General features: G+C 40.9%; 1 long non-coding RNA gene across 4 annotated transcripts; it reads left to right on the top strand.

The window, feature by feature from the left end:
- Positions 1-34,354: 34,354 nt before the first annotated feature.
- On the top strand, positions 34,355-141,174 carry LOC103876524. Of its 4 annotated transcripts, none has more exons than XR_002516445.2 (9): positions 34,355-39,525; positions 47,062-47,148; positions 83,782-83,947; positions 90,400-90,493; positions 91,135-91,233; positions 91,331-91,521; positions 92,413-92,616; positions 112,867-112,957; positions 140,999-141,174. It is a non-coding gene; the product is annotated as an uncharacterized LOC103876524 (long non-coding RNA). The 4 variants fall into 4 exon arrangements; XR_002516443.2 differs by having other exon boundaries at positions 34,357-39,525; positions 91,451-91,521; XR_002516444.2 differs by lacking the exon at positions 47,062-47,148 and having other exon boundaries at positions 34,358-39,525; positions 91,451-91,521.
- Positions 141,175-144,179: the final 3,005 nt, after the last annotated feature.

Raw genomic sequence — 144,179 nt, 5'->3', positions numbered from 1 at the left:
AGAAATGAGATTTTAAGGATGACACTTTGATGGGGGAGAGAGAACTCCTAAAAAGGCCTTGCTAGGCAGATCTGCTCCTTCAGAGGTTGCAACAATCACTGCAGAAAGGCTGGATGCTAAAAAGAAACCACACTCCGAGAACATGCATTTCTGCAATGACATCCTAGTCTGGCAGCCCATGAGGGCCAGGCTAGGAGACTTAAGGCCACACTGCCCTTGATATCTCGCTCCCACCAGTTGCCCATTTGGAAATAGTTCCTGACACTTTCCAGGAAGTATAAATGAGTCATGAGCCCTCGAACACAGAGATTTGAGTAGCCACCTGAACCCTCAGAACAGCCAGCATTTGCTGAGCAGTTTTAAAAAAGCATTGGGTCTTACATTTAAGTCTTTAACCCATTTTGAGTTGATTTTTGTATGTGTGAGAGATAGGGGTCTAGTTTCATTCTTCTACATGTAGATATTCAGTTTTACTAGAATAAAAGAGATAATTCTTTCCCCAATGTTTGTTCCTGGTGCCTTTGTCAAAAATCAGTTGGCTGGAAATGCCTGGATGTATTTCTGGGTTCTTTATTCTATTCCATGTGTCTATCTGTTTTTATGCCAGTACCATGCTGATTTGGTTTCTATAGTTTTTTAGTAGATTTTGAAGTCAAGTGGTGTGATGCCCTGGCTTCATTCTTTTTGCTTAAGGTTACATTGGCTATTCAGGGTCTTTTGTGGTTCCACAGTAATCTTAGGATTTTTTTTTTCTATGATGAATATCATTGGTATTCTGATAGGGAGTGAATTGAATCTGTGGCTTGCTTTGAGTAGTACAGACATTTTAACCCTATTAATTTTTCCAGTGCATGAACACAGAATATCTTTCTATTTATTTGTGTCCTTTTTTTTTCTTATTTTTCTTTTTTTTTTGAGACGGAGTCTCGCTCTGTTGCCCAGGCTGGAGTGCAGTGGCGTAATCTCAGCTCACTGCAAGCTCCGCCTCCTGGGTTCACGCCATTCTCCTGCCTCAGCGTCCGGAGTAACTGGGACTACAGGTGCCTGCCACCATGCCCGGCTAATTTTTTTTGTATTTTTAGTAGAGACAGGTTTTCACTGTGTTAGCCAGGATGGTCTTGATCTCCTGACCTCATGATCCACCCGCCTCAGCCTCCCAAAGTGCTGGGATTACAGGCATGAGCCACCTCACCCAGCCATGTCCTTTTTTTTCATCAATATTTTATAGTTTCATTGTAGAGATCTTTCACTTCCTTGGCTAAATGTATTCCTACTTTATTTTTTTGGTAGCTATTGCAAATGAGATTTTTTCTTAATTTTTTTTGGATAGTTTGCTGTTGGGGGAAACACTGTTTGATTTTTGTATGTTGACTTTGTATCCTGAAACTTTGATAAATATTTGAGGTGATAGATATGCTAATTGCTCCGATTTTATCATTACACAGTGTATACACGTATCAAAACATACTATACCCCATAAATATATACGACTATTATGTGTTAATTAAAAACAAAGTAAAACTTTTAAAAATTTTGAAAACGTAAAAGAAGGCTTGGTGTCAGGATGCCACCAGATATTCCTGTGGGGAGACTTTCTACATCCCTCCTTGCAGAGGCCAAAAGCTGAGCTGACCTCATACACTCCCATATGAAAGCTGGATACAGCTCAATTGCTCTTGTGAATTTCATGCCTGGAATATACAGGCCTCAGGAACTGCTGTCTTGTGTAAGGGGAGGAATTGTGTGTCAAAGTGCCAGGGATCCATCTAGCTGGTGCCAGAAAGATCCCCCAGCAGAGATGGCAGGCCTTATTTCTCCTTGGATCGTGGGGGAGAAATTGGGTTGAAATGGCTCAAGCTTGAGAGGATGGTCTCCGAAAGTCCCACTAGAAGTAGACTGAGGTCATGGACGATGTTAATTCTTGTACAAGAGGCGGTCCTACCTGCTGTCCCCTGAGACAGGAGAGCCTGCCAGCCAAGGGGGTTAGACTTGATTGTTTACACACAGGGACCCTGAGTCTGGCTTAAGGCTCCCTGCAATTTACTCTTAGGCAGTCTCTTGATTTATGAGTCTAAATCACATTAAGTACTGTTGTGAATCACCAGTGCCTGTCCCTGGCAAGGTTTTGAAGGTAAGAGCTCCAAAATGGGAGGCTTCTCTGAGCCCAGGGAACAACAGAACTGTGTTTTCTAAGTCTATGAAAAAGCATTAAACTGTTTTTTGGGCATCTCTGGGAGGTGAGGAGGAGAAAAGGGACTTTTCCAAGGTTTCTTCTTGCTGTGATCTGACTTGAGGCACGAAGAGAGGGGAAAGATAAAAAAGGGTAAAGCCTATTGCAGTTTGGAGGTTCCCTATCCGGAATAGTCACTACTCCATGTGGAAGGTCTTTGCTGTACTGGACCCTCTTGAAACAAATGTGACCTTAATCTTTCTGGAAGTATTGAGTCTTTGGCAGGAAAGAATGTCTACCCACGTTTTCTAGTTCAGTCTCCTGACTAAACTGCAATACTGTTAAGAAACTTCTCCTCAAGAGCCATTGGGTTTCAAGGGTCTTTAGACTTTGGAGGCCTTTAGCTCAAAACCTCAGATTAAGTCTGACCGCCAAAGGAACTTGGAGATCAGTCAGCCCAATGTGGTCATTCTGAAGTTAGAAACCCTGAGGACTGGAGAAGTGACGTGACTTGCCTAAAACTACACATCAATTAGTGTCAGGGTCGGAACCATGATCCAGAAGTCTTTCCTCCTAGTCCTAAGCCATTTCAGAGACTCCTGTCATTCTCTCTAGTTCTACCAAACCTGCATTTGCTGGAGACGTTTAATTGCTTTTGCAGTTTTCACTCTTTTTCCCTCTTCTAAACAGCTATCTTTATCCATGATGGTGACAATGAGCCATGGAGAATAGTAATATCTATATGTTCTCCTTTTCCTTTAATAACATTTACTGAATTATTCATTATTAATGATTAGTAATTCATTGTTGAATTATTAATAACATGTGTTGAATTATATTTATTAATTTATTCATTCAACAATAATCACTGAATATTTATTGTGCGCTAGAGATGGTGCTAAAAGCTCAGTGTCTATTACCACATTCCATCCTCACAGTCACTCTAAGGGGTAGCTACACTTTATATCTCTAATTTACAGACAAGGACACTTGGAGAAGTGCTCTAACTGCACAAGTTGCACCCAAGTTAAACCTGGATTTGAGTCTTATTTCTGCCATTTTTTTACCTGGTACTTGAGTTGATGATTATGTTACACCAGCTCTCCTACTTGAGTTCAAATTAGCTCTAAGGTCATAAATGGGCTTAAGAGCTTCTTTAAGATGATCATTTGCAGACTGGATACAATGTTTTACAATGACTATGTTATCTCTGTTTCTGCAAGGACCTTCCTGCTGTTCTAATCTTTACATGAAAACTACTGTACCCATCTTCACCTGAGCCAGTTAGTATCTCTTTAGGTCAGGATAACATTTGGGGCCACAAGAAGCTATCAGAATTAGTTCACTCCAAGGTTACATAGAGCACATTAAGCGTATTACTTCCAAAGGTGGACTATTTTTGTTATTTTTATCTATTCATTCAAAGCACTTTAAAAGCTATAAATCTTGATGCATCAAACATGACAAAGCTTGTGGTATGTGATGACCACTCTGGATCCCAAATGTGGAGACATTAGAAAAGTGAAGCCAAGGCTGGGCACGGTGGCTCACACCTGTAATCCTAGCACTTTGAGAGGCTGAGACAGGTGGATCATGAGGTCAGGAGTTCGGAACCAGCCTGGGCAACATGGTGAAACCCTGTCTTTACTAAAAAAATACAAAAATTAGCCGGGCGTGATGGTGTGCGCCTGTAATCCCAGCTACTCAGGAGGCTGAGACAGGAGAATCGCTTGAACCCGGGAGGCGGAAGTTACAGTGAGCTGAGATGGTGCCACTGCACTCCAGCCTGGGTGACAAAGTGAGACTCCGTCTCAAAAAAAAAAAAAAAAAGTGAAGCCAAAAAAGTGATTCAAGGATGCAAGAAACTGGACATTTCAGGTGTTCCCTGACATGGCCCCAGCCTACTCTCTGATGTCAGTATATCCTGACACCTCCTGATATGCATGCTTCATTACAGCCCAGCGCACTCACTGTTCCTAGAACATTGCACCTCGGAGTCTTTCCACCTCCATGCCTGCTCTGGGAATCTGTAGAATACCACCTTCTCAGGGGAACTGGATCTCTCCAGTTGGAATTAATTTCTCCTTTCACTGAGTTCCTCCCTGCATTTCTTATCACACTCGATACATTCCACTTGGTAAAGTAGCTATTTATCTACGTGACTTAGCTTAGCTGGGCTTAGATAGGGGACGCCAGTGAAGGAGTCTAAGCAGGAGAATAAAGGGTCAGATTCGTGTCTGAATGTTTTTCTGTTTTCTTATACAAAGAGGTTGGCCAGGGAGACTTTGACAGAGTAAAAAAGAGCCTTCTTGACCTCTAGGGGTGAAGCTGGATTGGTAGAGAAAATGAAAGTAGATGAGGAAACTCTGCACTATTTTGGAGTGCTCAGGGACTATGAAAGTCTATTCTTTTCTGCCTCTGGTTTTCCAATTCTTTCTCTAAGGATACTTTTCAGTTCAACAGATCTTCCTCTTTCCTCTGAGACTCTACTTAATTGTGTGTGTGTGTGTATGTGTATATGCATGTGTGTATATGTGTGTATGCATGGATGTGTGTGTATGCGTGTATGTATGTGTATATGTGTATGCATGTGTGTATGTGTGTATGCATGTGTTTATACATGTGTGTATGTGTGTGTGCATGTGTGTATGTGTGTATGCATGTGTATGTGTGTATGCATGTGTTTATATATGTGTATATGTGTGCATATGTGTGTGCATGTGTGTATGTGTGTGTGTGAGTAGCGTGTGTGTGTGTGTATGTGTGTGTGTGTAGGCATGTGTGTGTTTTTGGTTGTATGCTGATCTGCTATTGTTGTCATCATTGCTGCCAGTATTCCGGATGCAGATGCAGAGAGATAGAGGATCTACAAGTGACAGTTGGATATAGTTTTCAAATGAATAGTGTTGAAGATTGGATCCTGATAAAGGAAGTTTATCTCTTCTTGGCTTCCTGAATGTCAAAGTCGTGGGAACCTGTGAGCAGGTGACTGAGGGGGCAGATTCATCTCCTGACCTTGCCAGCTTTAAGAATAGGAGAATCTCTCTACCCACTCAATATTTGCATCTATTTATAACAAGCAAGAGTCATTTGAAAGCAAGGCAAGGGCATTGCCAGGATGATCTTTGAAGGGCCCTTTTGGGATGAATCAGCTGTGATATTGCCTCTTCAGCCACTATGGGTGGGGAGTATGTATCATTATTTTAGGCACATGAAAACTGAGAATGCTACATAAATTCACATTATTGAGCAAGAGTGGTTATGGTGACCCTGAATATTTTCACATTTACCCTGGCAATTCCCCTTTTCCTTCCCTGTTTTTATTTATTTAAAATTATGGTCTCCTCTAGGAATGGAGATGTTCTATGTTGTGGGGAGTGGTCTAGAGGCAGGACCGTGAGCCCAGAGGAGCATGGAGAAGAGGGGAGGAGGTAAGGGCAGTTAGCTTCTTTCTGGACTTGGTGAGGACTGTGTGTTCTAGAGGGAACATTTTGGCCTCGTAAAAAAATAAAACCGAACACAGACATGTGGCAGCTCCCAACTGAGCACCCATTCCTTACAGGGCTACCAATCGAATGAACAGAGACCCCAATTCTCTTTAAAACAGCCAGAGAAACAAGTTTATATTTATTTATATGATGCCAAGACTCAGTTAACACAGAACTTATTTTCTTTGTGATGCTGAGGCCTGAAGTTGTAAGATGCAGGTTAATTTCCTTTGTGTATATTCTGTGGAGGAGAGTCATGATGCTAGAGGAACAGTCTAAAACACATGGAATATTACTGGAAAGACACTTACAGATAGTTTTCCACCAAGAGAGAAAACTGGCATCTAGAGAAGTTAAACGACTTGTCCAAGAGCATATGGGGTGTTAGTAGGAAAACTGGCCTGGAAGCTGGGAGACCTGAGTCTAGTGAGGCTTTTTTGGTAATCCTAAACTGTAGTTTATCTTATGTTCAAAACAGCTTTAAGAATTTCCTGAGTCTATAATTTAACTTCCAGATTCCAGATTCTCCCTCTGTCTATATACACATATATGCACACACACATATACATACACACACATGCACACACACACACAATAAAACATACAATATACACACACATACAATATAACTGAGAGAGAGAGAATACTCCAAACTTCAAATTACCTACAGATAATGGAGGAAACTCCTAGGCTCAAGGTGGTCTCCAGAGAAAGTGCTGGAGCAAAGAATCAGCCTGAAGATTGTGTGGAAAAGGAGAAAGGTGCCTGGGGGCATTAGTGTCCAAAACCATAGATAAAATAACCTCCAGAAAGAGAAGGTCGCACCTGACTGAGAAATAGCTCCAACAACTCAGAGGCCAGGTAGCCTGAGGGCACTGCTTCAGGACGCGAATGAAAGGGAGGGTTTGACTGCCCATGGGACTGGGGTGGCCTGTGGAAAGGGCACCATTTCTGGAGGAGAGGGGGCTGTGTGGCGGCAGGGCATCAGAGGCGTCTGAGAGGAGGGGAAGAACGAAGGAAGAGTGTCCTACCAAGCCAAAGTGGATCTCAAAACTCAGAGGACACACCAACCCCTCCCCCACAAAAGCTGCCGTCAATGAAGAAACTACACTTTCCCATGCCGACAGAAGAGGGTGCTCTTGAACTAAGAAACGTGGTCAGTCATTAAACGCCATGACTGCGCCTACCTACAACTGTATATTTAAACATCTAAAAATGAACAGAAAATGGCAGACAACACTCATACAAGGCCAATAACTTAAACACACACACATACACGAATTAAAACATTCCAGCAGATGAAAATGCTCCTACCAAGATCAAATATGAGGCAGAAGAAAACTTTAACATAACACCCACACTGAATTAAATATCCCCAAACAAGCATTTGAAAATAGAAAACAAAAACCTAAATCAGAAGTTTTAAGCTTTGTAAGAGAAATACGACCAAAAAACCCTATTATTCTGTGAAAAACCCTGTTTTTGAGGAAAATGCAAAAGAAGAATTGAGTGAACTCAGGAAAGACATGGAAGGAAAAGACAAAATCACCTTAAAAATAAAGGCCAAATTATAAAGTACCCATGGAAAAAGAGATTTGACTGAAAATATGAAACAGTGAGGAAAGCCATGAAAAAAGTCAAGGAAAGAAAAGTAAAATAAGGAATAAAGCAAAAGAGATCACATAGAAAATAATTGATAGAAGAAAGCCATTGCAATAGAAAACCACGAGTATTTAAAACCACAAACAAAGAGAAATGTCTGAAGTTAAAAGAAAACTTGAATCTGCATCTTTAAAGGCTCCTCAGTATTCCTGGGAAAATAAACCTGGAATGGTGAAGTCCAAGACATATACTAGGAAAATATTATAATTTAAAGATAAAGAAAAAAATTTTCTAGATATCCAGGCAAAAGTATCAAATCACTTACATAGGAAAGAAAATCAGACTTCTCATCTAAAGTAAGAGAATAGCACAGTCACATCTTCAGGAAACTAAAGGCACTGTGGAATAGCTTTTATGTAGATGAGCTAAGCTTCAAGTATCAAGCGGTTTTCTATGTGCAGAACCCCAGAGAACACTGCAATCACTATCCAACTTTAATGGTCCTACTATAGAATAAACATCATTTAACCAAGATAGGGCCCGAACCTGAGGGACTTTGGAAAATGGACTGAGTGTGAGCATTGAATATATTTTAATGTAAAGCTGTAACTTAAACAAGGACAGAGTCATGGGTGGAAGAACAGTACAGCTGTTATATGTGGTGACAAAACTGAAGTGATCTATTGTTGCATAGACAATAGGTGGGAATGAAGAATAAAATTTGGAGCAAATAAAACAATAAGTAGCAGGGTAAATGTGGGAAAAGAGACTAAGGGCGTTATAATAGGTAGTAGCAAAAAGGTAAGCACTGCAACAAAGATATTAATCTTCCCAGATATCAAAAAATAAATAGCACAGGAAATAAACCACACTGAGAAAGAAAAATTATATACACAATTTTACATAATACAAGTTAAGACCATGTACATCAGTCATATTACTAAATTATATTTATTATATTATAATTTATTAATAAGCTTATTAATAAATTACATAACTCCCCAATTAAAAATATTTTCAAATTGACTCATACAATAAAACTCAATTCTGAGACACATTTGAGACACACCTATAATAAAGTGATCAGAAAGGCTAAGAATAAAGAGGTATCCCAGACAAATGGAAACCGTAAAATAAAGACACTCAAATCTAAGCAACATAATTCAGAAGGTAGACATTATAGATATATATCAAACCTCCTCTCTTGCTAATATTGGGAATATACTCTCTTGTTAAGCACAAATAGAATGTTCGCAGAAATTGACCTAATGTTGAGTAACTGTCTTCCTCTAGGCTGCTATAGCAGAATATCAGAGAGTGGGTGGCTTAGAAACAATAAAAGTTTATTTCTCACAGTTCTGGAGACTAAGAAGTCTAAGATCTAGGTGCCAGCAGATTTGGTGTCTGTTGACCTGCCTCCTCATTCATAGACAGCACCTTCTTGCTGTGTCCTCACATAGTGACAGGGACTAGCTAGCTCTCTGGGGTCTCTTTTATAAGGGCACTAATCCCATTTATAAGGGTAGATCTCTGATGGCCTGATGACCTCCCAAAGGCCCCACCTCCTAATGCCACCACCTTGGGAATTACGATTTCAACATGTGAATTTTAGGGGAACATAAGCATTCAGCCCATTGTAGTCACAAAGTTTTTAAGTGAGTTCCATGAAGTAGAAATTAATGAGAAAATTTGAAAACATTCTTCTACTTGGAAATTAACATCTCTCTATTAGATGACTATTGGGTGAAAAAGGATGTACAAACTAAAATTGCAGAATCTCAAAAAACAATAGTAGAATAAAAAATATGCACATCTGGTTTTATGAGAAATAAAGCAGTGATCTGAGGAAAATCTGTGGGCTTAAATATTTAAATCAATAAAAATAATGACAATAAATAAATTTTATTCCCAACTTAAAAACCTAGAAAAATTACAAAATAAGTAAAAAGAAAGTATAAAGAAGGAAATAATAAGGATAAAAGAGGAAATTAATGTAATAGAAAAGAGTAAAAGAAAAACTAATTAATGATTCAAAATGCTGGTTGATATGGTCTGTCTGTGTCCCCACCCAAATCTCCTCTTAAATTGTAGTTCCCATAATCCCCACGTGGTGTGGGAGGGACCCGGTGGGAGGTAATTGAATCATGGGGACAGTTACCTCCACGTTGTTCTCATAGTAGTGAGTGAGTGCTCACAAGATGTGATGGTTGTATAAGTGGTTTTTTTCTCCCTCTTTGTTCTGCACTTCTCCTTGCTGCCATCGTGTGAAGAAGGATGTGTTTGCTTCCCCTTCCACCATGATTGTAAATTTCCTGAGGCCTCCCCAGCCCTATGGAACTGTGAGTCAATGAAACTTCTTTTCGTTTATAAATTACCCAGTCTCTGGTGTGTCCTTATAGCACTGTGAGAATGAACTAACACATGGGTTCTTTGGGGACAAAAGGAAAAGCAATATACTGATAACTAACCTTATCAAGAAAGAAAAGTAAAGAGCAAATATACAAAATAAGAAAAGACTAGAAGGAAATAACCATTATAAAAAGGAAAATAAATCATAGGTGGACTACTTTGCAAAACTCTATGAAAATACATTTGGAAACTATGAAATTGATTATACCATATGAAAATGTAATTTATGAAAACAGTTCTCATTTGATATAGAAAACTTAAGGAGACCATTCTCCAGAGTAGAAAAAAAGGGAAGAAAGTTGTCAAAAATTATTCCACATGGAAACACTGGACCATTATGGTTTCATAAGGGAATTCTATGAATCTTCACAGATCAGATAATCTCAAATAAATTGTCTCATAAATTGTTTCAAGGTACATAAAATGGAGAACTTCCAAATTCTCCATGTAACATTGCTATCGAAGCCTAATAAAGATTAATATTAATAGTGATAACAATGATCATTATTATTGTAGGAATCTACAAGCCAATTACCTTTATAAATACAGATGCTAAAATTAGATTAAAAAACTAGCCAAAAGTTTCCAACACCATATTAATAAAATATCAATATCAAATTACAGGAATGTAGACTTTAAATATGAATAAATTAATTTATATAATTCACCTTATTAATAGATTTAAGGAGAAAAATCAAACAATTATCTCCGTAGGTGTTGAAATGGTCTTCAGTAATATTCAACACTCATTCCTGAAAAATGCACTCAATTAAATAGAAATTTTAAAAATGCACTCAAGTAAAAAGAAAGACTTCATGCAGTTTACATATATGTACATGTGTATATGTGCTTTATGCATATCTGTGTACCTCTGTCCTAAACGTAGCATCTTATTTAATTGAGAAGCCTGGGAGACATTCCTGCTAAGGCCAGAAATAAGATAAGGATGCTATCTTCCTTGCTATTTAACATTGTCTTGTAGGTTCATCAATACAATTAGATATGGGTGTAAAAATTTGAGAAGAAAAAGCTCTCTCTATGCAGACGAAATGATAGTAAAGCTTGAAAACCCATGAGAATTCATGATTCAACGAATTGAAACTAAATGAGGAATTCAATGAGACAGTAGGATATAAATTAACTTATAAAAGTCAATAGCTTTCATATATACAAAACTAACCAATTACAAGATGTAATGGAAGAGAAAACATCCATTTATAATTACAACAAAAAGAGGTGAAACTTGAACAGAAATATGCAAAATCTAAATGAGGAAAGTTCTAAAACACTTCAGAAAGACATTCAAGTAGACTTGAGCAAGTAAAAAGGCATCTGTTATTCTTGGAGAGAAACTACTCAACATCATACAGATGTCAGCTCTTCTCAAGTTAACATATGAATTTAACTTAAATGCAAGAAAAATGTCAACAAGCTTTTGTTTTGTTTTGTTTTCTGGACCTAAACAAGTTGATTCTAAAATTATATAGAAAAGCAAACATGCAAGAATGGCTGGGAGACCCTACACAGCGGGAAGAGGGAAGCGGTAAGGGGGGATTGGTCTTCTTGGATACTAAAATGTACTGTAACTACTTGGTGGTTAACACAGTGTAGTAGTGGCACATGAATGGAGAGACCAGAGGAACAAGATAGAATGTCCAGAAATAGATTTAAGCTAGCATAAAAATGTATTATTTGATATAGATGGCATTTCAAATCATTGGGAAAGTACAGACTTCTGAATAAATGGTGTTGAAACAGTTGGACAACTATTTGGAGACAGAACTGAATCCACACCTTACACCATATACCATAATAAACTCTGAAGACATGAGAAATCTAAATGGAAAAATACATAATAAACAATCCATACAAATACTAGAAGAAAACATTAATGAATATTTTGTAACTTGAATATAGGACAGGCTTTCTAAATGTGACTAAAGATCCATATATAATGAAAGAAAAGATTGAGGAGTCGTACTACATAAAATTAATTAAGAATTATGTGGCTAAAAAAGCAAAAATATTTGCAACATGCATCAGAGATAAATGCAATCTCCTTAATATATAAAGCATATTTAAAAATTGAGAAAAAACAAAAATCATGAATTTCCACAAAATAGTAGGAACATGATCCATAAACACATGAAAAGATGTTCAGCTGCACTCCTTTTTTTTTTTTGAGGCACTGTGTCTCCCGGGCTGGAGTGCAGTGGTGTGATCTCAGCTCACTGGAAGCTCCGCCTCCTGGGTTCACGCCATTCTCCTGCATCAGCCTCCCGAGTAGCTGGGACTACAGGCGGCTGCCACCACACCCGGCTAATTTTTTGTATTTTTTTTTTTTTTTCAGTAGAGACAGGGTTTCTCTGTGTTAGCCAGGATGGTCTCAATCTTCTGACCTCGTGATCTGCCCGCCTCAGCCTCCCAAAGTGCTGGGATTACAGGCATGAGCCACCGCGCCCGGCCGCTCAGCTGCACTCTTAAAACGATTATGCAGACCAAAACTATACTTTTATAACTGATTGAGTTGGCAAAAATTCACAAGTTTAACAGCCCATTCTGCTGCTGAAGCTGTGGGAAAATAGGCTGTATTCGTGTGCTTCAACTGCCATAACAAGATATCATAGACTGAGGGGCTTAAACAACACAAATTTGTTTTCTCACAGTTCTGGAGGCTGGGAGGCCAAGAACAACTTCCTCACCTCCTTAAAGATCCTCTCTCCAAATACAGTCACATTCTGAGGCACCGGGGGTTAGGGCTTGAACAGATGAAGTTTCAGAGGACATAATTCGGCTCATAACACAGTCACATACATTGCCTTTGGAAGTTCAAGTGGTGTAATCAGCTTGGAGGGAGATATGGCACAGCAACATTTATCTGCTGACTCTGCAACTGACTCCTGTAACTTTATTCTGAAACCTTCTGAAACAACCAAACAAACAAAACCAAAGCAAACAAAAGAAACATATGCACAGGATTATTCATCAAATCATGATTTGTGGGAGTCAAATAACAACCTGAATACCAATATATAAAATATTGGTTGAATAAACCCTGGCACATCCACACACTGGAGCAATTATTTAACTATAGAAAAGAATGATGAAGGGCTGGGCGCAGTGGCTCACGCCTGTAATCCCAGCACTTTGGGAGGCCGAGGTGGGCAGATCACAAGGTGGAGAAATTGAGACCATTCTGGCCATCATGGTGAAACCCCGCCTCTACTAAAAATACAAAAATTAACTGGACGTGGTGGTGCGCTCCTATAGTCCCAGCTACTCAGGAGGCTGAGGCGGGATAATTGCTTGAACCTCGGAGACAGAGGTTGCTGTGAGCCGAGATCATGCTACTGCACTCCTGACTGGCGACAGAGCGAGACTCCATCTCAATGATGAAGATTTTTATTAATTGCTTAATTGCTTAGGGTTACTTCCACTGATATGTTTTAAGTAAAAAAAAAAGCAAAGTGCAAAAGAGTACATATAATAGGCTTTTATGTAAAAAGAAGGAAAATAAGAAAGTACACACACACACACACACACACACACACTTATATTTACAAAAAGAACCATGGGAAGAATAAACCAGAAACTAATAAAATGATTGTCTGCACAATGGGTATAGGATAGGAATGAGAACAGGGTAGAGGGGATGAGAAAGGAGTGAACTTTTATATAATTTTTTATATAGTTTTGACTTTTAAGCTATGGTAAAATCATACCTATTAAAAAAAAAAAAACTAAAAAGGACAAAATACTCTAATTTGAACACAAAGAGAAACAAATGAACCCAACTATATGACCAACTGATAACACAGCCACACAGAAACTGATTTTGAACACATTACCCTGACCAAATATGTTTTGTGGGATATAGTCTAAGTGCAAAAAAGAACTGAAAAGAAATTTAAATTTTACTCTGTATGTTTGTAGTTGGTTGTGGTACGGGTGTAGTAATTCCCACACTACTTTGTGCAAATTATAGGAAAGAGAATTAAGTCAATATTAGATGTTGTTAACCGCCATGAGGGAAGGAAACTGGGAATATGGAAGGGAAGGAGATGAAGAGTTCTCTGTATTCAATTTGAAGGTTTCAGAATAAACTCGTGGTTTAAACACTTAGATATCTTAGTTCATTCAATAAAAATATTCCAGGTCTCTGAGCAAGGAAAAGTACAATTTTGGGAAAATATTTTATTGTCCCAAGAAAATGTTCAATAACTAATGGGAATATATCAAGTAAACACAGGAGCCAGCTTGAAGAAATTCTCACTGGTCAAATTAGAGACAAATTGAGAATCAAAAAGAATAATGATTGTAATGTCTTTTAATGCACTGAATTAAAAAATGATATTCAAAAACAAACCAACAAGCAAAACAAGACTAGGTGGGAGGGTGAAGAAGAGTTCTTTACAGAGAATGCTGGCCAAATGTTACTGATGATGAAGTTTGAAAATTATTTGGTGAAAGATTGTTGGGTCACAAAATATTCATATAAAGTTTAACCTCACAAGTGACTTACTAATTGCAAAAGAAAAAGATATATCTACATTAGAATAATCTAATGGACACCATTTTAAGCAGTCATCAGATAGACTGGGATAATCTATCTTTTTCCTGATGTGATCCACTGAGAAAGACACAACAAAACTTGTCATATTCTTGCCAATATGCATAATCAGAATTTAAATATGAGAAAACAATACAGTTATTATGGAAAACAGTGTAGAGCTTCCTCAAAAACTTAAAAATAGAACTATCATATGATCCAGCAGTCTCACTACTGAGTATACATTCAAAGGAAACAAGATCATTATGTTGAAGAGATATCTGCACTCCAATGTTCATTGCAGCACTGTTCACAATAGCCAAGTTATGGAATCAATCTAAGTACCCATCAACAGGTGATTGGAAACAGAAAATGTGTATAGATGCACAAAGGAATAGCCTTAAATATGAAGGAAATCCTGTTGTGTGTAATGACACAGATGAACCTAGACAACATTATGCTAAGGGAAATAAGCCAGGCATAGGAAGAGACACACTTCATGATCTCACTTACATGTAGCATCTACAGAAGTTGAACTTATAGAAGTAGAGAGTAGATTGGTGGTTACCAGGAGCTGGGGCTGGGGAGTTGGGAGATGTTGGTCAAAGGATACAACATTTCAGCCAGATGGGAGAACTAAGTTCAGGAGATCTATTGTACAACATGGTGACTATAGTTCATAATAATGTATTGTATTCTTGAAAATTGCTAAGAGAGTAGATTTTAAGGGTTCTCACCACAAAAGTGATAAGTATGTGAGATAATTCATATGTTAATTATCTCAATTTAGACATTCCACAATGTATACATACTTCAAAAAGTGTACATAATAAACATATGCAATTTTTATTGTCAATTTAAAAAATAAATAAATATGAGGAAACAATCAGAAAAATCCAAATTTGTAGAGCTGGCTACAAAAGTTGGCCTGAGTGCTGCAAAAATCTCACTCTTACAAAAGGCAAAAAAAAGTGAGGGAATTGTTAATGAAGAATAAAGGGATACAACAAATAACTGTAACCTATGATACTAGATTTGATCTTTGATTTAGAAAAAGCCAAAAAAGACACTATTATTGGGAAAATATGAATATTTACTATATATTAGATAATATTGTCACATCAATGCTAAATTTCTTGAGAGTGATCATGATGTGAGTGTGTAGGAAAATGTCCTTGTTCTTAGGAGATACAAAATGAAATATTTAGAGATGAAGGGTTATAATGTCTAAAACTTTCATTTCAATGATTCAGATGAAAAATTAACCCAAGCACACAAAGGGTGAAATGTTAAAAATGGATGAATAAGAGAGGTATAAAGATTTAGTCAATAAATCAGATGTGGGGTGACCAATGCCTATAATGGTAGCAATCAACAGACAAGTACCCCACAAATATAGTAGCCTTGTCCAGATTCATGGGAGTCCACATTTCATTCCAGATGAAAATGAAAATCCTGAGAGAGTTTTTCAAAGGAGAATGTCCTAAGTTAATGAGTCAATGAAACACCCACTTCATTAGCCTACTTTCTTGTAAGATATACTTCCTTAGAAAACTTTGAAGATTTGTGTGCTAGTAAGGGAAACTTTGGGATCCGTGAACACTCTTAGGACTATTGCTCTCATTATTTTCAGGATAATTTCAAAGTCAGTCTTTTGCTTAAAACTGTTTATTTAATTTATTTATTCACTTAGTCATCCCCTATGCATATACCTCAGGCCAAAAATGTTGCCTGATACTGTAGATTTAAACATGACCCAGTTTTTACTTCAAATCCTATTGGGGCAGACATGATCAAATACCAGTTAAATATACCACTATGAGAACTCAGAGGAGATCAAGTAACTTTAGCCTGGGGGGGCTTCAGAAAGGACCTGATATAGCACCCTATAGTTTTCCTTCATAGCACTTATTCACGGTTATGATTATGGAGTGAGTTAAGAGACTATCACATTAACATTTATGTCCCCAGTAGACATTGGGTACTATGGGAGCACAGACCCACAGGTCTTGTTCCCCACTATATACCCAACATAGTACTCAGCATATATTGTACTCTCAATAATGACTTGTTGAATGAGTAAATGAATTGTTTTAGACCTATAGAAAGAATATTTTATCAGATTAATCAACATCGGAGCTTTTGTACTCAGAGGCAATGAGATGTACAAATGCACAAAGGCATGAAAAAGCAGGGAACGTTTAGGAAATGAATTGTATGTATGGTGTGTGAAGGTCAATGAAGAGCTAGAAAGATGAGCTGCAGTCAGCTTGGGAAGGCTTTGGGTAACTTATTAAAGAGTCTGGAATTTATTCTGTAGGCAGTGAGGAGTCAAGGAAAGGTTTGTGCAGGGGAGCAATATAATTAAATTGGTTTGTTAAAAAGGTGACAGAAGCAGAAGAAATGTCTTGAACAAACAAGAAACTAGTTGTGAGGACATTTAGAGGCGTGAAGGATATACAATGAAGGGAGCAGGGGAATTGATATTCCTTGTAAATATCTCTGAAGTGTGAAATTTGAAGCCCATTTGGACAATGAGAGAGGAGTGGACTTAAAGATAATTTTGAGATGTCTAATTTGAGTGAAGGGTTGGATGATGGTGCTATTCACTAAAATAGAGAAAAGTATTCCTGCTGAGTTGAAATTATCCATTTTGGGGAAACCTTAAGCACACATTTGAAAAGTGTGTCTAGAACTTAGTAATCCACATAGAGACACAAACCTCAAGATGAATGATCATAGGTACAGAGGTGATAGCTGAAGCCATTGTGGGAGAAGCAATTTCCCAAGAGAATAGAGAATGAGATGACAATGGGGTTGAGAATAGTATATTAGAAAACACCAGTATTCCTCAAAAATTCTATTACCATATTGTCATCCTGCATAGGAGCTCTCATTCCAGAGCATCAGAGCCTCAAAGAACATGGCTTCACTAACAGCTGGGAACACTTGTGCAGCAGTCAGAGGCCCATCAAGAAACAATTCACTGAATAGTTTGTGACTTTAATGAAGTCACATTATCCCCAGTGGTGTCAAAAGGGTTAAGGAAACAAAGAAGTTGAGGCCACCAGAGAATGACAATGGTGGAAAACCTTGCCACTTCTAGACCAAGGGGCAAGGAGAGGAAACAATGTTACTGGAGTCTAGTGAAAATGGAAGCGATGAAGGAGAAACTGCCTAGTGGGACATTTAGAAAAAGAAGAATATGCCTGCTGCCAGAAAGGACTAAATGGAAAGGAAGAGCAAGGAGAATAAATACTTCAACCTCCCTTACCCTCCAACTCCCGCCTTGCCTTTTTTTTTTTTTTGAGATGAAGTCTTGCTCTGTCTCCCAGGCTGGAATGCACTGGCGCAATCTTGGCTCACTGCAACCTCCGCCTCCTGGGTTCAAGGCTCAGCCTCCCAAGTAGTTGAGATTACAGGTGCCTGCCGCTGCACCCAGCTAATTTTTGTATTTTTTAGTAGTTTCACTGGTTAGTAGTTTCAACGGGGTTTCACCATGTTGGCCAGGCTGGTTTCAAACTCCTGGTCTCAGGAGATCCACCCACCTCGGCCTCCCAAAGTACTGGAATTACAGGCATGAGCCACCACATCTGGTGCATTTTTTTTTTTTTTTAAGCAACTCGAACTTGAGATGTAATTTATATAACATAAAATTTCCCATAGTACAAAACCCACCATTTTTAAGTATACAATTCAGGGGCTTTTAGTCTACTTACAAAATTGTACAACCAACACCATTGTCCAATTCCAGAACATTTTCATCATCCCAAAAAGGAACCCCATACCTTTTAGCAGTCACTGCTAATTGTCTCTTTTCCATAGCCCCATAAACTGGTATACTTTCTGTCTCTATGGATTTGCCTATTCTGAATAGTTCATATAAATGGATCATACAATGTGTGTGTGGCCTCTTTCTTCTTTAAATAGCACAATGTTTTCAAGTGTATCCATGTTGTAGTATGTGTCAGTACTTCATTACTTTTAAGGATGAATAATAATCCATTGTGTGGGTATACTACAAATTTGTTTGCCCAGTCATCAACTGATAGATATCGGTATTGGTTCAATTTATTTCTTGCTTGCACAGAACCTCAAGGTCAAACAGGGTCCTCTCGGATCTTTCCGGAGCATGTGCACAGCCCTATGCATAGGTGTGGTCTTCTAGACTTCCAAGAATAATTTAGAGTTTTCCAAGCCCTACGGACATCTCATTGTCTAGCTTTTCCTTTTAAGCTTTTTGGTTAGTCTATTGTTTTCATCAACTTTTATACATCACTTCAGGCAGTGTCTGTATTAAAACACCTGCAGGTAAATGTCTTTAATAAGTGTTCCCACCCTCAGAGGTATTGAGCACTATGCACGTTTTGAGGCAGGTGAACCTTCCATGTGGTCTGCAAATGTATCAGTTTCCAGAAAACAATCACTAAGGTATCACTTATCCCAGCCCGTTAATCTCCCTGTGCTGCTAGAATTCTGTTGCCTCCTCTCCCCGTCCTGCTGAAGCAGGTGCAATGACAATGTTCATCATTTAGGCAGTGAGGTTTAAACAGTCATTTTATATTTTGTGACTGGTCTAAGGTTTCTGAGTGAAACTCGATTGCTCTGTATTTGTCACAAGAGTAATACAAAGACCCTGGTTCATGAGGGCTAAGAATGAGGTCTGTTGGGCATGGATGTCTACAACTCCCGCTGAGTTCCCGGATCATCCGACCTCATTCATTCTACTCCTACTGTCACCGGTAGAGGGTTGTGACTGCGAGTTGTCAAGGTTCTTGGCGTTTTGAACAAAGAATTGGACAAAATGCCCAGCAAAGGAAAGAAAGAATGAAGTGAAAAAAGAGTGAAAGCAGGGATTTATTGAAGACGAAAGTACACTCCACAGTGTGGGAGCGGACCCAAGCAGCTGTTCAAGGGCCTGGATACAGAATCTTCTTGGGTCCAAATACCCCCTAGAAGTTTCCCATTGACCACTTTATGCTCACCTCATGTCAATGAAGTGGTAGCCCACAATCAGTCCGTTTGGTTGCAGAAAGCAGCCAACCAGAGGCTGAAGTGAAGTTACAAAGGTCACACCCCTATGCAAACATCTGATTGGTTGCAAAGAGCAGCCAATCAGAGGCTAGGGTGAAGTTACAAAGTTATACACTTCTTCGCATATGAAGACTCCACCTGCGATCAGTCTGACTGGTTGTGGACAGCAACCATTCAGAGACTGGAGTGAAGTTACAAAGCTGCAAACAAAGACTCTACCCACACTCAGTATGATTTGTTGTGGACAGCCAGTTTCCCATCTGCCGGGTGGAAAAGGCCAAAGGGAGTAGTAGCCTCTGGTCCTTTTGTTACTTAGGCATGGAAAGTTAGGGTTTTCCTTTCAATTTAGTTCTAGGAAGTGGGCGTGAAACAGTCTTGTCTTTGGTTCCCTGCCTCCAGACCTTATTCTCCTGCCTCACTACCATGTACATTGTTGTGAGCAGCTTCATGAAGAAATGAGGCTCCAGGAAGACTGCAGATGAAGACAAAGTTACTTGCCTGGGGGAGGTGGTATATTAGTGAGGCAAGCATAAATTGGTGGTGGCAATCATTTCCTGGACTCCCAGGCAAAATTATGAAATTTCTTCTCATGCAGAAAGTCTCTTCTCCTCTCCTCTGGCTTCCCACCCTTATTTGGCATCCCACTTCCTGGAGTGTCGACAGTTTGTGCCCACTTGAATTTGCTTTCTCAGCATACCATGTTCTAAGCTTTTTTCCCTTTCCTTCTAGTCATTAAAATCTACCTATCTCATTCCCCTATCATATCAGAAAACTCGGCTAGGTACTAACATATACCAAGATGATAATCACTGAAAGAGATTGCTGTTATTCCTTCTGGGTCACATATTTGACTTTTAATAGTAACTTTCAATCTTTAACTTGAAGGTAGGACCAATGAAAATTCCAGGAAAAACAGCAAGGTTTGTGGGCCAGATACTTTATAGCTATCATTTGCGACCTTTCAACTCTGTAACAGATACTTTAAATTCATAGCTCATTCAATCTTCATGACAACCCTATAAAGAAGGTATTATTTTCCCTGGTTTATAGATCATAAGCCTTGTTGCTCATGAGAAATAAAAATAAAATCCTAAGTCCTTCAAAAGACTGAACAGACTCCCTTTTGGCCAAGGGGACCCCAGATAAACCTTAAAAACTGAGCTCCTAGCCATGACAAGATGAGAGGTCAGATACGTCCCAGTATGCCCCTTTGTTATTAACCTTTAACCAGAATTCTTTCCTAGAGTAAGCAGCAACCAGCTCTAGAAAACAAGAAAGGGACGACTCCATCCTTTATTACCTTTAGCCAATTGTCTGAGGCCATGACAGGACTCTCCCTCTGTCTCTCAGTTTTGACATGATAACTCACCCGTTTCACAATGTATTCCTTCCTAATAAGAGACCACCAACCATCGAGTGGTTCTAGCATCAACAGCGGGTGCACGGTGAGAGTTTACACGTTCTCTGCTTTACCTTTTGACATTAGAGAGTCAAAAACTGCACCTTTGGATCATTCTAATGCCATCTTTTTTTTTTTTTTTTTTTTAATTTTGCTTTAAGTTCTGGGATACATGTGCAGAACACGTAGGTTTGTTACATAGGTATACATGTGCCACGGTGGTTTGCTGTACCTATCAACCTGTCATCTAGGTTTTAAGCCCCGCATGTATTAGGTATTGGTCCTAATGCTCTCCCTCTCCCCTCCCCTTGCCCCCCCACCCCCCAACACGCCCCGGTGTGTGATGTTCCCCTCAATGTGTCCATGTGTTCTCATTGTTCAACTCCCACTTATAAGTGAGAACATTCAGTGTTTGGTTTTCTGTTTGTGTTTTAGTTTTCCAAGAATGATGGCTTCCAGCTTCATCCATGTCCCTGCAAAGGACATGAAATCATTCTTTTTTATAGCTGCATAATATTGCATGGTGTATATGTGACACGTTTTCTTTATCAAGTCTATCATTGATGGGTATTTGGGTTGGTTCCAAGTCTTTGCTATTGTAAATAGTAATACCATCATTTTTGGAACATGCCACACATGAAGAGGCATGGAGCTCAATTGAGCATGTGTATGTTTCTCCTTTCATAAATATTCATGATTTCGCCTATAGCTTATTGAATATGTATGCTTAGCCAAGCTGGTCAGCATAAATTCCTGTCTTATGCCTCCCCCTACCCCCACCAAAGTGCCATCTTCCAGCTTCTGGCTGGAGGCTATACTTCTCAGCCTGTCAGAATGGCCACCTTGCAGGCTACAACCCTTTATGAGAAACAAAGGTCTTGTTTCCAAAATTATGACTTCATTATTCTGCAGCTGACACTCACAACGATGAGGGGATAGAAGCAGGAAAAGGCAGAGCTGTGATTTGAACCTGGGTAGACCTGATTCCAAAGCCTTAAGTACCCTTCCTATCACAGCTCCCTGGCTGAAGGCAATTCAGGATGAACAGCTCATGTTAGTGATAATGTGGTAGGAATTCATGTTTTTAACTTCACTGCATCCCATTTTATTTCTAGTCAGATACATAATCTCTTTCAAGTCAAGAATTTCCTTCTTTAATTTTTTTCTCTTTCTGGATCTCAGATGATCATTTCCCCCCATTTTTGGGCTGAATTGACAAGAGAAACTTCAGGTCTTTCTCTTTAAATGGTCTAAATTGCTCAGAAACCAGGGAAAAACAATAAAAACCACTGTTCTGCTGGAAATTGTACTTTCAGAAGTCTTAAAATGAGGGAAGGTTTCATAACCACATGTCCCAGAGTTGGGTTCTGGATGAAATGAAGGGGCATAAATATCACCATGGTCTCGATGGAAAGGTGGGAAAAGACCTTTACAGCCATATTTTCCCCTTCATATGTTGTTGTGGGACTCAGGAAGAAAGACACAGTGTGCCTTGACAGGCCAGGGAGAAATGTGAACTCCAGGAAAGATATGTATGAGCACTTGGATCTAAAGGAAACACCACATTGAGAATGTGGTGGGCATGGGTCAGGAAATTCCAAGCTCTGGCTTCTGCTGCAGGAAGAACAGCTAGCTCCTGATTACTCGTGAACAGGTCAGACCACCTGGCTTCTTCTCCTACCATGTATCCAGTTCAGCAAGAAACCAGTGGGAGGTGGCCTAGAAATAAATTGTTTTCTGCCTCTTTTTCCCACATGTTGGTGAAACAGGCCCAAGCAGAGAGGGATTAAATGTTTGATTTTACCTATGATTCTTAGAAATAAAAAGCCAAATTTGGATAATAATTGCTTGCATATTAGTTATGACTTTTCTTTCATCTTCCTCTGACTGATGTGGGTAATTAAGTTGGCCAAACACAATCTCAATTTCCACATTAGGTTTGAATTAGTCTAAAGACACACATCTGGGTGGGTATAGAAATGGTGTGAACTTCAGTCATATTCTGCAAATGTTCCCATAATCCATGTTGTCAGTGTATAGGTTATAAGGATATTTTTGCATTTATAGAACCTTCTATATTTATTTATTGTAAATTTATTTTCAGCTGAAAAATTTATTTATTTATTTATTTATTTATTTATTTATTTATTTATTTATTTAGAGATGGGGTCTTGCTATGTTGCCCAGGCTAGTCTCAAACTCCTAGACTCAAATGATCTGCCCACCTCAGCCTCCCAAAATGCTGGGATTACAGGCATGAGCCACCACACCCAGCCCATTTACAGGATCTTATTTCCTTATTTCTTTTTTAATATTTTCATCCTAATCAACTAACCTTTATGAATGAACAGTATCTCCTATACAATTAGACTGTGCAGAGGGAAGACTCAAAGGTTCAGGTAAGTGAGTTGCATAACACCGGTGAGGACATTGAGACCCAGTGCCAGAGACCCGCACAGTGCTCAGCACGTTTTGGAGTTGAATATCAGTCCATATTGGTTGACTTTCACAAAAACAGTGGTTACTAGACCTCAGGTTATTGGCAAGAAGTAAATACAAGGCGTGGAAATGCATCTGCACAAAGTTAGAATTTGTTGGCTGTGGTGAAATCTGAGGGCAAAATCAAACTCCCATCTTGTTCCCCTGACTAAAGCCACTGAAAATAGTTCCTCATTGTGGTTTCTGAGATCCAAAGAAAAGACAGCTCCAAGTGGTTTATTACACAAGGTTCAGAAGGCTTATGGGCATCCAATGGTTCCCACTGAGTTGGATTTTGATGGGTTAAATGTGGGCAAATCAGAAACATAAGAATTAAATTTCTTTTCCAATACACATGGGTTTTAAGTGAAGGGAAAAAGGTGCTTGGGGCACAATGTATTTATTTGCCAAGCCCCAAACATTCAAAAAATGGTTCAATATGTCCCAGTGCATCCAGCTAGCTGCCGAGTCCCCCCTCTTTCTGGAAGTGATTGTCTACATATGCACACTGATAGGTGCACAGAAAGTGATGTTATATCTTCTGCAATTTAGGTTTTAGACTATGTAGTCTCTGATACAGATGATTCTAAATTCTCAGATGGTATAGTGATGGAGGTATAGTGGTCTTTCCCCAAGGCTTCCTCAACCCCTTACCCAATGTCTGCTCAAATACATGTCCTCATGACATGAAGGAGATTTTGTATTTACCAAGAGCCAATGTCTCAAATATTTAGGTCAAAATCATTTACTTTGTTGCCTGTTTACATGTGATAGCATATTAATGACAAATTGTTGATTTTAGTTGAGACCAACAAATGGTGGAAATGCGGCCCAGTTTCTCTGGAATCTAAATGAATTAGGCTAAAGAGAGGGAAAGAGAGGGGAGCAAGAATGTAAGTCAGGAGGCTGCTTTGGACATCTAGGGGTAAAGAAATGGAAGAAAGGAGGAATGGGAGAAATGGGCAAAATAGGCTATGAAACTAAAGGAAAGATGGAATCTTAGGGAATCTTTGTGACATGGAATCAACTTAAGTGCCCATCAATGATAAACTGGATGAAGAAATTGTGGTACCTATATTAATACACCATGGAATATTATGCAGCCATAGAAAAGAACCAGATCATGTCCTTTGCAGGGACATGGATGGAGCTGGAAGCCATTATCCTTAGCAAACTTATGCAGGAACAGAAAACCAAATACCACATGTTCTCACTTATAAGTGAGAACTAAATGATAAGAAGAACACATAGACACAGAGGGGAACAACACATATTGGGGTCTATCAAACTCCCATCTTGCTCCCCTGACAAAAGCTGCTGAAAATAGTTCCTTATTGTGGTTTTTGAGATCTAAAGAAAAGACAGCCCCAAGTAGTTTATTATGTAAGGATCAGAAGGCTTATGGGCATCCAGTGATTCCCACCTTCTCAGATTGAGGGTGAGTGGAGGGTGGGAGGAAGAAGAGGATCAAGAAAAATAACTAATGGGTACTAGACTTAATACTTGGGTGATGAAATAATCTGTACAACAAATCCCCATGACATAAGCTTACCTATGTAACAAACCTGTACATGTACCCCCAAACTTAAATTTAAAAACAAAAACAAACAACAAAAAAAGAAAACTTGTCTGAGTCTACATGTCCTTTGGAAACCAGATGGGAACAAGTGGTTCCACCAATCTAATTTGTTTGGGCTAATTTGGGTGATGAAAAGTAAGAATGGGAATTTATTGTTCCTTTTTCAGGTGGATTGACAGGCTAAATATGGTGTGTTACAGGCAACAAACTAATTACATCTGAATCTACTGTGGTCATTCTTGCCCACTCCCTGTGGTGTTGGCAGAGTTTAGCTATGAGGAATATGGGGCAAAAGGAGGGAGAAGATGCTTTCAAGTTTATGCCTGCAACCGAGTAAATTGAGGTGTCATTGCAGGAGATGGAGAAAGGAGGTGAGATGATGATAGACAGAGGATGTCTTGAAGAATACTATCAATTCCACAGATTTATTTTGGAATTGTATAAATATTGGTGCTAGTTTAAACATTGTTGTAGTTTAAGTCCTATACATGGATGAAGTAGCTTAAATCTATATTTTGCTTTTTAAGAATAGTACAACTCTTGCTATAATTAGGGTACTGTAGATAAAATCTCAGAAAATTACATTTTTATGGCTACCTCTATCTCTATGTTTCTGCCTCCCTTAGAATGTTACTCCCTTCTGTTTCTTGCGATTTCCTTTAACTTCCATCTATTCATTGAAACATGAAGTATGCGTCTTTAAAAAAATTAATGAAGAAGTATGCTTCTTTTAAAATTTAATGACAAAAAATTTATATGAGGCCTGCTTCTCCCTCAGATTTTCATAAAATCTTCTACATATAGAGAGTGTTTGAGGATATTTCTTTGCTGTTAATATTAAGGTCTAAGCTTTACTTTGTAGGCCAAAGGCTCAGCCATAGCTTTATGAGGACTACTTAAATAAGACCTGATTAAATTCCTTGATGAGAAGGAATTTTCTTTTTTTTTTCTTCCCATGTCTCTCTCCAAAGAGGGGAAAATGGGTTGGGATTGCCACTGTTCTAGTCACAGAAATTAATGCAGATGGATATGTATTAAACTCGAGTGACACTGTGGCTAAGGGGCAAAGAAAGAACAAGAACTGAAGAAATCAGGGACATTAGCGAAAAGAGAGGATAATTGGAAAAGACCAATGGTGGAAGTTAGGATGGCATAACTTTTAAGAAGCAGGTGAGCACCAGGGCATCAAGTACTGTGACTAATAGCATGAGAGAAATAGAATCCCAGAGGTCTTTGGTAGATGTACAGGTGTCTACACAGCTCACTCCACATGTTGCTTTCTAATGAATAGGTGTCCACCTGGGAGAGGCCAAAGCTGGAGTGTGATAAGTGAGTGTCCATAAAACTCAGAGGTGAAAAGTGATTGCTACCATCATCTCTATTCTGAATGATAAAATAGGCAATAAATTTGTTAGGCTGGGGAATGATGCCAAACTAAAAGGTTGGAAAAAAGAAAAGGTAACAGGAATAGATGACTCAATTATAAAAATGTTTGGGATTTTTTTTTTTTTTTTTTTTTTAAGGCAAGGGCTTGGTGGTCCATTGGGATAGAAAATCAAACTCAGTTCCTCAAGGTTCCCAAATATTCCTCTTCTGATCAAAGTGCAATGACAAAGCATTCATTAAGCCCCAAAAATGTACCAGATTTGTATCAGGTGCTTTCAAATATGATCATTTAACTCATGAGTGAAACAAGTCTGTAAGAAAGGTTTTAAGATTTTTCTGTTTGACAGTTGAGGAAGTTGAGGGTCTGAAACTCGTGACTTCCCCAAGATAACACAGGCTATGAATGTCAAGAGTTGGAGCTGGAGTGTGGAGTGTATGAGTCCAAACCCTGTTTCTCAACCACATAACACTTCTACTCTTTTGTGTAGAGGACATTCTGTGGTGCTTCTGAAGAATAATGAGCTTTTCAAGAAGAGAGAAAATCAGAGAACTGGACATGTGAAAATTCCAACAGTGGCTTAGGGCTGCTTTTTTTCAAGACCATTACTTCTGAGTTTTATTATTGGTTTACATACCGTTCAATTGTATAACCATAGACAAATCATGTAGCAATTGAGGTCTTGGTTTCTTGATCTATAAAATGAAAGGATTGAACTGGCCCTTGAGCCCTTGACACTCTGACTTATCTGCAAGGGGTCTCTAGAGTTGCTCTGATCTGCCACCTTTGAGTCTGTGGTGTTTTAGACGGAAGAAACCAGAAGACAATGGACAGGAGCCCAGACTTATCCCTGGGACAACTGGGCAGTGAGTGAGTTAGTGAAGCTTTATTCCTCACTTCCTCTTTGACTCTTCACATCCCTATTGTGCGTCCATACCCAGGGGTCCTTGTCAGTTACCACCACCCAAAAGTTTGTCAATATGAGTTTAAAATGTTACCTTTTCCCTGGAGTATTTACTCTTTATCAATTGACTCTAATGAGTAGAGATTAAAAATTTTAAAAAATAAGTCAATGGATTTTTAAAATGCCAGTTCCACTACTGTGTTTAACAATGGAATTGGAACTTCAGAAGAAGATGGAGTCATCAGAAAAAGACCAAATCTGAGTCTGAATTAGAGGCAGATGAGGAAGCCCCGGAGCCCACTGGGAGCACCAGCTAAAGGGTTACTGGTTGGAATACAGCTTTACCGTGCTATCAGCTGTGGCTCATGACTACTCTGCCTTGTGTATTCCTCATCTGCTGGGGTTTCCACACCTGGCACGTCATTGGAAATGAAAGGGATAGATGGGATAGATGTGCAATCAGGCCAATTAGCTCCAGATCCTGGTTGTGCTACTTATTATTTGTGTAATCTTTGCGAGTTACTTTGCAACTCTCAGCCTTAGTTTTCTCATCTGTCAAATGAGAGCGAGTCAGATGATTTTGTAAAGCACTCAGCACCAAGCTTGTCATGTGCAGACCGTATAGGGGACTGGTTAAAAGCAGAGTCTGGGGGCTAGACAACCTCCTCATTTATTAGTAAGTTGCTTAAACTCCCTGTGCCTCAGTTTCCTCACCTGCAAAGTGTGGCTAGTAAAGACTACCCCATGAAGTTGTCAAGATTAAATGTGTTAAAACATGTAAAGTGGTTAGAACAGTGCCTGCAAGTGGTAGATGGTGTAAAAGTGTTTGCTGTCATTGCTATTATGACCATGAAGTTTGCCTCTGCTACCTATCTTGGGGTAGGAAAACAGTTTTTTAAAATCATGATTAGCTTACAGTCAACCTGTTAAAGGAACAGTCCATTTTGTTTGTTCAATTTGTATCACGCGAAGATAATGGGTCTCTCCATCTTCACATTCTAGGGAAAGGAGAGGAGAAAGGCTTGGAGCTCTTTCCCTGTGTGAGACTGCAAGTGAGTCACAGACTCTCACAGTCCACCATCCCCGTCTCCTCCCTGTACATGAGCCACAGAGCAGGAGTGCCAGTGGTTCCCACCACCCTCTGAGGTTGCTCTTTGCCTCGTCAGAGCTCCCAAGTTGATGTAAATTACAGCTCTGCAGCAGGCACGCAGCTCTGAGGGCATCCCTAAGTTGCCTGCTGAGCGGTGGTGGGAGGTCTGAGCTGGGGGAATATGGATACAATCTGCAAGTCAGCCGCTCTGAGGCATCAACAACTCTCAGAGGGGCCTGCGGTCTGAGGCACAGAGACCCCCAGGGAGCCAAACGGCCAAATAGTGAGTTGCTCATAAAGAGTAGGGGGTAGGAGACAGAAGAAACCACAGCTAAACAAGTAAAGATTGCCTGGCAACCTCATGTGATCACAAAGGATGGGGCCGCACTGCTAGCTTTCTGTAAGGTGAGTGTGGCCGACTGTGTGCGGGGATGCACGCACGTGCACAAGCACATTCATTCTATAATGACCTCCAAGGAAAACTCCTCCGCCATCCTTCCCATCCACAGTGTTGGAGCAATTAGGTAGGACTTGGGCAGAATGATTCATGCTTCAATAAATTCAATTTCAACAAAACATAATTATGGTGAGTCACCTAATCGCAGCTGTAATCACGGCCCGCCCCTCCAGAAGTCAAAACAGTTGAGGGCATCCAGCAAGGGCGTCTGATTCCTCATTATGACTGAAGCCTCCATCTTTTGCCAAGCAGCCATTTTTCGGACTCCAGTTCCTTTCTAATTTTTTAAACTACAGAATATTTCAGGCATGCATAAAGGTGCAATGAGTACGCTAACGAATACCTTTGTATGTGCCAACCAGCCTAAAAGTAAACATTACAAATATGGCTTAAATCCCCTGTATCCATCTGTCATCCCATTCCCCTATTTCTCAGTAGGGACAACAGTGATTGATTTTGAGTTTTATTCTCTTGTCTGTCTTGTATCCTTCTCTTGTCTGTGTATCCTTAAAATTATGTAGCATTGTTTTCATATATTAAGTGGTTAAATAAATGGTATAATTGTGTATCCTTTTGCAACTTGGTTTTTTGCTTAATGTTTTGTATTTAAATTGAACATATATATCTCTAGTCTTATGTTTAAAATTCCACGTGTGAATAGATGAAAACATACTTTTATCAGTTTTCCTCTTGATGGATGTTTAGTCTGTTTCCAGCATTTTCGATTACAAGCAATGCTTCCATGCACATTCTTATACACGTTTCCTCTGCACATGCGTGGGGAGTGGGAGTTTCTGGGTTATGGAATATCTGCCCGATATACTTTATTAGATGTTGCCAAATTGCCCTCTATAGTGTTTGTACCAATTTACATGTCTACCAGAAGTTTATGAGTTTTGTTTTTCTTACATTCTTGCTATTACTTCTCGTTGTCAGGCTTTTATTTTTTACCTGCTTAGTGTGAAATCTTTTCTGTGTAGTTTTATTTACATTTTTCTAATTATTACTGAGGTCAAGCATCTTTGCATGGAGTTAGGAACCATTCAAGTTTCTTCTTTTGTGAATTGCATATTAATATATTTTGCCACTTGTCTACTGTTTTTCTTTCAGGGAAGCTTTTTGATAATGCAGTAAATTTTCTTATTTCAAAAATGACAATTCAGATTTTGTTTCTTTTCATGCCAACTTGGGTAAGTTGCATTTTTCAAGAAATTTATCCCTTTCATCTAAGCTATAAAATATGGTAATATAGTCGTTCCAAAACTTACTTATTATCCTTTTAAAATCTGTAGGATCTGTGGTAATAACACATTTTTTTATTTCTGTCATTAGTAATGTATTCTTTTTTTCTTTCTCTTTTCTTTTTTTTCTTTTTTTTTTTATTTTGTCAGTATAACTAAGAGTTTGTCAATTTTTTTTTTCAAGGAGCCAGCTTTTGGCTTTGCTAATTTTCACTATTAGGTATCTATTTTCAATTTCATTGACTTATTTTTACTCTTATCTTCATTTTCTTCTTTCTACTTACTTTGATCTCTTTTGAACTTCTTAAGGCAGAATCATAGGCTGTTGTTTTTAGGCCTTTCTTCTTTTGCATTTAAAGCTGCAAGTTTCCGTTTAAGCACTGCTTAAGTTGCATCTTACAAATTTTGATATTGTATTTTCTCCCTCATTCAGTTCAAGACATTTTTAAATTTTCCTTGTGATTTTGACTGTGATCCATAAGTTATTTAAAAGTATGTCATTTAATTTCCAAATAATTGGAAATGACATTCCAAATGACATACTTTTAAATAATTTTCCTAGATACGGATTTTCCTAGATATGTTATTACTGATTAATTCTCTTATGATTACAGAAAACACTTTACATGATTTCTGTTCTTTTGAACATATTTACAAGTGTTTTGCAGTGCAGTATATGGTCTATCTTGGTGAATGTACCATGCGTGCTCAAAAATAATGGATATTTTGCAGGTGGATGTAGAGTTCTATTATAATGTTAATCAGATCAGGGTGGTTGACAGTGATGTTCAGATCTTCCATGTCTCTACTGATATTTTGTCTGGTTATTCTATCAATTGCTGAGAGAGGAGTGTTAAAATCTGCTAAGATTGTAGTTTTTTTTTTTTTCTAATTGTATTGAGTGTTGATTCATGAGGTTCTGCTATTAGATACAAACATATTTATAATTACTGTCTTCTCAGTGCATTGTCCCTTTTAAAATTTTTATTCCTGGTTGTGTGCTTTGTCATGAAGTCTACTCTTTTCATTTGTTGTTAATAAAGTCACTCTGGTCTTCTTAAGCTTGCTGTTTGCATGGTATATCTTTACTATTATCCATTTACTTTCAAACTACATGTATCTTTGTGTTTAAATTATGTATCTTGTTGGCAACATGCTAGAGTCTAACTTTTTAAAATCTACTCTGACAATATCTTCCTTTAAATGCTTTGACCACTAACATTTAATGTAATTACTGATATGGTTAAATTTAGGTGTACTATATTATTATATTACTATTTATTTTTGGTTCCTCTGTTCCCCTTTTCCTGCTTTATTTTGGATTATTTGAAAATGTTTAGTATTCTATTTTAATTTATATTGGCTTAAAGCTATGAATGATTATAAATATCTTAATGGTTGTTCTATCTATCTATCTATCTATCTATCACCTATCATAGTCAACTAAAAGTTAATATTACCACTGATGTAAACCCAACACTGTTAGTCCCTTTATTCTATAGTCAACATATTTTATATTACATATGTCTCATAAAAACTCCACCAATATTAACACTTTTAGTGTAAGCAAATATAAGTATTTTAAAGAGCTTAAAAGGAAAGAAAGTAGTGTTTTATATTTACTCAGATGTAATAGCTTTTTGATATGTAAACTTGGCTAGGCTAAGCTACCATTCCAGTTATTCAGTCAAACATTGATTTAGGTGCTGATGTGAAGAAATTTTGTAGATGCAGTTAAAGCCCCCAATCATTACTGTTTGACCTTAAATTAGTTAAAAAGGATATTATCTTGTGTGAAATCTTTAAAAGAGGGTCTAGGCTTTCCCTGAGCCCAGAGACTTCTACCTGTGGGGTTCAGTCTATTCATCTTCTCTTTTGGGCCACTTGCCCTAGACAGACTCCATAATTGCATAAGCCAATTCTCTGTAATAATCTTCTCCCCACAACTCCCCTGCCCCTCTGTGTATGCATCTCTATATATACTTTTCTGTCTCTAACACACACATACTTGCCATTTCAGGATGGGGATAGTCTTGGCAAATGTATCCTTAGGTGATTTTGTCACTGTACAAACATCATAAAGCATATTTACACAAACCTAGATGGTATATATTATATATATATACCTAGATGGTATATTACATATAATAATTATATTATAAATATAATAAAAATATAATATATATTTATATAAATATAAATATATAATATATAAATGTATATGTAGTTTTCCAAATGGAAAACCAAATATCCCAGCATGATTACTGAATACCAATAATTTCCTCTACTTGATCTACAATGCCAATATCAAGTGCCATATATCAGATTTCTATATATGCTCCATCATAATTTTGTGGGAGCACCATCGTGTATGTATCTGTCATTGAGCAAAACATCATTATACAGTGCATGACCGCACAAATACTCCTCTGGTTGAACCATGACTTATACACCAGATATTTACCATTTTTGATGCTTTCTTCTTTCCTGAAGATGCAAGTTTTACTCTAGTGTCTTGTTCTTACAGTCTAAAGAAATTCCTTCAGCAATTTTTTGTAGCACAGGCTGCTAGCAATGAATTCTTAGACTTTCTTTATTGAAAATATTTTTATTTTATTTTCATTCCTGAGAATATTTTAGGTAGATACAAAATTTCAGGTTGATAGTTTTATTTATTTATTTTCAGCACTTTAAAAATATTGTTCCACTGTCTTCTCGCCTCCCTGGTTCCTGATGAGAATCCACTGTCATTTGAATCTTTGCTCTTCTGTATGTAATGTATTATTTTTCTTAACTGCTTTAAGATTTGTTCTTTGTTCATAGTCTCCAGCAGTTTGGTTACAACGTGTCTAGGCAGGGCTTTCTTTGAATTTATAAAATTTATGATTGGGGGTTGCTGAGCTGCTTGAATATGTCTTTCACCAAATTTGGAAACATTTTTGGTCATCATTTCTTCAAAAAAATTTTTTTTGCCCTAACATCTTTCTTTTTTCCTTCTGGAATTCCAGTTACATGCATGTTAGAGCTTTTGATGGTTGTTTTCCTCTTGTTAATTCTTGGAGTCCTGTTTGTATTCTAAATACAGATCTTCACAGGTTACATGTTTGCAAATTTCCTCTGCTACTATATTGCTTATCTTTTTCACTTGTTCATAGTATCTTTTGTTGTATATAAGTTTTGTATTTATTTTAACGTAGGTAAATTTATCAAGCCTCTTTAAAGTTGTTGCTTTTTAATGTTTTTGTTTGTCATAGATTAAAAATTCTTTTCGACTTGAAGGTTTTAAAGATATTCTAAGATTTCCTCTAAAAGGTTCTAAGTTTTCTTTGATGTCTATGCATTTAATCAACATTAAATACAATTTTGTACTAATTAGATGTAGGGATCTAATTAGAATGTTTTTGCATATTAATAACCAGTTATCTCAACATGTATCATTTTCCCCATGGATCTGCATTTTATTTTGTGTTCCCATTTTATTTTGTGTTTTCTAATATGGGATTCCTCTTCTTTTTTTAGAAAAGTCTTCATCATCATTAGGGGGAAGAAATTCTCCACCTAGAAAGCCTTTCTGGGATCTAACCAATATCAAAAGGGAGAGTGTCTACATACATGATTTTATTCAAACCACTGGATTCTGGATTGACTCTTCCAGATGGTCTTTTAATTTAGTTCTGATATTCTAAAGGAGGAAGTTTTGGGAGAGAAGAGGAAATGGTCAAGTGGTAAAGGCAGCCACTCCTGGCTAGTGAGCTCTGGGAAGGAAGGGATGTTAATCAATTTTTTATAACCCTCAAATGCCATCAAGCTTATTAAGAATAAGTTGGCCACGAGAAATATCTCTTGACTAAGTCTTTTCTCACAAATTTTCCAACTAGCAAAATCTGCTCTCCACATGAATGCCAACTGCAAGTGTCTCCTTGGTGGTAATAAACCATTTAAATTCCTTCAAACTCCAACTAAACATGAATATCTCAAACTCAAATTATGTCTGTGCTCTTAGAAAGAAGTGCTGTTTCTCCAGCCCTCCTTGGTTATGAGTGAAGGGCTACAGGAAAGAAATCTGAAAGGCTCTTTTGGCCACTTTTTTTCTATATTGAGCCACATTCACAGCCAGAAACCATTTCAAAGGTTTCTGTACTTGGCTGAAACAACTAGTGGTTGTTAGTGATGTACTTAATTCTTCAGTTGTTTGGACCACATGATAACTAGCCCATTCAGAGCCTGAACTCACCAAAGTGATCAGGTACTTTGAGGCTGTAAATGTTGCCTCAATGTTTCACCTACTTTTTTCTTTCTTGTGCCAAGAGATTATTAACATAGAATTTGTACTCTGCTCACTGATCTCTCCCTCTTCAGAGACTAAAAGACTGTTTTATATTGTGTCTGCATAGGACTAATTAACTAGTCTGAATAATTTTCTGAGAAATATACTATTAAATTTTCATTTTTACCAAATTGACCTTTGATTTTAGTAGCTTTTTTAAACAGACACTTAGATTGAAATCATTATTTTTTAATTTTTTGATAGACAGAATTCCCTCTATGCCCTCATATTCTCTATAAGTCTGTGGGTTTTTTTTTTTTTTTTGGTTTTCGGACTACATCTTGGAGTTGAAAATGGGCATAGTACCCTCTTGATTAAAGCACTGAGAACTACTCCTTAAACAAACCACTCATATACACCCCATCATATAAATGGACTTGTGTCTTCTAGTCTTCTCACTGAACCTTTCCTTCACAATAAACTGGGTATGAACCAATTGTCTTCTTTAAGGTTCCATAGGGAACATTTTTATCACCTTACTGCTGAGCTGACCCAATGATTACAGAGGATCACAGGGCATATGGAAATCGTAGGTTTTAACTTTTATTATGTCAACTCCCTGCCCTGTTTAATTTTCTTGTTCAGTTGCCCCAGGTTGGCATAGTAAGAGCCTGAAAGCAGTGTTCTGTAGTAGATGATCATTGGCCTAGGAGGCATGAGCCCTGGGTTCTAGCTCTTGTCACACCTGCACAGCTGGTCACCTCAGTTAGATCATTTTTCTGGTTCTCATTGTTCATGTCCACAAAAATCAGGGATTAAAAACTTAGATGCTGATAAAAGTTAGTCATTTAGGGTAAATGAGATAAGCAAATCTGGTGTGTTCTATGATAAATTAGAGTTTATTTTCTCCATACAACCCCAATCCAAAGAGAAGCACCCAACTCCAATTGCTGCCGTGGGAATGAGGACCACTGTATTTCCAGATCTTTTGTGTTTTCTAGAGATTCCAGCTATCTGGATTTTTTTTTTTTTTGGAAAGAATCTATCTCAATATCTAAGCATTGGCAACAAATACAAAAATTCAAAAATTAAACTTTCTGTGGCCCTAGTAAAATATGTCTCAATCCTTGGTTACCAGTCATAACCCCTAGACTAAATGGTATTTAAAGCCCCTTCCAGTTCTGAAATGTTATACTTTAATTATCCAAATGGTCTGAATTGAAGAAAGAATTGGTATTTGAATATGAGGAATATTTTCCTGGCATCCAGTTCTTATATTTTGAAACAGGTGACCATGGGGAATTGTGAAATGCCCTTCAAGTGATCTTGAAGACTAAGAGACACCTCCTTCTATCTGGAATTAGTTAGGAGCAATTGCAGGGAGGAGGTTGAGTGAGATGTTCTCTTGCAATTTTTCTCAGTTGGGATGTTGTGAAAATGGTCTTTTATGAGTTTTGTTTCAAATGTCCTCGGGTCCTTTCAGGGGAGGAAGGAGGTGGTAGTTAGATTGCTGATTCCCAGGACCCCTCCCAACTCAATTCCTGGAATCATCCTGGGGGACTCTGTAAACTGAAATTTAAAGTTACAGTTTGTAGTTTCCCCTCTAAGGTTTAGATTAGGTTTCATAACTTGGAACTGAAATCAGGGTAGCAGTCAGAGTGTGGATGAAAATGTCTATAGCTTTGGTTGTCAGCATGCTAATGAAAACCAGAGAAGGCAATAAATAAAGGTGGGGATGAGTGATGGCAAAGATAAGAGCCTTTTAACTTCACTTTTTTTCACTGTAATTCCCTCCTTAGGAAAATTGATCGTGATTACCCCAATCCATTTTCTGATGGATTAAAAACACCTAGGAAACCCACAAACATCTTTTATGCACTATGTGTACTCAAGCCCACATAGTGTATAAAAAGTTCAACAAGCAGAGAGAATTCAATGTCGTTACTGATTGTATCAGGATAAATACTAGGTCTCTGATTCCAAAGTAACTGCAGCAAAGTAAACACACCACCACCCTTAAAAGGAGACAGAAGATAGAGGCAAGAAAGCAAGACAGAACACAGATGTATTTGATTACTAATCAAGCCTATTTCAACAGCGCAAAATGTATTAATGGGAAAGAGGGAGGTAGGTTGAAGCCCAGGCAGGCCAAGCTAGGCGAAGGATCTACTTTCATGTTTAAATGAATAACATGGATCATTGACAGTGAACCCAAGTGCTTTTGATGGCTAGATAGGAAGATAGGGCTGTCTGAGATTGTAATCTTTTCCATCACCACTATTATCACCGAAACTTTAAGTGCTAGTCTGTACACCTGATGAGTGATGGGCAGAAAGTTCTAATTAGATATCATACATGGCGCTTGTGTTGTTTTATGTCTCCAGCATGAGTTCTCCCTTTGCATAACAACACCTTGAATTTCCTTTGGGGTAGCACTCTTCTGGCATTGCATACAGTTTTGGTGGGCCTCTCAATTGACTGGCAATGTGGCCAAGGGCTGGAGATAAATAGGACCAACAAGATCTGCTCTCTGAGGAATTTGAATCTTAAGAGAAGTTACACAAGGGTAAGTCCAGAGATCGTCCTGATAGAGATAGTTGATTTGTGCCTGAATGCTATTCTAGGCCCTCTCATTTTCTGAGGTCTAACAGTTCTTTTTTTTTTTTTTTTCTGTGATTCACAGAACTATCCCATAGCCTTAAAATAGATTCTACTTTATATCTAAGTTAGTCAGAGTCACTTCTGTTGCTTACAACCTAAGAAACCTAAAAGATATATCAAGCATCTTCCTTGTGATCTCACCAGCTGAGAATTGATGGTGAGAAGACAGACTGAGAATCTATAAAAAATTATTAGTAAGTGAGTTTAGTGAAGTTACTAGATACAAATTCAATCTACAAAAATCAATTAAATTTGGGGGCAGCAATAGAGTTCTGAAATAGAATCTCAGAGCTGATGATTTGCTGGTGTATATAAATCAACATTTCTATATACATATATAAATAAATATATTTAACAAATAATTTAAAAATAAAATTTAAAAAGCATACCATCTACAGTAACATCAAAAACATAGAGTTGGGATAAATCTACCAATGAGTCTATATATGTACAAACCTCTACACAGATATCCATAAAACATCATTGAGATAAAACCAAAAAGACCTAAATAAGTAGATTCTTGTTGTCAGCCATCAAATTTTGGGGTAGCAATAGATTTCTGAAATAGAATCTCAGAGCTGATGGTGGTACAGTACAAGTCCATCTTTATGTAGATAAGGAGAATGAGGCTAGAAGGATAAAACATCCTCTTCAAGTTAGCCCAGACAGACAAAAATAGCCCTGAATTAGCACCAGCTTACTGCAGTTTGCTGCCAATCTGGACATCCATATGCTGGGGCTAGACCCACACTCCTCATCTCTCAGGGCCATTGCTAATACAATCCTGGCCTCTAGTTTGCTCTGCCACTTTTTAAGGACATTCTAGCAATGGAGGTTCTGTCTTCTTTCTTTCCATCTTTCCTGAATATTCTGGTACCCATGGAAAACCAATGGGCTGGACTCACTATCTATAAGATTCATCGGCTGGATTAGGCATCTAAATTCATGTAGATTTCTAGGGTTGGTAACCTGCCATACCTCCGACTCTTTGAAACTGGCAAGTCTTCACTCGAAGGCTCACTCATTACCTATAGCTCAAGGGACCATATTCAAACAAGAGACATCTTATCATTACGGTTTCCCATTGTCTGGTCACAGACATTGTATAAACGTCACTTCTTCTATTCCTTCTGGAATAACAAGACTTTAGTAACCAAACTCAGACTAAGAACTGCAGAATTTTCCCCCACTTCCACCCTTGATTTTCCCTCTGCTGTTTTTTCCTCTCTTCCATGGGTTATTTTTTCCAACTTGGGAGACAAGGAGAATGTGTATCCCAGGTAAAGTGAGGAGGAAAGGGGGAGGAGCTATGGCACAGACACATCAAAAGAGCCCTTTGTGCTCAGGGCACATTATTCCTGGAATCCAATCAAGTGCCCAAAAACCCAACCAAGCTTTTCAGACAGCACAGAAACCAGTCATGCAGGCCTCTTGGGCTCTGCTTTTTTAAAGCTTTATAGGGTACACTGAATTATTTGGTTGGGTCTTTTCAACCGTGTGACATTTTGGTTTTCAATGGCACAAATGGAGTTGATCATTAATTATTTAGACGCTTTAATTAAAAAAAAAAACTCACTGTGGATTTATGAGGGTCTGCTGGGGGGCAAGGACAAGGAGCCCTTTAGTGATTCTCTCATTTGAATGAGAGTGAGGGTTGCGGAGGTCTAGAAAGGGAGGGTATAGAATCATCTTCCAAGAAGGTCTTAAACCCAAGTTAGGGTTTATTTGATGGAGGAGGGGCTTACAAGGAAGAAAATGGAAAGGAACACAAGAAAACAGAATTCTGGGACCTGCCAAATGCACTAAGGGGGAGGGCGTTTAATAAAAATCAATGGTTTAGCAGGGAGCCATCAGCCATCAAGAGCTCCTGAATCAATACCTTTCACATCAAAACTAGTAAGTCCTCTGGGTTGAGGTGGGGGAAGGGCTGGTTTCTGGAACATACGATTCACTGAACCAGAGAGAGACTCCAGGAGGGGAGTTTGTGGGTGGAATGTTGAATGCCCAGAAGGACAGATGGATGTCTTCCTGTTTCAGAACAGCGAGGTAGCAAAGGTATAACATCCGCTTCCTTTCTGGGGCATGTTTTGCAGCCTCAGCCTTCTTCTGTAACATAGATGTGTGTCCCTCCTGGGTCACACACACGTTCCACTTCCTGATATCCTGAAAAAGCTGTCACACTCCCAGAGAGTTGCACTCCTGGGTGCCTCTCCACAAAGGTTAATCTCAATGACAAGTGATCTTGGGTGGGGTTGGGAAGCCTGGGAAAGGAAATAAGCTCTTCTCCAGAGACAGCAGGAACTCCCATCTATCCAGCCCCTTGAATCCAGGAGCCTCAGAGAAAAGACTCAGCACATGTAAAAAATACTGATGAAAATTGCTTATCCTTAACATCAAAATGCATAGTAATGCCATATGCCAAAAAGAAACATACTGATTTGTGTGGATATCTTTGCTAATTTCCCCACTTAGATTTTTTAAAACCCTTACTTTGGAGTGATTCAATATGAAAAGAAAAATGCCAAAAAACTTGAATGTTACTGATGTCTTTCCTTCTAAAGTGCACAAAATTATTTTGAGAGTTGTTCTTATGGTGCCAGTTGATTAGACCGTATTATTTATCTTATTTCGCAAAGGAGAGAAACTGAGTCCGAGGGATCTCAACATGCCAAATCCATGAAATATTCGTGGGCTGGAATTCTAGCTGCCTGAAAAAAGACACTCCTCTCAAAAGACCTCACAGTCATATCCATGGGATTATAGCACTGGGCTCTCCAGATGGTGCTACAGGAAGAGCTCCAGAAATTTTACAAGTAAGTTATTTGTTCTTTCTTACAGCCACTTCCCTGCAAAGGTTGGCTTTATACGTTTAATTTAGAGATGAGAAAAATAAAATTTACCCAAATTTTTGTAGCAAGTCCATTCGGGGTGTTTATGGTGGTGTTTGCTGTGTCTAAAGTTAAGGTCTGGAGAGGTCATAACAAATTGAAGATAAACCTGGCTTCAGTTAATTGATGATAAAATAGTGGAATTAAAGATTAGAAAGCATAATTGATGGACTTACTTGACGTGAGAGCAAAAGCAAGCTTTCATGTCTCTTCCCAGCCTCCGTAGATCAAGATGGGAGGAAGGTAGCTGGCAGATGGGGTTATGAAGCCCGGGGGAAAGAAATGGCTCAGATTCAGCCTCACAGGTGGCGAAGGGAATGGGCCATAGCTCAGGAATTTTCAGGTTCCCCGGGGTATGCTGTCCACCTCCACCAGTTGGGGAAGGCAAGGGACATCAGCAATGGGTTTTGGCAGGTAAAAATACAATGACGTGGCCTGGAGAATGTATTCCTTTATCTCAGTTTTGCCCACAGAGGGAAGCAAGGGCTTCACTTTGGCCTGGGATCTATAGGGTGCATTGCTGGCTGCCACTGACAGGAGTTGAGTATTCCGTACAGCACTGCCCAGGCCCAAGGCACCCACCAGTTTTCACTCCAAAGTACATGGATAACAGCTAGTTACACACATATTTGCACCTAAATTCAAGATACTACCTTATGACAAAGTTTAATCATCTTGCTTATAACTCAGGGCTTAGAGGATATAACAAATTTCAGAGTGTTTGGTGATGAAAGAGAAGATATACTACACAAGAGGCATTTGTCTGGACCAAACCCTGAAGCAGAGCCACTGTGTCTGAAGTCCCTTTACCTGGAGCCCTCTTTCCCCTCGTCTTTACATGATGCATTCATGTTCTTCATTCCTTTCTCAGTTCAGGGTCAGACTTCCTGAGAGATGCTTTTCTGCACCCCTTGGTCTAAATGAGGTCTTTGTGTTTGGTCTATTAAAATGCCCTCTGTTTTTTCTTCATAGTACTCATCACGTGAAGAAACAATTACATTCTATGATAAGCTATTCAATCCTTCTTTCTTCCAGTGGATGGTAAAGTCCTTGAAGATAAGGACCATGTCTGTGGTGCTCACAATAGATGTCTAGCACCAAGCAATATTTATTGAATGAATGAATGCCCTTGTCAGGAAACCCGTTCTAGACTGGGGTTCTGCCATTATATGCCAGGATGGTCTTGGCCTTTTTGAGGCTCAGTTTCCTCATCTGTTTTTTTTTTTTTTGAGATGGAGTCTCGCTCTGTCGCCCAGCCTGGAGTGCAATGGCCGGATCTCAGCTCACTGCAAGCTCCACCTCCCGGGTTTACGCCATTCTCCTGCCTCAGCCTCCCGAGTAGCTGGGACTACAGGCGCCTGCCACCTCGCCCGGCTAGTTTTTTGTATTTTTTAGTAGAGACGGGGTTTCACTGTGTTAGCCAGGATAGTCTCGATCTCCTGACCTCGTGATCTGCCCGTCTCGGCCTCCCAAAGTGCTGGGATTACAGGCTTGAGCCACCACGCCCGGCCTCCTCATCTGTTAAATAATGCTGTTTGAATGCAGGATCTCTGAGGCCCCTTCTGACGATGCCACTCTACAATCCATTTTAACCTACTTGTGGTTCTGTGTTTTTTTGGCAATTCCCTTGGCTCTTCAATTCACCCTCCCAAATAATTCCAGTTCTCCAATGCATTAATGATAAGGAGATCTTTTACTGTTGATTCTTTAGTCCTCTGGGGGAAAACTACAGCTCACAGCTCTTAATACTTGACTCCCCAACTTCCTATTTGATATTTTTTTCCCTTGTTTTCCTTTTTGGCTCTCTGCTGTTTCCTCTTTCTTCTGGGCCTCTCATTACTCTCTGAATGCTCAAAAACTTTTGTAATTTATTTAGAGCAACTCAGCACTCTGCCCAAAACCCTTCTCTGTTCACCTGCCTCAAGGTATACAGTTGTCCTTGCTCAGATATCCCATGAGCTGGCTGCAGCAGCTCGTTTATTGTGTGTCTCTTTCCAAATCCATTTTTAGTGACATTATGCTGGTAGCTTGAAATCAGCCATGATGGGAGTATTTGCACCACGGAAATTGGCAAATGCTATAAATCAAAGTTTTTCTTTCTTGGAGAACTAATTGTTAAATATCAGTTACCAGTACACCACTGTCCAAGCTCTTCCTTGTTTAGGAAGTTGGTTGAACCAAATGATTCTTTAACATCAAACATTGTTAAGCAGAGTAGCAGAAGCTAAGAAAGGTGCATATAAAACGGTAGCTGTGTTGGTTAAGTTTCAGGCAGGAAAACAGAATCTACACCAGGCAGGTCAAGAGATGAACCTTAATATGAGACACTTGCTCCAAAGGTGTTGCCAGAGCAAAAAGGGCAAATGGGTGAGACAAGCCTTAGATTATCAGGAAGATATTTCTAGCTAGGGCTAAACTGAGTGAGACAGGAAGTGATGTTAGCAGAGTTTAGGAACTGAGACTGCAAAGGGAGAGGCTTCCTGGTGGAAGTGAAACCCCAGAAGAGACCAGACCACTGCTGCAATGTCTCTAAAAACAGATGAAATAGGGGAAATACCTTGGCTTTTTCCTTCCTCTAATGTTCTTCTGAGGCCTCCCATTGGCCAAACTTAATCAGGAGCCAGATGGAACAGGAGCTTGGGAAATGTATCAGGAGGAGGCCAGCCCCTGTGATGCAGAACAGGGCAGAACAAGTCTTGGCAATGAATCTGACAACAAACAGATAGGTCACCATTTTAATAACTAATATTATTCCTGGAGGGACACTCAATACCTTTCAGGTCACCACCAGTTACACTGATTTCCTAGAGCCCAGAGTTGAGCCTTACTCTATGAACGCAAATAATTCCCTGAGTCTGGCTCCCAAGTCCATTCTACAGGGAAGAGGATTAAGTTCTAAAAACTTAAAATTTTGCTATAGCTTCATGAAATTGATCCCAAGAACCAGGAACTATCATGATTTATAGAAAGGTAGACGTTCTATTAGCTTTTATTAATGAGGCATCTGAGATTTGTTGAATGATCCGACGTTCAGGTTAGAAGCAGCGACGAGTCCCTGAAGAAGCAGCCGAATGCAGCAGGGGAGGTCAGTACTCCAGTCCTGGATTTGTGGTTTCCTTTCTGCGTGTGCTGGAGCAAACCGCTTATTGTTTGTCACCTCAGTTTCCTCATCTGCATGCAGTGATGACCATAATCCTGGCAATGACACAACTTTGCTGTGAGGCTCTCATGAGAGCAGGCAAGTGAAAACATTTTGTAAATTGGAAAGTGTTACAACTGTGCAAGGGAATATTGTTTAAATGACATTTCTCGGCAGGGTTCAGCTGCCTCCCACAGTGTGAAGGTCAGCTTACTAATGCCACCCTCATAGCAGAAATGGTCCCAACTCACATCTTTTATTTTCCTTTTACTAAATTGGGAACAAAACCCTCATTGCTTATAAGTGAAAATTGCTAAAAGATTCATCTAACTTAGAAATGCCTACAAAAATTTCACTCAATTTGCTTTACATTGTCTACAGTGTGGAGGAAGAAGCCACCAGTGTTTCTCTAGAAGGAAGTATGCAATGCAGGCCTTGTGGGTTTGAGCCTCCAAGGGCTCCAGGGGCTGTAGGGTCCTCCAAAGGGCGGTGGGAAAAAGGTTCCTCAGGTTTTCGAGGGTGTGCTCTGCAGCCTTGCTGAGGAACGTTTGTGTATCCTATGTGTGCTGGTGCATTTATTAGAGGATGTGGTGGTGATGGCGCTGGGCACATAGGTTTCCGGTGCCAACAAGCTGCTTGCTTTTCAGAAAAAGTGAAGTTTTCCTTGGCTCCACTGCCAGCTGCTTTATCTGTTTTCATTTTAAAGACGAGTTTCCAAAGTACCATTTCCTGAAATCTCTTGGCTGCAGCCAGGTATGTGATTAGCAGTTGCAAGTCCAGGGAGAAGGTGAGCTGCCAGGGAGAAGTTTACAGTAGGGTGGGTCATCCGGAGGAGTGCCAATTGAGGTCTTGCCAGGAAGCAAAGAGAGAGCCAGAAACAAGGACCCTCCATGGGAAATGTTCTCCCTCCAGCTCCATCGGGAAATTCACATCTTAGAATTTTAGTTTGAATCATTAGTCTGTGCTCTTGTCAATTAAAGAGGGAATGTTGAGCTTCAAGTTTAACAGAGTGACACTAGTTGAAGAGTTTTTTTTACATCAAGGCTTTTTGTTAACTCTCTTTACAATATGTCCCTGTGTTTAGGGGGCTCACCATGTCTTATCTTGACCCTTTCTTAGTGCACTTATGGCTACTTGGGTAAGTATTTTTCCTTCCCCATCAGATTTTCAGTTCTGAGCTCACGTCACATTTATCTATAAACTCTCCAGTGCCTAATACACATGCAATGCTTATTAAATGTTGTTTGCATAAACGATCAGATGATGAAAACTTAGAACCATTAGCAAAGTTCTAATTAGAGATTCCTTCTTTCCACATATGTTTATTGAGCATCTCATATATGCCAAGCCCTGTTACAAGCTTTGAGAAGATATTGAGAACAAATTATACATAAGTAACAGGAATGACCCTAGTGATAACTTCTTTTTTCCACTCTTTATATCCCTGGCTGTTGAGAACTTCTGATCATGCTTAGGTTCTCTGGTCCTGTAATTCCCACATTTCTGGCCACTTTTCCATGTGCAAAGCCTGTCCTAGGTGTTGGGACTTACCTTGTTGGATTTCCACAGGAGATGAATAGCTCCAGGCTAGTTAGTAAACTGGGTATCCCACTCAGCTCTTCTATCCGACAACAGGATTTTAATTAATTCCCTAGTTATTTATTTTCCACTGTGTGGTCTCAGAAGACTGAATTAGACTCTGTGGGTGCATGTTACAGACAGGTAAGTTTTTTCCTTAACTCAAGGAAAAAGTTCCTAATAGAGCTGCCTGGCAATGAAGCAGACTCAAAAAGTAGTGAGCTGCCTGCTCCTGGAAGTTCTCAAGGAGAGACTGGACAGGGAACTTGATGGGCTATAGAGGTGGTTTCTACTTTGAGTAGCAGAGAGAACAGTGCATTGCCATGACCCCTTAGAATTTGAGGTCAACCATGGTTCAAGCATTTTGATCTCTGATGTGGCCCTGCTCATTAGGCACCAGGTTAGCTACTCATGCCATCACCCTCAAAATGTCAGAGGAGCTCCCCTGCTCTTTCCTAACTCCTATCTGCCAGATCCGCAATTGCCTATTTCAGTATAACCTAATGGATTCTCAGGAGGCTCAGCCTCCCTTACCAACAGATCAATGGTGGCAGCTCCTGGAGGCTGCTCTGAGAGGCGATTTGAGACTGCATGGGAAGCTATGGTCATTTAGCCATGTCTTCCAGGCTAGTAGCCGTTGCATATAGACTCACTATCCCTGATCATCTCAGGTCTTTTTCTCCTTGCATATCCTAAACAGCAACCTTTCTGCTTTAATCTTCCCTCTTGCTGTAATTTCCAAGAGCTTTTGTTTCCTTTCACTCTCTCCTAATGGTTCTGAAATATGGCTCTCTGCTCTTCTATGAGATAGACTTTTCTAGGACCATGTTATTCATAAAAATGGCACATTGAGACTTGAGTGGCGAGTAAAAGTCTTTGGAAAGTCTGTTATTTCCTTTCCTCTTTCTTTTTTCTATCAACTGTACTGATGCTGAAGTCCCATAGGGTCTTACTAAAATGGAAATACTATCCCACCCCCAACCTGGAGGCAGTAACACAAATAACAGCCAGACTCTAATTGTTTAGTATGGAATATCTATGCTACTCCTTTTCCTCTGACAGCATGGGGCCCTGGGTATAGAAGCCAAGAAGAAAAAGGAGGGAGCCAGGGTTTTATCACAAAGCAGAGAAGGGAGTTGTGTGTGTATGTGGGGAGGTGGAGGTGAAGGGGAGGCAGAGTCCCACAGATCGGTAGACTATTTCAGTTCAGAGGAGCCTTGGAGGTCTAGTCTGGCTGTCTCATACATATGGGGAAACCATGGCCACAAGAGGGGAACAGACTTGACCAAAGCCACAGTGAGAAAAGCACACATCTTATCTTTGCTCAGTTTGCCTTTAGGAGTCTCTAAATGTTTCTGTATAGGGGTCTTTCTCAAGATGGAAGTAGGTTTCCTCAAGCTGGAAAATTAGGATAGAGGATGGCTGCCACAGTTTTGCAGAAAGGCAGACAGCATTACAGAACTATACCTCAACCACAGAAGCCAAATCAAAGCTAATCAGTGTCCCTTCTCTGGTTTGTATATTTTGAAAGCAATAAATAGTAATTTTCTTGTTCATAGGAAGCATAGGACAACACAAAATGATGCTCTTGAATTTCTATCTCTGGATGGCATATCTTATGTTATACATCTTCTCTGGCCCTTATCTTCAACATTTTGGCCGATAGAAATCCTAGCACAAGGTTGATACTCCCCAAATGTTTGCAAAGTAGGATGAAAATCCACCCTTTCCTTTTGTGGGGCGTCAGGTGGTGGGGGGTGAGGGAGAGAGAGAGAGAGCCAAGAGACATTGCCTACTAATTGATGGATTCCATGCATGTCTTAGAAGAGCACTTTGCAGACAAATGACAAACGTTGGGACCGTTTACTCCCCTTTCCAAAGGTTTAGTGGAACACTAGCTAGGTATCTTTCTCTGGGCTAAATTTGTCCTGTATAACCATATTACTGCTGAGAAGCATAGAGGCTCAAAATGGTCTTATAATTCCTTTCTCCTTTGGGGGAGATTGTCAATGTATTTTTTTCAACAGTCTCAGAATCCCAGTTGTTTATAATAACTAGAGATGGCAGAACCTGGCTGAAGTGGGAAGGCTGAATTTTATCTAACCTCTAATTTAGTTCTCCTCTCAAGTTTGTCCAAGTTCCTGAGACGCCTTTTCTCTGTAAGTCAAGCCATTGTTTGTCAAGGGAAATATAAATTAAGAGTTCTGTTCTCTGAATTAAATGGAAACTTGGGCTAGGGAAGCAGATTCTTCCTATGCTCCTCAGATCTCTAATATAATATAGGAACTGAAGTCATTGTGGGACTTAGACGTGATGGATTCTAGAGGAATCCAAAACTCAAAGAATGTGGGAGTTATGCAAAGCCAGAAACCCAGCCTAAGTTTGACTCATCAGAGCTCTTAATAATCAGGTTGGAAATTCCACAGCATTATTGAAAGGGGCAAGTCCCTTTCTTTCTTTTTAAACAAAATGGATTCTGAAACCATCCATATTCTCTAATTGGACTCCCAAATGGACAAGCCACAGGCCATGCCCAGACCAACAACAATGATGCCATGGTCATCCCCATGTTTATTGGAGAAGGGGAGCTAAACTTTTAGCACTACATGAGCTGTTCAATTATGGATCTCTGGATTGTGTGATTTGGAAGACACACAACTAAGGAATAACTCTGGCCAAAACTGAGTTTGTAAAACTGGTGTTGAGCCAATGAGAAGTAATACAATCTTCATTTCTCTTTGCAGGGCTAGAAATGACACTTGTAGGCTTTAAGCCTATACTGTGAAAGACAAAGAAAATGGAAAAAGTGTTCTTTCACGGACACTTACAAGGTACTAAATTCCATCTTTATCACCTCTGCAATCTGGTGACCTAGCCATTGAACCAGTATTTCCCACGAATCTTCGTAATAGTTACCTTCATGTACCTCACAAAACATTAAGGACAGATGATGAGCAAAGCTAATACAAAGTTTTGACAGCCTAAAAACTAAAGCCTTGTTTACTTAAATTATGAAAGCTGCCACAGTAAATAGACATTTAACTCAAGTAAGTCCCCTTGGGACAGTGTTTTTTTTTTTTTTTTAAACCACTATTATAAAAAACACACCAGGCCAGGTGTGGTGGCTCACACCTATAATCCCGGTAATTTAGGAGGCTGAGGCAGGAGGATCACTTGATGTCAGGAGTTCAAGACCAGCCTGGTCAACATCATGAAACCCTGTCTCTACTAAAAATACAAAAACTAGCTGGGCATGCTGGTGGGCTCCTGTAATCCCTGCTACTCAGGAGGCTAAGGTAGGAAAATCACTTTAACCTAGGAGGTGAAGGGTGCAGTGAACCAAGATTGAACCACTGCACTCCACCTTGGGCGACAGAGTAAGACTCCATCAAACAAAAACAAAAACAAAAACATCCACACACACCAGTGGGTAAAATGTTTTTTCTGGTACTCTACTTCCAAATCCACTGTATCAGAGATTCTAGGGTTGGGTCTCAGAAATTTGCATTTTAAACAAAGTATTATAATAGATTTAGTAGATGGTATACTGTGCACATATATGTACTATGATTTTTTAAACACAGTAGATATTCTGATTAAAAAATATGAGTCGTATTTCAGGGGGTGCCATATTTATATAGCTTTGGGTTCTGATGTACTCTATGAATCAATAGATATTAATCATAAGACAGTGGTTTATAAAATTTCTTGGTTTTTAAAAATAATGTGCACACAGAAAAAGTTGGTAGCCATGCTTTAGAACAAATAAGTGCTGAAGGTGCAAATTACTGATAGCATCTTCCTGAGATTGTGTATGGATTCAGCTTGACAGACACTTGGTGGAGGCCTCCCATATGCTAATTACTGAGCTCAGAATTATCCAGCTATTGATAGGGGCCGGGCTCCAACACAGGTCTGAAGACCCCCAAGTTTAACTTCTACCTACCTACAATTGTCCTCTGGAAGAAATGAGAGCAGAAATGTTCTGACTTTATGAGGAGGAGGGATGCCAGGAAAGTGAGTAGGGAAAGAACTCTAGAAGTAGGATGACTGAGCTGGAGACATTGAGATTTAAGGTGCCTAAATATTTTATAAAGACTTGCTCTCCCTATGGATATAAATTACATTGTACCTGGCTGCAGCCCTCACCTCATGGTTTGGCTTGTTGTTCTGCATGTTGTAGTAAGAGTTCTGGGTTGTGCTGTAATGAATAGGATAGGAGAAAGCCTCGGCTGACAGGAGTGGTTAGCTTGAGTGATCTGAGGCCTGGAGAATTATGACTTAAGGATGAGGTGGAAATTGGCACCTCATTGCTTTGTGAGGCTACTCTGACTTGTGCCTTTCCCCTTCTAGGTGCCAAGTTGCGAGATTAGCTCTATTTCTTTGGGGTGGGATTTGCTCTTTAGAAAACTAGTGGTTCCTTAGTGTGCCAGCACCACGCCCTCCTCCCTTTGCTGTTGATATTGACCGCCCAGCCTATACACACTACCTTCAACTGCTTGCGCAATGATGTAGCCTGACCCCTGGAGCAGAGGGCTGGAAAGTCCCTGTGGGCTGTCCTTCTGTGGTTACTTCAGGGGAAGTCTCTTTGGTCCTGTCCTCCAGGGCTTGCATGAAAAAATCAGAGCCCTTTCAACTCTATTTCTACTCCAGTTTATTGAACACATAGATTAAGTAGAAGCAATTTCAGAAAATAAACCATATATGCTGCTTAGATTAATTATCTAATAGTTTTCTAAGAGCTAAAAATGACAATGTTTCATTGTCACTATTTCAATGCTGGGAGTATCGAAAGCTCCTCACCCCACTTTTGTGTATTTATAAACATAGAAGAAGAGTTTAAAGATATTAACTGACTTTTTCCCCTCCAATAATTTACTACATCCACTCCCTAGCCCCTGTTTGTGCCTGAGTACACATGCGTGTAGCTGCATGGGCATGTACACACACACACTTTTCAATTCAGTGTTATGTTCTCAGGACAAAGAAGGGCTAAGGTAGTGCTAGAGAATAGAAATAAAAGGCTATTTGTAGCTTTTGTCTTTAAAGCCCACAACCTTAGGGAGATGGGGAGAACTCAAAACACAGAAAAAAAAATGCCTGAAAAGATCCATCCTAGAAAATGTTCCCACAGGCAGAGGTGGGGAAGATAATGAAAGGGAAAGTGGTAAGATCATACTTTTTGTGGATCATGGAAAGAGAGGCCCTGCTTCTTCTACAGAATCCCAGGCAGGAAATATCTGTGCTGTGAGTCTCAGCATATGGTCCCTTACTGAGATTTTCATGCCTTTGCAGGGCACAAATACAACATAATGGAACCTGTATCTGCAAACGCAGTAAGAAAAGCCCCTGGGCCTAAACAGGCAGGTGATAGGAGCAAAGGACAATTCAGCAGCAATCTGCTTGGATTGATAGCCACTGATAACCAGATGCTCAAAGAGTGTCTCTGTGAGCACTCAGGTGAACAGGTGGCCTGAGAACGCCTACAGGCTTTTGTCCTCTATGAGCACCCAGACTTAGCCTCTGCCTTTGGAAGGTGATGGGTTCTTGAAAGTATTGAGCTTAAGTACATCAGAATAGCATCTTAAACTATAAAGTTAGTTATTAACACTTCCCCCTGACCTCAGAGAGGTATATTTTCTGTACACCCTGGTGGTGGTCTGCAGGCTGGCACATACTATATAGGAAAGTCTACTGAGACTTGGAGAGCTTGTGTCTGCTCATTCACCCCATGCATTTGTACTAGACACTAGTGACAGAAAAAAAAAAGAAGCATCTTCTAGGCATAGAGGGGGCTCATTAGTCACTTGGGGACCTTAAGCCCCTTACTACTGCAGCCAGCTTTAGAGATAGGGCCAAGGGAAGGATATGTTAATGCTCTCTGAGCCACAATATTTTCTCTTGAATCTTCATGATTTGGGAAAATGTGAGTTAGGATGGATGATAAAGACAGAGAGAAATATAACATTTGGCTATTTCTAGGTCCTCTCATTCTGAAGTCAAATACTCAGACCCACAAATGAGCATTTATTTGAATTCTTTTGTCTTTAATTTGATTCCTCAGATATATTCCGTTTAAAAGGCAATTTCAAAAGTGGGGAGGGGTGATTAATTTATGCTATTATAGGGTGGACATCCTTTTCATAAGTCTAGAAAATCTTTTGCAGATTTCAAAGGCTTCTTAACCTTTTCTGACATTTAAAAGCAAACAGAAACTGTGCCAAATAAAAGTGAGCTGAAAACAACGGTCAAGTTGATGTCCAACTGGAAGGAGCCTGATTCCTCCAAATTCCTTCCCTTTTACACACTCTACATTATGAAATGGTACCACAGAATGCTGACGTCTCTCTTTTAAAACACACACACACACACACACACGCAAAAATCACTGAATTATCATGGTTAAAATAGGCCCAGGACAAACTGTCAACAGAACACGGTCCAGATAATATTTTATCCCTTTCTCTGTCATTAAAGTTTTAAGGGTGGGATTCAAAACTGGAAGGATTAGAGCAGACTGTTGGGAAGTTTACAGCTGAACACAGACTCTCACTCTCATTCACTCTCTCTTTCTCTCTCCTCCTTCCTCTTCTCTTTAACAAGTTAGCAGCATGTGGCTTGCCCTTGTTCAAGCAGCGATTACTAAAATAAAAAACACCTTTGGCCATAAACACAAGTGAAAATTGAAACACGCTCATGAAAGTTTATTATTTTCGCTTCACTAACTTCACCCTACATGGAGAACTTTATTTGCCTCAGGAGGTCCTTAGGTCAGGTAATGAAAAAGCGCAGGGGTGAGGCAATCCCAAATGATCAGGGTTGGGAGGCAGCTGGGGGGTGTTGTGCATCTTGGCCTTGGGCCTGCAGAACCACTCAAGTGTGTAGGCTTACCCATACTGGAAGCCCACTTCTTCCCTCTCTCTTCTTGGGGCTGCACTGCCTCGAGGGTCATGTTCAGGGAGCTGGACGTTGAGTTGGTTTTAAGCCAATCTGCCCTTCTGCTGGCTTGCTGGCCCAGCATTCAAGTCATATGGCTGATTCTGCAGACTTCCTGGAGCTTTGCTTTGACTTAAAGCATTTTTAGCCCCTAACTGGGATTTTCTCTCAAACTCAAAAGGAATAAAGGGAGGAGTGGAAGGGCAGATATCGAGAGGGCAATGAAGAGACACAATGGGGAAAGAAGGCCTACATTCAAAGAGAGGTGGCCCAATTGGAATAATTTACTTCTGAGAAGGCAGGATTAACTGTTACCTGATAATAGTCTTTAGCCCTAGAGATGAGAGAAGATTTTAAACAGAGGAGGCCGATCTTTGTTTATATGAGAAAAATAAAGCCACTTCTATCCCATTTAAATGACTGTTATTTTAGTTGTTTTTGTCACTTGCAGCTAAACCTGGTCCCAAATAGACAGTCATTCATTCCAGGGTGTAGGCTGTCTCTCTCAGAGATGGAACACAAGGTTAGGAGATAAGCCTTCCAGGACCTATGTGATAATTCTGCCCTATAACATTCTTGCAAACCAAGTCTCCATGGAGCTCATCACTCTACCATCTCTGGAATGTGGCCCTTATCATCATGGCCCAAGATGGTGCCATCTATATTTGAGGCAGCAGGTGGAGAAAGGGACGATAAAGAAGAGGCCAAGAGAGCATGCCATCTGTCTCCTAAGGGAGATTACAGGGGGCTGCCATATGACACATGCATTTATATCCCATCGGCAAGAAGTTAGTTCCTTGGCCACACTTATTGCAAAGAAGGCTGGAAAATCCTATCTTTTTTATGAGTAGCAATACGCTCAGCTAAAAAGTGTATTATTAGGGAAGAAAAAGAGAAACGATTTGGGAGAAATTGAGCAGCTTCTACCACAGCAATTCCTAGGAGCCTGGCCCTGACCTATCTTACTGGCCTGTGTTGGTTTAGTTAATGTGTTGCTTCTGTTGTTCCATGAATCCATGTCACTATAGGAAGTCTGTGTTCACCAATTCCTCATTCTTTCATCTCTGTGACTTTCTGTCAGTGTCTCTCCTCCATGATTTCACATAGATTATTGTTCTTCGTCCCGTCAAAATCAGCCCTGAGTCAAGTTATACAAACCTGTAGACTTTGTACCCTAGACTCAGAACTTAGAACTGACTAATATGGAAAGAAAGAGTTTACATGTATTAACACCTTCGATAGCTTTAACACATTTTTTTTAAGGATCCGGACACAACAGTGTGTAGCATTTTACATGGCTTATTTTGCACTCATCCATGTGACATAAATTCAACCAGCTTCCTAAAGCCTGCCTGGAAATGGAGTGGGATGAGAATCTCCTTTGGACTCTGTCTGGCTCAGAGACTGCTGGGTTTTTTTTTGTTTTTTGTTTTTTTTTGTTTTTTGTTTTTTTTTTCTTTTCCATGGGGTGCAGCATGATTCGGCCCCTCATCCTGGTGGGATGACTCACATAACATCAAGTCTCCCTGCTGCTTGCTTGCTTTCTCCCAGCTGCCTCTCTCCTGCTTCATGCGTGATGTTTCTGGTTGCCTCCCTTTCCAGCATAATTAAATCCAGTAGACCTTCCAGTTGACCTCATGAGTGTGAGTTAAGCCCATTTATGAAATATGAAATGATCCCAAATGTTCATGATACAGCTTTCCCAGGGGGCTGCGGAGGTGGATCATACGCTGAGAGCTTCCTGCTGGACATGCTGCAGGCAAGGCAGATGTGGCCTCCCTGGAGTCAAGCAGCACCTTCCATGGATTCAGCTCTGGCATCCAGTGATAGTGATGATCCTCAGTGCTCCCTAAGGTTCTTTTATTGTCTTTCTGCCCCACTTCTCTTCCCAATCAAGGATACTTGCTCTTATTTTGAGCAAGCAAGGAAAACCAAGATAATGCTATGTCATAATGGGTTAATGCTTTGTACGGACTTTTCATTGTTATTGGAAGCATGGACCAGAGATGAACTAACCTATTCATATGTATTCAAAGACATTGCTTGCATGGTCATGGAGCTGGGTTTCTTCTATTCAACATTCAGGGTTTCTTTGGTCATAAGAGGGGAATGGAAGAGAGTATGAATGACTCAAGGCAAATTAGCTGCACTGAGGAAATAGAGGCCAAAGAGCTTGCAGCACTTACAGAGTAGTTAGTGCATAGAGACAGCCATGGAGCATGTCAGAGACAAGCCCTGGTGTTGGCAGGTAACACCCGTTACCCTACTCTTCATACTTCTGTAGAGGAGAAGGGACTTCTGCTTCATCCCACAGGAGAGAATACAATTAGAGAAAGACTTCTGACTCCTCCCGCCTACTCCCCCCATGCACCCCCAGTCCCTGACTCCTGCCCAGCCCCACCAAGCAAGGAGGAAGAAGAACTCATCTGATTGCTGAGCTTGTGTCCAAGGTCACTGCTTTGGTGGCCTTTCTCTTATAGTAACTAGCTTGGAATTTGCTCTTCCTTCTCTACTTATCCCAAGATGAGTCCTCATATCTGGATTATAGGTGTGAGGGAAGCCAGGAAGATGGTAGAAAGGAGGTTTCCTATACATCTTTCTGAGCCAAAGAAGGCTCAAATCACGTCCTCCAACAAGGTAAAGAAGAATCCATGTATTGGGGGGCAAAGAAATAAAGCTAATGCTGACTTTGATTCTTATTTGGATTCTGTTTTCAATTTTATAGGAATCTGAGGTGGGTTTGGGGGAAAAGAAAGCATGACATTATCTGGCTTTATGCCTGGCTCTGCCTGTTATACTCACTCCTAAAAAGCCCTTTTAGCACTTGCCTTAATAAGCCACAGTCCTTTCCTATATCCCTAGTCATCTTTGGGGTTCCTGCTGAGTGTTTCTCCTTCATTCCAGGATCATTCTGCCATACTCTGTTGTACCTACGAGCAGGTGGGCAGGGGAGGCGGGGGAAGTAAGGAGAAAAGTAGAGGTAACTGACAATGAGAACATCATGCGTGACAAAAAGGAAGAGTACTAAAACTGCAATGAGATGTGTTTTGAAGAAGTAGCTCACTTCTCCTGTCTTCCGCCTGTCCTGGGCTTGAATCCCAGTCCCATCTTCTGCTAGCTATGTGACTTCCTTGACTCCTTTGTGCCTCGATTCAATTAGAGAGCCTATCCCCTAGAATTGTTTTGAAGATTAAATAAGTTATTATATAATGGCAAGCACGTAGTAGGCATTAGGTGAGCATTAGCTTACCATTGCTGTCACTGCTACCACCACCACCATTATCATCATCATTATCATCATCATCAATTATCATGACCATGGAATTTCTAGATGTAGGCTCAGGAATGACTGAGGTGGTGGACGGAATTTAGACCTTTGTCATGCTTTGAAGGAGACTCAGGTATTCAGGTATAGTAAAAAAAAGAAATCTGGACTGGAAAGTGACATATTTGAGTTCTAGTCCAGCTGTCTGTGGCCTTTGGCAGTACTTCCATCTCCAAATCTTAGTTTACATAGTTACAAAATAAGGAGTTTGATTTTCAGCAGCTTCCAAATGTCTGGAGACCAGAGCTGGGATGGCCGCATAAACATACCTGGGAGCTTGTTATAAATGTAGATTTCCTGTCCTCACCCCCACCTTCCCAGCCCAAGAGATCTTGATTAGGTGTGTCTGGGATGGTTTGGGAGCCTGTGTTTTTATCAAGTTTGTGCTTTTCTCTTCATGTGCTTACATCTGAGATACAACTACAGCCTGAGTAGCACTGCCCCAGGTCATCTTTGAGGTCTTAGTTCTAAAATCTCTTGTTGTGTTCAATTGTATGTGACAGGATAGAAGGAAGAAACAATTTTTAAAATAAGTAAAGGAGTAGAAGTGAGTTGGCAGGAATTTAGTGAAGCATTATCTTTGATCATTTTGCTCATTCAGAAATCAAGAGTTTTCTCCCAAATATATAACAGACTTCAACTTGCAGTTCACCAGAGCTTTCCAGTGAGCCGGTCTGACCCCTTCTTCTCTATCCTGAGATGTACAGCCAGGTCTCTGGGAAAAGAACTGTCCCAGAGAAGTGGTATAAATGCTCTTTCCAAAGCCAGTTCCCAGCACCTCCCTTTACAGTGGGCCAAATATTCATTTGATTAACCAGAATCTCAGGAAGCCAAAAGCAGAGAGGAGACTCCATCTTGCCACTATAGCATGGGATAAGAGTGTTCTCAACCCATCTCATTTCTGAGTCTCTTTCCTTGGCAAATAAAATGACTTTGCTGTAATCCCACAGTGTTTCTCTCTTTAACCCAAAGAATGAAATACAGAAAAACAAAAAACAAGGCAAAAAAAAAAAATGGTTCCTTCCACCGTATAAACTGGAACTTCTTTCATCCATTGAATGACATGGTTTCTTGCTTCTTCCCTTCACCATGGGGACAGGGTGGAGACCATATTCCCCCAAGGAACCCAAGGTCATGACATTCATGGTGAACAAACTGCAGCCTCTAGAATGCATTTCCAATTAACACACACAAAGCGTTTCCTACTGTCTCTTAAATTATGGTTCTATATTTATCACTGCCAGTACACCCCTCCCTCCGTCTCCAGCTCCCCCGACCCACGATCCCTGCTCCCCCTTTAATTATTTCCAGAAGTGTTTCCATTCTTCTTTTTTTTCCATTTTTGGAACCCATTTTGTTATAAGAAGAATGTAATTGTTGCTAACATTTTGATTTCCCTGTTCAGTGAGATTTACATGACACTGAGTTTCTGTGATATAATTCCTCATTTGCTTCCACATTTTCTGTTGATGGGCGTTTAATCTATGCAGAATTTCATTATCATCTGATTTGCTGTGGCCTCAACATAAGGAAAGACTTTTCAGGTGTCAACATTTTTTTCCTTTTTCCCTTCCTCTTTGCCCTCTCTCTCTCTTTCACTTGCTGTCTCTCTCCTTCTCTCTGTTGTCCCTCTAAATGCACATGAGCACATAGAAATAAACATACACATGTGCCTGCACAATTTCTCTGTCCTCGCTCTTCTCTCTTTCTCTCTGTCCTGTCTCTTCTCCCTCTTTTCCTCTCCCCCCTTTTGCCTCCCTTCACTTGCTCGCTCTCTCTCTCTCTTCATCTCCCTGATGTCTCTCTAAACACACAGGAGCACTCACACATATACAAATGTGTGCCTGAACTCTCTCTTTCCTCCATCTCCTTTCTTTGTCTCCTGTCTCTTCTCCCTCCTTCCCTCTCCCCTCCATCTGCCCTCTCCTCTATTTTTGTCTCTCTTACATCTTCTTTCCACCTCCTCTTATATTTGAGTTTCAGTGCTCACATCTAATGACTGGCATCTTGGCTTTGTCCTCCAGCCCAATTCACTCCTCCAAGATCCCCTGAGCATACAATGCCCACAGGAGGAGACTGCTTTCTGGGAGACAAGGGAGCTGTTTCTGATGGGAGAGTCATATTGGGGATCCTCACAGTGGCCTTAAAAGTGCCCTTGAACTCTAAGATTGTGATTCATAGAGGCCTGACCCTGAATCTTCTGAAGGGTGAAGATGTACTTTAGCTCCTTAGGGACCAGAGTCAAGGCAATATAAAGGCTATGATTTTTGCACAATAGTTGCATAATAAAATACCTAAAACATGTGCATGACAGAGACCAGAATTCATGAGATCAGGTGGTAGGTTGCTCTTTTCTTGGCCCTTTGTCCTCATCTATCTAACACATCAGACCCATGGAAGATAAATGCCCACAAATGGTGGGTCTCAGTGGATTTTTACAGAGGTAGAGAATTCAGCCCCTTAACCCCTCTTGGAAGCACATTATCATCATCTGTGTTGAGTGTTAGGGCTCCTTCTCCTTTTATTTGTTCTGCTGATACTCCTCCACTTTTTAAGTAATTCTTCCTCTTCATTCTAACTCTTAACAGCTGCCCAGGTACCCTATACCTTTCTCTCCTCTTTCTCTCCACTTTTACAATTTCTCTAGCCTATAACCTGACCTCAACATCCTCATTTGTCAAAATTTGTCCATTCTGTGTGGTTTCATCATCCTGTATCCTTAGGATCTTGGGTTTCTACCCCAACCCCCTTGGTGATGGGATTGAAAGACTAAGAGATTAATGTGATGAATTTTCACATTTTAATACAGGCAGACAGAAGGTGTTCTACTTGGGCTCTGAATAAGAATGCTATAGCGTGAGAGATGGAGGCACTTAGAAAACTCACCAAGAAAACATGAATGTTTAGGGAGCACTCTGGTCCCCTCAAGTTGCACCTTGCCTGCGAAACTTGGAGAGCATCTTGCCTGGCCTTATTAAACCAGAGAGGGAGAGGTCATTCTTGTGTCCATGGATCTGTAATCAGTAGCCAGAAAAGGTGAGACCCATCCAGCTTCTCCCAGTGGATTCCTAGAAAATCTTAAACCATAGTTTTGTGGGTTTTTTTCTTTTTTCCTTTTTAGAACTTTTAAGATTCTTACTCTGTTCTTATTTGTCAGAGGTCGGTGGGTGCCTTCTCTATTCTTCCCTCATTGGAACTCTCACTAGCTGCTTAACTTATTATTCTGATGGACTTAATTTAATTCTCAGCTTTAGGAACCTGGAAAATAAGGGGACTCACTTTCTGTGTTCTATTCTCGAGATGCCTAAGTCTTAAGCTATAGAATATGGGGTGAGCTGGATAATTCAGGAATTCCAGAAGCCAGGATAATGAGAAATAATATTCCACCATTGCGGAGTTTTTGTTGGCCCAAGGAAGTCCCTACATTTTCGTTTTGACTCAGGGCTGGCCCAGTAATGAGTTGGGAAGAAGCCCCCAAATTAGCTTTGAAAAGTGGCCTACTGTGGTGGTTTTATAATGTGCCTGCAAATTATCTGGCATTCCTCCATCAAAAGTTGGAGCCCCTTGAAGATGGGCCAGGCTTTGTGACTGCCATGACACATAAAATGTGGGATATGTTATGCTGTGTGACTTCCAGGGCTAGGTCATAAAAAATATTTGGCCTGTGCCTATCTTTCTCTCACCCTACTGGGAACCCAGACACCATGTTCTAAGTAGCACATGAAGATGACACATGCAGGGCTCCAGCCACAGCTCCATCTTATGTCCCAGCATCCAGCATCAACAGCTAAACATGCAAGTGAACAAGTCTTCAGGTGATCCCAGCCTTTCAGCCGCCCCAGCTGATGCTGAGTGAAGCAGAGAAGAGCTGTCCCCATAGAGATCTGTCCACATTTCAGATGCACAAGCCAAAGAAGTGTTGTTGTTATTTTAAAGCTGCTAAGTTTTGGAGTGGTGTGTCACACACCAATAACTGGAACACCTGATTTTTTTTTGCCTTATCTTTCGTAACAGGATACCTTCAATTCTTCTGAAATTCCTGACTCTAATCTCAGACCTTCATTCCTGAGCACTTCAGTTCTTAAGTGGCATGCTTCCATGAATCAATCCCATGGAATAAGCCCTGGTACAAAAGTGAATTTACCTGTTCCCATCAGTAATTAGCTTTGCAATTACATTGGTACTCTTGGGAATCAATTTCCTTGAATGTAAAATCATGGAGTTGAGCTAGGTAATTTCTGAGGTCTGTTCCAGTTCTGTTTGTGGCTTTTCTCTATGGGTCTGCTTTGATGTCTCTCTCACATCTTCTCACCACCTCCCCCTATATTTGAGTTTCAGCCCTCACATCTAATGAACTGACATCTTGGCTTTGTCAAGATGTTCAGCTGCAAATGTCTGATGACGGCTTTGTGACTTTTCGTTACAAGAATTGCTGGTCATGCAACTGGTCATTGCTGGTCTTCAGTGCTTTCTTCCAATGGAGTAGGTGTTGGGGATGGTTTGGGCACTGCAGCAGGCTCAAGGAATAGCTATGTCTGTACTGGAAGAGAAGGGTTAACCCTGATCCAACTGCTGCTAGATATTTGGCAGTAAAATAGACAGTGACTCCCCTCTTCTTCACATGTGGCCTGAGATAAGTGAATCAAAGGGATCCCTGCCTTGCCATGGAAGGCAGATGCTCCTGACATCTCTGGGCTGGGAATGACCTATGAAGGCCTGGAAGGTGGATCCTAGTCCTTCATTCTGAGAAAGCATGGATTTCTGAAGTTTCTCAGAACTCTGACTCTCTTCCTGGTCCCACTCAAAGTGGTATTTCTCTCTTTCCTTTAGAAGCTGGAGAGAATTTGATACTAAGTGAGAACACCCTATGAAAAGAATTCGTGTCCAAAGAGCAATTGCTTCTTAGTCAGTTTCTCCTGAGAAACAATGAATTGGCTCAAATCAAAGAGAAGGGGAGCAGGCCAAAGTATGCTGTGAAACCAAAAGCAAAAGGAGAATAAGAAAGAGGCTGGAGAAAAAGTCATAAAAAGGGTTGGAACTCTTATAAAAAAGCCCAAACCAACAATGGTAATTCTGAAAAGTGTGGGATTTGGTTACATAGCTTCATAAACAGTTTAGTCCTGAGCATTAATGCTAACCACACCCTCCCCCTCTACCTCGATTTGCCCAGGTGAAGGATTATCCAAAGGTGCTGACTGGGCCTTGCCTTGAATCTAGGGTCTTTCCCTCATAGTAATGACACTGAAAGCTGTGTCTGGTCTTAAATACCTAGCACTCAAATGCCAGTTTCTTAGTTCATCTTAGACACTTCTTCTATTGAGCAGCTTGATCTCCAGGTTTTTCTCTGTATAGACACTCTTTCCAGGCCTTTCTCTGCATAGACACTCTTTCCAGGTCTTTCTCTGCATAGACACACTTGATAAGGTGTGATAAGGTCTACCTTATCTTCTCTCTGGGGCCTTTCCTCGTGCTTCAAGTCATAAAAGCGTCTGAGTTCCTCAAGGTCTTCTAACATGCCATTGTTCTCTGCATGTCTGCTTTCCATGGGTCATTTAAAAATTATCTAGACTTTAATAGAAAGAATAAATAAATAATAGAGTCAACAAATGCCAATGGTTTAAAAAGGGTACAAAAAGATATTGTATTAGTTTGTTCTCATGCTGCTAATAAAGACATAACCGAGACTGTGTAATTTATAAAGGAAAGAGGTTTAATTGACACACAGTTTCACAGGGCTGGGGAGGCCTCAGGAAACTTACAATCATGGTGGAAGGGGAAGCAAACATGTCCTTCTTCACATGTCAGCAGGAAGAAGAAGAATGAGAGCAAAGGAGGTGGATAAGCCCCTTATAAAACCATCCAGTTACATGAGGATTCACTCACTATCATGAGAACAGCATGAGGGTAACTGGTCACATGATTCAATTACCTCTCACCTGCTCCTTTCCATGGCACATGGGGATTATGGGAACTGTAATTCAAGATGAGATTTAGGTGGGATAGCCAAACCACATCAGACACACACACACACATACACACACACACCTACACACACACACAGAGAGAGAGAGAGAGAAAGAGAGAGAAATGAATCAAATATCTCTAGAAGGATACACAAGAAACTGAGCACATTGGTTGCCTCCTTGGAGGGATGCTGGATGGAAGCTGGGAACAGGAGATGGATATCTTTTTCTATATCTATATCCATATTCTATTTTGATTTCTGAACCATGGGAATGTATTTTCTATTTGATTAATTAAAATTCTGAAAGTTATTGAATGAGATAACCAATATTTTGTGTGTGTGTGTGTGTGTGTGTGTGTGTGTGTAGTGTGAATCCTTCCAGGGCTATTCTGTGACAACATAAATATGTGCAGAGACAAAGAGACACAGAGAGTATGTGGGGGTGAGGATGAGGGAATGAGTATAAGTTCTCTTGTGCACAAGTGGTAGCATACTATATTTACGGTTTTGTATCTTAGCCTCCTTTTTTATTGAGCCATATATTTTGGAGATTATTTGTTATCAGCATAGTTTTAGATATTTCAGTCTTACGATGGCTACATTTTTAATTGTATTTTAAAATTATATATACATTTAATTATACTTAAATTATATTTTAATTTTTATTTAACTTGTTACCTATTGCTGGACTTTCAGGTTGTTTCCATGTTTCAATTGCAGTAAATTGCAAAAACAATCCTTGCTCTAGTCCTTGTGTATAACTTGTTGGGGGGCCAGGCCATGGTTTATTCTTTCTTTTTGTCTCCCCCAAACCAGCAGCACAGGTTTGCAGGTTTACAAACAAGGAGGCATTACAAGACCACTAGTTTGTGCTGATCGTTGAGTGTCAGTGATGGTGTTTAAAGAGCTGAACCTCTCTATTCCTGATACTAGTTAACCAAAGATTGCAATTTTCTGCACAAGCAAATTTTACAACAAAACATAGGGTTCTTCTAAATGATTTCTTGAAATGAAATTTTAACAGAATCAAAACCTTGCTAAAAGTAAGATTTCTAATCTGCAGAGAGAAAAAGAATGGCCACTTAGTCTTTTGAGTCTCACTGAGCAAGTGAAAACAAGGGCTTTGGGCACAGTAGGGAAAGAAAGGCGGTTAACACATACAGACTTACCTCTTTCTCTGTCTCAGTTCATGGAAATATTTGTATGTTGAGTCGTACAAAGTGGTTTGGATTTGTGTGAATTTCTTTGGGTGGTTAGGAGATTTGAGATGGGGAGGAATGAAAATAGTTGAAACATAATTTTGATGGTGAAACAACTTGCAAAGAGGTCTTAGCTAGGACACAACTAATCTGAACCACTGTGGACTTACCATGCCCACATAGACTTGAGAGAATAAACTGCCCAGAGGTCATGTGAGCAGAATATAGTATTGCTGCTCATAGAGCAGTGATTATAGGCATGGAGAAAGTGCTTCAGAGTCAACTCTGGAAGAATTTGGATTGTGCTCTTTCCCTCCCTATTCTAATAGCCCCTCCCTTTATTAATAATCATCAGAATCACCACCACGATGTGTCTCCTTTGGCATCTGCCTTATTCCTTATGGGATCTGAGGAAGAAAAAAGGGGGTGAATAGTACTATTGTAGAGAGGAAATTCGAGTTCTTATGAGCCCTAGGATTTAATAGCTTTTCTCACAATGGTCTTTGTTCTCCTAGGGCTTTACTCATGTTTACACTGCTAATCAACTCCTTCATTTTGGTGCTATCCCTTCTTTGTGCCTTTGCTTTTGCTGTTTTCTTGATCTTTGATGTCTTTTCCTCCAGGCTCTGATTATGTCTTTTCTGAAATTTCCTTTACGCCTCTTCCTCCTTTCTATACCTAAGATTGAGTGCTGGGGATCCATGGAGTGCTTGGGTTATACTCTTTGGGATCTAGATTATTGGATTGGAATTTTGTTTAGATTTGTTTCATTTGATCTCTGAGGTCGCTTTGCTTGGATGGATTTCTTGGTGTCCCTGTGTGCAACTCCCAACCCACAGCCACGGCCCAGGTTCTTCTTCATCATGGGGCTGGGGTGGAGAGTTGTCTTACACCTGAATGCTGATGTCTATCTACACCCTTCTCACACTGCTGTGTCTTGTTTCCAGGTAACAGGGTGTCTTGGCAGGGCCACACCTACCCAGCTGAGCCTCTTTGTAAGGTTTGTCTCATCACAATGTGCCCCAAGAATCAGTTCTGAGATTGGCAGCTCCTGTGCCCAATCTGTTTCCTCCTTGCTTCTGCCACCACTATCAGGCAGTCTTCAAAACTGGACCATTGTGTCTGAGGCTTCCTTCCTGCACCACCTCCCGACTCCCACTTCCTGTCTCCTATGAAACGCTCTTCAGTCTTTGACACCCATGTCAAATACCGTCTTCCCCACAAGGACTTTCTCATGGAGAAATAAATCCTTACTTAGAAATGTATAAAGTGAAAAGTAAAATGATTCTCCCTACACCAGCCTCACTCCTCAGAGGAAAACATTTAGAGTGATTTCTAGTTTTAGACCTTCTGTTGGTTGTCTCCAAAAATGTAAATATCATGTTTTTACCTCCATTAAAAATTGTTTAACATTATCTTTTAATACTTCAATCACATCTTTTGATAGTATTATAGTTGAGAAACTTATCCTATTACCAGTATTCCCTCCATTAAATGTGTTTATTACATTAAATAATATATTAAAAACACTATTTCTACACTGAAAAATTTGGAAAATATTTTTGTTTCCCCATTATTTCTGAATAAAGTCAGTGTCCAGTCACTTCCCTCCTTCTTTCCTCTGACCCACCCACCTTCCAGTATTCATTAAGCATCCCATCCTTTTGAAATTCATAAGTTTATAATATTTACATGCCATTTCGTAACCATAAGGTCTTTTTAACTTTTTGAACATTTATATAAATATTGAAAACCAATAAACAGTATCTGCAAAGTTGTATTTACTCCAAACCTGGTAGTGTATTTGGATCTAGAGAGAAAGAATAGAGGTTATATGTTGCCACCTAAAAGAAAATGCTTCAAAGATCAAGATCAAGTAGATGCTCCTTTTAGACTCCATTAATTATTGAGAATTATGCCATGGATGATGATAAAAAGGGGAGGAACATAAATAGAGAATCTTGTATTATCACTAAGATGGATAACTCGGGTAGAAGGAATATATTACATAGAAAAATTACCAGCCCAAAGGTTGGCCACTCAGGCTTGTTTTTCAAGGGGTTGTGGGAAAAGAAATGAGGAAACAGGAAGAGGAAAAGGAAGACGTTGAGTAGGAGATGGAATGACAGGTGAGAACAATCACCTAAGAAAGATCCAAAATATCTAGATTTAATAAAATTTGAAGACTAGGAAACACCTCCCCTACCTCTTGGAGAGGCTCACCTGGAAAGCACCAACCTGGCAGTGGCCACATCAAAGTAAAATTGATTGAGGCCCCATAGTTTGGAAGAGAAAGAACAAGGAATTTGTTCTCTCAAGCTGTCCTGGGTGCTGGGAGGTATGGATGGGATTTAGACCTGGGGATGGGAAGCTAGTTGAGATGCTAAAAATGGACTCACTGAGGGCAGTGGGACTGGGTTTCTGGAGTAGGGCTACTACAGAGGCCCTGTAGGTATGGAATGGTTCACCTGGACTAGAACCACAGGAAGTCCCAGCCAGCTCTCAGCACCATTCAAAATGAAAGCAGGAGCCAAGGTGGGCCAGGTCCACCAGCTAGGGCTACTGGGCTGCAGCCAAGCCAAAAGAGAAATTAGACCATTGAGTTGTGCCAGCCAAGGCCCTCCATAGCCAGTGTCAACAGATTGGCCAGTATAAAACCATCTTCCTAAATGGCCCCACTCTACAGCAGTGATCACCAAGGATCCAGAGGACACCGGTTAATACAAGGGCCTCTTCTTTCCTCACTGCTTTTAGGACACAAGAAGCCATTCCCCTATGCCCAGAAACCATATTGAGAAAAGAAAGGGTGGGAGAGCAATGAAGTTTGACAATGTGAACATTTTATCTAAAAGCGCTCATCTGGAGAGTGTCATATCCATTATAAAGATTTAAAGAAGCACAATTTCTCTGCACATCTGTGTGTATCATGAGTCTCCAACCACAAGAAGTCTGGGCGGTTATTAGATATCATTTTTTGTAGCCACCCAGAGTAGAAATATCTGGCTAACATCCTCTGGCTGAAGAAAGCCTGTACTGTCCTATATTTGGGATTATTCACAGTCATGGGGGACAGGGAGAGTCTGGATCACTTAAACTTCCAATAATTCAAAAATATCATTTTTGCTGAGTGTTGACTATTGACCAAAATTTCCAGTTGCTCAGAGGTTGCCAAATGGACTGATTTGAACTGTATGTCTTTTCATGGCCTCTATCAGAGGAGGGAAGAATCTGTGAAATAATTAAACATGATCTTAGCCCCGCCACCCCTGCCCCCCGCCCCCTGACCACCCCAGGTTGCTAGGACTGGGCATGGGGGTAGGAGGTGAGGACAAAAGTTGGGGGATGAGGCAGGGGTGAGTCTGTGTCACTCTAGTAAGGCCTCCAGGGATTTCTCTCAGGGAACCCATGACCTTCTTCAGAGTTCTTTAGTGACGTTCTTCCCAGTGCACCTTGAATAAAATCTAAGTTTCCTTCCAGGCTGCAAGGTTTGCCCACACTAGCCTCTGTTTTCCTTTCTGATCTCGTTGTGCCACTATCTTCTGCCTCACTAAGCTCTGCTTTAAGTCAATGGGGATTTTATAAACATTTTGTAATACAATTCTGAAAATTGTATAACAAAACGTTAAGCTCTTTTCTGTCCCTTAACAGTCATTACTCTGTCTTTTTTTCCTCAAAATCCCCTTTACTCATTTCTTTCCATAGTTATCTCTTTGTCATCCTCAGTATCTCCATTTAAATGTCGTCTCCATGAAATGAACTTCTTGATCTTCTGTGACCTTCTGTGACTTTGCCCCCATGAATAGCTTTCCAGACGCCCTCGTTATTAACCTCTTAAGCATGTATAACAAGTTGTGGTGACTTATTTATTTATTGGTTTGCTCCTTTGTCTCTCTCCTGCACTGGAATATGAGTTCAAGCTTCCAAAGGACCGTATCTGTCTTTCTGATCATTGTGTCTCCAGCAACTAGCACAGTGTTGGGCTTATACTTCCCTCTCAATAGAAAACTGTTGGGTGAATGAAATGGGCAGACATTGTTTAATGCTCTGATCTCAGTTCAGATACACGGTAGCCCAAGGGAGGAAAAGGGACAAATCATCCCTTAAAGTCTGTCAACTGGAAAATGTCCCTCTAGAAGGTTGGTTGTCCCTGAGGAGATGGATGGAGTGAGGTTGATTTGGCAAGCTTGCTAGTGGCAAAGAGAGGGTTAAAACAAAGGAGAAAAAGAAAAGACAAATGAAATCTGCTCAAAGCAAAACAGATGTTTCACCTCAGATCCACTTTGTTTCCATGAGGAACGGGTGGGCTGGTGGGGCAGTGGGGAGACAAGAGTGATTGTTTGCCTAGACTTTGCTTCCTCCTGAGCTGCCCAGTCTCTGGCAACCTGGGACTCTTTGCTCCCTCCACCCCTTGACCCCTTCCTGCCTCATCAAATGAGTCATGACCACAGCATTTGTGGAAACTCCTAGCAAGTGGCAGAGGGGAGGGGGTGGGAGAGAAACCCAAGAGCTGGCTTCTGGGAGGCTCTGAGGCTGTTTTGACCCCCAGAAGGCAAGTATGGTTGTCTTCCAGGCTGCAGAGGAAAGTGTCATGTTTGAATGCTGGCAAGTTGGATATCTGAGTGTTAAGACCTTGTGAGAAATAGGAACAAGTTCTATGAGAGGCAAGGTACCTAGGACGCTGGGCTGTGAAGAGGAAGAGAGCTCACTCCCTAACCTCAGGTGCACAGAAACTTCACCAGAGGCAAGGAAGAATCAAAGAACCTGGTCTTTGGCAAGGTCATTGATGACTGGCAGGGAGGGATGTTACTGGGTGCAGTGCTAGTGCAGGTCTTTGACACTGCTGCTCATATTCAACACACATAGTAGGTACCTACTATGTGCCAGGCCTGGTTCTTATCACTCAAGAATCATCAGTGGGAAAACAGCAAAGTCTAGCCCCCATGGGGCTTTCATTCCAGTAGTCTCATGATTTATAGGGGTTCATGGAATTTGATTCTATGTCCTTGTATTTTGGGTACACTCTAAAGCTGTCCTGTTTGCAGGTCTCGCAAAAATTGTGATCTCATTTGGAGTGATAGGGGCAGTTGTAGTTAAGATCTTGAGAGAGCAAAACGAAAAAGGCATTAACAGGAGATATAGCCATTGAAGTCCATTGGGACAGGCTGGCACTAAAGAGCTTCCTGTTGCTAGGATGAGTGTGGTCCTTGGAGCACAGAGACCCTCCCCAGGAAAGAAGCAGTTTACTTGGCTTCTGTGGTATACCTGGCAAATAGTAGGGTAGATTCTTCTGGCTCTCACTCTTGCTTCTAGCCCATTGGCAATGTTGCCATCCCAATGCCTCCTTTTTTGAGATACAGACTTGCAATGCCACCAGCTTCCTTTCCTTCCCAGCTTTGCCATTTGCAGGCCGGTTACTGTCCACTCAGGTCAGGCTGGTATTGGTGTCTGTGCTGCTGCATTCTCACCTCTGCTACCTCTTCTATTAATGTTCTAGATGTATCTGTCGGGAAAGGCAGAAGAGGGTGAAGTGGGGATGATTGAGTTTGTGGTTGTCTTGGCACACTCATGATCCCAGCACTTTGGGAGGCTCAGGCAGGAGGATTGCTTGAAGCCAGGAATTGGAGACCAGCCTGGTCAGCATAGCGGGACCCCATCTCTCCCAAGAATAAAATAAAATAAAATAAAATAAAAATAGGAGTTTGTGATCTGTAAGGGATGCTAAGAAAGGATCAAAGTCCAGATGAAATTAGTTTCCTCTTTTTCCTCATTGCACTTCAACAACCCTGTCTCAAGGCCACCTGCAGGTGATTTTGTCTCCCCAAACTCTTCCTCTAAATGGTAACCACTGAATCCCTGCACAGACCACACTGGTCTTCTTTGGCCCTCTCTCCCTTGCTTGCCATATGCCCCTGAAGGTCATCATGTTTTTCTTATCCCCCAAGTGCATTAGCTGATAACCAGTCACCCCTAACCAAACATCACTTCTTTCCTACCTAGGATAGACTCCAGGTTATACCTATTCAGTTGTTATTCTAAGAGAAAATAACACCCTTTTAGCTTAAGCCATTCTTTGTTACATTTTCTGCTACTTTCAGCCAGATACTTCCTGAACCAATGTAGCTCATCTCCCTGGTCCATTTGATTTTTGATGTTGCTATGCTGTAGCTGCTTAGCGTTCCCATGTATCTCTTATTATGAACTTCCTATATTTATGAAACTATCAGAGCTGGAAAATCCCTTAGAAATCAGCATCCAGTCTCCTAATTTTTATATAGGGAAAGTAAAACCCATAGAGGGAAAGTAATATGAGAGTTAGTGGGACAGCCAGGCCTGGAACCCACAAATCTTGGAAATTAGTCCAGTGTTCAGTGCCAGCCATCTCCCTATTTCCTTGACTTGAAACAATAATAAAGGTTGGGGTGCAAAGAAAATCTCTGCTTTTGCTTGATGTGGCTATTGTAGACGTACTGAGCACAGCCCTGTGCCTGAGGCTCTGACCATCTTGTGGAAAGACAGACCCTGAAAACACGGGCAGCTGTGCCGGAGAGTGGAGAGGCCCCAGGCGCTGGCTCACAGAGCTTTTCTCTCCACTCCTCTAAATTACTTTCCTAGAGACAGATTCAGCCTCTGCCCAGCTCTCTATAGCAGTGTTCAGACATGAGCTTAGTGGCTGCACTCTTACCGACTCCATGGGCACAAACCAATTAACTATGAGAGTTGCATGCATGCATACACACACCCACACAGACACACAGACACACACACATAGGAGACATGCTGCTGTCCTGCTGCCCATTTCTTTTTGTCTCTCTCTATCTTGGCCTCTGTTAAGACCCACTTAAACATTCAATAGCTTACTTTTCTTTCCTCTCTTCTGTCTGTGGGTGTGACATTATAGCCACAGCCCTCACTCTGAACATTGAATATCTTATTAGTTTTCTTTTTATAAGCCCCAGTGTCGGAGGCATTTGAACCACAGCAACTCCATCTTAAATAGGAGCTGGGTAAAATAAGGCTAAGACCTACCGGGCTGCATTCCCAGAGGGTTAGGCACTCTAAGTCACAGGATGAATAAGAGGTCAGCACAAAATACGGATCATAAAGACCTTGCTAATAAAACAGGTTGCAGTAAAGGAGCCGGCTAAAACCCACTAAAGTCAATACGGTGACGAAAGTGACCGCTGATCGTCCTCATTGCTATGCTCCCACCAGCACCATGACACTTTATAGATGCAATGGCAACGTCAGAAAGTCACCCTATATGATCTAAAAATGGGAGGCAAGAATAATCCACCTTTTGTTTAGCATATAATCAAGAAATAACCATAAAATGGCAGCCTTAGCAGCCTTCGGGGCTGCTCTGTCTATGGAGTAGCCATTCTTTGATTCTTCTACTTTCTTTTTTTTTTTTTTTTTTGGGAGCCGAGGTCACCGCTCATCACCGGGGCTGGAGTGCAGTGGCGGATCTCAGCTCACTGCAAGCTCCGCCCTCGATTCGCTCTCCTGCCTCCAGCCTCCCAAGTAACTACAGGACTACAGGCGCCATACCTCGCCAGCTAGTTTTTGTATTTTTTTCAGTAGAGACGGGGGTTTCACTGGGTTGGCCAGGTAGTCTTGATCTCTGACCTCGTGATCTGCCCGTCTCGGCCTCCCGCAAGAGATGCTGGGATTACCAGGCTTGAGGCTGGCCTTCCGGCCTGATTCTTCTACTTTCTTAATAAACTTGCTTTCACTTTACTGTATGGACTTGCCCTGAATTCTTTCTTGTTTGAGATCCAGGAACCCTTTCTTGGGGTCTGAATCAGGACCCACCTGGCCAACAGAGATTTGGTCATTGAGTGTGCTTCTCCCTTCTGCTGGGGAGACACTCCCCCTGCCTCTCCTCTGGGCTGCCCCTTGCCGCCATTCTTCTCCCAGCACTGACATCCAGCCCTCCCAGGGGCATTTGCTCACCTCCTGGTACTGCCAGTCACTCTCTAGCATGCCACTTCCATCCCTCTTTGGCCTGGAGATATATATATATATATATATTTTTTTTTTTGAGATGGAGTCTCATTCTGTCGCCAGGCTGGAGTGCAGTGGTGCCATCTTGGCTCACTGCAACCTCTGCCTCCTGGGTTCAAGCGATTCTCCTGCCTCAGCCTCCTGGTAGCTGGGGTGGGTGCCGCCACCATGCCCAGCTAATTTTTGTATTTTTAGTAGAGACGGATTTCACCATGTTGGTCAGGATGGTCTCGAACTCTTGACCTCATGGTCCACCGTCCTCGGCATCCCAAAGTGCTGGGGTTACAGGTGTGAGCCACATGCCCGGCATGGCCTGGGTATTTTATCTTCGTCAGAGTATTGAGTAGCAACTAAATGATTATGCCCGATTTGTTTACTTGTTTGGTTTCCATTTTTCCTTTTTTTAAACATTATTATTTTTTTTTTAAAGACAGAATCTCACTCTGTTGCCTGGCTTTAGGCTGGAGTGCAGTGGTGCAATCATAGCTCACAGTAACCTCCAACTCCTGGGCTTAAGCAATCGTCATGCTTCAGCCTCCTGAGTAGCTAGGATGATAGGCGCAAACCACCATGCCTGGCTATGTTTTAAAAATTGTTTGTAGGCCGCGAAATCAAGTTTTGCTATGTTGCCCAGGATGGTCTTGAACTCCTGGCCTTAAACGATCCTCCTGACTTTGCCTCCCAAAGTGTTGGGATTACAGGCGTGAGCCATGGTGGCTGGCTGCCATTTTTCTTTGTAGAATGCAGACATTTCTTCTAGGGCAGAAACGTCCATTCTGTTAACATCCTGTGTTGCTTTCCAGTAACAAACCCGTGCCTGGCTTGAGATAGGCATTGAAAAATCATTTGTTGAACTTTAGTCCGCTGAAGTTGACTGAAGACGGACTTGAAATCATTTGTTGAACTTTAGTTGACTGAAGATGGACTTGAAATGAGCTTCCTCCACACTATGGGCCATCTGTGCTGTGGGTGTAGGACAAACAAAAAACAACATGGACAAGCCTCAGTCCAGGGTGGCCAGTACAATGAAGGCCAGTGGCATGTTGACTTTCCTGTACTGCTGTCCTTTCCAGGGTCCTTCCCCTCACACTTGATGTAAATCCACAGACTTTCCATCAGGCCTCTTTATATCCATCCCAACCTCCCCGTACCCACCACAGGAGAAAGGAAGATCTCTCTAAAGGCGTTACCAGAGGTCCATGCCTTTGCCTGCTGGCTGCTAATCCCACCTTCTCCTGACTCCTCTTGAGCTCTTTGGAGAAAGCATCTCTCCTTCTCCCCTTGATCTGCCTGCATGGGAAATTCTGAGGCATCAGAGCTCCTGTGATTCTCCTTGCGAGAAGAGAGAGACCACAGCTTCTTACAGACCTCCAGAGATGCTGGGGTGGATCTCTGACTTGGCTCCCAATGTCCCCTTGTACTCACTCCAGCTTGAGCTTTTAGGACAGCGTCTCTCCATCACCTCACTCCCCCAGCCCCATTTCACTATGCGCCCACTTCCCCTTATTTTTGGGCTCTCCTAGAATGTTTCCTAGTCTTTGTCTGCATGACCAGCCCTCATGCGAATATCCGCTTCTGACCACAGTTCTCTGTAGAGAACAGTACCTGCCTCTTTTTATTCTGGATTTCTCATTCACAAATCCTTACTCAAAATTCTTCCTGCGGGAGGGCTTTCCTGGCTTACTCTCTTTGACTCTCCCTACTTGACTAATTCCATCTGCCCCTCCAACTTGTCTGCCTGCACAGAGCCACCTCCACAGGATCCAGGTGTGTCCAGATACTGGTAGGTATCAGATTTTAGGTCCCCATTTAATCTTCATGTTTGGTGGAATTTTCTTACAGGTAAGAAAATCATTTTTCTGTGTCTGGGAGGGCAGTCTGTCTATATATATTTTTCTTTTTTACTAATTCTTTTTCTCTTTCTTGGTCATCAGAGTAGAATATAAACTGGAAGACCATGAATGAGTAATCATGGCTCCAGGTTTTTTCCTTCTCATCATTCTTGCCAGCCCCAATCTTGCTCACCCTCTCCGTAGCCCTGTGGCTGACCAGTTGCAAATTAGATAAATCATCTTGAGTCCATCAGGAATTCTTCTTTTTAAGGTGTCCTAGCATTGGTTTGCAGGAGAAAGAAAGCAAAAGGGGGAAGGAGTGGGCAGAGAGGAAAGCACCTCTGACCTCAGGGGTCTTGCAGTTTATCAGAGAAGGGGAACAAGCCATAAAGGAACAAACATAAAGGAAAACACTTAAAGAAGGTTGAAGGAAGCAGCTCGGACGCCCAGAATTTTGGCTTCTGGGTCTTTGTTTCACCCACTATTGACTGTCCTGGCAACTGTCTAGGAATATTTCAGAGTCACTTGGGTAGAGCCCGAGAATGAATCAAATGTCTCTTTTCATAGACCCACTGGGCTGGCTGAGAGTGGTGATGGTCATTCTGTCCATCCCCTTCCCCCTAGGCCAGACCACATCAATTCAGCCTGCCAGTCAGGGGTATCTCCTGTTTCCAAACCTCACCAGAGACGGATCCTACCCAGCTCTGTCTGCTCTTCCTGCCCCTGTGGTTTTGAGCCTTGGTAATGAGTGGCTGAGACGGCTGCACTCCTTGGACAGCCTCTTAGCCCTGCATATTTGTCAAGGACTCTTGGGAAGGGAGCTCAAGGGGATCTAGAGGCAAAGGCCTGTGTGAGGCTGCCCAGCCATACTCAGCTTTTTCCACTGGGCCTCTCAATTGCAATCTGTCTGTGCTCCAAGGTGGGGAGGTGGTTCCCATTTGCAAGGGGATGAATGCTGGTGTTTGACTTATTGCTGTATCAGGGCCCAGAAGTTGTGGCAGAGAAAACATCTCTTTAATTTGGAAAAGAAAAAAAAGACCAACTTTGAATTCCACCTGCCTCCTCAGTCTTCAGCACCACTTCCTCTTCCACCCTACTTTTCTCACCTCTCCATGTGGGATGACAGCCCACCAGGACAGGCCTCACTGACAGCCCTGTCTCTGCTGGGGGCCCCACAGTTCTGTTGTCCTGCTGGATGAAAGGCTGTCAGCTGATATTGCTCAGTGCTGAGAACTGAGGCTCTAGTGGGATGAAGAAGTGGTCTTGGGTGAAAGGGTCACACCAAATGAGTGTTGGCCAAGGCCAAGATTTATGTATTTTTAAAAACAGATACCTCTGTCAAGTTTTCTTTATGTCTTTCCTATAGAAAATCCCATTTCTTCTAGACCACTTCAGCTTTTTCCATTCTTCGGAGTGACCCTGTAGAGTTTGGTGGTCAACCATGCAGCCACTGATGACAAATAAGAAGCAATGGATACCACATGTGCTGTTTCCTCTGTTGGGACATGCTCCCCACCCTGGGCCCTACACTACACCTCTGGCTATCACTAGCCTCATTCCCTTGGGGCCTTCAGGTCTTAGTTCAGCCCAGGTAGCTGCTCCTCTTACATGCTGCCTCTGCAGTTTCAAGAGAGGGGAACTGAGAGAAAGTGGTCACACACAGATCAAGAGGGGAGGAGGCTTCAGGCAAGGTGTGCCTTGATGCAGTTGATAAGCATCCAAAAGTTTGGATTGGGTTTATAATTCAGCAAGAAATCAGTAACCTCCCGGAGAGAAACTTCAGGGGGTTATAAAGTCAGAAACTGAACAACAGTAGGTTGAGTAGCAAATAAGAATAAAGCGCGAACGGTGCCTTTAGACAACTCTTTCAAGAAATGACCTATGAAATTAAAAAAAAAAAAAAGTAAAAAAGGCATTAGCTACAGAGGAGAAGTGGAAAAAGAAGATGATTTATTTCTGTATTGTTAAGATGGAAGTGACCTGAGAAATGTAGTCTTGGGCTATTCTATATTCTGGGTGTTCTCTCTTTACCACACCCAGATCCACTCCTTGCCCTACTCTGTGCCCTGAGAGGCTGACCTTTCTTGACTATGTTAAGGGGTCCCTTGATTTCCTGTTGAGTTCAGCCAATGGGAAGCAGAGGATCAAAGGGCAGGAGAAGGAGTTGGGAGTATTTACTTCTTTGTCTCTCTCTTTACCAAGTTAAGGTTCAGTAGTGGACCATGTTCCTCTATCAAAGGCTAGCACTCTTGCCAGGCAGCTCTCTCCTATGGTACAGTGATAATTCTCTACTAGGCCTGTTGTTGTTGGCTTGGGAGCTTCACCAATCCTTTCCAATTTCTCTTAGCTTGACTACATATTTGCAAGCAGTCCCTTTAGTAAACTCTCCTCAATTACCCCATTTGAGTATAACATCTGTTTCTTATTGGGGACCTGACTGGAAAAGGGGGGCAATTAAAGACCCTGTTTTTATCGGAAGCCTCCAGAGATTGCCGGGAATATGAAGAGAACACATTAGAGAAGCTGTAACAATAGACAGTGAATAGAAATGGGAGAATTTTAGTCAAAACCATGTTGTCACTTCACGTTTTGAGGCCTTTACTCTGCTTTTGACCCATCACAGTGATGAGTAAAATACAAGTCACGTCAATGTAGTTAAATCTCCAGGCCTGTGGGGCCATGGGTCAAAAAAGTAGGCAGAGGCAGCTGCATATGCAGTTCTGTTAGTTTAAAATTGTTAGTTTAAAATTAGAAATCCCCATCTCTCTGCTTTTGCTGTCAAGTCATGAAGAGGCTGGGGAAAGATGCTGCAATATGAATCTATGGCTTACATAGAACCACATGTCTAGCAAGGCAGAAGAAGGTGGAGCACAGCCCCTGAGGGAAGGCCTAGGTCAAAGCACCTGCTAACTTAGAGATTGATATGGCTTCATGTGTCCCCACCCAAATCTCATCTTGAATTGTCGCTCCCATAATTCCCACATGTTGCACGAGGGACCTGGTGGGAGGTAATTGAATCATGGGTGTGTTTTCCCTCATATTGTTAGTGCTAGTGAATAAGTTTCAGGAGATCTGATGGTTTCATAATGGGAAGCTGTTTTTGCTTGGTTCTCATTTTTCTCTTGCCGGCCGCCATGTGAGAAGTCCCTTTGTTCTTCCTTCATCTTTCACCATAATTGTGAGGCCTGCTCAGCCACAGGGAACTTTGAGTCCATTAAACCTCTTTTTCTCTGTAAATTACCCAGTCTCAGGTATGTCTTTATTAGCAGTGTGAAAATGGACTAATACAGAGATTAAATCTGATATTCCTAATATCACACCAAGATAGAAATCCCAAACTGCCCATATATAACTTGAAGTGAACTCATAGAACATGAACCTATAAAACCAAAATCTGAGACATATGAGGAATATTAACCATAAGACAAGCACTTAACAAAATAAAATGTGGGAAAATAAATTCACTTCGGATTAAATGAAAATGATAGGACAATCTGAAAATGATTTAAAATGAAGTCTTTAGGATTGTCACAGAGATAAAGTATAATAAAAAATTAAAAGATAAAACAAGAAATCATGAAACACAAAAAGCAAAAATTAAATCTATATAAGAGAATATTTATAGTAACAGTAGTAAATTATGTACTAAAAATTGCTATTTTAAAAAATACTCAATAAATGGAGTAAACTCTGAAGTAGAGTTTAGAGCCAAACCATAAAGAGAGTATTTAAATGGCAGTGATAATTAATTTTATGTGGCAATTTGACTGGGCTGTGGGTTGCCCAGATATTTGGTCAAACATTATTCTGGGTGTTTCTGTGTGGATATTTTTGGGTGATACGAACATTTCAGTTGGCAGAGTAAAGCAGATTACCTTCCATAAAATGAGTGGGTCTCATCAAATCAGATGAGCAGGACTGAATAGAACAAAAGCCAATCTTCTCTCACGTAAGAGGAGATTCTCCAGCGGATCACTTAATAGGACTTCATTTGCACCATCAGCTCTCCTGGATCTCAAGCCTGCTGGCCCACACTGCAGATTTGGACTTAAAAGTCTCCCTAATTGTGTCAGACAATTTCTTATAACAAATCTCTCTCTATATATGTACACACCATAATGGTTCTGTTTCTCTGGAGGATCTGTTACAATGGGAAAACAGAACTCAGGAATATAAACAAAATATAGACAAAAAGAAAAATTATACGTATGTACGCATACAAACATATTAATGTTTGTATGGGAAGTTAAGGGGAATAGAAATGGATTGAGAGACTCCAATATGCATCCGATTAGGAGTTCCAAGAAAAATAGAGAATGATGTAAGTTTCCAGAATTGAAGTTGTGAATCTTTTGGTAAAAGTTCATATAAAATGCAAACGGAACAAATGAAAATAAAACCACATCTATTTACACTGCAGTGAAACTGTAGAACATGAATAATAAAAATAAATGCATGTTAGAAGCTACCAGAAGGAAAAGACAGCTTACTCATAAAGGATTAACGATTATATTGACAAAAGAATGATCTTCAGCTAGATTAGACCCCCCATTATAGATTAGTTGATATCTTCATAGTAGTAAGAAAAAAAGTCAACCTAGAATTTCATCCCAGCTAAACTATTCAATTGTGAGGGCAAAATAAGGATACATTAAGTTACAAAAGGACTAAGAAAATTTACTGCTCCCAGGTCCTTGCATTTAGTTCAAAAACGAGAAAAGTGAAATCAGAGGGAACAATTGGGAGCAAGAGAGAAAAAGTTGTAAAGTAGTTCAGTAAAAGTGCATTAACTACTAACTTCTAAAAATAAATTTTGTATTAAAAATGGAGCTGAAAGTCTAGACAATAGCATCAAAGAACGTTGGTGGTAGGGAGTGCTCAATAAACTAGTTAAAACATACTAAGATTCCTGTTTTAAGAGGATTCTAGAAATTATGAATAAACTTAGAACTTAGTAAAAATTTTTGTGAGGTCATGCACTGCACAGTATTTTGGTCAATGATGGACTACATATATGATGGTGGTCCCAGAAGATTATAATACCATATTTTTACCATACCTTTTCTCTATTTAAATATGTTTAGATACACAAATACTTAGAGTTTTCTACAGTATTCATTACCAAAACATGCTGTACAGGTTTGTAACCCAGGAGCAATAAGCTATACCATATAGCCTAGATGTGTAGTCAGCGATACCATCTAGGGTTGTGTAAGTACACTCTATGATGTTTGCACAATGACAAAATTACCTGATGAGACATTTCTCAAACATATTCCTGTCATTAAGTGATGCAAGACTGTATATATGTATATTTAACAATTTATCAGTAACCATTAAAATATAAGAAATACAATTTAACATCTAATTCAGAAGCTGATTGGTGAAAAGGTGTTGATGTGGAGAGAATAGCTAAAGCTCTATTAATCCAACACAAGACAGGCAAGGAGAAAAAAAAGGTTTAAAAAAGAAGCATAAAAGGAGAAAACACAAAAGAAGTAAAAACATCGATTTACTAAAAAACAAGGAGCAGAATCTTATAAACAGTATGACATCATTTATTTTTAAAGTTACCAGGTACACAAAACAATAATAAATGCTTTTGTATAAAAATGTACTAAAAATATAAAACTCATGGAAGTAGGATACATATCTTTAGGTGTGGGGTTACCAAAAAGGGGAAGAAAACAAGGGGATGGGGCTTCAGTGTATTTTAGTGTTTTATTTATTTTTAAAAGGCCTGAAACATACATGATAGCATTAACATTTTTCAAAATTTTGGTTGTGGCACATGTGTGTGTTTTAAGTTGTTGTCTAGAATTTTTTATATCCTGTGTTAGAAATATTTCATGATTTTTAAAGGAGAATAAAGTGAGAGGTAGCACTGTATGGCTGCGGAAACAGAAGTAGGACCAGTATGAGTTTATGGCAATGCGGGATTTCCTTAGATCTGGAGAAGGATTTGGACAGGACTCTCTAGGTCACAGCCAGGTAGACACAGGCAGAGGCTCTGGATCACATAATTTTGTACTCACAGAGGTTTTGCTTTGTTCTATTCATAGCTAGGAAAGTAAAAGGAATACTTTGTAAGTAAACCATGGGCTAGGTTCTAGAACAAGTTGTGAGAGATTTGGCCCAAGAAGGACCAGAAAAGGGCTGTTTAATTATCTCACTATATGCCAGGCTGACTTGTATACATGTGAAGTGATTGTGTAGAATTTCTTACCTAATATTTACAGTATATGCTACTTTATGTTGAACACAAGCCACTCTGCTAAATGTTTGACCTGTGTTATCTTCTTAATAATCTTCAGCCTATGAGCACTGTTTTGATTGCCTTTCTATTTCATTAAGAGACAGTATGAGGGCCTCTCCTCTCAGAAGTTCTCTCTCTCTCACTAGATAGAGAGCTGTTTTCCTTTCTCTTTCTTCTGCCTATTAAATCTCTACTCTTAAACTTCTGACGCGGGGAGGAGGGAAAGAGGCAGTGTGATGAAGTGATTGGGAATCATAGACTCTATAGTGTTAGATCACAGCTTTGCTCCTCACAAGCCGTGTGATTTTGGCAGCTCACTTAACTTCTCTGTGCCATGTTTCGTTCATTTATTATTATTATTTTTTTTTTGAGACTAGGTCATGCTCTTTAACCCAGGCTGAAGTGCAGTGGCACTAACTGGCTCACTACAGCCTCACCTCCTGGGGTCAAGCAATCCTCCTGTCACAGCCTCCCATGTAGCTGGAATCACAGGTGTGCAACACCACTCCTGGCTAAGTTTCTTGTTTTCATAGAGACGGAGTCTCGCTACATCGCCCAGGCTGGTCTTGAACTACTAGGCTCGAGGAATTCTCCTACCCCGATCTCTTGAAGTGCTAGGATTATAGACATGAGACACTGCACCCAGACTCTCTCATTTTAAAAGTGGGGAGTAGGAATATCTATCTCACTGCAACTTAAATGTGTTGATATATGTGAAGACTTAGGAGACTTGTTGGTATATAGTAATCTCTATATAAGTGGTTGCTATTATTATTTGCTATTCTGAATGAGAAAACAAAAATCCAGAGAGATAAGGTAAGGTAACTTGAAAAAAGTTCCCAGCTAGTAAATGGTAGAGCTAGGTCTCAAATCCAGGATTAATTAACTCTAAATTCAAGTACTGAATTGCTATACTATTCTGCCTCCCTGGGAGACATAAAAAATAGAGAGACAGTAGAAAACAAAAAGCATCAGAGTTACTGGAGAGAAGTAGGGTGAATCAGAAATACAGGTACAAAAATTTTATGGCAGAAATCTGGATTTTCCCTTACAGGGTAGCAGACAGAGCTGTGAGTCTGTCCATCAGCACATTCCCCCTTTCCTCTCTTTTAAAAGGCCTACTGGTGCGTTCAGGCCTCTGCCTTCCTCTGTGAAGCTGCGAACTTCTGGAAAGAAGGAGCCCCATCTTCAACCCCAGAACTTTATTTATGGTTGATCCGAGTCAATAGTGGTCCTGTTCTTCTTGATAGAAATTGGTTTGGGCATGGGCAATAAGATGTGAGAGCAGGCCTTATCCCAGGGAGGGGTTCCCATGAAAGGTGGATTCATGTGCGAATAGATGAGCTCTCTTTTCTGTTGGATGTTGTGGTGTCTGGGTGTCTTGGTCTTTTGGGCTTCTATAACAAAGTACCATAAACTAAGTAGCTTATAAACAACAGAAATTTATTTCTTACAGTTCTGGAATCTAGGAAGTCCACGATCAAGGCACTGGCAGATTCAATGTCTGGTGAGAGCCAGCTTCCCAGTTAATAGATGGTGCTTCTCACTGTGTCCTCACATGGTGGAAGGGGCAAGACAGGCCTCTGGAACTTCTTTTTTAAAGGCACTAATCCCAATCATGAAGCCTCCACCCTCATAACCGAATCACTTCCCAAAGGCCCTACCTTTTAATATTATCACATTGGTGGTTAGGTTTCAACATAGAAATTTGGGGGAACACGAACACTCAGACCATAACAATGGGTAAGATTATGGTAGTCACGTTTCACCAGTAGGTTAGCTAACCCAAGGACCATGGGTTAGACATGGGGGTGCTAGAGCAGGAAGACAGAAAGAACCAGGGCCTTGTTGACGTCAGTGAACTCTGAATTCACCAGCCTCAGAATTGTCCTACCCATAGACTTTTGTTATGGAAGATAATGTTTTCTTAATTGCTCAAGCCAGTTGAGATACATTCTGTTACTTGCAGCCTGAACCATCCAAACCAGTTCAACTACAAAATCAAACGCTTGCTACCAGAGGAGAGAAAGAAGTAGTGCCATGGTATCTTTAGGCGTATTCCTAGAGGGGCGGCCCCAGATCTACGGGTCTGTTTCTGAGAGTGAGGATGGGCTGTGGCCCTGCAGGGTTGCCACTGAAGCTGGTTTCTCATGTTGTGTTGGAAAAGGCCATTCTGGGAGCTGGGTCACGAGCTCCTGGAGAAGCAGAGTTCCCCAGCCCTTTAAACGGAGAAGCTCCCATAACAACCAAACAAGCAGGATTCCAAGGGGGAAGATAACAATGATCTTGGAGCTTCTCCCTACTCAGATTAGATGCATGAAGGTAATAAAAACCACCCAAAAGAAACTGCAGAAAGAGGCCTTGGGAAGCGCATTCAAGAGGGTGAAAAGGAAGAACAGAAGGAACCCGTGGAAAGAAAATCTTCCAGACCAAATGACGGTCCAAAAATAATGAGACCAAAGTTCAAAAAAGTAATTTAAACCAAATAAGGCAGGGAAGGCCTAGCCAGCAAGGGGCGGGCTCACTCTGCAGGGAGCAGGCGAGCAGAGGGGATGGAGTTGAGCAGAGTTCACTTCAGGACAGCCCATGGGTCAGAAGGAACTGAGGAATGCACCCGCTGCCCAGGTTAGCAAGGGGGGCAGGACCAGATGGCATGGCTTCTTACCTCCCCTGCCCAAGGGGCCTGGAGCATTGCTGCCACCCTCACTGGTGACAGGGCTGCTTGAAGTTGCAGAGCACATCCCATCTGGGTGGGCTTGCCGCCACTGCAACAGAGAGCCTGCGGGACCAGGCAAATGAAGGAAGCCTTACTTGCTCATAGCCAAGCTTCTTTTCAGGTTCTCTTTTATATTTTATTGCAACCAAGAATTCCAGGGCCATACTGAGAGCCAGGGATGATGGATGCTAAGCTCATTAACCGCCTGCTCAGTTTGTGGACTTGTTCTTGCTGAATCTGTAGTCCAGGTACTGCCAGTTTCTTAGTGTCAGAGCCCTCGTAGAGTTCATTTGTGCATTCTGCATGTGGATATGTGTGTGCATTGACCCAGAGTTTTAAAACGCTTTCTATTTACCTTTTCTATTTACCACATACCCTCTTCCACACTTAAAACTCCACACCTTCTACCACAGCTTTTAGAGTGAGAGCACTGGGTTACAATACATGTTTTCACAGGAATTGAGCATTTAAAGAGGTACTAAAGTGAACATGATGAATTTAAATTCTAGGTAAACAGCTCTCAAAAGCTCTCTCTTCTTTGTGCTTTCCTCGATGATGATATCTGATATTTATTCTGATGACAGAGGACAAACTGAACGGTGTATCACAGTCATCAGTTGATTCACTCTGCACCACTGGTCCCCAGTGGCATTTGGGGGCAATGTGGTATCTTTTTCTTAACTCAGGGCCCTCTTAGTACCTCCTTGTCCCTCTCTGGAGCACCTATGAATCCTTAGGTCCACTGTTCACCCCAGGCAGGCCATGGAGTGCAAGCAGTGCTGCTGGAGGCTTGCCTAGCTGGTCACTTTCCCGCTCCGCTGCTAAACTTTCCGCCCTCACTCAGGCCATGCTGAATATGGCTCTGTGTGAGGCTCCTCCAAGATGCTCCCTGTCTCCCTAAAGATGTGTTTAGCAAACAGTGTCACTGGTCACCTCCTCCAAATATTCTCAGGTTCTTTCCATATCTAGCTGGAAAATGTTCACTATGCCTCCTTCTAATCTTGGGGTTCACCTTAGGAGTGGCGAGATTAGGACATGTAAGTCACATCTCTCTGCTGTATTTCTGTCTTTCTCTCCTGCTCACAGCCCCCTTGGGATACACAGATAGGTTCCCTTTCCACTCTGGTCTTCAGAGTAGGGTGTGTGTACAACATTCCTTTATTTTCTTCCCACCTGCCACGTGATTTGCCCGTCCCTATTTCCTGAGACATGAAGGCAAATAGGGTGCAATGAATGAGAACTTGTTTTCACAGATAAGTGAACATGACTTTTGAAGTGGTTAGAATAACACAGCAATCACATTAGCATACATAGACCCTTGAGGCTGACTGGGAGCCCTGTACAAAAAATAAAAATAAAAAAATAAGAAAGGCTGCTTTCTGGCTGAGAAGGGAAGGGAAGAGTAAGGATTTTCAATAGCATGGGGACACAACTCCACAGGTTCTGCAAGTTTTTCCCTCTGGAAAAGAGGACTCTTGACTTTTCCTGCTTTCTTTTAATTTCAAAACAGCACACACACTTTAGGAGCAATAGCACCATGGATGAGTTTCTTGCCATCACATGAGCAGGATGGCATAATCAAGATGCCCCCAGGAAAGATCCTCCTATTTTTTTCTAATTCAGAAAAAAACAGAAGAATAATATGATACACATATCCCCTGCTCATATTCAAAATGTTCACTTTTTGTCACTTAGGCTTCAGATAGTATATCTCACAGTGAAAGTTGAAAACCATTTTGTTCCTCCTCTCCATCCTAGTCTTGCTTCTTTCTCTCCAGCGATGACCACTGTCAATAATTTGATATATAGTATTCCAGGCCATATTTTTATTAGCTTATTATAGATTTTATGTATCAGACAATAGATGGTATTGCTTTGTAGTTTTAAAATTTTGGCTGAATAATACACTGTATGAATTGTTTTGCAATTTGTTTTCAGTAAACAATATGTTTTTGAACTATATGTTTTCATGCTTATAGATACAGTCCCTTTTTTTTTTTTTTTTTGAGGTGGAGCCTTGCTCTGTCACCCAGGCTGGAGTGCAGTGGCGTGATCTCGGCTCACTTCAACCTCTGCCTCCCAGGTTCAAGCGATTCTCCTCCCTCAACCTCCTGAGTAGCTGGGACTACAGGCACACATCACCATGCCAGGCTAATTTTTGTATTTGTAGTAGAGACAGGATTTCACCATGTTGGCAAGGCTAGTCTTGAACTTCTGGCCTCAGGTGATCCTCCCGCCTTGGCGTCCCAGAGTGCTGGGATTACAGGCATAAGCCACTAAACCTGGCCAGTCCCTTCATTTTAAACTGCATTCAAGTACTCAATTTGTGAATACAAATATCTATTAATTAATGTCTATTAATTCCTCACTTAAAAATAGTCATCGTTTTTCAATATTTTCTCCCAGTGTTTTATTTTTAATAAGAGGAACAATTGGCTCCACCTAATACTTCAATTTCAGCCCAAACTTGGCCAGAAGACATCATTGCCTTAGAGCAGCCTGTTTTCCAGTCGACACTGAACTGCTGTCGACGGGTAGATAGTTGAGAGTCCACATATGCCCCCAAATAGTTGCAGACTGCGTGCTGGGCCTGATTCTGTTCCCTTGTCTGGAAAATGGGATCATAACTGTTTCTATCTCCTTGGGCCGTATGAGGGATTGGTGTTGTGGAGCATGTACCACAGTGTCAAGCAGACAGTAAGTCCCCTGTTCATGCACATACAGTATTTAATGCCTGGTATAGACCTAGACCCCAGCACCTGACTCCCTGGCCAATTGTTTTTCAAAGGCACTCCCTGCCTCTGTTACCATTGTTGGTAAGACCACGTCTCTAAGAGTTAATCATCTGGAAGACAGAAATCCAACCACAAGAAGCAGAGGCAGTAGGCTGTAGAGTTAAGTGGCAGGCTCACAACCCCAAGTGCTGTCAGTACTCACAGCTTCTGCTTACCAGCAGCTGTCTGTACTCTGGATTGTTTTGAGCCTATCTTTGCAGGGCTTGCTGGGGCCTGCCAAGTTCAGCTGCCTGCAGAAGCACAGCTCAGAGCCGTCGCTATAGGCCTATTCCTTGTACAGGTCTGGCCAATCAGAGCTCTGTTACCAGGCAGAGCCTCTCTCCGGCTCTGGTCACTGTCATCCTAGCTGTCCAGACACCCTTTTGCAATTTTTGTTTGAATTGATTTTTTTAAAAGCACCTGATATATACTTTTCTTCTTATTCTTCTCCTTCTAGTCCTCTATTCAAGGCCCACCACAGAGACACAGGAATGGAAGTCAGAATCACAAACAAAGAAACCTCGGTCCAAGAAAGAAAATGATCTTTAAAAAGACCCTCGTTTCATGCTTGCCGATGCTGAGACAATCGGCTCTGGAGGATATTTGGAGACACCAATTAAAAGGTAGTACCATCACCACATATTTAACTTCCACCTCTTTTCCCTCTGCTTCTAGGAGTAGAGAAACCAACAAAACCAACAGGAGAGAGATGGTAAATTTCAAATAATCTGTCCCTCACCCCACCACTATTCCCACATTTCACAAGGGCCCAGCCACAAAGCCAGTGCAACATGACACCAATCATCAGCAGAGTGGAGCTGACAGACCCTGCCTTTCACCTCTTACGGCATATTTGCTCATCTTCTCTCTTCTCCACCCTTCTCTGATAAGAGAAAGGACGAAAGCAAGGCAAGCGCATTCCTGAGCGGGAGCTGCAAGCGCCCAGGCTCATGACTTCTGCGGAGCACACTGGAAGGGGAGAAAAGGAGGAGGGAAGATTGAGAGACCAAGATGGCAGGATAAAATGCTGTGGATGGAAGGGCAGGTTCTCCTGGGGTAGGAAGTATGAGAGGTCAGAGGGTTTGGGATGCCAAAGAACAAGATTGAAAGTTTAATAAGCAACCTTGACCTATCCTATGGCACATCCTAATATGTTAGGAGAGATGTGAGTACAGATTGGAATACCTGTGTACCCATGCTGTTTTGAATTCAGTGATGGTTTGGTGCTGAAACATGCCCCATAGCTTTCTAAGCGTTACACTTACTTATGCTCCATTTTTAAAGCAGTTTTATAAGAACATATGTAAGTAGATCAGTACCATTAAAATGGGGTTAATTTTTTTTTCCAAGTCACAATGGTGTAGGGCAGGTTGTGGTGGGAGGACTAATTGTCCAGAAATCTGGCTAAAGCTAATTATTAAACTGTTTTTGCTAAAAGAAAGGGGGAATTAGGCAGAAAGCCAGTCTACCTTGCTTCAAATGGATTTTCTCTAGAGATCTGATCCTCTCAGTCTCTTCCTTAACCTCTCCTTCTCTTCCCCCTTTCTAGATTATTATCCCAGTGGAAAGGGATTCTTAGTGTTATATAGATAGCAAGCACGATGCAAAAGTGTTGAAGCAAGAGTGTAAAGAATAATTAAAACATCTGGTGGGTTCTAATTTTATTTTTGAAGAACATAGCTTTAAAACAGGTGTAAAATACAAGCCATGGCCCTAAAAGCCAGGGTCTAAAATATATGAGTTAAAAAAATCATGATTCCCACATCTTAAAGTTTTGCAGCTTCTCCCCCTACCCCAAACAAAAATATTCCTTTTAGGAATGAATATTTGATGTGTGAAAGTGACATTTTTTTATATTAGGAATTTTTAAAGGTTCATAATAATCTTTTTCTTAGTCTAAATTCAGGCAAACTTAATACTTTTGATTTTAAAAAGTAAACAGCAGTAAGATCTCATTGTTACAAAATTATGCCTATCAGTATACATTGAGAGATCACAGGAATCATTCTTACATAAAAGTAACAAGGGTGGTCTTAATAATGGAATACTGGAGTGATTTTTTAAACTTTTTTGTACTTTTCAGTTTGAATAATTTTAAAAACAAAACTATATATTGTTTTCCACAGATAGAACGTAAATTTTTTTAAAAGGAAAAGAAATTAGGCAATCAGTCGCTTGAGAAGTAATTGAATATGCCAATTATTAGGTTGGTGCAAAAGTAATGGTGTTTTTTGCCATTAAAAGGAATGACAAAAATCGCAAAGTACTTTTGCACCAACCTAACACTTTTTCCTGTAGGTTTCATGAGGTTTCCTCTGTGTGTGTGTGTGTGTGTGAGAGAGAGAGAGAGAGAGAGAGAGATAGAGAAAGAGTGATAGGGAGAGAGAGAGAAAGAGAGTAGCAGTGCCTCAGTGCATCTGTTCCCAGGAGATATTTTGTGATATCTGAGTTCCAAGGAATGAGGATCAGACAAAAGGGGCAAAAGTAGTAGGAGGAAAAATGGAGATCAGGAAAACTGGCCATGACTCAGCAAAAACACAGTGATATTTTCAGAAACCCAAAGCCTCAAACATTACAAAGTCTCCTATACCCCTTGCTTCTGAATAGAGTTGTCCTGGCCCTCCGCATTTCAGGTGGGCTCCAGCCTAGGCTGGGTAAGCATTGAGAGTGAGGAGGCAGGTGGGTGGATTGTCCCTCAAGGTGTAAGGAGGGGACAAATACCCTGTCTGTGGCTGATTGAACTGGGGAGGACCCGAGGCCGGAAGGTATTCTTAATAGCCAGTATTTCTCAGAAATGCAGCGGAAGTCTCCCAGACAAAGCAGACAGGTTGGCATCCCTTTCTTGAGAGTTAGTAAGAGGGAAAGGAGTGAGGCAGGCCTAGCCAACATACCAGGGACAGTGGTGAAATTTTGAGAATCTGGAGAGTCTGCCAGCTGTGCTTCCCACAGCAGCTTTCAGTGCCTGCCCCTGAAAAGCTGGCATACACCTGGCTGCCAGACCATAAAGGGACATACCTCGAGTGAAGGACCGACTGCCCCTAAATTCACTGCCTCGTGCCAGCTCCTAAGTTACTATAGGGATCTGTGCGGGTCTGGCCCCTCTGCATGGGTCCTGGGACCCTTCAGAAATCTATTCTTGTGCTTGGCATTCCGTCTTATCTTCTCCCTGCTCTGCTGTTAGGTGATGGGTGAACCTATCAACACCCTATCTCATGTCACCAAGTGCTCAGATTCAAAACTGAAATCCAGTTCCTACTAGATCACTAGCCCTCCTCTTTTGCTTCCATTTCTCATAACCTACAAAGAAAAGAAGAAATAGCACATACGAACAAAAGATCCATAAAAAACAGAGGAGAGATTTCCTGGCGTTGGGCTGGGGGTACAGCAGGAAATTGTAGCCACACAAATGACGCTGCATGGACAGAGAGTTACGCATCATGACCCTTGGGTTGAGCAACCCTTATGCAATACCAGGGTGTTAAAGGGCTGGGACTCTCTTGCCCTCTGGTAGGTCAGTTCTTAGCTGTAATATAATTTTACAGATGAAAAATTCCAGAGAGCAATGACTTGCTCTGTGTTACACAGCTAGGCATAAATACAATGTACGGCAGCAACATAGGCCTAGTCCTAATTATTTGACATCCTAACACCTTTCCTTTGTTGTCTGAAGTAGCTTAGCTGAGATGAATGTCCAGTATGTTATTACAGTGGGAAGCCAGGCCAGCAGACTTCATTGTCCTCAGTTCTGTCTCAGTTACACTAAGCTTTCCTACCCCATTACCTGAGTTTTGAGATGTAAAGTGGAAAGACACATTTGGTTGACATTGTACCCAAGACAGAAGGTAGAAATTCGTCATGCTTATGCCTCCCAGGTCTCAGGGTGCCTGATCTGTTTTCTCTCGGCCCAGACTCATCTTCAGGGCCACTTTGTCTTTCTTTCTTCTACACCAAGTATCAACCCAGCCCCTTTGTATATCTCAACAATGATTTAGTGGACACTCTGGCTTACTGATTTTGTTCCATTACAAAATGAGTTTCCTGCCAGGATAGAGGGAGAGATTATATAGACAGACATACATTTACAAAAACAAAAGGAATGTGGAAGGGTGATATGGGGGCAATTTCAAGATGGCAGGACCTTCCTCCAGGCCATGGCAGCTTCTGCCCACAGCCCAGAGAGGCCACTCATATGCTGTGAAAGTAAAGGCATTACCTCATCTCCTTGTCACCACCTGAGTGATCCATGAATGGGTGTTCTCTCCTCACTACAGGTGAACTTGGTCAGGACAAGAAGCTCCAAAGGCTTACTCGATTTCTTTGTTGGTGCTACCCTACTTTACTCTGTCTATTATATAAAGCTGTTTAGCCAGGCCCTTGCTTCATACATTCCATGTCACTGAACAAGAACTCAAATTCTGGTTAGCTGCCACCCCTCCCAAGTCAGTTTTACTTGATGTGCAGTTATGTGCTGAAATATACTGTGTCCTGTAGAAATGAGCAATGTGAGGGAAGGAGATGCAGAAGGAATCGAGTTGCACACTTTGGATCAGATTTGTGAGAGTTATATGGATGAACTGACTTGCCCCAAACTAGATGAAGAAATCCTCCTCTAAAACTCAGCCAAGAGCCTGTTTATAGAGGGCTTCATTGTTTATAATTTCCATGTCAGTGCTTCTCAAATCCTCACTACTCTCTTGTTTTGGCCTTACTAAACTGAGGTGAGCTATGTGGTTCTTGCCCCCGATTTATCAATGTGAAAAGAGAGTCTTTAGGGATTTGACCATAGACAAGTCCCCAGGGGAGTGAGAGGTGGAGGTAAAGTAAGCATCCTGCTTTTCCAGCCTCTTCCCTCTTGACTCCACTGCCTTAAAGCGAGGTGTCTCCAGAAACCACGGTCACCTCCTCTTTGTGAGGCAAACATGAATCTCTCTTGGCCTATTACTCCCAAGGAAAGCAGAATAGGAAAAGACATGTCTTTTGCCTTGCCAGATGGCTTCAGGGTAAAATTCTTCCCCAAACTAAGTGTTAGAGTCCAGTCAACTGTTTCAGGGAGGGCAAGAAGTAACATGGAGAAGTATTTAATCCTCTTTCTTCCCCGAAATTCCATGACATCCAAGCTTGTTGTGAGCAGGCCCTGCCAAGGCAGACAAGATCATTGAGCTGAAATCAAGAGAATGGGTCCTTGGCAGAGCAGACCCTTTTAAGGATGAAGATTGGATGCTGGGGAAATCCTACCAGCCCTTGGCAGTCTGAAGGTTTGAGGTTCCAGACTGGGCTCTCTCATTTTCCATACCTCCTGAGGAGCTGGCTGCATAAGTCATGAAATAAACTGAAGAATCTTGAGCACCATCTAACCCATCTGGGCACCCACAGTGGAAAATTGTGGGAGTAATTTGTTGGGACAGCCCTGGGCTTCTTAAGACCAATGCATATTTTTATGCTTTTCTGCATGCTTTGTACAACTTTTCATTTTGAAAAAAATGAACAGGTCACATGAAGAATGGCTACTTATTCTTCAAATGCTTTGGAGAAGCCAGAGCTTGGGGAACCCAATGAAAGGGAGGGTGAGGGTAACCAAGGAAAATCGCTCTCAGGAGAAGCATGAAGGAGCAGCACATTGGGTCTCAAACCCTGTTAGACTGAATGGTTGGGCATTTTGTGCTGGTTTTTGTGATAGAATTAGCATTAGGACTCTTGAATGAATTCATGGGACAGGATTTATGCTCCTACTTTACACCAAACACTAGAAAGGTAAAAATGAAAAATGAATAAGGGGTGGCTTTTTCACCTAAGGAACGTTTTGCTTGAGAAATCAAAGCTTTGAAAGCACAGAGACTTCTATTTAGGTATTTGTTTCAACTACTTTTTTTCCCGTGCTCTTCCTTACTCTTTTTCCTCTCTTCTGTCTTCCTCTCATCTTTTCTGCAAAGCTCTGTGTGAGTCTTCTAAACACGAGACAGTCCGAGTCATTGTGATTTAACAGATACCGAATGAGCAGCATCCTTACCTGACCCTCAATGCAGGACACTACGAATGGGCTATATGGAGCATTTGGGAAATCTCTTAGCAGAGGCTGATTCTAGAGGATTCACTCTGGGTTGTATCTGGGAAAACTGACTTTGCTTCAGGAGCCTCAAAACTTCATATTGGGACATGCAGGAGAGCAAATCAGAGCAAATATGTTGGAGACTTTCCTGCCTTATCCTGACCAGGAAAGAGCAAAAGGTCTGAGAGCCTGGCTAAGCACATGTGAGCTCCATGGATGCTACATTCTGCAGTGAGCTGTTCTTGACTCCCACATCCCTATTCCAGGTTCTACCCGCCACCCAACTGGCTACTCCTCAGTTTCCCCATTTCTTTTTCCTCTCTCTGCCTCTCAAGCAGCCATCTCTTTCAGATGCTCTGTTCTCCACTCCCTTTTACAAATTATTTCTCAAAGACCTCATCCATTCCCATGGCTTTGATTGTCACCCACAGTAAATGTTGTCTCTCAAATCGGAACCTCTCTCCTGGGTTGCAACCCTAATTGATTATTGGGTGTTGCAACTGAATTTCCTTCTCAAATAAGACACACAGTGTCAATCTCTTGACCTGTTTCCTCTCTGGTTTCTCCCATCTTAGTACATGTCACCAAGATGTACCCAGTCTCCCATGCTAGAAATCTGAGAACATCCTGGACTCTGCCCCTTTTATCACCCTCCTTAAGAGTCACTAATACTATTGATCATGATTCCTAAAACTTAATAGAAATCAGTATCTTGGCTTTCCCACCTGTTTCTTCCACTCTTCAGGCCCATTCATTTCTGTCTGCAACCATAACTCCTAACCATCAAGTGGTCCTCACACCGTGAGATTGTGAATGAATTCCTTCACCTGTCTGTGGTATTTCTTCATCTAAAACAGGAGGACATTGGACTACATCTCTGAGAACGTTTCTAGCTCTGATATTCTTTAATTGGTTAGCTTGCATATATCACAGGCTGTAAAGCAAAAAACTGAGTTTTCTCTCCTTTCACTTATTCCTTGCTTCCCAATAACTTTTTAAATTCTTCTTTCTCCATTTTGCTTTTGATAGAAATGTGGCAGCCCAAGACCCAAGCAAGGATAGGATTTCCCAGACATTCCCGAGGGAGACAATCCCATGTGCTTTCCTTCTGATGTCACATCAGGTAAGGGGGTTGCCTGGGGCTAGAGCTTAAACAGAGTGGGTGTTGTTCTCATTGTTATCATCACTGTTATTGTTTCTAGGCTACTGCTCCATGGCTATGCAGAGGCAGACACTCAGGTGGAAAGTTATAAGACAATTTCCCCCTGTAAATTAATCAGAGGGTGCATATGAACATCTTGTTGTTGCCACTTCACCCCCACTACTGTCTCTTCAGCTAAGACACCAGTTTAATGAGGTGGTTCCTGAGGCTTGGAGTTTCCCTAAAGACTGCGCCTCCTTTGGTGTTGATTTAGAAGCTCCATTGAGGGTACCAAGGGGGAGTGGTGAGATGGCACCCTTGCTGAGAGCTGGGGGTTAGATGGCACCCTTGCTGAGAGCTGGGGAACTCACCATAGTCTTTGAAATAACACTGCCCTCTGTAAGCATGAGGAGTCACCATTCTTTTTGACTTCCCACTGGCTGGGAGGTGATAGGGAAGAGCTAAGACTTCCATTCTGCAGTCCCCTGAAGTTGGTGTTTTGCCTCATATTGTGCAGGAAGTAGGCAGTTTGTCTTCCATGTCTCCTATCACTTTTCTGTATACTAAAAAGATCACTGAGAAATGGCTTGTTTTTTTTTCTTTTGTACACATCATCTTCCTAGAATCTGAAGGCTGCTAGAGAAGGGAGAGGCACATGCAAGTGCATCCCATGCTGATTGTTGTTGAAATACCTGGAAAGAAACTGGCAAAGACTATCCAAGGTATGCTAAGACATGTCCGAACTTACAAAACAGTAGAACCTGAATAGGAATTTGAAGTTGTCTATACTCTCCTCAGCCACACCCTGCTATTTTACAGGTATGAAAAATACAATTTTCAGCAAATTAGTGATGGATACAAAGTATGTGGATGCCCAATCCCGTGTACTTTCCATTACCGTCTGCTTCCTAATTGTGTGTGGATTTCCTTGTTCTTCAGAGCCAAGGAGCATCAACATTTGGCTTCAGAAATGCTGCTAAATCCTGAATAAACAAGAGTGAACAAGCAAGGTAGCATTCAAGGTCTCTTATTCCTAAACCCAGTTGCAATGCTTGTATTAAACCCTGAGCTCCAGGCTGCTTCAGTGCTATTAAACTTCCTCTTTACAAAGAGAGGAGAAAATGTGGGGTATCAGACATATCCCACTCTTCCAAGGCCCCGTGCAGACTCTTAAAAGATGAAAGGGTTTTTGTTTGCGCATATGGATCAAAGAAAGACTTCCTTGAATTTTGGTCAGCAGGGTTTGTTTTAGATCTGTGAAGAGTGGAAGAGGTCTCAATTGAGTGATTTCATGGAAGACTGGGAAGATCTCTTTCCTCACCCAGAATCACTGTTGAGGTGCATTCAACCATTAGAATTCCACTAAGGGTAAAATACTGGGAAATGGCATAGGTTAGGAGTTATTGTACCTAGCTTCCAAGCATGGTTCTGCCCCTGTAATTTGTAACTTCATCTATATGTTCATTTAATTAGGAAAGAAAACAGTCATTGAATTAATATATGTCTTGTACTATTCTGTGTGCTGAGTGTTCAGTGTGAAATAATGCAGTATTTTTATTGGTCTTATAATGTGGTGGGGAAAGCAATAATTCACACATACATATATAATATAATAATACCAATGTTATGAAGGAAGCAAAAATCAAATAAGGCAGTAGAAAGTACCAGACAAGGAGATGTGTTTGTGTAGGGGTGTGTTATAGTGCTTTAAAATAGGTCCACAAACTCTTTCACCCTCTCTTCAAAAGGTGCAGCCTAAGCTACCTCCCCTTGAGTGTGGGCTTGGCTTAGTGACTTTTTCTAGCAAATAGAATAAAGTAGAAGTGATGATGTATGGCTTTCAGGCTGGATAATAAAGCCACTGTGTCTTCTTCCTCTTGTTTTTGGATTGTCTCCTCTAGGGAAATTAGCTGTCATGTGAGGATACTCAAACAGTTTATAAAGAGGTTCATGTGGCAAGGAATGGAGGCCTCCTGCCAACAGCCATGTAAAGGAGCCATCTAGGAAACAGATTCTCCAGCCCCAGTCAGACCTTCAGATAATTACAGCCCCTACCAATATTCTGACTACAGTGGAAGGAAAGACCCTGAACTAGAACCACCCAGGTAAGATAATCCTGGATTCCTGACCTAGAGAAACTCTGAGATAGTATTTGTTGTTTAAAGCCACATCTTTGTGGGATAATGTATTAAGCATAACTAATACATGTGATTAGGGAAGCTTTTAATAAGAGGTTAACAGATTAGCAGAGACCAGAATGAAAAAGGGGAATGAGCCAGGTAAATATATGTGTGAAGAATGCTTAAAGTAGAGGGGATAGAACTGGCATAGGTCCTGTGGTTAGAACAAGCTTCATATTTTTCAAGGAAAATTGCAGGACTTGGAAATGGGCAAGAGATACCCGAGTATCCATTCAGTGGAGGGCTGAGCATTGTCTAGGATATCCTCTGGGGATATCTGATTATATTGAGATGTTTCTCTTTAACTGAATTTCTATTTTCTAAGTTATTTTACTTGTGGAAAACTGACAGTAATGCAAATGATCCTCCTTAAAGAAATATAATGAATTTTGTCTAGTAGAGATGTGACTGAATTCTACCCTGTAGAAAAGAGAGTCCCAAACAATACATTTTAAGCAGCTCTATGGAAATATAATTCGTATACCATACAATTCATCCATTTAAAGCTTAAAATTCAGTTTTGTTCAGTATGTGCACAGGGTTGTACAAACAGCACAACAATCTAATTTTAGACCATTTTATTGTTCCTCCTCATCCCTGCAAAGAAACCCCATCCCCATTAGCAGCTCCTTCTCATTCTTTTTCATGTTTTGCTTTCCCCCATCTTCCAAGCCCTAGGCAACCACTAATCTACCCTCTGTCTCTATAGATTTGCTTATTCTGAAAATTTTATGTAAATGTAAACCTACAGTATGCAGTCTTTCAAAACTGATTTCTGTCACTTAGCATAATGGTTTCAAGGTTCATCTATGCTGTAACATGTATCAATACTTCATTCTTTATTGCCAAATAATATTCAATTGTATAGATAACTATATTTTTGTGGTTTTTTATAGGTAACTATTTTCTCCCATTAGGAGGTTTGCCTTTTTCACTTCTTGATGGTATTATTTGCAAAATAAGAGTTTTTAATTTTAAATCCAATTTATATTATTTCTTTTGTTGCCTGTGCTTTTGATGTTGTATCAAAGACACCATCACTTGACATAAAGCCACAAAGGTTTATTTTTTTGTTTTCTTCTAAGAGTTTTAGTGTTTTAGCTCTTACATTTAGGTTTATGATTCATTTTCAGTTTATGTCTGTATGTGTTATGTGGTAGAGATCCAAATTTATTCTTTCGTATGTGGATGTCCAGATGTCCTTCCACAATTTGTTAAATAGAGTATTCTTTCTTCATTAAATTGTGATTGTACTTTTGTTGAACATCAACTGATTGTAAAAATATGGTTTATTTATGCACTCTCAATTTTGTTTCATTGATCTATACATCTAGCCTTGTGTCAGTACCACACTTTCTTGGTTACTATAGATTTGTAGTAAATTTTGAAACTGGGAAGTTTGAGTTATCTAACATTTTTCTTGTTTCTCAAGATTGTTTTAATTTTTGGGGTCCCTTGCATTTCTAAATTAATTTAAGGACCAATTAGTCATTTCTGCAACAAAAGCAGCTGGTAACTTGATTGGGATAGTTTTGTACTTGTGGGTTAAATTAGGAAGCATGGACATCTTAAAAAATATGAAGTCATCTGATCCATGAACATGGACTATTTTTCTATTCATTAGATCTTTAATTTCCTTCAATGATGTTGGTGTATGTCTTGCACTTATTTTATTAAATGTATTCCTAAGTATTTTGTTCTCTTTAATATTATTATAAACAAAATTGATTTCTTAATTTCATTTTTGAAATTTTACTGAAAATGCATAGAAACCCAGTTATTTTATTTTATTTTAGCATATTGATCTTGTATTCTGCAAACTTACTCAACTCATTTACCAGTTGTAATAGTTTTTCAGTGAAATTGTAAATAGTTTATATATACAAAATCTTGCCATCTGCAAATAGAGATAGTTTTACTTTTTCCTTTTCAACCTTTGACTTTCATTTTCACTTCTTTTTCTTCAATAACTGCCCTGGCTAGACCCTCCATTACAATGTTGAATAGAAGTTGCAAGAATACACATTCTCATCTTAATCCTGATCTTATGGGGAGAGCATTCAGTTGTTTACTATTAAGTATGATATTAGCTGTGGGCTTTCCATAATGATCTTTATCAAGCTGAGAAGGTTCTTTTCTAGTTCTAGTTTGGTGAGCATTTTTATCTTAAAAGGGCGTTGGGCTTTTGTTAGTTTTTTTTTTTCTATGTTCATTGAGAAAGAACATAAGAAAATGGTTTGCCCTTTCTTCTATTAGTATGGTATTTTACATTAAGTAATTTTTTGCTGTTAAACAAACCTTGCATTTCTAGGATAAGTCTCACTTAGCTTTAGTGTATATATGTATTTATATGTTGTTTTATTGAATTTTCTTGTGCTTTGTTGAGTACTTTTGGGTCTATATTCATAAGGGGTAATGATCTGACATTTTGTTTTCTTGTGGTGTCTCTTTGTATGATGACCCAGTAAAATGCTGACTCCAGATAATGAAGTGAGAAGTGTTCCTTGCTCTTGTGTTTTTTGGAAGGGTTTCTGAAGTATTGGTATCAATTTTTCTTTGAATATTTGATGAATTTTAAACTTGCTAATGCAACTGCTTTACTTGTTAAAGATTTATTCATTATTTCTATATTTCTTGAGTAATTTTCTGTAATTTGTGTCTTCTAAAAATTTATCTAACTCAGATACGTTATCTAATTCATTGGTATGTGGTTGTTCATAGCATTCCCTTATGAATTTTTTTATTTATGTAAGGTTGGTAATGATATCTCTTCTTCTATTCTGACTTTATAATTTGAGCCTTCTTTCCTTTTTTTTTTTTTTAATTATTATTCTAACTAAAAGCCTTGTCAATCTTATTGCTCCAAACATTATACTTAGTTTTCCTATTGGATTTTAGCCAGTTTTGCATCTATTAGTAAATTCATGCCAACATTTCTGTTACCCTACATACTTTGTTCTTCACATTCTTTTTTGTAACAATATTAACAGGTTACTAATTCCCTCATTCATTAATGAGGGGAATTTATACTTTTATGAAAGTGATGTTTTTAAACTTTTGAAAATTATACTTTAGCAGAAAATATGAAAAGAAGTAAAGAGCCAGAGAGTCATGGAAAATGAGATGAGAGGGAAAGACAGGGCAGACCACCAAAGACCTTGAAGGCCATGCTAAGGAGATTAGTTTTACTCTGAGTGGGGTGAGAAGCTTTTGTCATCCCCTTAGACAAGTCTTGCCCCTAACTGAGACCTCAGCCATCTGTAATATGTTTCTATGCCTCCTCACAGGGTGACTGTGAAAATAGAATGAGACAGAATGAAATCAAAAATTGCATTGTTATTGTTAGTGCTCAACTGGCTCACCTATGAGGTCAGTTTTCAGGTACTAACAACTTGGCCTAAATTTATTGTTTTCGAATTCCTACCTATTACCAGGATTTCTGAGGGAAGCAGATACAGAGAATTCCAGAAGGCTAAGCCCTGGATTCTGAGAAAGGTAATTTTGTCCAGGAAAATGCTGGTGATTTGTGCATGGATATGGGATATAGTATGATCATTAGATCCCTGAAAGAAAAGGAGACAGGGCTGGAGAGGTCTGAAAGCTCAAAAGGCAAATTTGACCTGTGTCTTCAGAACTCCACATGGAACTAACTCTAGGGGGCTAGAAGGCTAAGGTGATAGAAGGGTAGGGTTGAGGAGCGGACAGACAGATCAAGAGCAATGCTGAACTGCATTTCATGAAGCTGATGGAAGGCCTGAGAACTCAAAGGTTTGAGCTTGAAGAAGAAAGCAAACTACTAGACATGAGCATTTGCAAAGCAGGTTTAAAGCATCAGTGTACTATGATGTTTGAAACTGAGTGACAAAGGCCAAAAGGAAGGATAACACAGTAAACCAGAGAAAAAAGTCCCTTGCACAAATTAACAAGCATTTCTCCTTAGCCTACATCTCAGGGTATTCACAGATGGGAAAATGAATCAAATCAGTATCTCTCTCATTTTATTTTCGTTATTTTTATTTTATTTTGCCCCTGGCTTGACCTAGATCTTAAGTTATTCGTGGAGATTTAAAAATATATTCCAGCACTCAAAATCCTCCCTGGCAAACCTCTGCCAGTTGTATAACGTAAATTTTTGTTGTTTATACTAGCTCCATTTTTCGTGTCTGTGTTTTTCAATAGTCCCTCAGCTTGCCTTTCCCAGAGTTCAGCTAAAGTCCTGGGAAGCAATGGTAACCCTGAGACAACCTCTCAGGCAAGTCTAATGGGCTGAAATAGGTGGCCTCCAAAGAAGGAGAATATACCCAGGGAATGGTCTGAGCACACAGCCCTGGTTATTTGAGATAAAGGAAATCTAAATTACTCTGCTCTCAAGTCTTTTAAAGGGGCTTGGTTTATCAGCCATGACCTGGTACATAGGGCTATAAAGTATGTTCTTCAAAGATTTTCTTGTCTTCCTCGTTCTCTCCTTTCTATTAAGAGTAGAAGTCCTCAGGAAAAGAATCGTATAAACATAAGGGCAGAATTAAGATAAATGCATTTCTTTTCCTTAGGAAATTTTCCATGACGAATGAACAGCACTCTACCCCTTAGCCAGCCAGGTCAAGTGTTGGCTCTTTAAAGAAGATTCACTTTTCTAAAGCTGAGGCTGGGGGTTGGGTCTGGGGACGTGAAAAGAGATGAGGGCTTGCCAGAGAAAATAGTTCTCTAGAAAAGGAAAACTGATGGTCAGTGCTGATCTCTCTCAAAAGGTTTGCTGCCCCTCCGTGGTTTCAGAGCTCATGGTAGATTCTATATTATTGCTTTGGGGCCTCTCCCCCAGTGCCCCTCTGGAGCTGATCGACCATTCACAGCTGTAGCTGTGAGTGCTGAGAACACTTATTTATTTATTTATTTATTATTTATCTTTAGTTTTATTTTAGTTTTAGAGATGGGCTAGAGTACAGTGATAATCATAGCTCCACTGGGCTGGATACTCCACTGGGCTGGAGTACAGTGATAATCATAGCTCACTGCAGCCTCAAACTCCTGGGCTCAAGCAGTCCTCCTGCCTTAGCCTCCTAAGTAGTTGGAACTCCAGGTGCACCCCATCACACCTGACTATTGTTTATTGATATATCGATTTTCGATTTTGGGTCTTTCTTTGTTGCCCAGGCTCTTCCTGAGTTCTTGACCTCAAGAGACCCTCCTGCCTCAGCCTCTGAGTCACTGGGATTGCAGGCATGAGCAACCAAGTCTGGCAAAAACGCTTTCAATAGGGGGTACCCTGCTCATCCCCGATGGACACAAAGCTTGTTTTCCTACATTTGCTCTAAAGAGTGAGCACACTTGTAGGTTATGTAATTGGAAAGACTTCATGGAAGAAAAGTATCAGAGTATCTGGGTCCCAAACCTGGCTCTGTCACTGAATGAAGCTTGGAGAGTGTAAATGGTATGTTCAAGCTCACCTAGCTAATGCTACAACTTGTGAAGTGGCAAGAATTGAACCATATTGCCTAATATCCTTCCAAGTTCTAACATTCTGTGTCTGAATGTTACAGAGATCCCTGAATATCTTTAGATGTATGTTTGCTTTCTTTTTCTATGTCTCCTTCTTGTACTCCCTCTGTATTTTTGTATGTTTGTTTGTTTGTTTGTTTGTTTTTTGAGGGCTTGGTCTAGCAAAGTTAGAAAACCCTAATTAGCAGATAAAGAAAACGTTACCTTAGGAGTCCTACTTAATTTTACTTATGGAATGCTACCAGTTTTGAAATCAAGTAGGGATGGGATGTTTGACGTCTAGGAATGTCAGGCCCAAAGGACATTCTGGAGTGAAATCTTATGCAACAGTAAAACATCATGGACTGGAGATGAGAGAACTCGGGAAAAATGATCATCTTATTGGTGTGCTCACTGCATGCTAATAAATACAGAGGTTCTGGTTGTCAAGGGAAGAGATGCACAAGCTGAAGCATAGATGGACAAGAAGAAAATGAGGATATGAAATGCAGGTGGTGAGTTATTTTTGTAAGTTTGTATCAGTTTTCAGGACCTTTGACCATCACCCCAAGAGGTGACACTTTGTTTGGGCTGTACTGACACCAAGTAGTGAATTGAATAGAATCTTAGTCGCATGATTGAGACTGCTTGGGGCCACTGCTGTGAATAAGGCTAATGGGAGTGGATTATCATGCACACACATAAGTAAAATGAAAATAAAAAGAGGGAGAAAAAGCAAAAGAAGGAGAATAGTTTTATTAAAACAGGCTAGCCTTCTATCAGCACATCAGAAGCTTAATCTCTTTGTTTCATCTTTAAAGTAAACACTTTGATACCACTTGGTATCTTTCTCACTAATCCTCAAATACTTTTAATCACTCTTGAATATAGCCACAGTCTTAGTACTAGATTTGTTTAAAATATTCCTTTCTACTCACACTGAACCCATTCTTGGAGTCCAGCTTCTTAGAAACTTGTCTATTTCCCTGAAACTTTTGGCCATATTTCCACAAAAAAATAATCTCTCAAAAATTTTCAAATATTTGGCAGTGGCAACCCAGAAAAGTCCAGCAATAGGCAAAGCTGGAGAGGCATGACTAAACTTTCTCAGAACTCCTGGTTTTCAACTAACCAGTCCAAGAAGTCAGCAAAAGCTAGCCTTCTGTCTCCCCCACCATCTTCTCTGTTCTTTTTGTTTTCTTTGCACCTCTCCACTCACTTCCTTCTTTAGTACTGTTGTGGCACTAATAAAAACTGCCAAGTTGCCATTATTGACATATGCTAGGACTATCTGGTATCTCTGGTTCCTCAGGTTTTAATTAACTCTCCCTGAGGTGTTAACAGACTGTATTCAAGTCCTTCTCCCACTCACTTCAGCTTATGGATCCTGATGCAGAAATTCTACTCTCACTTTCCCACTTAACAGTTTGGAGCAGCCAATGATGCCAGTAGGTTGAGTTGGAGAGGACTGGTAGAGTTGGAGAGTAGTGGGTGAGGAACTGGGAGATAGATCCTAGTCAGTGATGAACCTTTTAAGAATGTGTAACTTGACATGCAGCTCCATGGGCTGGAAGAGTTAGAAAGAATTTCTGTGAAGAAGCTGGTTCTGAGAAGTCTCACAATCCCAATGGGTGTGCAATCCCTGCAACTCAGGAAAACCAGAGAGAAAGGGTAGACAGTAGCATGGAAGAATCACCATTGCTGAGCGGCTGCATCCCCCTTATAAGGATGGGGCAGATGGGATGGGAGATGACCATAAGGAGAGACCACACAAGAAGATTCCTCTGAGATTAATTAAACTGGGGGTTTTAACCAGAAAAACAGTCATGAAATCATTGACTTGATGGGACGATTTTTAAAAATAATTAGAAATCAAACCTGGTATTAAAGGCTATGAAGAAAACAACTCAGCTCAAATTGGAAGGATAAGCCAAAAACAGAGTAGAGACCTTTATGTGAAGGAGGTGGCAAATGCTTCACCTGCCAAGTATCTCACTCTGATTGTCCACACTCTGGACAGGAGCAGCTCCCTGTGCTCCAAATTTTCAGGAGAAAGTAAGGGAAAGACTTGAATGGGTCAGAATCCAGGACCAGACTTTTCTGAAGAACCTGACTTTGGAGGTTTCTGGCAGGAGTAGTCTAAGCAGAGATCAGGAATTTTATTTATTTGGGGGTCATCTTTAGATGACCAAGTTTTTCCCACTTCCAGCCAGAAGCATCAAAGTTGCAACTCGAGGACTGAACCATGGAATTCTTGAACTGCCCAATTCATGCGTCTAGCAGCTCCTGAATTCTAAATCATAACTCTGAAGATTGCTTTGTGGTGATGGTGGTAATAGGGATGAGAAGTGTCCAATGAAATGTCAGTTACCTAAAAAATGCCAAATAAAATTATATGATCTCAAAATGCACACAGATAATAAGCTATTGTCTAAAGGCATAATTAAGAGGTATGGATTCTGAGCAAGTGTTTCATGCCATGGGTACAACTGACAAAAAAAAAAAAAAATCATTTTTGAATTCCATTGGTTAGTGGGGTCAGAGCACTGGTTATTTTGCCTGGTTGATGCATCTTTTTCTTGAGGTCTGGCTTCTTTAACTCAGCATAATTATTCTGAGATTCGCCTGTGTTACGGATTGCATCAATAGAAAAAAGAATGTGTCTTTTTTATTACTGAATAGAGTACCATGCTATGTACAAGATATGCCAAATCTGGTATGACCATTTACCTGATGAAAGACATCTGGGTCATTTATAGTTTTGTGCAATTATAAATCAAGCTGCAATAAACATCCATGTGTAGGTTTTCTGTGTGTGAAGATAAGTGATTATTTTACCTAGGGATGGGATTGCTGGATTATATGGTAAGTATATGTTTAACTTTTAAAAAATCTGCCAAACTGTTTTCCAAAATGGCTATGCCCAACAGTAACGTGTGTGTCCCAGTCACTCCATATCTTTGGCAACACATGAAATGGGTCAGTGTGTTCAATGTTAGCCATTCCAGTAACTTCGTAGTGGTATCTAATTCTAGTTTGGTTTGCGTTTCCCGAACAACTGCTGATGTTGAGCATCTTTCTGTCTATTTATTTGCCAACCATACATTTTCTTTAGTGACTGTCTGTTCAAATCTTTTGACCATTTGTATTTGATTACTTGCTTTCTTATTATTGAATTTTGAGAGTTCTTTATGAATTCTAAATACAGCTTCTTTGTCAGATGTATTATTTACAAATATGTTCTTCTAGGCTGCCTTTTATCTTTTAATTCTTTTTACAGAATTTACAAAATTCTGTCTTTTGAAGAGGAGAAGTTTTTGACTTTGAAAGCTAATATATGATTTTTTTTTTCATTTTATGGATGATGCTTTAGGTGTAAGACCTAAGAAATCTTGCCTAATTCAAGTTCACAAATGTTTTTATCCTATACTGTCTTGTGAGGGTTTTATAGTTTAGATTTTACATTGTGGGATGTATTTTGGGTTACTTTTTTATTATGATGTAAAATATGGATTGAAGATCATTCTTTGGCATGTGGGTATCCAAATGTTACAGCACAATTGTTTGCAGCCTACCCTTCCTACTCTAAATCATCTTTGTACCTTGGTAAAAAACCAAGTTGTCCATCTCTGCGTGGATCTATTTTTGGACCCTGTCTTCTGCTCCATTGATTTGTTTGTTGGTCTTGATGCCAATAGCACACTGTCCTGATTTCTTCAGCTTTTGTAATAAATCTTGAGCTCAGATAGTGTTAGTCATCCAGAGCTCAGATAGTGTTAGTCATCCAACTTTGTTTTTCTTTTACAATTTTGCATTAAATTTGTTCTAGATCTTTTGAATTGTCACATGAATTTTAGAAACAGTTTGTTAAATACACCAAAAATCTGCTGGAATTTTGATTAGGATTGCACTGAATCTATAGCTCAATCTGGAGAGAGCTGACATCTTAACAACATGAATGTTCTGACCCATGAACATGATGGAATCTCTCCATTTATTTGGGTTTTTAAAGATTTTTAGCAACATTCTGTAATTTTCAGGGCATAGCCCTTTCACATATTTTGTCAGAATTGTCTTTAAGTATTTCATATTTTTGATGTTATTATAAATAATATTATGTTTAACATCAATTTCTAATTTATCATCGTTACCATATAGAAATCCAATTGATGTTTTATAGATTCTATCTGATTTTCTACTCTTCAGTCACGTAGACTGTAAATAAAGTTTCACTTCTTTTCCAATATGGATGGTTTTTATTTCTTGCTCTTGTCTGACTGCCCTGACTCAAACCCATAGGACAGTGCTAAATAGAAACTGTTAGAGTAGACATCATTTTCCTGTACCTTGTCTTAGGAGAAAAACATTTGGTTTTTTGCCATTAAGTAAGACCGAGGCAGTTCTCTTCTCTTCCTGGTTGGCTGAAGGTTTGTGGGTTTTTTAATTTTAATTTTAATTTTAATTTCTTGGTAAGGAATGAACACTGAATTTTGTCAAATGCTTTTTTGGTATCTATCTGAAATATCATATGATTTTTATTTTTAAAGTATGCTAAGATAGTGAATTGCATTGATTTGTCATCAAATATTAAACCAACCTTGCATTTCTGGGATAAACCCTATTTGGTCATTTGTAAAATTCCTTGTACATATTGTTGAACTTGATTTGCTAAAACTTTGTATAGACATTTTACATCTATGTTTGATGGCAGTTAGTATGTGATTTTCTTTTCCTGTAATGTATTTGTATGACTTTTGTATCAGAATAAGCCTGATTTCATAAAGAGTTGGAAAATATTTTGTCCTTTTCAACTTTTAGAGTTGTTTATGTAGAATTGGTATTAATTCTTTCTAAAATGTAATTCACCGATGAAGACATCTAAGCCTGAAGTTTTCTTTGTGGGAAGATTTTTAACTACAAATTTAATTTTTTAATTCGATATAGAGCTATTTGTGCTAATGTTACCTATTTCTCCTTGAGTGAGCTTTGGTAGTTTGTGCCTGATAGAGTTTGAATGTATGTTCCTGAAAATCTCATGTTGAAATGTAATCCCCAACATTGGAGGTGGGTCTTAGTGGGAGGTGTTTGGGCAATGGGGGTGAATCCCTCATGGCTTGTTGGTGTCTTCACAATAGTGAGCGAGTTCTCCTGAGATCTGGTTATTTAAAAGTGTCTGGCACCTCTCCCACAACCCACACACACTCTCCCTCTTGCTCTACTTTCACCATATGATGTGCTTGCTACTTCTTTGCCTTCTTCTCTGAGTAAAAGCTCCCTGAGGCTTCCCAGAAGCTGAGCAAATGCTGGTGCTATGCTTGTACAGCCTGAAGCACCATTAGCCAATCAAATCTCTTTTCTTTATAAATTACCTAGTTTCAGAGATTTCTTTATATAGCAACACAAAGAACAGACTAACACAGTGTCTTTCAAAAAATTTGCCCCTGTCACTTAGGTTGTCAATTTATTGGCATAAAGTTATACATAATATTTTCCTATTGTCCTTTTCATATGGTAGAATCTGTAGTGATGCCACCTCTCATTCCTAATATTGGTAATTTGTTTCCTTTCTTGCTCTCTGATTTTTCCTGATCAGTCTGATTAGAGGTTGATTATTGATGTTTTTAAAGAAACAACTATTATTTCATTGTTTCATTAATTTTTTATATTGTTTTTCTCTTTTATATTTCATAGATTTTTGTTTTGATTTTTGTCATTTCTTTTTTGTTTACTTTGGATTTAATTTACTCTTCTTTTTTCATGTGCTTGATGATCATGGTATCTCCCCCGATAAGTATCTTTTTTTTTTCATTTTCTTTAGGCAGAAGCTGAAGTAATTGATTTGAGATTTGTATCTTTTTCTATTCTAAGCATTTGGCATATATTTTTTCCCAAAGTACTACTTTAGTGCCATACCACAAATTTTTATTTTCATTTAGTTCAAAATACTTTCTAATTTCCCTTTTGAGTTCCACTTTGATAATCTGATAATTATTAAAACTTGATAATGTGTTAATTGCTATTATGTAAACAAACAGAGTATTGGGATAGAATCTCATAGAGAATTGTCTTTACTTTAGATGAGACCATAAGAGAAGGCCTGTTGAAGGAGGTATTTAATCCATGACCAGAAGGGTGAAAGGAAATCAGCCATGTAAAGAGCTGATGCAAGAGCATTTTAGGCATAAGGGCAGCAAATACAAAAGTCTTGAAGCAGGAACGAATAGGAAAGAGTCTGAGAAGAAGAAAGAGGTGAAAGAAAATTTGTTGTAAGTTCTAATTCTCAAAGGATGCTGCTTCCAAATATTACAAATTGCAGGAACAAGTCATAGTCATAAGAACAGAGCACGGCCATGTTTGGGCTGACAACAGCTCTTCTTAGAGTCTGAATAATGGGTCAAGTGACCTCTGGAGAAGCTCTGCCGTCGCAGGAATTCTATCCCTATTAAGTTGTTGAGCTAGTGTTCCATCCTTACACAGTGCTGCTCTACATCCTTAGTAAATTAAATTCTTCACCCTTGAAAGTTTGCCATGAGAGATTACTAGATTATTATTCTTTCTTTCTTTTAGACGTTTTTTATGTACTAAAGAAACTTCCTGGATTGACCTCAAATAACTGATTCATGTCAAATATATATATATATGCCTTTTCCTTTGTCCTAGCCTTGCTGACTGGGTCTCTTCAATTCTTGGTGACAAGATTAAAATGATAAATCATGGACACAATCTGGTGCCATCCATTTTCTACTTTATTCTTTTTCACTACAAAGGATCTGGGATGGAAAATGTTCCTCAGTCAGCCACAACTGGCTCCAGTAACACAGTGAGTTAGTAAACATCTGCTAACGACGGGCTGAAGATGTGCCTCCCTCCACTTGTTCTCTCCAAGCTGGCACACTGAGGAGTTGTTCTCTTTATCTCTGGAGATCTCCCTCTGTACTTTCTCTCCCCCTTGGCTTCCATTGGCTGTTCCCATCCTGTCCTCAATCGAATGATTCATAGTTTATATATGTCAGTCTTGGGAAAATCTACAGAACCGTCTCTATTTTCCTCAGTGGTGAGAGCCCTGCTCTTAGGCCTTGGGCCATCACTTCCCCTCCCAGTAGATCAAGGAAAACATGGCCTTCTATAGGGAGGGGTGTTATTTTTTGTCCACCCACCCGCAGGACCAACAAAGAAGGCTGCAGGATGGGATCAATCAGATATCTTACCATGAATGCAGTTCCAAGGATGGAAACATTTCAAGAGAGAAAAATTACAATTCTTTCCTACTTGGGATGTTGTTCTCTCCCAGTCTTGAAACATTCTGAGGACGGTCTTGCCAAAGTTTCTTTTACTGGTTATGTTCCTGTTTCCTGAATTCTCCCAGTAAGGAAATTCTAACTGAGAGGAGGAACAGTTATACTGTCCTTCCCATGTTCACACTTTGAGTAGTAAAGAAAGAATACAATACTTCCATCTTCTCTTTCCACTTACTTATTTGCCCCTCCCCAAAGTGGGAGGACTAGCTAACCTGACTGTTGAGGACCTGACTTTCATGGAATCACATTTAATAGTGGATGGGGGACAGTGTTAAATGCCATATGCGTTCACACATGGCATCGTTTCTTAGTTTCTTGGCTATGTGTTCTCTTGGGAGGAATTGCAGGATCATAGTCTTTAATCTCCTCCTCATAGGAAATTCTATGAGATAAACTTCTCTAGGCAAGGTCCCCTAGTATGGAGGGCCTGGAAAGGATATCCTGGAAAGGATATGGGGCAGCCCTGTGCTTCCTTGTAGCTACCTTGCTGGTGGCTAGGCAGGTGAATTTATGTCAGACTCACAAATCAGCTGTCCAAATAGGTGAGTCCTGAGACCAAGATTTGAGTAGGAGGAGAAGGAAGCTCCATTGAGCTCAAGGTTTAAGTCCTACTCTCTAATAATTTTCTAGAAGTTCTACTTTTAGAGAATGATTAGGTATATCCTTCAGCAATAAAGAGGCTGATCTTTTGTCCCCCATTTGGGTCTGATGAGTCTTGTATCTTTTCATTTGATGAAACAGAGACCAGTGGGAGAAGACTGTAACCCCTCTTCCAGCCTCCATTTAATTTTTAATGCTAAGTATAGCCTTTTAAAATGAAAATGAGTGGCACATGCCTGCAATCCCAGCTTCTTGGGAGGCTGAGGCACGAGAATTGCTTGAACTCAGGAGGAAGTTGCAGTAAGCCAAGACTGAACAACTGCACTCCAGCCTGAGTGACAGGGTGAGATTCTGTCTCAAAAAAATAAATGAATAAAATACCAATGAGTTTTAAAGTTATACCTATTGATTGTCTCTCAGAGCACAAAGATTTCTTGCATGTATATGTGCATCTTACTGCCCTCAGTATGCATGTCTGAAAAACTAAGATACGTTAGGTTCAAGCATCCAGAGAAACAGAAAACTAGAAAGGCCAGCTGTCTTGCCCAAAGTCACAGACACATTACTCAGCCCTTTCTTTTTGCATCTTTCCTATGGTATTTGAGTTGGCACTGCTTGTCTGCTTAATGCTAGTGATTGCAGGTATATAATAAGGAGGCTAAAATTACCTTTCCTCTGCATGCCTGTAAACCATCCCCTTGACTCTACTTAGAAGTTCCACACACCAAATCTTAGTCCCAAGAATGAAATAACTCCTCTAGACTCTGGGGAGAATGGATTAGCCACCAGCTAAATCATCTGCCAGTAGTGATAATCCAGCTCCTTTGCTCTATCTGTGATTATCACCATTGAGGTAAATTCTGCAGGTAGAATGCTGATTCTGGTCACATGGAGAAAAGCTTGGATATGTTTAATTTCCTGTCACATTCTGACAAAAAAAAAAAAAAGCTAATTTCATGTCTTATGATCAAATAACCATAACTTTGCAAGAGCAGAGTGTGTTGGAACAGGGATATTGAGGGTCCTTGTGTGGCTTGGGGCGTTGCCAGGGCAGCTTCGGGGTCTGAGTGTTTTTATTTTATTCCTGCTTTATTGCCCTGCCTAATACTCCCATTTCAAAATGTCGTGGAGTAGGCTGGTGTCATTTGTTTTCATAAATTAATGTCTATTGCAATTTATGGCCAGATGGGCCCTGAAAAATAAGAGCCTTGTGTGTCTCTTGGAAGGTTTAAAGAAAAGCAGTGGGCAATGCTCAGGGTGAACTTTTGCACTTTAAGGCTTCGTTGTGGGGAGAGAGTAAATGCTTGTGAAAAATCCTGTTTTATAACAGCTGGGCACAAAGGACTCCTTATTAGGATTATTTTTTTGCCACTGCTTCTAATTCCTGTAGCAACCAGAAAACAGACACACACACATACACACACACACACACACACACACACACAGAGAGAGAGAGAGAGAGAGAGAGAGACAGAGAGAGAGACAGAGAGAGAGAAATACAGAGAATTCTTCTTGCTGGGAAGCCATGTGTGTTGGAAATAACTTCAACTTGCTTGGAAATCAGAGGTCTAGATTCTGAGACCCTCAGATAGCTCTCCAGCCAACTAATGTGGGGAGTGTGGTACATATTGGATCATAGCACATAAAGGCTCTGACTCAATGTGCACATCTCTCTTTTTGCTACTCCTTCATGGGTCAGTGAGAAGAAATGGGTCAGTGTGAGGCACAGAGGAAAAAAATGAAGAGAAAAAAAGCACTAGAGAATTTGATGATTCCATGATTTTAAGAAATAATGGCTTGTGGGAAGCTCGAATCAAAGGTCGGCTTGGTAGCAGCCAAAGAGGAGGCTGCTTGGCTGCTGTAAGCATTCAGAGACCACGTGCGGCTGGACAGGCTTCCTCCCACAAGTGCACATGCTTCTGAGTACGTGAAGGGCAGGCTTAGAGAAGACCCTTTTTCTGACCCCGGTTTGCTCATAGCTTTTGACTTGGGCAAGTCACATACATTCCAAGTCAATTCGTTTCCAGGTAGAACAAATATGTAGACAGGATAAGCTCCAGAGTCTCTCCATCTCTAATAGCCCTTTGATGATAATTTTTGATTTATGAAATTATGTTAGGACAAGAGTATTATTTTATTCGCTTACTCAAGCAATTGGCATTTAAATAATTTGAATTTCTCTGAAGAGGTACAAAATTATCTGAGGGCCTTTTCCCATCCAATGCTTTTGGCTTACTTTTGTAGACCTTCACAGTTTGAAAAGACATTTTCATGTATAAAAACCCTGTGAGGTAGATAATACAGGAACTATGACTTGTCTCAGATGTCATAACAGGACTGGGATTTAAACTCAATCTCCTGGAGATATCCCTGTCTGTCATTCAACAAAGACAGCCACAGATTTGTTTGGGCACATACTAGATGCAAAGCATTTTGCTGAACAATGGAAATGCAGTAGTGAAAGGAACAGGTGCAGTTATATACGTAGGTAAGTCATATCTTGCAGGGCAGGACAACATTTAATTATAATAAAGTGTGGTGTATGTGAGGATAGGAGATGGGGACATTCAGTAGGAGAACCTATCCTAGGGTAAAGGTCAGTGAAGATCTTACCAGAAGTGAAATTTAATGTCAGAAGAATGGGGTCACTTTAGTCAGGGCAAAAGGGAGTTAGAAAAGAATATTCCAGGCAAGGGGAACAACATGTTCTCTGGATTAAGACATAATTTCCCCAATACCATGTACAGAATGTACTGTAAGGAGGAAAACAGGGACTCAAGATTAACAATGTACAAGGAATATGTGATTTCCCACTGTGTTTATATCAGAGGCTTTTGAACCAGAGCAACTCCATCTTGAATAGGAGCGGCGTAAAATGAGGCTGAGACCTACTGGCATGCATTCCCAGACAGTTAAGGCATTCTAAGTCTCAGGATGAGATAGGAGGTCCGCACAAAATACAAGTCATAAAGACCTTGCTAATAAAACAGGTTGCAGTAAAGAAACTGGCTAAAACCCACCAAAATTAAGATGGCCACGATAAGGACCTCGGGTCGTTCTCACTGCTACATTCTCACCAGCGCCATGACAGGTTACAAATGCCATGGCAACGTCAGGAAGTTACCCTATATGGTCTAAAAAGGGGAGGCATGAATAATTCACCCCTTGTTTAGCATATCATCAAGAAATAACAATAAAAATGGGCAACCAGCCACTCTCGGGGCTGCTCTGTCTATGGAGTAGCCATTTTTATTCCTTTACTTTCCCAATAAACTCACTTTCACTTTACTCTATAGACTTGCCCCAAATTCTTTCTTGCATGAGATCCAAGAACCCTCTCTTGTGGTATGAATTGGGACCCCTTTCTGGTAACATTTACATATAAAATAATTTTCAAGGTTGGTGTTTTTCTTGTGTAACTGTGGCCACTTCACATCAAAATTGATAAATGGTGAATTTAACAAAATACCAAATGAATGTGTCTACTGAGCAGTCCATAGAACTATGAATGCCTGCCATAGGCATAGCCCCCTTCTATGAAAAGAGCCTGTAACAGATACTCCTTCCCCAAAGGTCAGTAGGGTTTAGACCGGTGACCCTCAGCACCCTGGAGACATCTATTGGGCCAGGGGTAGACATCTGAACCAATCCACAGCAGTCATAAGAAGTGGCCCAAAGAAAGAACTTCACCTCTCATGCCTGTAATCCCAGCACTTTGGGAGGCTGAGACGGGTGGATCACAAGATCAGGAGATCGAGACCATCCTGGCTAACACGGCGAAACTCCGTCTCTACTAAGAATACAAAAAATTAGCCAGGCGTGGTAGCAGGTGCCTGTAGTTCCAGCTACTTGGGAGGCTGAAGCAGGAGAATGGCATGAACCCGGGAGGTGGAGCTTGCAGTGAGCCGAGATCGTGCCACTGCACTCCAGCCTGGGCGACAGAGTGAGACTCCGTCTCAAAACAAACAAAAACAAAAACAAAAAACAACAGAATTTCACCTCACAGATGTTGCTAGACTGGGTAGCAACTAAGGAGTCCAATCAGAGGTCAAAGCAAGACAAGGAGGAAAAAATAATACTAGAAAATATTCAAATGTGTTTATTCAAAAAGCAGAAGCCATGAATACAAAGAAACCACATGGGGTGTAGGGGAGGCCAGAGAAAAAGTGAGGACAGGCAGCTGCAGGATGGGGTGGGTGGGCAGTGAGAGCAGAAACAGCCCCAGGAAGCAGCAAGATTGTGGAAAGCAGAGAACGATGGAGAAGCAATGGCTGCAAAGTTGGAGAATTTCAGCACGCCAGAGGGTTGGTGTGGGTGTGGGGATTTATGTGCTGCTGCTGGGAGTGTCTCCAGGAACAGGCTTTCTGGTGAGCAATCTGACACAACTTAGTCAAATTAAAATGGACCTTACATGTATCTCCAAGGATATCTCACCCGGATCCATAAGGAGATATCTTTGAAGATGTTCATTATAGTGTTGTTTGTGGTGACAGGAAGTTGGCGGCAATCTGGAAATCCATCAATGCAGATTAGGTAGGCAGCATATGGTGAGTATACATCATGGAGAATGAAGCAACAGTGAGCATGAACAGCCTGGCTGTACATCTAATAACACAGATGAATCGATAAACAGTGCTGGGTGAAAAAAGTAAGGAATACAAAGAGATGTATAACAAAGTATGATTTTTTTAAAATTAAAAATGCATGGATTTAAAAAATGAATGTTTTCTAAGAACACATACAAACCAAAGGATCTAAATTAAACACAAATAAGAGTGGTTGCCTAAGGGAGGGAGGAAGAAAAACTAGGATGAAGGAATAGAGATAAAATAAATAAGCAAACAAGATAAATAATGGGCCGTGGACTAAGGAGTGCATTTTACTCAACCTTCTACAACCAGCAAAAGGAAGAAAAGAAGAGAGGGAGGAAAAATGAGTAACAGGAGTAAAGGATTCTTACTTTGCAGACAAGCGGACAAACACTAGTTTGGCAATATGGCAATTTATGCATGCAATAGCTGAAAAGATAAAGAATGATTTTGCATATCTATGTGGCCAGTCATGCAGTTGTGAAGTTTCTGGTCTTTTATGCCATGTATCTTTGTAATAAGCCCCCAGCATCTGAGGTCATCCAAGCAAATCTCCATTCTCTGAAATCCAAAGGCACCCAACAAAAAGTGATACAATGGGATATAAATGACAAATCAAGCTACTTTTGTCAGATAGTTAATATGTACCAGACACAATTCAAAGTTTACTAATTGCATATGTAGATACGATTATTCTCTTTATTTTGCAAATAAGGAAACTGAAGCACAGAGAAGCTAAGTTACATTCCCAAAGTCACACAGCCAGTAAGTGTAAGCTGGGATTCAAACCCAGGCAGTTTGATTCCAGAGGCCGAGCTCGCAATCACAAAGCTGTAGCGAAAGGTGCTCCTGAGTAAATTTCATGAAACAAGCATCTAGTTTATCCCAGTGGCAGACTTGACTAGTTTCTCAAAAGTCATAGTTTTTTTTTATTATTATTCATTAACTCTAGTAGAGGCAGTTAATAACTCTTAGACTCACTGTGAAGTACCCAGATTTTTGGGGGGGAAAAAAGTGTTATCTCTGTAGCATGACACTCATTTCCAAAGCCCTGATCTTCCTATCCATTAATGAGACAACACCAAGAAAACTAGATTTGGAGGCAATGACTTCTCTTCTTCCAGGCCGCGTGACCTTGACTGAGTCATTAAGCTTTCATTGCCTCAGTTTTCTCATTTGAAACACTGGGCCCAATAACAGCTCTGGGATCTGTTATTATAGGTGTCAAATGAGATAATATAAAGAACTGTGAGCACTGCACAGCCTGTGTCTAGGTGATTGGGACACTCCATCTGTGTGGTCCTTCAAGCCCTTCTCCCACACTGTGCCTTTTGTTGCATTGTGGCACCACCCAGGAGAGCCTTGGTATCCATTACTGCAGGCACTTTGAATAAGCTTCAACCTGTGAGTGAGGCTATAGTCACTGCTTCTTCCATAGCGCTGCTGTTGGTAAAAACATACATAGTTCATGAATTTGGCCTTGGTGTTGTCTGTTTTCTTACTCCACAGGGGGTAACTTGGCCTTTGTGGGTCTGTTTTCAATGTTCTTGACAACTGGAGCATCATGGGACTCCATTTTCCCACCTTTGCTCATTTAGTCCCTGCCACATTTCTATTATTGAAAATTGTGCCCATCCCAAATAAAATTTCTCCAACAGGGTATCGCTGAGCCTTTTCTCCACACCATAATCTAATTTCTCCTTCCTTGGAAGTCCTTTAAAAAATGGGTTTGTTTCTTTCTTGTGAAGTGCGCATCATGACTTTTGTCATGATTATGAATGTGCTAGTCTCTTCCTATGCTCTGTTAGCCTATGTGATCCATAAGATGGGCCTTGCAGGTTTAGCCTCTATGTCCTCCCCAGCCCTTAGCCTGGTGTTTGCCACACAGTGGGCTTATAAAAGATGCCTGGTGAGCCAAAGGGTATGGGGGTATGCTCCTGCCTGGGCTGGCAAGAGCACTGGACTCCCCCAGGCTGTCTCCCCCATCTCCGGATTACCCAGACTGCATGATGTGGAGGGCCTTTGATTAGTTGATTAGTTGTACATCCTATTCGTGTAAAGAAAACCTCAGGAAATTATCAGCAGCATCTATCATTGGTTTTCAAGATTTTCATTGCATTTTCTAGAATGGTCATGAACATACCACTGTTTTACTTCATTCTAAGATGTGGGGCTTTCAGCTATTACTATTCATTGTTTATTAATCCATTCAGGAAACATCTATGAAGTGCCTACTTATATCTGAATGATGGCCTGGAACTAAGAAGACTAAAACATAACTCGACCTTGAGAGGCCACAGTCTGGTGAGAAATATAAGTGGAGACAAAAAACTAAAACACAATAGCAAAGAAAAGTGCTACAATAGGGTTGCTAACCAAGGAGGAAAGCCAAGCATGGTGGGGTCAGACTCCCTCATTTCAAATCCAAGTTCTGATGCTTATTAGGTTGCAGGATCTTTTTCTCAAAGTCTCAATTTTCTCATCTGTAGTAGTATTGCCTTTATGAAATTGCTATAAGGGATTAACTGAGATAATGCATGAAAAGTACTTGCACTGTGAATGGCCCATAGAAACACTTTTAAAATATTAATTGACACCGTTGTTCTCTATGTTTCAGTTCTTCTCGTTTGTAAAATGAAGGTAGTAACTGTACTTACAGGGTTACCATGAGATTCAAATTATGTAATGCAAGGAAAGTGCTTGGCACCGTGCCTGACGGTAAGCACTTGGTAATTGTTAACTGTGATTTTTATTTTATATAAAGTAAAAAGGAAAAGAACGTAAAAGTGATTAGAGGTGTCATGTAGTAATGTCTGCAACTTACTTTGAAATGCATCAAAAAATAAGATGGATTGGGTAGAGGAATAAAGGTATGGAAAGATGCATAGACATGATGGAAAAAATATAGCAAAATCTTAACTATAGAACCCTTAACTGTCTTCTCCATGGCTCCTTGTAACCCCTTGTGGAATTGGGGGCTTTTGGAGAGACTCAGTTGGAGGAGGGAGGGGAGGGACGGAGGAAGGGAAAGAGATGGTGAGTAAATGGATGTTCACTGTGCTATTCTTTCACCTTTCTGTGTGTTTGAAATTTTCCATAATAAAACTTTGGAAGAAAACAAGGAGTGATGAATGTTAGGATGGATTTTGCACTAAGATTTGAGGAAGGAAGTATAAATGGAAGGGGCTGAAGACCTGGAAGTCTCTACGCTTTACAGCCTTTCTCTATCTTATAAGAGAACAGCATGTGCCAAGGCCAGAAACCATCCTGTGGGAAATGCAGGACGGTGAGATGAAGGCACTTGAATGAGGGGCAGAGGTTAGACAGGCTAGGAATGCAGAAATCCTAGATTCACATCCCCACTCTGCACTTCCTAGCTTTGTCTCCGTGCTTTATTTTCCTTATCTGTAAAAATGGGGATAACATTATCTGCTTTATAGGATTCCTTTCAATATTAGATGAGTGAATATCACCATCATCATTATCTTTATAGGAAAGCTTCTCCTCTCAGCGCTGGTGTCTTCTCCATGGCTCCATATAACCCCTGGTTGAATGGAAAGCCAGGGAGCTTCTAGAGAGACTCAGTTGGAGGAGGGAGGGGAGAGTAGGAAAAAGGGGTAGAGTTGAGTGGGAGTCTGGAGTTTAAGAAAGATGTATACTCTAAGACCAGTCTCATAAACACAAGAGGCCCATGCTGATTGCTTGCTCAGTGTCATGCACGTGGCTTCTAATATTATGTTTAAAATGCTAGTGAAATTATAATCCTGTTGTAGCGCCTTTGGAGGCTCGTTCATCAACCTGGGCAGTACGTGTGTCTGGCAAGGAGCCAGCGTCATCCCCTGCCCCCACCTCCATATGACTCAGCACACATCAGACACTTTAATAGCCTCTGATTCCAAGTTTGAACTTGCCCCCCAAATGAAAACGTCCCTCCCCCTCTCCCCTCTCCTCCCACCTTCACAACCCACTCCCTCCTTCCAATTTATCAGCTAGTAAATTTTGAGTTGAACTTGGAGCCAAAGTTTCATTGATGTTTGGCAAAGGAACAACTTCTTCCAAGAAAAGAACATTTAAGAAAGAAAAAAGAGAAAAGAAAAAGGAGGGGTGGAAGTGGGGAGGGTAAAAAAAAAAAAAAAAAAAAAAAACAGCTAAACAAAAAGGGCTCATGGAAACAGCCCCACAACATTAAATAGCTCAGCACAGAGAGAACAGTGCTTTTTTTGGTGCATTTAGTGCGAGTGAATTTGAAACAGAGTTTGAAATAATCTGAACATGCCGCTCGGGTTGTCAACCAAGCACAGATGGCCTTCTGGTCTGGAGAAGTCATGAAGTCACCAAGATACTGGTGCTGTCAGAACTAAAGAGAGGTTTGGAGATAACCATGGCACTCATACTCAAGGATTGTGTATCCACTGGACATGTGGCCTCCCTTGTGCCTGTGGATGGCAGAAGACCTGTTTGTCTGACTGCCCTGGTGGATCTGCCCAACCCTTGAAGTGCATGGGACATTTCCAATAATGCAAAGTATACTGAGTTACAGAAAAAGACATTCAAATGGTTCGACTCCACTCACAGTGGAAAAACACAAATCAAATCATCAGACTGGAACAGTCTGATAATAGCCATTAGCTTGTGGAAATTTTTTTGCAAGTTTCATAATATTCACCGTTGGAAATATTATGGAAAAATGGCCACTCTCTTACATTGTAGGGAATAATGTAAATGGCATGACCTTTCTGGAAGGAAATGTGACAATATCTTTCTCTATCATGGCCCCCTCCTCCCTTCCGCCGCTTGATTGATTGAGTCACTCCTCTTTATACCCATCAACCCACCTTCCTAGGCAATTCCTCCGTTTGTGTAATGTGTGTCGTTTTGCATGTATTCTTGAAAAATGTGAAATAGTGTTTCTTGTGGATTTTTTTTTATTGTACAAAAGTAGCACTATGGCATACATCTTACTTTTTTCACTCAACACTATATTTGTAATATCATTATGCATACATTTGCTTCAAACTGCTGCACAAAATCCCATGGTGAACATCCACCACAGTTTACCTAAGAACCCTCCCAGTGAGGAACTATCACCAACACCAACTTCTCACCACTGCCCCAAACAAAGACAGTACAAATAAAATAAAATAACAAAACAAAACTATAATGAACATTCTTGTACATATCCCTTTATGGGTATGTGTGAGCATTTCTTTGATATGTCTATATCTTCATCTGCATCTTTATCACTATATCTAAATCTATCTACTTAGAGTAGAATTACCAGGTCATAGTATACAAATACATTTAATTTGACTAACAACTATAGTAATTTGACAATATCCCCTCAAATTAAAAATTGTGTATACACATTGACTAGGCATTGCTAAGAATATGCTCGATAGATATAATTCCATATATTTACCAAGACAGACATATAAAGATATTTACAGAAACACTATTTGTATTGGCAAAGCCCTGAGAGTCACTGAGGTGTCATATGAATAGACCTAGAGGTGTATCCCTAAGATAGGTGACCTTGTAGAGATGAGGGAGTGCAGGGGTGAGAGCATAGTCTCTGGGGAGCAAATTCATGGGTTAGGTCCTATGCCCACCATGGGCTGTGTGTCTCCATTTTCTCAGTGATATCATGGGGATCAATGGCACATATTTCTGTCAATCAGCCTCCTAGTAGAAAACAGGGTACACTCTTGAGTTGGATGACTTAAAGAGAGTTTAAGAAAAAAGGTGTATTTACAATGACACAGACAGGGTGAAAGAGGCCAGAAGGGACAATGCCATGCTCCTGGCTGGTGGGAGTGGAGGGCCATTGCCACTCCTCAGCCTGGTATTAGTGAGAGAAGGGGACAGTTTCTGAAATGCAGGGAGAGAGCTGTGTGTGACAGACTATCTGACAGGAGCTGCAGCCTGTGGCCCACAACGGGAGCAACAGCAGGTGAGAGACCAAACACCCAACCTTGCTCTCTACCCTTCGTGCCACCCATGGGCTGACCCCACTCGGAAGCCAGAGACAACGGAGCTCCTGCTGCTCCTCTTCCTGCAGGTCAGGTGCACAGCAAACTGGGGAGGTGGTGAGCAAAGGGAAAACTAAATGTGAACTTTGTGAGAATTAAATGAATAAATACATATAAAGTGCTTAGATGAGTGAGTGGCACATAATTAATGCCTAATAAATGTGAGTTTTTATGATCAATATTATATTAATAATAGCACTGGTTGGCCATCAAAACCTTTTAATCAGGTCCAGATGCACTATGGGGGTTTAGGTATCCATGAAATCATAAATACCAATAAAAAAGGGAGATACAAGTGACATAGTTCTCAGAGTGTAAACTTGTTTGTATAAAAGAGAGAAAAAATGCTTTATTGGCAATTGTCTTTGGAGAGTGGATCTGAAGATGAAATGGGGGCGGGAAGGGGCTTTTACTTTTTATTTTCTTCCCTCTGCTCTAATGTTTTTACTTTTTAACCATGTACATGCTTTCTTTTGATTTTTCTTGCTGAAAATACCAACAAGTGCTACCCGGGTGGTAGATTCACAGAACATGACTTTATTATCTCTGAAATTTTTAAAGTATTTGTTAATTTCAGAAGGGAGTATGTTATTTAGAAGCATAGTATATTCTAAGTATCAAAATTGGCCTCAAATGTTATTTTTGAGACTCTAAGGTGATGTGCTCATTCTTTACTACTGCTACGCTATCTTGGCCCCACACACTTCCTCCCTTTCTTAGTTCTGGAACCAATGACTTCCACCAATCTTAAGCAGTAAGAAGGGAACTGCATTTGCAAAGCAAAATCTTGCTGGATGGGAAGATGAAAATCAACTCATACAGGTTGATATACATATAGGTATTGATAGTAATATCGATACAGATACAGAGAGAGGGAGAGAAATAGATATCAATATAGAATTGCTTCTCTGTGATTTTATGGATTTGTAATGTGAATTTTATGAATCTGTGCAAATACATACACATGTATTTTTCACAACATGTCACAAGCGTACTATAAACAGTAAGACACTGGGCTCCAATGTCACAATGCCTAGATTTTAATTCTGGCTCTACACTCATCAGCTAGTAATTGTGGGCAAATTATTGACTTCTCTAAATCTTGGCTTTGTCACTTCAAACATGACAATTGCTACCTATTTCACAGGCACTTTGGAGGATTAAATGAAATAGGCATGCCTGGCGTTAATCACTCAATATATGGTAGCAGTTACTTATTGTTAAAAATAACATTGGGAGGCCAAGGTGGGCGGATCACGAGGTCAGGAGATTGAGACCATCCTGGCTAACACAGTGAAACCCCGTCTCTACTAAAAACACAAAAAATTAGCTGGGCATGATGGCATGCACCTGTAGTCCCAGCTACTCAGGAGGCTGAGACAGGGAAATGACTTGAACCCAGGAGGCGGAGGTTGGAGTAAGCTGAGATCCCGCCACTGCACTCCAGCCTGGGTGATAGAGTGAGATTCCATCTCAAAAATAAATAAATAAAAAATAAAAAATAATAATAATCGCAGTCCAAACAGCTATATCCAGTGAAGAATTTTGTCTTATTCCAATCCAGTCTCTCTAACTCATCAACCAGGAATTTCTCCTGACTGGGAAGGGGTTGGAGTGGGTGGAAGTGAGTTTCTTTAGTCATACAAGCCTGTAGAATGCTGAGCCCCTTCAGCTCAACTATCCTTCTAACTTTAGCCTTCTTGTTTAGGCCTACAAAAACAAAATGTGCATGGAAATTCAGTAGCACATGCAGGCTTACAAGGCTTGGGCTAAACAACCATGTTTTCTGACCTCCAGAAAAGGTAGCCTGAAAGTATTTAGAATCCCATCTATGCATGACCACCAGTGGCGTTTTTTTAAGGAGTGGGAGAGTAGTACCCAAAAGGAATCCTCTGAGTGGAAGGGCTGTAAAAGGCCATCTGACCCACAGCCCTGCTGTGCACTTCCTCTCCTGCCGTATGCTTCCTCTCCTCTCCTGCAGTGTGCTTCCTCTCCTGCCGTATGCTTCCTCTCCTCTCCTGCAGTGTGCTTCCTCTCCTGCCGTGCACTTCCTCTCTTCCAGTGCTCTGCGCTTCCAGTTCCTCTCCTGCCGTGGTGCTCCCTTAGGGGCCAGCAGCCAGCAGCAGAGGCAGCTTCCAGCATGCAGGATGGAGCAGCTCTGAGCAGGCCCTGACTGTGGCCTAGCTGCTTGCAAAGAAGCAGATGCTCTTTCTTACTGGTAGAATCTCGGCTCTTCAATTCAAATGCTGTGTAGATTCTTTGAAACTGGAGTTACTGCTCCTTGTCACTCTCAAGTCCTGCTGCCCAAAATGCTGGGCAATTTTGGCGTCCTCTGAGCGGGACACCAAGTGCCACCATCCAGAAGCGAGTTCTGCTCTGGTGTGATCCCCAGGAGAAAGGAGGTGCCATCTGAACCAATGTCACCTCTGTAATCATTACAGAGACTTTGGAGGATCAAATGCCCTTAGCACTGACTCAGGCTGAATGACTTAAACAAACAAACAAAAAAGCCTCTGCCCTCAAAAGCCTGGCATGTTTTTGGATTCATTTCAAGGAATCTCTAATCTGAGATGAATTTCTAATTAATCTCAAGGAATTTCTAGAGCTGTCTGAAACGAAGTAGTAAGTTTCCCATACCTGAAAGTGTCTAATCAGAGACTGGCAAACCACATAATATCAACTTTGTACTGGAGTTAGATGATCTCAAAGGCCCTCACTCTATGGCAAGGGTCTGTGTTTTTTCTTACTCACCGAAGAGGCTTGGGTTAAGCAAAGGGGACCTTAGATACAGGAAGGGAGAATGAAATCAGATTTCTCGCACTGAAAGTTGTTTATGTGGCAGGAAACCAATGTGGTGTGTAGGACAAAGCCTTAGATTTGGAGTTAGGACACTAGACAGAATCTATCAATCAGCTGAGTGGCTTTCCTGCTAGTTGCTTCTGATAAATCCACGTTCCTTCACCTATCATATGAGAGCATGGGGTCAGATAATCTCTAAGTCTCCTTAAATTTGGAACTTTAGTTGGGAGCTCATAGTTGGTCAGAAAATTATGTTCAAGTATCTGAATGCAGATGAGCATAGGCAGATCCACAGTGAAGAGAAAAACCCACAGAACTTTCCAGGACTATGCCATTGTTTACTTAAGTTCCTGGCTAAGAAAAGAGCATGTTGGGGGAATGAATTAGGAGGAGAGTTCTTGAAACATTCTCCATCAATACTGCATAACATGGTTATGGAGGCCTGGAACCTTCTTACTAAATGTTGCTCTGGTGTTTACAGCGTGTGCCTCAGACCAGCCATACAAAGTATCATAGACTAAACAACAGAAATTAATTATCTTACAGTTCTGGAGGCTAGAAGTCCAAGATCAAGGTACCTGCAGGACTGGCTCCTTCTGAGGGCTGTGAGGAGAGGATCTATTCCAAGTCTCTCTCCTTGGCTTATAGATGGCCATCTTATAATTTCTCTTTACATTGTCTTTCTTCTACGCATGTCCTATATCAAAATTCTCCCTTTTAATAAGGATATCGGTCATATCAGATTAGGGTCCACCCTAATGACATCATTTTAATATGATTATATCTGGAAAGAGCACATTTCCAAGTAAGGTCATATTCTGAAGTATTAGGTGTTACAATGTCAACATATGAATTTTACGGGGACACAAGTAAACCCGTACACACCACCCGTACCATCGCACCTACTACACTGTGTCCTATCACATTCAGCAGGTTGAGTATTTGCTAGTAAGTCCTGAAAATTGCCATGTGGTCTTTTAGGCTCACCCATCTTATTTGGCTTCATTTCTTCCCAGATCTAATTATAAAAATTAGCTAGGCGTGGTGGCAGGCGCCTGTAGTCCCAGCTACTCAGGAGGCTGAGGCAGGAGAATCACTTGAACCCAGGAGTTAGAGGTTGCGGTGAACTGATATCGCACCACTACACTCCAGTCTGGGCAATAGAGTGAGACTCTGTCAAAAAGTTAATATTTGTTTCTAATATTAATATTCCCTTTGATGTGGTGGGTGGCATATATGTATGTGTGCTCGTGTGTGTGAGAGAGACAGGAGGTGAGGGGAGGATTTGCACACAGTTTCTCCTCTCAGAGCTTCTGCTCAGTAGAGAAGTAGGGCATTTCCCGGCGGACTGTATGTGAGCCCATTTTCTATACAGACAGCTAGCCTTGAGCTTTATCTCAGAGCTTTCCTGAGGACAGTCTTGATACATGAATAGGAATGCTATGATTTCCCAGGATGAAGCAGTAGCCTCACATCCACACCAACAGGAAAATGTCTTGGTATAAATCCAGTCTCATCTCAGTAATTACCCCACCAGGCATTTATGTTGGACTGGGTCCCAACACCCTACCATGGTAGCCATCGTCTCCACTGTGGGCTCAAATGACCCACTTTGCAGCTGAGTTCATCCTGGAACCCCATGGAGGAAGGAAGGAGGGAGGGTGCTGAGGGTGGGTCTGCTGCTGTATGCTATGAATCCATGAAGGCTGGGGCCACTGGGCTGGGTCATGCTCAGGATGGAGACAGTGCCTAATGAAGTCCCCGCAGGCCAGAGTATCACCAGGGAATGACTTCTAAGCCCATGTTCCCAGTTTCTTTTTGACTTTCTTTTGGGGTTAACTGCCAAGGATAATCCATGATCTTGTTTACTCTGTGACTGACTAAATATTTAAGCTGACTAGAAATAAATACCTCAAGTCTACATCCCCTGAAGCTGTTCCTTCAACTTCATGTAGTGGGGCTTTATGAAGCACAAATGAGGGAAGCAGAGGTCAGCGGTTTTGAGGAGCAAGGATTGGTGCAGGGAAGGGTAGGAGCCCGATTCAAGTCTTAGTGACTCAGTGGTTAAAATGAAGACTTTAACTCCTGTCTCTTGACTCCCAAGTGTTGAGCTCAGTCCAGCAAACTAACCCACTGCCTGACCTGACCCAGCTCTACAAAGCTATTGGTTGAGAATTCCAAAGGCCATCATGAGCAACAAGTCAGTCCTTGATTTCAGCCTCTCAGATCTGCTAGCCATGAAAACACTAGATCTTCCCCAGTTTCCAGAGTTAGAGAGAGAGTTATCACCTTATTATAATGCAGTCTAACTGGGGAATGCTGGTACAGGACAACATGAGTTTTAACTACCACCAGAAAACAAGCAAATGAAACAAACACAGGATGGCAAAATTGAGGGAAAGAGGTGGTCATCAAAAAAACCCCACAGTTCTCTATCCTCTAAAGATCCTTGGGAGTGTGATAGGAAATACACCACATAGCCTACACTTCCAAAGAATTAGCATTTATAATAGGTGACATTTAGCAGGCATATATTATGTGCCTCAGGCATTGTGCTAAATGTGCATTTTCTCATTTCATACTTTCCATTGAATCCTTACAAAACTCTTCAAGGTAGAAACAATTTCTAAGAGTGGTGAGGGTCAAATGAACTAATGCACGTAAAAGTGCTTAGCAATTATAAAATGTTGGCTGGGTGCAGTGGCTCATGCCTGTAATCTCAGTACTTTGGGAGGCTGAGGTGGGTGGATCCCCTGAAGTCAGGAGTTCGAGACCAGCCTGGTCAACATGGTGAAACCCTCTCTCTACTAAAAATTAGCCAGGCATGGTGGCAGGCGCCTGTAGTCCCAGCTACTCAGGAGGCTGAGGCAGGAGAATCACTTGAACCCAGGAGGTAGAGGTTGCGGTGAACTGATATCGCACCACTACACTCCAGTCTGGGCAACAGAGTGAGACTGTCAAAAAATAAAAAAAATTAAAAAAAATAAAAAAAAAAAGGAAAGAAGAAAGAAAGAGAGAGAGAGAGAAAGAAAGAAGTTACAAAGTATTAAAAAGATGGAAGGATTCAATGCATGTTATTTTATTAAATGACTCCTAAAAATTCCTGAGTCTAAGACTTATGTAGTGAAATAATAGATGTCTAAAAGATATGTGATCCAGCCCTATCACATACCACAAAACATCACCCAGAGAAGTGACATCAGCCTTTTTAGAGAGGGAGAGAAATGTTGTACAACCTGCTTAGGGAACCACAATAATGTACAATCTTCCTTCAATAACCATAAGGATGCTCCGGTCAAACAAGTTGGCCACTAACCAAGACCTACATGTTGTCAGTTCCTAGCTGTGCAGGTTCTTCATTGCTTTTTGCATCTTGGTTGGTGGCTCTGATCAGGGATGTAGAATTTCCAATTTGACCTCTCCTGGTCTCAGTTTTCACACCAGTAGAATGGGGATAATATTTCACATGTTTGTACTAGTGCAATAAATGAGTTGATCTACTTAAAACATCTATCAAAGTGCTGACATATAGGAGCTCATAAAAACAATGATTAAACACCCACTGTTTCAGCCCACTTTGGAAAATAAAGACACAGAGCTGGTGGGGCTTACTCAGGGCAGTGACATGTTCTGTAAAATGGGTGGTATTTGAAAGGAAATGAGTCTCCTGGCATAGGGGTTGGTGGAATGTACATGTCCTTCAGGCAATATCCTTGTTTGTTCTTGCTCATACAAAGCCACCCACCTTGCCATTGCATCACTAATTCCTTGCTGGCAATTAGTTGTTCTGGAGTATGGAGGCATATGAAGAAGTTTGTTTGGGACACTGCAGAGATTTGTTTTGAATGTCATTAAGACAGCTAGAGGGGCCAGCGCAAAAGCTGAAGAGCATTAAAACAGCCATCAGGGCAAATACCCCAAGCAAATAGCTTGGGAGATGTATAGCTGCACTGTCAAAAGAGGAACTTCTGAATCAGACAGATCTCTGTGTTTATAGGCAAATTTCTTAACTTCTCTGAGCTTCAGCTTTAAGGATTAGATATAATAATTTATGTAAAACACTTGGCCAGTGCATAATAGATATTCCATATTATGCTCATTTCATTGTTTTTCCAATTATTATTTCAATTACATTCCATATTATTATTATCAAACCACTTTTATATATGTTATTTCAAATTATCTCATTTGGTAGTGAGATAAAACAGAAGAGCAGAAGAGAAACTAGAACCAAAGATTCTCAGATAATTAATTAAATGAGCTGATACATTCCTGGCCCTAATATTTCCCACTCTGTGTTCTAGTTCTGATTCTGACACCACCCCAATCAATCAGCAGTTGGTTTGCTCTTTGTTCTCTGATGAATTCCATGGACTAAATCATCTTCAGGTGGTGTGATTTAAGAATGACTGCACAATCACACATGTTCCAGAAGTGGGACATTAACTCTATCCATATTTGGAAGTTGGGGGTGTGAGGGCAGAGGGGTGGAGGGGTACAGGCTGAATCGCATGGCTGTCATTGAGTCATAGGTTCTTTCCAAAGATTGGCTGTTGAGTTCTGAAAAGCTCTGGCCTAAATCTTCAGGATTGCAGAGGCACAGCATCAGATGAAGGAATTCTTGGCTCTTTCCCATGGGCTCACTGCCCTGCACGAGGTCTCTGGGAGTGCTGGCAGAAGCAAGATGAAGGAAATAGAGAGAGAGGTGGAGCTTGCCATATTTGGTAAGTGCTGGTGCCTGAATTCTCCTTGTTGGCTACAGCTCATTACATCTAAGACCTCAGATTGGATACTCATCAGCTAATCATAGCCTGAGACCCCTGGAAGTGTCCCTAGACATCAGTTGTCCCCATTTAAACTGAGTGGGGGGTGAGGTGGTAGCAATTCTGATCCCTAAGGCCACTAGACTCTGATGGTTTCTGGTTCCAACCCAAAAACCTATCTTAGCAATTCAACTACGGATCATAGAGAGTGGGCAGGTTACATCATGAAGAGAAGTAATATCAGGAGGAGCCCCTGGGATGGCCTTGCCTGCTCTTTTGATCAAGCCTTCCCATTACTCATGTTTTCAGAAAGTGCTGTTTGTCTTCTTTTCCATGTGCCTTGTGTGAAAACTTAAAAGGTTTGGAGATGGCAGATCACAATGAGCCAGGGTAGGAAAGTCAATATGGCTGTCTTCTGAACACCCAGCGTCTTCCCTTCCAGAGCAGGTGGCAGCAGAGAGTTGACACTACCTCCCTCCCACGCTGCACACACCCACCCAATGCATTGTTATTCTTCATTTTGCGTGCTCAACATGTTTATTCTGCTATGTGTCTGTTGTTTGATGGTTTAAGGGAGAGTATTGTACCTCAAGTGACATTCTTCTAGCAAAAGAACCTGTCCTTCAGCATTGCTTTTCATAACCTGGAGCTGTTCCACTGGTAAACAGCCTGCTTTGTCTATTTGGTACTGGTTATCACTCAAAAATATTATTTTTGGGGGAAGGACACAAGGTGACAAAGTCTGATTTCAGAGTCTCTGAGAAGCCTTTATACTTTACTACAAAATGATTTGTGATTTTCTCCCAGAAATCTCAACCTTTAGAATTTTTTTTCTTTAGCTGAAAACTTTGTTCCCTGGAAAAATGCTAGAGAAATGCTGTAGGAAAGGGTGCACATTAATGTTTATATCCCAGTTACACTGTAATGATGATGAGTGTCAGCTTTTATAGAAAATTAATTTTGGGGTGGGGTGGCAAAAAAAGATAACTAATTTTGCAAGGGAATGGATGAAGATCACTTGGCTGGGGTGGCAGAGAGGAGAATAAAAGGGGAAATGATAGGGGAAGGAAATGGGGCTCCCTTTAAGAGGACAGGAATGTAGAAAATAACTATGCAATGTTGCTAAGGAAAAGTTTCATTTTTTCATAATGTTGAGGAAAAGCTGTGCTTATGGTGAGGCTCTGGGAACACTGACATGCAATGTGTTCTCTTTAGCTAATCTATTTTTAAAGGTAAAACCAAAATGCCTAGATATTGTAAGATGAGCACAAGTCAAAGATTTTATATTGCTCAATAATTAATAAGGGAACCATCAAAATGTTAGAATTGGCTTGCAGGGCAATTCAAAGAATCACACATATACAGTGTGTGCATATGCTAAAGTTAGATCCTGCTTATATGATAATATGATTTGACTGTGTCGCCACCAAAATCTCATCTTGAATTTCCATTTGTTGTGGGAGGGACCCAGTGGGAGGTAATTGAATCATGGGGGCAGGTCTTTCCTGTGCTGTTCTTGTGATAGTGAATACATCTCATGAGATCTGATGGTTCTATAAGGGGGAGTTTGCCTGCACAAGTTCTCTCTCTTGCTGCCACCATGTGAGATGTGCCTTTCACCTTCTGCCATGATTGTGAGGCCTTCCCAGCCACGTGGAACTGTAAATCCAATAAACCTCTTTCTTTTGTAGATTGCCCAGTCTCAGATTTGTCTTTATCAGCAGTGTGAAAATGGACTAATACAGTAAATTGGTATCAGTAGAGTGAGGTGTTACTGAAAAGATACCCAAAAATGTGGAAGTGGCTTTGGAACTGGGTAACACGCAGAGGTTGGAACAGTTTGGAGGTCTCAGAAGAAGACAGGAAAATGTGGGAAAGTTTGGAACTTCCTAGAGACTTGTTGAATGGTTTTGACCAAAAGCCTGATGGTGATATGGACAATAAGGCCCAGGCTGAGGTAGTCTTAGATGGAGATGAGGAACTTGTTGGGAACTGGAGCAAAGGTGACTCTTGTTATGTTTTAGAAAAGAGACTGGTGGCATTTTGCCCCTGCCCTAGAGATTTGTGGAACTTTGAACTTGAGAGAGATGATTTAGGTTATCTTGTGGAAGAAATTGCTAAGCATCAAAGCATTCAAGAGGTAACTTGGATGCTGTTAAAGGCGTTCAGTTTTATAAGGGAAGCAGAGCATAAAAGTTTGGAAAATGTGCAGCCTGACTATGTGATAGAAAAGAAAAACCCATTTTCTGGAGAGAAACTCAAGCTGGCTGCATAAATTTACATAAGTAACGAGGAGCTGAGTGTTATTCCCAAAGACAATAGGGAAAATGTCTCCAGGGCATGTCAGAGGTCTTCACAGCAGCCCCTCCCATTACAGGCCTGGAGGCCTAGGAGAAAGTGGTTTAGTGGGCTGGGCCCAAGGTCTCCCTGCTGTGTGAAGCCTAGGGACTTGGTGCCCTGAATCCCAGCAGCTCTAGCCATGGTTGAAAGGGCCAAGCTAGAGCTCAGGCCATGGCTTAAGAGGGTTTAAGCCCCACGCCTTGGCAGCTTCCACATGGTATTAAGCCTGAGAGTGCACAGAAGTCAAGAATTGGGATTTGGAAACCTCTGGCTAGATTTCAGAGGATGTATAGAAATGCATGGATGCCCAGGCAGAAGTTTGCTGCAAGGTGGGGCCCTCATGGAGAACATCTGCTAGGACATTATGGAAGGGAAATGTGGGCCGGGCACAGTGGCTTAAGCCTGTAATCCCAGCACTTTGGGAGGCCGAGACGGGCGGATCACGAAGTCAGGAGATCGAGACCATCCTGGCTAACATGGTGAAACCCCGTCTCCACTAAAAAAATACAAAAAACCAGCCCGGGCGACAGAGCAAGACTCCGTCTAAAAAAGGAAGGGAAATGTGAGGTTGGAGCCCCCACACAGGGTCCCTACTGTGGTACTGCCTAGTGGAGTTGTGAGAAGAGAGCCACTGTCCTCTGAACCTCAGAATGGTAGATTTGACAGCTTGCACCGTGTGCCTGGAAAAGCCGCAGACACTCAACACCAGCCTGTGAAAGCAGCCAGGAATGGGGCTAAATCCTGCAAAGCCACAGGCATAAAGCTCCCCTAGACTATAGGAACCCACCTCTTGCATCAGCCTGACCTGGATGTAAGACATGGAGTCAAAGGAGGGATTTTGGACTTGCATGAGGCCTGCAGTCCCTTTGTTTTGGTCAAATTCTCCCATTTGGAATGGTTGTATTTACCCAATACCTGTACCCCCATTGTATCTAGGAAGTCATTAACTTGCTTTTGATTTTACAGGTTCATAGTCAGAAGGGACTTGCTTTGTCTCAGGTGAGATGTTGGACTGTGGACTTTTGAGTTAATGCTGAAATGAATTAAGACCTTGGGGGACTGTTGGGAAGACATGATTGGTTTTGAAATGTGAGGAAATAAGATTTGGGAGGGGCCGGGGAGGAATAATATGGTGTGACTGTGTCCCACCCAGATCTCATCTTGAATTCCCATGTGTTATGGGAGGGACCCAGCAGGAGGTAATTGAATCATGGGTGCAGGTCTTACCTGTGCTATTCTTGTGATAGTGAATAGGTCTTATGAGATCTGGTGGTTCTATAAGGCAGAGCGCTTCCCTGCACAAGTTCTCTCTCTTGCCACTGCCATGGGAGACGTGCCTTTCACCTTCTACCATGATTGTGAGGCCTCCCCAGCCATGTGGAGCTGTAAGTCTGATAAACCTCTTTCTTTTGTAAATTGCCCTGTCTTGGGTATATCTCTATCAGCAGTGTGAAAACAGATTAATACACATGAAGTATCTAAAATCATCAAATTCCTAGAATAAAAGAATGGAAGAGTGGTTACCAGGGCCTGGGGACGGGGGAGGTGGGGAATTACTAGTCGGCTGGCATAAAGTTTCAGTTAAGCATGATGAGTAAGTTTGAGAGATCTACCGTACAACATGGTTGTCAAGAATACTGTATTGCACACTTAGAAATGTGTTAAGCAGTTAGATTCTCATGTTAAATTTTCTTAACACAATAAAATAAAATTAAAAATTAAAAAGACTTGCCACTGCTTCTGAGAAGTGTTCCTGGAAATCCCCAGCTTGGAATCTTTTCAGCTCTCTCCAGCCACTCTGGTATCTATGGTAAGCTTTGCCTGTCTCCATCATTTCCTTTATTATGTTTTAATTAAATATTCCATTTAGGTGTCTGAGTTCATCACTAATATGTAAGCTAAAGACTATGTTTTATCTGCTATTTTATACCTGGCATTCAACACACAGTATGCATTCCATAATGTTCGTTGAATGGCGAGAGGCTTTTTGTATTGATTATGAGGATGGTGAAGATGATTATGGTGAACATGCAATCTAATTTGTAGCTATGAGTTTTGATCAAAATAGAAAGGTAACAGCTTGTTTTGCCTTCAGGGCTTTAAAAATCTTATGTGAATTTGAATATGAAAAAAAACAACATAAAATACGTATAATAATAGCAATTGCAACATAAAATACGTGTAATAATAGCAAATGTATACATGTATCTGTGTGTGTGTGTGTGTGTGTGTGTGTATATATATATATATAAAAAAGACTGAAATAATAGCTTTTAAACAAAGAATACCAAAGGTCAGTAATAAGTGGTGACATTGAACTTCTCTCCAAGCTTGACTGAAGCACCCTTTCAATAAGAGTCTTCAGTTGCCATGACTATGGGGTTGGTATTATCTCCACCAATACAACACTGAGTTTTTGAAAGCAATAATAAAAACTTGATTCCATTGTAGTTAGTTGTAGGGACTTGCTACAAAGAGGATTTGCTAGTGTTGACCTACAAGCCACCATGCCAATTTCTGGAAAGATGAATGATGACAGATTCAGAGATTAATAATGTCTGTAAGGCTTTCTTCCTCTGCATTCATGTCCTGTGTGATCTAAGGAGGTCCACACCTCAGTTTCTTGTTTCCCCAAATAGAGATAATACTAGCTTTGACTTATATTTTCAAAAGATTTTGCTAGAAAACCAGAAAAATAACTGCGTAGTGAATGTAAATGACCACCAAGCCCAGCACCCCAGCACACGGAAGTTGCTTAATTAAGGCTCTGGCAGCTGGGTGTGGTGGCTCATGCCTATAATCACAGCACTTTGGGAGGCTGAGGCAGGCAGATTGCCTGAGCTCAGGAGTTTGAAGCCACCCTGGGAAACATTGTGAAACCCCTTCTCTACTAAAATACAAAAAAAAATTAAAAATAAAAATAAAAATTATCCGGGCATGGTGGCATGCACCTGTAATCCCAGCCATTTGGGAGGCTGAGGTGGGGGAATCATTGAGCCCAGGAGGTGGAAGTTGCAGTAAGCCAAGATCATGCCACTGCACTACAGTTTGGGTGACAGAGTGACACTCCGTCTAAAAAGAAAAAAAATTAAAAAGGCTCTGGATAATGTGTTAGAAATCCAAGTCAAGAAGAGGGAACTCTTTGATGGCCCAGTCTAGCCTGACTGGTAGAAGCTTTCTCAACTGGCAAATACCCTTGTCATTTCTCCTGGCAGGCTTCCTCATGTTTGTTTGCAATGATATGACCCGCTGGTGCCCAGAAACAGGGCAGGGCAGAGAAAGCTTTGGAATCCACAGAGTTCATTGCCTTCCCTCACCCCAGCAAAGCTTTGTCCTCCAGCCCTGACTCTGGGGCCCTGGGATCAGATTGCTGGCTTTCAGGTGCCAGAGAGACACTTTCCTGTTTGCTCTCCCACCCAGACTGCCCTCAGTTTGTCCTTCCCCCAGGTAGGGATGGCAAGTGACAGAGGCTGTTGTGAAATGAATTGCTCTCCTTCCTCCCCTGCCTTTCTTTCCTCTACCCCCTCAAACCACAAGAATATTTTGGCTTTCTTCCATCACTTAGGGTTTGTATTGTAGATCTGAGTCTGTTTTTGTTCATTGTAAATAGCCCAGAAGTTAGGATAGGAGTGCAGCCTTTAAAGGTAAGCTACTCTTGGGAACACGAGGGAATGCATGGAGCTGCCTACACTGGTGATGGTGACTTCCTTTGATCCTAGCCGATGCAGCTTTGTGCTGCCCTAGTGTTTCCATCCTGGTCTAGGGGGCCTTGTCACTTGCTTATTTTCCACTCCCCTCAGGCATAAAATATTATCTCTTTGTGTACCTTTTATGCCCCCAACAGCTGGCAGAGATTCCTGGTCTTGCTCTCTACCTCTCTGGCCTATGCCCCAGTGACATGCCCCTGGTGCCTGCAGGATATTTTGCTTTTGAAGAGAACACCTGTTGTTCTGAAAGATGGCAGAACTTCTACATGACTGAGGAACTTCTGTGTTGCAGATTAACAGAATTAATAGAAAGCCAGGTCAAACTGGCTTAAGAAAAAACAAAAACAAACAACCAAAAAACCTGGTAGCCAGTGCTTCACATAACTGAGAAGTCCAGGACTGTAGATTAATGCAAGGGTTCAGAAATGCAGTAACCAAGATGGAGGCTGCCTGCTGCTCAAGTTGCCAGATTTAGCAAATAAAAACAGAGCATACACAGTTAAATTCACATTTTATATAAATAATGAACAACTTTTTTGTAGTATAAACTTGTCCCTGTACTGCTTTCTCTATTTTATTGGACAACTCTACCTGCTACCATATGTCAGCGCTCTCCTTCCTGTGTTGAGATTGCTCTCTGGCAGGCTCTGGGCATGAGACGACAGAATGGTATCCCAACAGATACATTTCAAGGCTTAGGGACCATTGAAGAAGAGCTTCTCTTTCCCAAGAGTTCCAGCAAAAATCCTAGGGTTGTATCTCATTGATCCAGCTTGGGTCTTGTGGCCACCTGGGAAGCAAACACTCTGTCAAAGGAGGTGAAATGCAAGGGAGGTCTGCACCATACATCTACCTCTACAACTAGGGTGTAGATTTAGCCCCATCCAAACCACTTGAATGAAGACTGGGGAGAAGTGTTTCCCAGAAGAAACCCAGAGTGATGTTACTAGGAGAAGACAGATGGATAATAGCCAGACATTGACTCCATGGTTAAATGGTAAATATCCTCTTAGGGCCAGGCTCCCTGGAGCTCTTCACATCACACGTTGACTGCTTAGCAACTGATGTGGGTCACATCCCTTGGTTTTGGTCCCAGAGGGTGATTTTGGACAATGGAGGGCAATTTAGATAGCCCCTGAATTAACAGTAAAGATAGTAAAAACAAAACAAACAAACAAAATTATCTAGTACCTTTTCTGTGTGAACTGTGATACTCAATGTGAGTCCTACACAAAGATAGGAAAGAAGACATGGCTGTTGTCCAGAACTTACATTCTAGTGAGAGGCATCACATTGTACCTTGTTATAGAGTCTCATGATACTTTCCTTGTTTCTACCTCTAAGTAATTATGAATCTACAGAGGAAGAATAAATTAATCCCAGGTAAAGCTTACTGAAAGAGATGCATTTGGGCTGGACCTTACAGAAAGAGTTTAGATAGGCAGCTATAGAGGGAAGAAAGAGAAAAATTCCAAACAGAGGAAGTAGAATAAGCAAACCTGTTGATTTCAGGCTGCTGCACCCACACTGGGCCGCATTGCCTTTCAAAGAGATGCACCTTGATGTGGACACTTGACTTTACCCGGGGCCAGAGAAACATTAGAGAATGCCAGGAAAATAAATAATCTGATACTCTGAACAGTCCTTCAAATGCTTGTTCAGAGTTAATTTGTAGAGAAAGCTGAGTGACATAGGAGAAAAAGAAAAGGAGAAAGACCCTTGGGTGGGACACTCAGTCCGTTTTCTATTGTCCTTGGTAATTCCACTCTGGCCCCATATTTGCATTATCCATTCATGAAACGAAAGACCTTGAGTCAAATGGACTCATCTCTTTTAGTTATCCAATATCCAGGGTTAGTTAAGCCTAACCTTTGGAGGAAGGAGGGTGTCACCTCCTTGTCCCTAAGTGACTTCATTTTCCCTCTAAGCATTTATAGTACTATTCCTGAGAGTCATTCTGGTAGGTTCTATTTTTTCCATCTCACATTGCCAGAATATTTTCTTTCACTGGTGCGTTTAGCAGGATGGCTGGCCTTTTCCTCCAACTCTGACACCACTCCAAAGGGTTCAAGCTTGAAAAATGCTTTGCCCCTCTTCTCCATGGTTCTCTGAGTGTGTTTTTCAGAGGAGATATGAACATATGTCATCAGAGCGTGTAGTCAAATACCACATAGAGTGTGAGGCTTTCTCCAGAATGGTGCTTTTTTGGGGTGTTTTTTTTTAAACACAACCCCCCGCTGTATTGCAGTAAGGATCCCTTAATGAAATGAACTGGAATATGTGGTTCTAGAAAAAAAAAAAAAAGATGGGAATGGAGAAAAAAACTATCTAGAAAAAAAAAATAGCAAGTTTGACCCATTGAAGGGACAAGTTATACTCTTGAGTCAAGAATTAGGAATTGAATTAAACTAAGCTAACAACACCACAATAGAGTAGTAGACCTAAATGGTATTATATTATATCCCTGTTTCCAGGAGAAATCTTACCTGCACTCCTTTTGGAAAACTGGGTTATATTGTCTTCTGTAGAGAAAATGAGCAAAACTTCACTTTATTTTATGGTTCAGCCATCAAGTTGGTTTTTGTAAATAAACTCGAGGTTCCCCCTCCCCTGCCACCAGGCCCATCCTCCCAAGGTGCCTGTGTGATTGTGCCTGCCCTTCCACCTCACACAGCGTCATTCCTCTCATCCTAGGCTCTTCTCCTCCAGGGTGAGTTTGTCCTTTCCGTTTCTCAGATACCAGGAGCCAGAGACAATAGCTCAGTCTAAAATTTCCTTTTATTTGTTCTTATTCTCCCCATCTCTACAGAAAGGTATTATTTTCCTGATTTTTTGAAATCCTCACCGAGAAACCTTAAATGTGTATTGTTAAACCTGTCTGAAAAGCTACATCCTGACTGATTCCAATATATGACATTCTGGAAGAGCAAAACTGTAGAGACAGTAAAAAGATCAGTGGTTGCCAGAGGCTGGTGGGAGGGAGGGATGGTTAGAGCACAGAGGATTTTTAGGGCAGTGAAACTATTCTGCTTGCTATTGTAATGGTAGATACATGACATCATGCCTTATCAAAACCCACTGAACTGCACAATAAAGTGAAGTCTAATGTAATCTATGGACATTAATAATAATGTATCAATATTAGTACATCAGTTGTAACAAACGTATCAATCTCACTAATGCAAAGATGTTAAAAATAGGGTTGACTGTATGTGTGTGGAAGGGAGGGAGTATATGGGAAATCTCTGTACTTTCTGCTCAACTTCTATGTAAACTTGTAACTACTCAAAAAATAAAGTTTATTAACTTAAAAAGTTCTTTTACCCCAAGTATTTTTTTTTTTTTTTTTATTTACTGTTTCCTCTATCTCTGATTCTCCCTTAAGGAAAGTTTGAGTTGAAAGTGACTTAAATTTGCCAAGGGTCAAATTTAGAACTCCAAATACCAAATTTAGAACTCCAAATATGTCCTCAGCTTTTCAAAATATTTCATTAAAACAAAACACAAATGTATTGTTTTTGTGCTAATCTGAAATAATTGGCACATGTTCATTCAAACACGAAGTTGAGTCCTGGGCAAACTTCAAGTTAACAAGATGTTCTTGTTCCCTTAAATTCTGTTCTTTCATATCGTAAGGTCTTGGTCGTTCTCTGCCCTCTGCCTTCTCGCTGACCTGAACTGAGTCCGTAAGAAATTTATGCAATTTGCTGGTGAGCAGGAATCTTGCACGTAACTCTAAAAGGGTCTCCTTCTCTTGGCCTTGTTGGGAAGAACTTCATCCCATCCCTCACCGACCCCTCTTGACGATCCTTAAATGCCCCAACTTGGGAATCCACTAAGCGTAACTCAAGAGTGTGACTCATTATCTTAAAAACCTTGGCCATACGTATCTGGGGTGATCCATGAAGACTCTCCAGATATTTATTTAATGAGAGAAGCAAACCCAAACATAGAGCTATGTGGTTAAAAAAGAATTTTAAACAAAGTCCTTGAGCAGTGTTTGACCCCTGTCTTCTATAAACAGCCTCCCTCCCAACCCCCGTCATCCTGCTGGTTATTCCAGGGGGCCAGAGTTATCTGTCTTGAGACACTGAAATCACATAGTACTGCACTTCCTCAAGGCAGAGAAACAGCCACAGACCTCAGGGAGTGGAGGGTCACAGGGAAATCTCATGGCAGGACTGTTGCAGGAGTCAGAATATTTTCCCACTTTCAGCCCCAAAGGTAGGCTTCAGGGCAGAGAAGTAGCAAAGGAAGACTGCTGGGCCATATGCTGTGTCAGGCATCGTATTTTGCAATTTCCACAAGCCAGCCTACTTAACTCTTGGAGATGGGTATCAGGGTCCTTCAGTTCTTAGATGGAGAGAATGATGGGCAAGGAGAGAAAGCAGCAAGTCCAATGTGAAGTGGCAAGTGTTCACTCCTCCAGAGCTGGCACTATCCACTGGTAATATAATGCAAGACACAACTGTGAGCCACGTATGTAATTAAAAAATTTTTAAGAGCCACATTTAAAAATGTGAAATAAAGAATCAAGTGGAATTCATTTTAGTAATATATTTTATTTAGCCCAACATCCAAAATATTATCATTTCAACACATAATTAATATAAAACATATTGAGATATTGTCCCCTTATTTTCATTGTTATGGCACAAAAACTTTAAAATCTGATGAACATTTTATGCCCACAATCTACCTCAATTTGGATGACTAACATTTCCAGTTTTATGTGGTTCATGGCCTCACATCAGACAGTGCATTCTAGATCTGCTTTTATCTTTGGTTCCAGCTGCACCTCTCAAGGTCTGTTTTGCTCTAGTCCTTCACTGAATTGTACTTTAACATGATGCCCTTGACTTTCAGTGAAGAACAAGTCACATGAAATGTCACAGCCTCTGCTGCGGAGGAGTTAGTTACTGTTACCCGATCATTCTCTGCTCCCCACAGCCTCGTGCTATTTAAACAAAATATTTTATTGTTGTCCTTTCAAAATGGTATGCGTCCTTCTTTATCATAATGAGTATTTTGTAGCTGATTTTGTGCTTTGTTTTGCTTTGGCTACCAGGAGGCTCAGGGCCAAATTGGACTCAATTATAACCATGGATAGATTCATGATTGAATGGGAGACTATAATGACATGTTTTGTAAAATGTTCTGAACTTCATAAATATGCATCCTGTGTTCACAGTAGTTTTCTGTCTGGTTATGGACTATATCTATTCCCCTTCCCAGGAAAAAAGGTACTATGTATAATTTAATATGTGAACAGTCCTGGAAGGTTTGTTGGTAAATTATGAGACATAGCATGAATACTTTTTAAATTTTAATTTACTTTTGAGCCTTTCAGTAGATCTTTCTCGCTTGAAACTGTGCTTCCAAAATGTAGTAAGCCACAGAGTACTATTATCTCTTTCCTTGTGTGATATAAAGAAATAAAGAAAAGGGAGAATAATATTTTTCCAGATAGCAAGAAGAGCTTTCCTTTCTCTGTAGAAATGATAGATAGATAGATAGATAGATAAAAATATTTTAATGCTTTCCGCCAACTTCTGTTATATTTACACAGATGGTGCCCTTCAGTGTATTCTATGGGGGGCTCTACCAGAGACATTGCCACAGCTGGAGCTGTTGTGTTCCTGATCCCCAAAAGGCATTTCCATATAACTCTTCAAGATGAGAAGGATCTGAAAGGGAACTTTCAAGTCTTTGGGATAATCCAGTGTAATTCCTTCGTTTTACAGATGAGAAAATTATAGCCACATCTACCCACAGGAATGATAGCATTTGCAATGGCATCACCTGCATTGCAAAAGGGAAATGCATTAATAGATCTTCAGTTGGAACAGAAGGCCATTTATCCATCTCAGAGACGTGAGATTTCTTGGGATGCATTCTTTCATCCAGACCCCAAACTGCATTTACTTGGGCTCATTTGATTTCTAATTTCTTGTCGGTGTCACCCTTGCAACTCAAGCCTTACAGGACCTTTAATTCTGTCTAAAATGTATTATATTGTTGGTTTACCTTATCTTTGATGATTTGAACCACCATATGAAATTGAAGTGCTATTTTATATATATTAAGAGAAAGGGGAGTAGGGAGAGGGAGAAAGAGAGGAAGGTGTCACTAAGATAAGTGACAAAAGTGATAGCATGCCTATTCTTTCTAATTACTCAGATGTGTACTAAGCCCCAGTCAAGGCCATGCAGGTGGATACATAGATAAATAAGACAAGTGTGTGTTCCTTGCTTTTGTGTCACAAAATTGAAATGTACAAAATGAAAGCTTTTTGACCTCCCTTTTCCCACTTCACCACCAAATCTTTTTCTCGCTTGTGCCTCTCCCATCTTAATGAAACAGACCATTCTCTGGCTAGCTACATCAGCTACAAACCAGGGAGCCATCCTTGATTCCAACCTCTCCCTTACCACCATCCCAGGCTTATCCAATCTCATTCCTGATATGGTTTGGATGTGTGTCCCCACCAAATTTCATGTTGACATGTGATCTCCAGTGTTGGAGGTGGGGCCTGGTGGGAGGTTTTGGATCATGGGGGTGAATCCCTCATGAATGGCCTGTTGCCACCCCCTCAGTGATGAGTGAGTACTTGCTCTATTAGTTCACGTGACAGCTGGTTGTTTGGAAGGAACCTGGCACCTCCTCCGCCCTCCTGGCTCCCTCTCTCACCAGGTGATGTGCCTGCTTCCTCCTCACCTTTGACCATGATTGGAAGCTCCCTGAGGCCTCATCAGAAGCCAAGCAAATTCAGGTGCCATGCTTGTACAGCCTGCAGAACTGTGAGCCAAAATAAACCTCTTGTCTTTATGAATTACTCAGCCTCACATGTTCCTTTGTAGTGACACAAAACAGACTGACACAATTCCTCAGTTTCCATCTTCAAAACACAGCTCATCTGTCTCCATTTTTCTCCATCTGTACTGCCACCATGATGGGCTGATGCCAGTAACTCCAACACTTTCAGTGACCTGGTGTCACATTCCCTCCTCTGTCATCCATTCTTCACAAAGCAGTGAGCATGATCAGATTATGTTACCTCCTGTTCAAAGTCCTACAATGCAGTTTGAATGAGATGCAAATCCTTTAAGATGGCCTATGAGACTCAGCCTCTTCTCCCTTCTGCAGCCTCCTGTCAATCTACTCTCTCCTCTTTACCAACGAAATTCCAACAGCACTGGCACCTTTCATCCCCTCTGTTTCATTGTCTGTAATTAACTTTACTGTGCTTCTGTATAAACAGTGTGATGTTATCTGAGTGTGCAGGTTAGTTTCCATCTACAATCTAGGGGCAGCTAGATTATATTTAAATTGCCCTAATAATGAATCCATGCTTCAGAAATGGCCTCAGCATGTACTCTAAATATCAATTTCTGAATATGCTTTAGAAGGTATATTAATTAGTATGAGTGATGTTAGAAATAACTTTTCATTGATGAAATAAAAGATATATGGCTGAAAGGTTGTGTAACTCCTCTGCCTTTGCATAAATAAAGTACAAGAACCTGGCAAGCCCAGCAATCCAGGACTTTCTGAGTCACCTCCTTAGCCTACAACTCCATTTGGCCTTGCGTGCCTTCGCTTAGCAGAGGACCCTGACAATAAATCTTGGTGTTGGAATATTTTTGCCTTTACCTCAAAGTTCACATTTCAGGCAAGGTCCTTGTGGGGTGCCCCAAAGGACAGAGCAGGTGGTAAGACTGGCTTTCTGTAGGCTCAACTGATAAATGTGTGGGCATCCAGTGGAATTTGGTCTGAAGCTTGCTTCCGTGGCAATATGCCACCTGGCAGGTGGTTATGGAAAAATAGCCGTATGCCTAACCTCCTCCTCTGATTGTGTAAAGAATGGGATAGCTGTTCAGCCAGACTGGCCTTAAGTGAGGCCTTGTACTCCCAAAGAGACAGAGCTTTTTAACATCTCGGGAACGTTCTGTTACAATTCCCTCCACCTGGAATGTTCTCTCCCTTGATATTCATCTTCTGATTTAGCCAATGTCAACTTAAATTTCAGTTTCTTAGAGTGGCACTAGGTGACCACTCTTTCTAAGTAGGGCCCCCTGTGTGTCAGCTGCTCACCTGATTGCTCTTGGATCCATTTCTGTTTCTCTCCTGTTCTGCTCTGAATCACAGGGAACTAGCTCTGGCCAGATTTAGTCAAGGGGAGGCACTACTAGAAAACTGGAGAGTGGGAGGCGGGGAGGAGCCAGAGTACTATACTCTTTCGTACTCTGAGTTGGTTGCATCTCCAGTAGACAAGCCCTCGCTTCTAGTCCTCACTGCCATGAAGCAGCACCCCTTCTTCGATTCTAGCTTCCAGATAGTCTAGGTGTCTGAGCTCTAGTAGTACCCCCTCTTCTGACTTCCCCTCCATCCTTGGGAGTGGTAGTGGGCTTCTTATGTTGCTCGTCTCTGGTCTCATTACCCTCTGTTCTTTCCATCATGTGTTCAACAAATTCCTTGTATTAATCTCCTCTGTTTATAGGACCTGGATGGTTTCTGTTTTCCTTTATACTATATTATAGTAGGTTATGTCACCCTGCTTTGTTTTTTTCTCCATAGCTCCTTTTATAAATTATAATCATTTACTTGTTTATTTGTTTACTAACATCTTGTCTATATGCTGCATCAGATGACAGTCTCCATGAGAAAAGAGCCTAGATATTTTTGGTCACCCATTATATCTGTCATGTCCCAGGTGCTCCATAATAATGTATTTTAAAAACAAATAAATCTAGTGCCTGAATCTTTTAATCTTGGATCCATGAACAACTCAAGGGTTCTATGGGCAAACTTGGGAGGAGAAGTAAACCTTTTCAAGATGTAAATGTGTGCATGAATTTGTGTATGTGTACTTATCTCCTCATTGGCAAGAGTCCATAGCTTTCAGTAGAGTCCCAGTCTACCAAAAGACCTTTGAAAGTTAAGAGACAGTGCATCTAGTGGGATAGATGCCCACATGCACAATTGTTACTAACATGTTATGATATTAACATTAAGAAGAGTAATTGAGAGCACAGATGAAGAAATTAGTTTCTCATTTCAGTTGTGAAAGCCAAAAACTTGGGAGTCATCCCTGACACCTCTTATTCTTCACATCTAATTCATCAGCAAGTATATCAGTTGGCTCTACCCTCAAAGAACTTTCAGAGTTCAATGTCTGCTATCTTCATCCTGGTCCAAGTCACCATTATCTCTTTCCCTCTAAGTGCGGATGGATGAAGAAGACTCTGGTCTGGCTGCTTTAGCTCTTCTCCTTAATAGTCAGAGTGTGTTCTCAACATTGCATCTCAAAGTCTGACAAGAGCCTGATCACATTACTCATGTGCTCAAAACTCACCAGAGGCTCCCATCTCACATAGAGGAGAGTCAGAGTCCTCCCAAAGCTCTCTGTGATTCTGCTTTGCATCATTTCCCACCTGTCCCCTCTGGCACGGCCAACCTGCCTTGTTACTGCCTGTTGGGAAAGCCACACCCTCCCACCTCAGGGCGTTTGCTCTGGCTCTGTTGGAGGGCTCTTCTTTCACAGAGCCTCTCCTTTGTTCCTTCATCTTTTTCTGTTCTCTGCCCATATGACAAATATTGCCCCTGCTCCCCCTCTGTCTTTCCTCTGTACCCTGCAGTGTTTTAGCCATACCATGAACCACATCCAGCACACTGAAGATTGATTGATTTATTTGTTTGTTTATTGTCTGTCCCGCACTCCTAGAACATGAGCTCTAGCAGGGCCAGCACTTTGTTAGCTTCAAGCCTGGAACAGTGCCTGGCACATGGTAGGTTCTCAGTACATATTCACTGAGTGACTCTGATGGTGATACCTACCATTGAGAACGTTGAACAATGAGTGGGGTTTGGAGAAACAAAGAAGGATGGTGATAGTGAGGAGAAAAGTAAATGACAAGTACTCATCAAGGCTGGACAGGGATGGAGTCTTTGCCTCCTGAATATGTTTCAGTTTCAGAATTTTATGTTCGCCCATCACCCATTTCCTATTCCCAAAGGTCTGCCCTGCATAAGTCCATAGCTAGATAGAGATTCTACCATACCTGCAGGACTGGCTCTACCATTATTTCTTTGGGCTTAGTCCATGGGTGTAAGTGGCGGAGTTCAACTGCTGGGTTAAAGGAATTTAGCCTAGCGAGCTGGGTTAGCCATTGCTGTTCCAGGGTGAATTCTTGATATACATGACGAATAATGCAACAGATGACTGGGTTGGGGGCAGAGTAGGAACTGATGGTGGAAGGTAGGGTAAGCTTAAAAGGAAAACAAGAGACTGGGCGTGGTGGCTCATGCCTGTAATCCTAGCACTTTGGGAGTCTTAGGCGGGCAGATCATGAGGTCAGGAATTTGAGAACAGTTTGCCCAACATGGTGAGACCCCCCCTCTACTAAGAATACAAAAATTACTGCATGGTGGTGCGCACCTGTAATCCCAGCTACTCAGGAGGCTGAGGCAGGAGAATTATTTGAACCTGGGAGGCGGAGGTTGCAGTGAGCTGAGATCGCACCACTGCACTCCAGCCTGTGCAACAGAGTGAGACTCTGTCTCAAATAAAAATAAAAATAAAAAGTAAAACAATAAAAATGTGTGTGTGTGTGTCTGTGTGTGTGTTGAGTGAGTGAGAGAGAGAGAGAGCCAAGCATAACAAATGCTTACCAAGAAGTTCCAGGTCATCCAATAACTCTTTTTCAGCCTCTCCCAACTGTCATCCTGAAATGCTGGTGAGATTGACTTCAAGGAACACAGTCAACTTTTGTTTTTGGAGACTGTAGAGTAAATATTGAAGATCTGGAACTGTTTGGCTCAAGACTTCAAAGCCTTGAATAAAGCTGCTGGATGGTTTGGAAGCCACCTGGCCGGAAATTTAACTTTTGCAGTTTGGGGTATTTTTTTCCCTTCCCATCCTTTAATTCTTCCCTCCTCCCTCCATCCACCTCAACATCAAATTAGCAATTTGGATGCCATAAATGTAGTGTGGACATGGGTACCAGCCAAGGTCACGAGGCTCAGTATATAAGAAGTGAATGCCAGCTGTATTTCAGACAGAATTTCCAAGGCTGGAGAGGCAGAGGGAGGAAAGATCTGGGTTTCCTGATTGTGGCTTTTCCTCCCTTTTCTACACACACACACACACACACATGCACACGCACATGCACACACACACACTACACTTTTCTACTTTTAATTTCCTGTTTCTATTCTGGCCCTCTCCTATCTGGATTCAGGTCTCCTCTCTTGGTCCCCCTGCCCATAGATTCACTAACTCAACACATATGAAGGTAAAATTAGAGAATGGTCTGTATGGAACCAAACCAATAAAAACAATGCATAGACTAGAGTGATCTCCAAAACTTAACAAAGGCTTTTGAAACCTAAATTCACACTCTGGGGCATGTGGAGGAGGGGGTGGCTAATAAATGTAATATACTGAGAGAACTGGATTCAACAAATATATCATAATTTTATTTGCCAGAAATTAAATAAACATGACTCTAATTTATGAGTTCACTAATTATTGTCTGTATCTTCAGTATTAAAACTAAGATCAAGACCATCCTCTGTATATAACAAGAAACTATATCCAGCTATCTGTCTACATATCAATATCTTTATCTGTGTTTACATCTATATCTATCTATACCTGTATCTATATCTAGCTAGCTACCTACCTGTGTAGATCTAGATATATTATAATGGCTCAGTATTTGCATTCTGTGGTCAGTGCACAGCCTACATGCTTACACTTTGGTGTAGTTCAGAGTCAGACTCAATTTCTGACTTCTAAACACTAATATTTCTTTATGGTGCAGAACATCGTACCACAGTACTCCAAACCATCGCCCCCATAAAATAATCTACCCAATTCGAAAAACTAAAATAAAAGCAAAGAACCAGCTGCAGCTAGTTTGATGGAGCCCATCCTTGTATATTATTGTGAACATTGTATTTGATTTGGGGTGATTTACAAAGGGGGTTCATATACCTGGGTCCTTTTAAAACCCTAAAACAATCTCTGTTTAAACAGTGGGTTTATAAACATGTATCCTTCACTCATCAAGCATTTTTGAGCTTCTGCTATGTGCCAGGATGGTATCAAGACTCTGAGGATATAGAGTCAAAGGAGTATAGTCTTTGCCTCAAAGAGTTCACAGTGTCATCAGGACTCGGCCGATAACAGTTGGAGGTGATGGGTGTCAGGAAACAGGTAGTAGATCCAGGGTACAGGGGAACCTCTAGGAAGTGGACTTGACTTCCCAGATGCTCTCTGGTGAAGGTATTTTTCCTGGAGGGGGTGATGGTGCTTTGGAAGATTCACAGGCGTTAGCCAGGTAGAAGGAATGTGGTGCTCAGTCTGAATGTGTTCAGGGAGCTGTGTGTGCAAGGCACAGTCACCCCAGAAGAGCTCCTGCCACTGTGATTCTGTGCCTGGAGCCTCCAGGGCAAGACTGTCCAGACTGATGAGATAGTGAGCGAGAAACAAGATCCCAAAGGGTTAAAAAATCTGCAGGTAATTTGCAAACCAAAGGTTACCATGTTCATGTTTGCATTTTGTAAAGATGTTTCTTCTTTAGCTCCAGACTATGATTATCTCCTTGAGAATGGATCTACTGTCTATCAGTTGACACACATAGTTCACAAAGAAAAGACTTACTAAATTAGATTTTGTAGAATATGAAGCACCAATGAAAAGCAGAACACAGAACAAACAGAAGTGTTGAGTACAATGTATGCCAACTTTTTAAAATACAGCCGATGTTGTCACCAGTGTTTACCTATTGGTTCAGCAGGTTTGGTAAACTTTCAAGGACTGGGAGGTTTTTAAAACTTTTAGCAATGTAATGCTAAGAGATGCTGTCTTTGAGGACTTTCAGATGAACCCTGGAGTGGAAGGTTAGAGGAATTGTCAGGTGGGAAAAGAGGAAGAAACTTGTTCTGGAACAATTTCAGAAGGGACCATGTGTCCAGACTGGGGACAAAGAACCTTATCTGATTCGGGCTGTAGACTTGACTTGAGGCACAGAGGAGGTCTCTGGAGTCAGACAGCCTTCTGGGGGGAATCTCAGCTCTTTCGCTTGCTGGCTAAGAACATTTCTCTGTGCCTCTGTCTCAGATACTCACCGCAGCCTACCACTTGGGGCTACTGTGAGAATAAAATATAAGTTAATGTATATTCAATGATTAGACTCATGCCTGCACCTATTAGATTCTTCATAAATGTTGACTGTTATCATACTCTGTGATTTCCATTATAAATTAAATGAAGCACCTGGCACATGATTAGATGCAGTAAACATTCATTTCCTTTCTCATTCAATACTGAGAAAATAGACATGGAGTGAGAGGTATGATGGAAAGAATGTAGTTCAGGAGACAGGGGCTTGGTCCAGATGGCCTATTGATGATCTGCCCAGCTCTGAATCTTTGGGCCTCCAAGCAGAGCCAGCGGTCTGCCTATGGTGTGTGACTCTTTGGTTATTACTGTACTGAGTCCCCTGCCCTGCACATGGAGATGCACAAGCAAACCCCGCATCTTGGAAAATTGCATCCTCTCCAAGGCCAGGAAACTGCTCTGTGCCACCCTGCTTCCCAGGGGCCCCAAATAGTCTTCCTCAGTTCAAATGCATTTGCATGTCCTCCAAGTCTGACTGGGGCTAGAGGGGATTTCGTGTAATCCCTGACTTATTTCTTTTGATTTGAAACTCTCTCTGTCTCTCTCTTCATTTTTACCAGGGTCCCAAGAGGTGAAAAGTCCACTTTAGTAGGTGCCAGGTTCAGGAATTCTCACAATCCTCTTAGACTCTGAAGAGCCCTGAGATTTCTGTTAGTACAATGGCCTGATTGTGCCGCCCCATCGCAGTCCACTGACAGGTCG

The sequence above is a fragment of the Papio anubis genome, chromosome 10 (genome assembly GCF_008728515.1).
Source record: "Papio anubis isolate 15944 chromosome 10, Panubis1.0, whole genome shotgun sequence".
NCBI lineage: Eukaryota > Metazoa > Chordata > Mammalia > Primates > Cercopithecidae > Papio > Papio anubis.
Note: the sequence above shows the minus strand (reverse complement) of the source record. Positions and strands in the feature narration are given on the sequence as shown.